The following is a 128,352-nucleotide window of genomic DNA, read 5'->3' as shown; positions in this document are numbered from 1 at the left end:
AATCATCTTGATATCAACTAAACTTACTAAAGTATGCCGAGGATAAAGTAAAACATACTTTCTGTACGAGTACTCTCAGTACTTTGACGATTTTCCTTATTGGCCGTTAACCTCTACTGGCGTAATGGCTGCTGTCAGTGCCTACTAACTTCAGCTTGGTTATAATGCCTAATAGTGGAGTAAACTTTTCATAATTTTGGTTTCATCATTAATTCTGGGTGATGAACTTGTATGTACCCAGCAGTTTGTATTGTGGAAATCCTCAATGCAAGTATAATTCATAAATAAAAGGAAGAATATAGAAGATGCGACGGCGAAGCGCAAAGATGCGAAGACGAAAGTGCTGAGTTAAGTGCGAAGAAGTGATACTACTATCGCTTCTTCGCCTTTGCAACTCCGCACTCTCGCCTTCGAATCTTCGCGCTTTCGCCTTTTTAGCTCACCGAGACGAAGTCAATGGGAGCATATGCTATACCCCCGGCGTTGGCATCCGGAGCTGGTTAAAGTTTTAGTTGCAGCTCCTGTATCTAAGCTATTACTTGTCCTCTCTTCACCAAAATTACATGGATGATGCATCTGGACCTACTAAATCTGGTTCCTAACTTTCAGATGCTGGAGAAGGTTAAGGTTTTTGGAGCAGATAAAAGATTTTGTTGTAAGTGCTCTTTAATAGCAATATCTAAGTTACTGCTGGTCCGTACTTCACCAAACTTGCATGGATGGTGTGTCTTATAATACTGATGCACCAGACAGGCTTGAGTGCTGAATCTGAGCTATAGGTTTTGGATCCTGGAGGAGGTTAAGGCTTTTGGAGCTGGTTAAAGTTTTTGTTGCAGGTGCCCTCTAATGATTATATCTTAGTTACTAATGGACTTCATTAAACTTGTATGGATGGTGCGTCTTATGATACTGATGCACCTGACAGGCCTAAATGCTGAATCTGAGCCACAGGTTTCGGATGCTGGAGGAGGTTAAGATTTTAAGAGCTGGTTAATGTTTTTGAAACAGGTGCCCTCTGATGATGATATCTTAGCTATTACTTGTCCTAACTTCACCAGACTTCCATGGATGGTGCGTCTTATGATACTGATGACCCTGACAGGCTTGACTGCTGAGTCTGAGCCATAAGTTTCGGATGCTGGATAATGTTAAATTTTTTGGAACAGGTAACATGTTTTTAGCTCACCTGAGCTGAAAGCTCAAGTGAGCTATTCTGATCACATTTTGTCCGTCGTCCGTCTGTCCGTCCGTCTGTCCGTCTGTCCGTCTGTAAACTTTTTACATTTTGAACTTCTTCTCTAAAACCGCTTATCCAATTTCAACCAAATTTGGCACAAATCATCCTTATGGGAGGGCGAATATAAATTGCAGAAATAAAAGTTTGATCTGTATTCAAAGCGGAGAAAACCTTGAAACTGTAGAAAAAGGGGGGTGCATTTTTAAAAATCTTCTTCTCAAGAACTACCGAGGCAAATTCAACATAGTTTAGCATAAATTATCCTTATGGGAAGGAAAATATAAATTGCAAAAATTAAGTGGAAATTTTGTTTCAAATCTGAGTTATTACGAAAATAATAATAAAGGAAATGCGTGTTTCAATCAGTTTAATAGCTTCGGGTTCGGCATCCGGTAAAATGATTCCATACTTCTAAAACGAGGTTCTTTGTTTAAAGCAGCCATGACATTATACGAAAAAGGGTCGATCTGACTATGATGAATTTGCTTGTTGTGCAACAGTTCGCGTATGAAGGGAAATTTTGAAACATACAAAATATATTGGTGCCGATTTTGTGAAGTAAATTGAGGCTAAATATTTCATTGCGTTGACAGTTTTCACACATGACGTTGGTGTTAGCTTGTTCTGATTTTCGTTTCGTTCTCATTATGCTTTGTAACCTGGAAACTATCGTCTGTATTTCGTGATTTTTACGTATCAAATCAAACAGAGACTTCGGTAAATCAAACAGTTAACTGTTTACCTGCGCAAATTAAGCAAAATCGGATGTAGGGGACGGGTACTGAAATACAATTCATTCTATCGGTAATTCGGCATTATCTTTTGCGTAATGGTACATGTAGATTAATGCAATAGGTTTTGTTGAGATGCTCGGCATTTTTTCGAGTTTATTCAGTTTAAATAGAGTTTGATATCGCTGACGGAAATATGTAGGTATATACATGTATATATATATGATTCATTTCGAAAAAATAAATTGTGTTCTTTATTTGTTATACATGTAGTGCATGTTTCTTGTGTTTAATTGTTTACAATTTCTATTTACTAACCATATTTGAGTGTTAAGCTTCGAATTATAAGCAAGATACAGCGATTTGCTCACAATTCTATGTTTGTACACAGATCTTAAAAACTAAAGCTTAAAAAAGTAAAATATTTGTCAATATTTATTAAGAAAATTTTCAAAGTCTGTTCTTCCAGAAACCAACTTTAACAACTTATTGTATTGTAAACTTAACCTTTTTAGCTCACCTGAGGGTGGGGCCACAATGGGGGGTCGAAGTTTAACAAATGAATATATAGAGTAAATCTTTAAAAATCTTCTCCTCAGAAACTAATCAGCCAGGAAAGCTGAAACTTGTGTGAAAGCATCATCAGGTAATGTAGATACAAATTTGTGAAAATCATGATCCCCGGAGGTAGGGTTGGGCCACAATGAAGGATCGAAGTTTTACATAGGAATATATAGAATAAATCTTTAAAAATCTTCTTCTCAGAAACTAATCGGCCAGGAAAGCTGACACTTGTGTGGAAGGATCCTCAGGTAGTGTAGATTCAAAGTTGTGAAAATCATGACCCCCGGGGTACGGTGAGGCCACAATGGGGGATCGAAGTTTAACATAGGAATATATAGAGTAAATCTTTAAAAATCTTCTTCTCAGAAACTAATCAGCCAGGAAAGCTGAAACTTGTGTGAAAGCATCCTCAGGTAGTGTAGATTCATAGTTGTGAAAATCATGGCCCCCGGGGGTAGGGTGGGGCCACAATGGGGGATCGAAGTTTAAAATAGGAATATATAGAGTAAATCTTTAAAAATCTTCTTCTTAGAAACTAATCAGCCGGGAAAGCTGACACTTTTGTGGATGCATCCTCAGGTAGTGTAAATTCATAGTTGTGAAAATCATGACCCCCGGGGGAAGGGTGGGGCCACAATGGGGGATCGAAGTTAAACATAGGAATATATAGAGTAAATCTTTAAAAATCTTCTTCTCAGAAACTAATCAGCCGGCAATGCTGAAACTTCTTTGGAAGCATCCTCAGGTAGTGTTGATTCAAAGTTGTGAAAATAATAACCCCTGGGGTTAGAATGGGGCCACAATGGGGGGTCGAAGTTTAACATATGATTAAATAGAGTAAATCTTTAAAAATCTTCTTCTCAGAAACTAATTAGCCAGGAAAGCTGAAACTTGTGTGGAAGCATCCTCAGGTAGTGTAGATTCAAATTTGTGAAAATCATAACCCTGGGGGTAGGTTTGGGCCACAATGGGAGGTCGATGTTTTAGATAGGAATAAACAGAGTAAATCTTTAAAAATCTTCTTCTCAGAAACTAATCAGCCAGGAAAGCTGAAACGTGTGTGAAAGCATCCTCAGGTAGTGTAGATTCATGGTTGTGAAAATCATGATCCCCAGGGGTAGGGTGGGGCCACAATGGGGGGGTCAAAATTTAACAAAGGAATATATAGGGTAAATCTTTAAAAATCTTCTCAGAAACTAATCAGCCAGATGTTTCTTTATAATTGTTAAGACTTTGGCCCCAGGACAATTCTTTGGCCTCCCGAGAAGGTTCATAGTTTGATGTATGTTTATATCTAATATATAAACTATTGTTAAGGATCATTTTGAGAACTGCAATACTCAACATATGATAAGACTATAAAATCATCTTGTTAGAAAAGGGACTAATGATTATAAACATAAGAATATCCAGGGGAAAATGGATTTTATTTATACAGGATCTACATGTATTATTGTACATTGTCCAGATAGTTTGTATTATGACTCCATTAAGCTGATTTTATCATACCTATTGTTCCTCAGGCGAGCGATGTGGCCCATGGGCCTCTTGTTTAATAGATAATAGTACTATTTCAAACTTGCATAGCTGATTAATCTGTAATATGAATGAATCGCAGAGGTAACGTCAGATGCAGAGCTTGATCTCCATTATTAAAGATGCTCAAAATATATATCTTTAGTTATTGCAGGTCCTAACTTCACCATTCTGAATGTATGGTGTGTCTTATGATACAGATGCACCTGACAGGCATGGATGCTGAATCAGAGCCACAGGTTGGAGATGCTGGAGGAGGTGAAAGTTTTAATTGCTGGTGCCCTCTGATGATGATATGTTAGTTAACTGGTCCTAACTTCACCACACCAATCTTGCATGGATGGTGTGTCTTATGATACTGATGCACCTAATAGGCTTGAATGCTGATTCAGAGCCATAGGTTTATGATTCTTGATGAGGTTTAGTTTTTTGGAACAGGTCACATGTTTTATAGATAATAGATTGCATAGTTGATGTAACTATATTATGAATGAAACGCAGAGGTTGCTTTAGATGCAGAGCCTGATCTCCATTATTAAGGATGCTAGAGGAATCTCCTCCCTCACTCAAACCTGCTTGAAAGATAGATGTGGTTGTTGTTAAATGATGTAACATGATTCCTATGATATAGTATTGTATGATTTGAAACACTATTGTTTAATAGGATACAATATAATACCATATGTTATATTGTAAAACGTTATATGATACGATAAAATATTGTATCAATTTTTATGCCCCCCTTCGAAGAAGGGAGGGCATATTGCTTTGCTGCTGTCGGTCGGTCCACTAACAGTTTCCGTTCATTTTCTTCGCAGAGGATGAACATATTGAAATGAAATTTGGTATACGTTTTATCATGATAATATCTAGGTCAAGTTCGATATTGGGTACGATCGAGCAATTTTCGACAGAGCTATGGCCCTTGGACGTAAAAAAATTCCAGTTATTTGCAGTTTCCGCTCATTTTCTTCGCAGAGGATCAACATATTGGAATGAAATTTTATATACAGGTTTATCATGATAGTATCTAGATCACGTTCGATATTGGGTACGATCGAGCAATTTTCTTCAGAGTTATACCCCTTGGACAGAGAAAAATTCCAGTTATTTGCAGTTCATTTTCTTTGTGGATGTTTCCAAGGGAGGGGGGCATAAGTGTTTTACAAACATATCTTGTTTTTATTATATTTTATGATATGATATTGTATCATGATATTGTTATGTATAGTATTGATTAATATGATACAATATTGTATAATATAATATTGTATTATTCATTTATTATTTAATCACATGATACTATTACATATGATATTGAAATATATAATATTGCATCCTATGATATTATATTGTATATTCTATGATATTGTATCATACAGTATTGTGTTATGATATTGGTTTCTGTAATATAGAATTATATAACATGAAATTGTATATATGATATTGTAATATTATAAAATATCGTATCATACGATATTGTATAATATGATATTGGTTTATATGATATATTATCATATCACATGAAATTGTATTTTATGATATTTTAATATATGTTATTGTATGATATAAACAATGTGTATAATATGATTGTATTATGTAATACTTTTCTTTATCTCATGATATTGTATCATTTAATATGATACAATGTTGTATCAAATTTTAGTGTATTATATAAAACAATATCATATTATGTATCAAATATGATACAGTATCAAACAATACAATATCATACTATAATATTTACATTAACTTTCTTTCCCTCTATTAAATTACATTGGTTCATTTGAGTGATATTTACGCACAACACAGAAGACCCAATCACCAAATCTGGTGCGTATGAATACATTTAGTATTCCTTCAGTATTTCTCGAAGAACAAGAACTGACTCTTCTCGCGACTTCAAACCGGATAACGACCTGATATTATACTTACGCTGATGAATATTTCATTGATGTAAATATATTTTGAGAGTTAAAGGAATTCAATTGATTAATTTCTTAGTTTACCAAGAGTAAATTCATTAAATTAGAAAGAAAAATAAAATTGGGTTATTAGAATTTAAAACGCTGTGCACTATTTTTGTCAGCATATTTCGGCTGTGTTGTATCATTGTATCATGTACCAGTGGCCATTTCGTTAATTTCGCAATACTCATTGAATAAGACAGAGCTTTAAAAAAAATCATACATATGTATTTGCGGGAAGGAAATACATGTTTAAAAACGTAAAGATAAGCAGCGATTCATTATTTTTTTTTAAATGAGGTCTTATAACTGCAACGATGAGTGAAAACAGATTTTCATAACGCGCTAGCGCGCGTTATACAATTTGTATGCGCACCGCTGCAGTTATGTGACCACATCTTTCAAAAAATAATGTTTGAAAGCTTAATTATACAATATAATATCATATGTTTCAATGTTACGATGTATTATTGCAATATGATATTGTTTCATATAATACTATATTGCATTATGTTTTATGATATTCTATTATTTGATCAAATACAATTATAATGTATAACACAATACAATGTCATATCATACGCTATAATATCATATCTCACATTTTTTACGGTATTTTATGGTAGTATATGATATATATTGTAAGTATGATAGGATGCAATTTTAATTATATATTATTGTATTGATTAACATATGAACATATGATTATCATACAATCTTTTAACAGATGATATACGATATTGTGTCAAAACAGAATCCATGAATATCCAAGATCATAAAGGATGGTTTTCATATAATATGATAAAGGTGGTCTCATAAAGGTGATGCCTCATAAAGGTGATGCCTCGTCTCGGTGAGCTTTGTAGTCTGTGATTACCTATGTTTCATAATTGCGGAGCTCTCTATCGTTTAAAGGGTTCCGAGGCATATTTTGGAATTTTTTTTTTTATAAAATTAATAAAATTATCCAGGGGGATAGGGTCCTGACTCCCTCTCCCGTTTTACTGCGTAAAATTATTAATATTGAATTTTCCGGCGGACCCCCTCTCCCCCGCTAGATCCATACATGAGCAAGGTGTGTCGCATAATGAAATTAAAATGTTACTGTGTTTGGACCACGGTAAACAGACGGCTGGTAAGTGACAGGAGTTTAGAAATTTTGTGTGGAGTAGATAATGATTAGGCATAGCCATTACTGATAAACATATATGTTACATGTACACATTAAAATATTTATAAACATTCATATTTAGCGCGATGGCCTAGCGCATTCGTACCAATAAAACAAAGATGCGAAGGCCTGAGTGCAAAGTTGGGAAGGAGCGTTAGTAGTATCGCTCCTTCGCCTTCGCACCTTCGCACTTTAGGCATCACATCTTCGCGCTTCGTCGTTGCATCTTCGCACTTTTGCTCCTTCGCCTTCGCACTATCGCCTTTGCAACTTAGGTCGGAGAGGCCCTATCGGAACACAATAGATATATGTAAATTTTAATTGTTAAGGTGACAACCATACCCCGATGAAATACAATCAATGTCTTGTTATAACGGAAGGATTTTTATTTTCTAAGATATACCCCTTCTTTCACTTTAAGTTTATACGAATATGAATTATAATTTCTGTTACTTTCTGTAAACTGCAGCAGTAAAAATTACAATAGTGTAAAGACTTTTCCACAAATAATAAAAAAAATATACTGAAAAACTTTAATCTACAAGGGGGTCATTATTCTACAGGGGTCACTTTTCTTCATGTGGAGTGTGCTCATTTTTATGAAAATGACACTTATTCTTCAGGCAAAGGGGTCATTTTTCTACGTAGAATAATGACCGGGGAGTCATTTTTTTGCGTAGAATAATGACCGGGGGGTCATTATTCAACGTAGAAAAATGACACCCGGTCATTATTCTACGGGGGTCATTATTCTTCATTACACCGGCCTGCTCCTAAAAAAAATCTTAAGTATTTTGATAAGTTATGTTCAAAGGAATAATTTAAGATAGATGTTTTTAGGGGCACCCCTAATTTCCTAAATTCGGAAACTGATTTCTATCATAATGGTCTATATTTACATCACTATAAGTAACTTCTGGCTAGCTCAGTAGGTTAAACCACTGGCTATGTTGAGGACTTCCGCTTTGCTAATGGCAATGTGAGCACGTATATTTTTGCTGATCGAATACAACCGAGCGTGTTTACTATTAGAAGTGAACCACCTTATTGCTCCTTCTATAAACTTTATGTTTATACTTGTGTTCATTTTACTTGTACTGTAGGCCCTATATAAAGTAGTGAATTATTACAAAATGTAAATACTAGTAATGTTTTAAGTGGGGATGGCAGCCATGTCCAGTGGTCGCCATCTTGTCGGATCACAGAATTTGTTTGTGAAAAGGAAATATTGTAAAGAAAACACTTTTTAGTGAATGTGAAAGATAATTCCTCAGTGAAACCTGAAGAAATTATTAAATTTATCCATGATAATTGTGGTGTTGGTAGTCTGCTTGCATATCTGATTAAATCAGATTTCTGGTAATAATTCCATTTACATTTTAAATTTCTATATTGACTCTTATCATATATAGTCCTTTGATCACTTACTTCATAAATCTAAATTTGTTAACAGTAAAAACACATTTATTACATATACATAAGATATTATTTCCTTTTTAGGTAATACAGGCTCCCAAACATTATGAACTAAGGGGAAGAATTCCAATCAAAAACCTTATACAAATATATGGATTTGTTTTTATTAATCATAACCTACCATTATGTAAAAACTAATTCCAATTAAAAATTGGAATTGGAATTTGCTATGAATAATATTATATAATTTTTCTTCTATCCATTTAAATACACAACCTCAGGTTCATTTACTTTTGGGTATTTGAATGAGTGTATGAATGAGAGTGTGTAGGAAAGATAGGGGTTAAATTATTTTTTTAAAAATTGACATCAGGTTAATAGAAATTTTGTATGTTTGAATTTTAAAAATGTAAATAAACAAAAAATTTAAAATTTCCAATTATCTTAACTTTAAAATTTGAATTGTTTTCTATCGTTATACTGAGGTCTTTCTTCTACAGGAGACAAATAAAGTCTAAGAATGGCCATAACTTTTCAGTCCTGTTAAGTCTGCATCAAGGCAGTCTCATTCAAGACAAAACTCAAGTCTTTACCTTATGTAAATTATTATGAGTAGGATTTAAATTTAAGTGCAAATTGAGTAATTTTTGTTCAACTTCAGATTGACTCGCATTCTATTATCCTGAAGCCAGTGCTTATAAACAAAGTCTCAAATACCAGACCCACAGATCTGAGTGCTTTTTGAATGAATACTGTAGATTCCTAATTTAACGCGAGGATTTAATATCGGCATAAATTCGCGAGAAGCATCCTTCGTGGATTTTAAAATCTTGCCATTATTTTCTGAGAGTTGAAAACTATAAGAAATTAGAAGAAATGTTCAACGTTTGCGATTTTATATTCTCGCAATTTGATACAAACCAGCGGGATCGCAAAATTAAGTACTCGCGTAATATAAGGAATTTACAGTAATAAATTTCCACTAGTCTATTGAAAAACAAAAAACCCCGCAACCTTTCTTATTGGACCAAATTCTCTACTAAGAACAAGAAATAAAATAAATACAAGTATTTTTTAATTCCTTTTGAATGACAATATCAAGAACAATGTCAATACGGTCAATACTTATGAAATAAACACCATCCACTGTTTCTACACCAGCCTGTTACTGTTCAAACTCTGCTTGACTTATATATGAAACAGTCTCTTTATTGCTCCCTTCATTCCATCTTTCCCATGTGCAAATCGTTTGTCATAGTAGTACTGTTCTTTTCTCTGTCAAAATACAAGGTGTTCTTACATATAATCAGTGAAATTTTGAAATTACAAATATATAAAGTGGATTTTGTGTAAAAAGAACAGCTCAATTAGAGGAATGGTTGAAATTTTAAGAAAAGGGATTTTTGCTAATAGTTTTGACTATCTACATGTACAGTACCAGTAGATATTTTTTTCAATTTGTACATGTATAAGTACTTGTGACCAGAATCACAAATCCTCTTTAATACAGGTTGAAATTAATAATTTTTCATGCATTTCTTCCTGATTTAATTCAATGGTGTTTTACAGAATCAGCATAAGTTATGATAAATTGACCATACAGTGGAATCATTTAATTCCGTGGGGATCAATTTTCGTGGATTATGGGAGTTTTGCTTATTCGTGGGGGTGTAATTTCGTGGATGTGTCGGTTTTCAGTCTCAGTAGGAAAACTTTTATAATTACTTTTTGTGGTGGAAGTAAATTCTACCCATGAATACCACCAAAGTTGAGCCACCTCAAATTCTAATGATTCCACGGTAATACATAACCATTTGAAATAAATCCAATACAGAGGCATCAGATCATGATAACAAATTGTTTTATCATTCAAAATTAATGTTTCACTTTGTAATAGACAATTTTTTAGCTGAAAGTTTATCTTTGTGAAATCTTTTTTTTTTTAAATAGCTTCGGCTATGCTTATGAAAGAAGAAAACCATTGTTACTTTTATATTTGCAACAAAATACCAGTATGAATTTAGAGCTATAACATTAGCAGAACAGATTTAATCTCCTCTCTCCCATTTTTTACCAAATTCAAATGGGCAAACAGTCATCACTCATTATTATATGTACATGCATAGACCTCAGATTTAATTATTCAGCCTCTGTATGAGTAAGGGAAAGGTACATACCACCCTATAATCACGGCATGTTGTGAATTCCTCGACTGTGAGTTGAATATCTCTGATCTCAACATGACCCTGGGGGTCATTACACGTCCAAAAATGACTTGGGTCTAAGTCACACCTTGAATAAAAAAATTCCATAATTCAGAATAATATTTTATTACATGACTATTGTTTACAACTACTCTTGATTTTTAAACTAGTATGTTTAACTTAATGAAAAATAAATTTTTCAATTTTAAAAAGTTCAGTGGAAGGAGGAATCAATTGCCTTGCAACAAGTGATGATGCGGCCCTTTGGATCAAGTTACTATTAAAATGATAAATTTATTATATACCCTTGTCTATTTAAATGTTTTAATTACAAAACTATATTTTTAAAAACAACAGTATGAGGTTTACCTACAAAACAAAGCTATTTGATGCAAACTCTATAAAACAAGAGGCCCAATGGGCCACATCGCTCACCTGAGCAACACTGGCTTTATATGGGCGTTCAAAGGATATTGTGCCATGTGGCCCCTCAGTAGATTAATTAAAATGAATATCCGAATTTTCACGTATTTTTGCATATACTTAATCTTTGACATATTTACCTTCATGGAATACCATTTTTACCGAAAATAAGATCATATGCAATATAAATAACTAAATTTTCAGTTGGTGTTCACGGTTAACTTCCAGTTCCCTTTATTTTAGCCCCCCCCCCCCCATCACTTTATAAAACGATTAAAATACATGAGAGCATAAAGGTACATTTTCTCCCTCCACTACTTGCTACTTATTGTATTTTAGAGAATTCTATATGTGAAAGAAGAAAAGTGTACCTCAATGCACCAGAATGAATGCGCTCAATTACTCAAATTATAAACATTGAAAAAGTTGGCCTTCTCCATTATAGACGATTGTCATTTACCAGGCATGGATTCATTTTGTATGACCTTTCATATCCTTACTCACTTGATTGAAGAAAATAAACTTAACTGAAAATGTTGTCACATATGTTAAAGAGCTATAATTCAAATTAATGTATTGGCAGGCATGAGTTTATTACATTCAACTTTAGAATTTTAAACTTGGTAATTCCTATTCAGCATAGCTGCATTATAAACAAACTAAAGGATGACCTCAGCTTTGTGTACAAACATATAATAGCATTGTGCGCAAAACTCTGTATCTTGCATATAACTCGAAGCTTGACCTTCAGGTTAGTAAAATTATAGGAATTTGTTAACAATTAAAACAAGAGAAAACTGCACTAAAACAAAGAGAAAACTCAATTTATTTTTCATCATATATATACTTTAGTTATATATTTCTAGCAGCGAGAATAATCTCCGTTCAGATTGAAATTGCTGAACATCTTAATAGAACATGTTGCATTAATCAACTATTACGTAGAGATAATACCGAATTACAGTTTGAAAAAACTAGAATGAATCAACACTACCTGAGGATGCTTCCACACAAGTTACAGCTTTTCTGGCAAATTGGTTTTTAAGAAGAGATTTTTTTTTAAAGATTTTTCGCTATGTATTCCTATGTAAAATTCAACCCACCCATTGTGGCCGCACCCTACCCCCGGGATCATGGTTTGAACAAATTTGAATCTAAATAAAAATAAATAATAAATAAATAAAATATGGGATTTTATTGTACAATTGCTGAAAATTATATAAATATATTAAGTAACTAGACACGATCTCGTTGCGAGCAATGAGTGGGTCTTCCGTCAGATTTTTGAGTAGATGAGATAAAACCCTTCACTTTAAAGACAAAATTGTTAATCTACGCAAAAAATTAGAATTTTTTTTTTTGGCACTCGGGGCTTGACCCCAGGTTGCCTGGGCACATGTCCACGACTCTAACGACTGAGCTAATCGGACTCTCGCTTCAGGACTTAGATGCTTAATATCTCAAGAACATGCCGATTGATTTTAAAACAAACAAGAAATCTGTGAGCCAATGCTCACTAGTGATACCCCCGCTCTGATGTGAATATGCAAAATAAGCAAAGTCGACATTTAACAGAAAGCTGGCATCCGATTGGTACAGAAATATATCCCACAATATGGCATGCCTAAACAAATAGTGTGTTAAAATTTCAAGTATCTGCGATAAATAGCTGCTGAGAAATCTTTGACGAAAATTTGTTTGAAAATTTTGGCTAAAATAAACAAAGTACTCATTTAACAGGAAGATGACGTCCGATTGGTACAAAAATATATCCAACAATATGGCATGCCTTAACAAACACTGTGTAAAAATTTCAAGCATCTGCGATAAATAGTTGCTGAGAATTCTTTGACGAAAATTTGTTTGAGAATTTTGGCAAAAAATAAACAAAGTCGTCATTTAACAGGAAGTTGACGTCTGATTGGTACAAAAATATATCCCACGATATAGCATGCCTATACAAATACTGTGTAAAAATTTCAAGCATCTGCGATAAACAGTTGCTGAGAAATCTTTGACGAAAATTTGTTTGAAAATTTTATTTAAAAAATAAGCAAAGTCGTCATTTAACAGGAAGTTGACGTCCGATTGGTACAAAAATATATCCCACGATATGGCATGCCTATACAAATACTGTGTAAAAATTTCAAGCATCTGCGATAAACAGTTGCTGAGAAATCTTTGACGAAAATTTGTTTGAAAATTTTGGTTAAAAAATAAGCAACATCGTCATTTAACAGGAAGTTGACGTCCGATTGGTACAAAAATATATCCCACGATATGGCATGCCTTAACAAACGCTGTGTTAAAATTTCAAGCATCTGCGACAAGTAGTTGCTGAGATAAATGCGACAGAAATTTTTGTTACGGACGGACAGACAGACAGACAGACACACAAGGGTAAAACAGTATACCCCCTCTCCTTCGGAGCGGGGGTATAATTATATATTCTGAATCAGTAAGAGGGTAAATATCACCTGTTAAATATTCAAAGAAAAACATTAAAAAATAAAAATAAAAAAACTTGTGGGTCTTCCGTCTGATTTTTGAGTAGATGAGATAAAACCATTCACTTTTAAGACAAAATTGTTAATCTACTGATGTTGGAAACGGAGAAGACCTTAATAATGATAATAAGAAGAAGAAAAGTGAAAAAGAAACAATAGAATAATAGATGGGTCTTCTGCTGAAGACGGAAGACCCTAAAAATAAAATTGGAAAAGAAACAATAGAATAATAGAAGGGTCTTCCGCTGAAGACGGACGACCCTAACAAGGAATCATTCCTTGAATACTATGAGGTGCTCATTGTTTTTGGGGTGTGATAAGTCTATCAGTAAAAAAGGTTGGAATAATACTGAAAGAATTATTCCTTTTTCATTAAAGCTAAACATTACTCGTAAAAGGCACTGTTCGCCACATTGCTCTATTGTCACTGCTATCCCTACAACCCCTTTATAAGTCGCAGATCTCTTAGCAGTTTAAACTATTTCCCTGTAGAGATCTAACCTGTGTGACTGTACATCTTACATCGCTGTGTAACTAGGTCGCAATGAAATTTTCAAATTTTACGCACTTTTTCCAAGCCAGGAGAATACAAACATCAAATAAATAGGTCAATGCATTATTTACCAACAAAATATGCACATAAAACAAGGAATAAATGCACAAAATCCAAAGACCACAAAAGGAATATTACACTTCAGCCATAACTTTCAGGTGTGCAACAAGATTAAAGGGTTTATATACCTGTGAGACAGTGCCTATTTATGAGTGGTGTTCAGCTTTAAATATATACGTACCATATTCGATATGAAGCCCATTGTCTTTCATGTGTGAGCCTCCAATCTGCAAATTTTTCATCCCTAAGCAAGGTATCTCTGAATGGGTTGAAGTCAATTTTTTCCATTTCTTCAACAAGCTTAAGAAAACACAATTGTATCAGAAAAGCTCACTAGAGCTTACAGTCTACTGTAAACGTATTATATTTAGTGTGTACGATATTTGGCAGAAAAAAAGTTATTGAATAAGTTGAGATGAATTTGAATTAGTGTATTTCTGAATGAGACTATTCTTATACATATATGCATGGCATTTAGCCATGTACTTGATAAACCTGAAGCTTCATTTCACCCAAAACACTAAATATAATACAAAGCCAAATGTACATTGCAATACATTTACAGTATGTGAGCTGAAAATCAAACAACCTTTAAATACTGATTGTAATAAACTGTTAACTGCATGTAAGAGCTTAAAAACAAGATATCTGTGAGCCAATGCTCACTAGAAATACGCCCACTCTGATGTGAATATGCAAAATAGGCAAAAGTTGTCATTTAACAGGAAGTTGGCATCCAAATGGTATAAAAATATATCCCACGATACATGTATGTCATCCCTAAACATATAGTGTGTTAAAATTTCAAGCATCTGCAATCTATAGTTGCTGAGAAATCTCTGACAAAAAATTATATCCCAAGATATGGCATGCCTAAACAAATAGTGTGTTTAAATTTCAAGCATCTGCGTTAAATAGTTGCTGCCAAATACTTTGATGAAAATTTGTTTGATTTAGGCTAAAAAAAAACAGTCCTCATTTAACAGAAAGTTGATGTCTGATTGGTGTAAAAATATACCAATCAGAGCTTCAGAGCTTGGGTATAAAAATAGAAATTGACTTCCAATTTTCCCCACAATTATCTCCCAAATACACGTGTATAATGACGTTAATGTAAGATGAATATGTTTGCTTAATGACTCACCAAATCATAATCTGGAAGATTGTCAGCATCAAGAACCATTATTTCAGATAAAGGTCTGTTAAAAAATAAAATCAACACAACATAGTCTTTAAAAAACTATTTCCTCATAAAGAACACATTGCATGTTACAAGTACCTGTATTTTACCGCAGGGGACTATAGCTTTCCTCTGCATCCGTTAGTCCATCCGTCCATCTGTCTGTCTGTCCCACTTCAGTTTTCCACATTTTTTTTTTTATGCGTTTGAGGAATAATATGAAATTTGCTGAACAGCTTCAAAATGTCAAACTACAGATCAAGTTTACACTTTTGTAGCGTCTCGTTGACATATTTTCGAGAAAATAAATTTTTTACATTCCAATTTTTTAATGTTCGGGTTCGTTATAGTGTTCGGTGTGTATTGAATAAACGAGGAAAGTATGTAGTCATTTATAATATCGTACATTACTTGTACCATTCCTTGTATTGTTTCTAACAAACAAATAAGTTCTGTAAAATTAAGTGTCAAGCATTGTGTTGTATATTTAATCGACAGGGTTTTTTGTATTACCGGTATTACATCCATTATTACATTATAATAAGTCCATTAATAATTTGCTGGTAGAAATTTGTAAAAACAATGCACTAAATGCAGAATATCATTTCTTACCGTCTTCTGTACCCCGAATCAACAAACCAACCCGATAACAAACCCGATTGTAATAATAGTGTGGAAAACTGAAGTGGGACAGACAGACGGATGGACAGACAGAGACCGACGGACAGATGGATGCAGAGGAAAGCTATAGTCCCCTCCGGTGAAGCCTGCAACTTCTGTGCAAGAAACATTTTGTGTTACGTGTTTTGGGTGAACCACAAAGCATTTTGTGCAAATCCTTTAGCATAAACTGTTTCTAGCAAAGCATGCACGTATCAATCACATGAAATATTTCAACACTCTTCTTAAAGAGCATTTTCAAAAATGTTTATGTTTCAAAACTGCATCCAAAATTAAAATTGTTGTTCAGCTAGTCTTTAAATCAATTGTGTTTGACATTACATGTACATGTGTGTTCATTCAAACTTCAGAAAAATATAAAAATCTTTAATTCAAATCTCAACAAACAGAAGAATTAGCTAATTAGAAAAGGTGAATGTGTTATAGTCTTAAAAATGTTTCTCCAAACTGGTTTGGTTTGAATATACAAATTGTTCTCCATACACAAACACCTAATAAAAGTTCTCTCTACAGCAAAAGTACAGCTACATGTATATTTAAATGATTTGAAATTTTGCAAGTCTTACTTTTCGAACATCAACACACATTAATTATTTATTATCCACAATTACAAACTTTAAAGAGATATTAGAAACATTCACAACGGTATAGTCATTTAGAAAAACTGGCTTCTAATACTCACTCCAATTTGGGCAGTATCTTCTTGTCATAACCCTCAGATATTTTTGACAAAAAGTCTTCGGTTAGGATTGGGCTGTTGACTTCATGAGGCTGAAATATCCAAGAGCAGAGATAAGATCACTTTGACTGGCGAAAATGAGCACTTCTCAGTCCTCCAAAAGACAATTCATATCAAAGCATGTTAAATGTCTTTAAATCCATATGTCTAAAATTTCACAATTTCCTTTGCTAGTACCTTTTACTGTGTTTTGAATTTCATGGCAAATCAATTTCTTCTAATAGAATTATCTAAATCACAATTCTAAAAAAATCTGATAAGTAATGAACATATCTTACATTTACATTATTTTTCATTTAAATCACATTACTGTACTGTCTTCAATCTGTTATATACTAGCTATTAGTATTTTGTCGAAATCAATATAATACGAACTGTTATATAATGCAAACCTGGCATTTTTGGCCTGAAAATTCAGGGTAATGTACTCTGTTCTACAAGAGGCCCAGGGGCCACATTACTCACCTGAGCAACAATAGACATACTATAATCAGCTTTACGGAGTCATATACAAAATATCTGAATAATGTCGTATAATAGATCCTGTATAAAAAAAAAAAATAATTCCCCTGCATATTCATGTTTATCAGTGAGCCTTTGTAACATGATGATTTCACAGTCACATTATATATTATGCATTGCAGTTCTTGAGAAGATGATGTTTATATAAGGATTACTAGACTTTGACCCGAGCATGCATATGTTGACATTGCATATGATATTAGACATTTACAAAATAGATACATCAACACACCGTATTGTTGACATTTACATAACCAAGCGTTAAGCCTACAATAATGTTATTAATTTCACTACACTCTGCTTGGTTTGAATAATCTAACTGTGTCTCAGGACAGGCCTATACCACAGTTAAAATATCTAACATTTACCCGTAATGTAACAAAAAATTGCAGAATCACTCCGAAATTGCATTGAAAATAACAGTTAAATTATTCATAGCAAACCATTTTGAGGCTGTAAATATCTTTCATCTAAAATTTAATTCATATTAATGAAGAATTCTACACTTTTTCACCACCGTTTTACTCGCTTCGGATTTACACACAATGACTCTCAGAATTTTTCATATTAAATGCACTGAGTTAGAGTTATCTCCCGAATTTTCTTTGATGAACAGAATATATGATAAATTCAGTGAAAATTTACATGTAACTATTTGTAATATTGTTTCTAAGTTTATCAAGTGCAAATCTGATATTGAAGAAACATAAACTAAAGAGCCTCCCGTGATTTAGCGTGAATGTAATGCGCATGCGCAAGATTGTAAAATCCAAAAAATCCAGATGATTTCCGGATTTTTTAAAGGAATTTTCGTTGATTATTAATTATCGAAGCTTGATTGAGAAAAAATAAAAACATATTGGTAATCTTCAAGTACCAATGATGTTTAAAATATATATATAACAAAAGACAGTTCTCTTCCGATTTCTCGGTATTAAAGCCCAAAAATTTGAGTCTATCATTTTAATATAGTAGTATAGATAAACCCACATCAAACTTTGAACCCCTTATGAGGCTGAAGAGTTGTCAAGAGGCCAAAGTCTAAACAATTTTAAAGAATAAACAATAAGTCAAAATGCTTGCACAGAGTAAAACCATATACATATACAGTATAAAAACATTAAAAGTTTTTAATTTAGTGAACAATTTTATTTTTTTCCGACGCAAAATTGGACCCCCCCCCCCCCCAACCCTCCGGGTGGCCCAACCCTACTCCTGAACCCTGAACTAACTTAAGTAACAGCTTTTCTAGACAAATTATGTTTTAGAAGGTGATTAAAAAATTTTCCCTATATATTCCTGTGTAAAAATTTTACATCCCCCCAGTTGTGGCCCCACCCTAGCACTGGGGATCATGGTTACAAACTTGAATCTTCCCTACCTGAGGATGCTTCCACACAAGTTGCAGCTTTTCTAGCTGATCAGTTTCAGAGAAGAAGATCTTTAAAGATTTACTCTATATATTCCTAATATGTAAAGATTTGCCCCCCCCCCCCACCATTGTGGCCCCACCCTACCCTTCGGGATCATGATTTGAACAAACTTGAATCTACACTATATGAGGATGCTTCCACACAAGTTGCAGCTTATCTGCCCAATCGATTTCTGAGAAAAAGACCTTTAATGATTTACCCTTTTTATTCCTATGTAAAATTCGACCCCCATTGTGGCACCACCCTACCCCCGGGGATCATGATTTGAACAAACTTGAATTTACACTACCCGAGGATGCTTCCACACAATTTTCAGCTTTTCTGGCCAAATGGTGTCTGAGAAGATTTTTTTTTGAAAATACCAACAAATTTTCAATGATTTTTAATTATCTCCCCTTGAAAGAGGGCAGGGCCTTTTATTTTATTAAACTTGAATCCTCTATACATAAGGATGCTTTGCGTCAAGTTTGGTAGAAATCAGACCAATGGTTCTGGAGATGAATATTCATTGTGACTTAATGTTCATGGAAAATTGTCTGATCACGAACATGGTGAAATTAGAAACTCTGTAATGTTTCCTCCTCTACAGTATACATGTACCGACTACCCTAAGCCTGCAGTGCTCTGCTAAAACAGAATTAAATGACAAATCAAAAGTACCGGTAACCATTATATAAATAGTGCCTGTTTGGGAGGGTATCAGTTGAAATTGACACCCTGAGAAAACCATTGTCAACCTCCGCTTCGCGTCGGTTGACAATGGTTTTCTCGGGGTGTCAATTTCAACTGTTATCCTCCTGAACAGGCACTATTTATTTTGTTATACTGAATCTCTTAATTTTCAAGAAAATTTTTATTGCTTTTATATAGGAATAACGTAAATTCTACAGCGAACCATACGCGCATAATTTTCGCGCATGTAACAATTTATAAAGTTACCCGTTGCTAAGTGCGTTGCTAACGCTGAGGGTAATAGAACGGATTATGAACTGCGTCTTAACCCATCAGATTTCAGTATTTAACATGAAAGTATAACAATATCAATTACCAACAGTATACACGAGGCTTACAGATGAATCTGAAGTAATTTTAGAAAGGACCTGGTATCAACAAATGTCAACCAATTTTTTATCTATTATCTAATATGTACTTCATACACTGATAATCAGCAATTGTAGTAACAACACAATTTTGAAAATTGCACCTTTACAGAAAATCGTATTCATAGCAAAAAACAACACTATAATTTGAAAACATGCATTGTAATTTTCTGAATGTTATGTAGAAATAAACAACACTGTACATATCATCAAAGGGAAATTTGTCGAATCGAAGCATGGATACAGACAATCGCATGGAACGATGTCGTGATGTTACTATATCATAAAGAAATACATTCTAATTGGTCCTGTCATTTGGTCAGTTTGTGTTATTCATAAATTTCTTTTACATTTATTGATAAGAAAAAACCTCTACACAATATAACTTACCACATTTCTTTCTTTGATCTTTTTCATGCTGTAAGCTGGCGTTGCATCCAAGTAAATGACAAGATGTGGGGTAAATAGATATTTAAAAGCTTTATTTGTATACTCCAAATACTTCTTGTACACTGAAATATAAATTAAGCAGGTGTTTAAGCATAAAACAAGTTAAAACAGTGATGTGATGTCATTTATTTTTCCAGCAGTCTAAAATTTTTACTTATGACAGTCTGATATTGGTAAGGCCTTTAACAGTGGTTACAGTGCTGAGAGAGATATACTGTAGAAGCAGAAATATTCGTTGAGGATTTAATTTCGTTATTTTCGTTGGCATTATAAATCAACGAAATTAAATCCATGACGAATTTTTAACCAAAGTATTAATGAAAACAAAGAGATAGAAATATAACGAAATTAAATGCCAACGGAATTTTATTTGGTTAAACAAACACGAAATTTTGACCCAACGAAAATATGTGTTTCTACAGTATATATACAATGTATAAACTGATATATTTCATTTTCCAGAATAAAATTATAATCAATACACAGCCTATGAATTTATGCAGCAGTGCATAAGTATAAAAAAAGACAAGAGGCCCATGGGCCACATCGCTCACCTGAACAGCAGTTCCGTGTAACATTCTATTTCGTAGCATATGCTTTTTCTATTTTAAACATTGAACCCCTTTCTGGGGCCCCAGTATTGGTCCGAGGTTTATAGTTGGCTTTAACAACATAAATAGTAACATAGGAATGAAAATGTGTAGCACTGCGCCGGGACCCCACGTACACAGCCTGAAAAACTGAACATAAAAGAGTTCCACATCAAAAGGAATAACTCTCAGACTGTACAACATCGAGAAAGATAACTCTTGGTTCCACTACATTAGAGTTTACACAATTTGAGGATCCTTGCATAGTTATCTCACAAACTGTAGCATTATAGTTCTCGAGAAAAACACTTTCAATATATCTTTCTCTGTTAAACTTTGAACCCCTTTTGGGGCCCCAGTATTAGTCCAGTGCCAAAGCTTCATTTATTTGGAATCTACAATATTTAAGGATGCCTGCATAGTAATCTCACAAGCTGAAGCATTATAGTTCCCTAGAAAAAGATTTTTAAACATTTTCCCTCTATATTTCTATGCTAAACTTTAAACACCTCTTCAGGTCCAGTATTAGATCGAGGGTCACGGCTTTTATAATTTCGAATCTACACTTTTTGGGGATGCTTACATAGTTATCTGACAAATTGAAGCATTGTAGTTCTCGAAAAGAAGATTTTTAAACATTTTCCATATTTACTTCTACATTTAACTTTTAACCCAGCTTGGGTCCCCAGTATTAGTCCAGGGGTCACTTTTTTAAAACTATCAAACCTACATTACGCAAGGTTGTATGCATGATAGTAATCTCACAAATTGAAGCATTGTAATTCTTAAGAAGAAGATTTTTTTAACATGTTACCTTTATATTTCTATAATAAACTTTGAACCCATCTTGGGGCCCCAGTTATGGTCCGGGGGTCACGCTTTTACCAATTAAGAATCTACATAAGCTAGGGATGCATGCATAGTAATTCCACAAACTATAACATTGTAGTTCTTGAGAAGAAAATTTTTAAGCATTTCCTTAAGCTTTATATTTTTTAAAATGTTTAAATTTTGAACCCCTTTTGGTGCCCCATCATTTGTCCGGGAGTCACGATGTTTACAAATTTGAATCTACATTATTTAAGGATGTACATGTATGCATAGTAATATCCCAAACCGGTGCATTATAGTTCTTGAGAAGAAGATTTTAAAACATTTTCCTATATATGTTAAAATTTAAACCCCTCCTGGGGCCCTACTTTTTGTCTGGAGGCCACGATTTTTACAATTTAGAATCTTCACTATATATACAACCTTTTGTGTAAATATTGGCATTTTTGGTGCAGTAGTTCTTGAGAAGAACATTTTACAACATTTTTCCTATGTAGTTCTATGTTAAACTTTGAACCCCACCTGGGGCTCCAGTTTTGGTCCGAGGGTCACGGTTTCTGCAATTTAGAGTCTTCACTATACATATCAAAGGCCAGAACGCCCACAAAGGCCTTGAGCTGACATTTTCTTTAAGATAGGTATCATTAATTTAAATTTCTGTACCAATAGTTGTATATCAAATAATATCAGAATAAAAATATTTTGTGTAACTAAATTTGTATATATTATAGTATTTATTGCCAAGCAGACAACAAACAAATACACATAAAACATGAGTTCATCAACAAAAGTTCACAATAGCCTTCGCCATGCACCGGAACACATTCGTCCTCGACCAGGGAGCCCGCGGAGATCCGTGCACGCACTGTCTGAGTTAGGTCTTACGTACAATAAGTCCATAAATAACACAATATGCAACTATATTTTTATATGCAATTTTAACATCACCATGTGATTGTATACTCAGTATATTTCCTTATAAAATACGTAGTGATGCATTTGTAATACAATGAATCATAACTCATCATGGTTACAAAGATCGAAGAAATTTCAAAGTTCAAAAATAAATTATCTTCTTTCTGCTTTAAACACTCTTTGAACAAATTTTACAGGTTCATCATTTGTATACGAGGGTAACACATTAACTATAATAAAACATACTTTTTTTAAAATTTAATTCCCATGTGACACAAGATTATCTATGGTATGGTTTTTTACAAATAAATCCACACCATGTGCGTTGATCTGCCCTATCTATAATGCTCAACCAAACTAGATGCAATATTGCAACAAAATCACAAGATAAATTTATTGCTTATATTTATTTTGGAGACCGTGCCCGATAACAAATAAATTTACATATTAATTTTTATTTTTATCGGGCACGGTATCCAAATAAAATGTAAGCGATAAACTGAAATAATATTTAGTGAATTTTTACACCTTATCGTATTCATCCGTCATTTCTTGATTAAACAACCTTATATACTTATGCAATGAGTTGTCAATAATCAGGGAGACACAGTTGGGTTTTCTGGGGCACAATTTAGTTGAATAAATGGAACAAAAGTCATGTAAACATTTTTCCTGTGTATTTCTATGTTAAACTTTGAACCCCGCCTGGGGCCCCATTATTTGTCCGGGAGTCACGATTTTTACAAATTAGAATCTTCACTATATATACAACCTTTTGTGTTAATATTGGCATTTCTGGTGCAGTGGTTCTTGAGAAGAAGATTTTTTAAACATTTTTCCTATGTATTTCTATTTAACTTTGTACCCCGCCTGGGGCCCCAGTTTTGGTCAGAGGGTCACGATTTTTACAATTTAGAATTTTCACTATATATACAAGCTTTTGTGTAAAAAATTGGCATTTCTGGTACGGTGGTTCTTGAGAAGAAGATTTTTAAAGACACGCACCCTATACTCACTGTTTCGCAATTATCTCCCTTTTGAAAAGGGATGTGCCCTTTATTTTAACAATTTATAGTCCACTTTCAATAAAGATGCTTTGTACTAAATTTGGTTAAATTTGGCCCAGTGGTTTTAGAGAAGAAGTCGAAAATGTGAAAAGTTTACAGACGGACGGACAACGGGTGATCAGAAAAGCTCACTTGAACCTTTGGTTCAGGTGAGCTAAAAAGAAAAAAACCTTTTATTTTAGCTCACTAATTTAGTTTGAAAAAAAATAACTTCTGCTTTAATAAATTCCATTCATGTTTCAATTATTGGTTGCATTTAAGCTCCATTTACATTTCATCCTAAACAATAGGATTGGGTACCATTTTGAAAATCTAAGATTGTTTAAGTAAGTAGTTTAATGAATTTTGTCTCCAAATAATTCAAAGGTTAATTTGCATAAAATATTCTAAATGAGCACTGCAAATTTTATACAGTATTCCATATGATTTGCATGATATGAAGCATGCATGGAGAAACTTACTCTGTAGGTGATAAAATACTGGATTTCAACAAAATTTAGATTACCTGACTTCTTAAAGAGGTTCCTGTTCACCATGGCATGGCAGAAAGCAATATCACTGTAAACACTGCGAGCCATAATAACTCCTTGTCCTAAAATAAGACAATTATGTTAAACTTATTGACGAATTATTTGGAGAAATCCAACAGCATATCACATGTATCAATTCAATGTTTATTTCCTCTTAAAGGACTGTATATATATGATATGGACCCAAATATGGACCTAAAATGGCCCCCTGAAATGAACATATTTTTTTGCAGTACGTGGTTGTGAATATCTGTTCTTGACAGCTACAAATAGTACTATCTCCTCTTCTTACTTTTTTACATGACAGTAAGAAGGTACAATAGCAAATATAAACTAGAGGTACTGTGACCAAGCTCACTAATTAACTATTAATGTAACAGTTTTTGCGAACAATAAGTAATTAATACGGAAGATAAATCCAAATGTTAGAATTTTTTATATGACAACATTGATAGTAGTATAGAATTGAAAAAATCAGGGCAACTTGAACTTCTCTTTGATGATATTTCAAGGCAAAGTTTCAAGCCCCAAGGCGACTTTTTCGCCTGAGTCGCCCCTTACGTTGGTCCTTGGATCTTCCAACGCAAAAAAATTGTATTAAATAATAATTATAGTCTATACAAACGAACAATTATGCACCTCATGTAATTATGATCTGTTTCTCTGACAAGGCCTTCAAAATTATAAGTATGTGCATACAGAATTTAAAGGTATTTTTAAATAGCTAATATAAGTAATTTACATGTTTTAGATGGATGACAGTTAAAATCAAAGTACTGAAGTACTAAAAGCCGGACTCTTTTGGTGTGTCTTTATGCATACTTTGTAGTAAAGACTGAAAATCTCTCTCTCAATTTCTCTCTCTCTCTCTCATGCTTTTAATGTCAGCAAAGCGTCAGATAGCGACCAAATTTTGTAAGCGGCTATTAACAAAAATATGTCTGTCTAGTAGAAAAAAGTTCAACAGTTGCTGCCTTGAATTTTGCAACAAGCGTTAAATATTCAATCCCCATTTCTCCTACACGCAGCAAAGTAGTTCATGGAAATTTATGCGCATTGTATGTGTCCAAAATGCATAGTCTTGTTTTTAAAACACGTTATTAATAAGAAAACTAAAAAAGATAGACAATTCTCTCAAAATTAAAAAAAAAAGAAACAAAATGCCAACACTTTTGACAAAACTTGGCTCCTTGTGTAACTATTTGGTATAGCGGAAGCTTCTACTTTGACACTGTTTGGTTTTTTGTTTACTTTTGAAGTTGTGCTATTTATAGTTACATTGGCGATTTGACTGTTTTCAGCAGAGCCCGCCTAAAAAATCATAAAAATAACGAGATGTTTCACACTAATAGTGCAAATCATCATGGCGCAAAACATCCGTTTATTTTTGTCAAAAGCAATCAAAAAGTGATGGAAGCAATTACTTGGGACAGACTATACATATATTACAAACCAGTATTGAAGATGTGTTTCAAGGCATTCCGATATTTAAACCACCTTAGATGGAATGAGTCAAACTGACTTCGCATAATCATAGGGTTGTCTTCTAACTTTTCTGTTGCCCAAAATTCGTCCAAACCGACATACATCGGTCTATCAACTGCATATTGATTCAAATCTCGGTAGTTAAAGTCCTCAAATACAGGACTCATGTACATCGAGTTAAAGTCAATATCATCAATATACAACAAATCGAATTCCTCTGCAAGTTTCTTTGCCAATTCTTTCTTTCCGGTCCCGAGATTCCCTTCCACTAGGACGACTATGGAATTTTCATTCATGCGCGGTATAGGGGAATCAAACATTTGCCAGAAAGCGTTGTATTTTCTGCCACGGAAAGGTTTCGGTCTTGGGGGCAATGGAAACGGATCGTTTACAGATCGTAATTTTGCAACCTGGGTGCAACTTGGTAGAGCTGCAGTGAGTAACTGAGATTTTGTACATTTCACACCCAATGTCAGAAACCGAGGACCCAAACTCGCCATAATTATGGCAAAGTTTTACGATTGCCTTGAATGTGGCCTTGTCTCCTTGAATACCGGAAGTTGAGTCTTGGTAAAATGGGTAGGCAAACCCGGGCCGGGGCAAAATAAAAGCCGGGGCAGATCGATTTAGGATATGTCCAAAATCAGTACTGTATTCGCTGTAAATATTTCTGCAAAACAATGTGTATTTAGAAATCTATCGACGATTGTTGATTTTCAAGTTGGTAAAATAGGTAGGCAAACCCGGGCAGACATTTTACGGTTTTGTGGACTTATTTAAGACAACACTGAACATTTCACGTTTAATTCCGGTAAAACATGTAAAATACTAATAAGAAATAGTCATTTATTGAACGGAAAATAATTATTCTTCGATTAATATCAGTTTTTAAGAAAAACCGGGTCATTAAAACCGGATCCGATTTGATAATCAACAATTGTCGATAAATTTCTTAATATACAATGTTGTGCAGACATATTCACAGCGAATACAGTTATATCGATTTGTAACATATCCCGAAAATTTCAATGAGATTGGTTAATTATTAGCAAAGAAAATTGAAAAAATATCGATCTGCCCCGGCTTTTATTTTGCCCCGGCTCGGGTTTGCCTTCCCATTTTTACCAAGACCCCCTCAAACATCACGGTAAGTCGACTCACCCAAATGAACCATTGATACACCAAAATTTCATTTTGTGGATCGATAATATTTGATTTCATTATTTAATGACGTGTATATGATTTGAATTAATAGACAATAAATCTGTTAAAAAACAAATAAGTTCCGATGAGTTTTGAGAATTTCACTGGGTAACTCTATATTTAAGATTAAACGATCCCGACTGAAATAAAACTGACAGCGGCTAGGTTAATGCACTCGTTAAATTTTGCTCAACTACAGAACGACATAATATGTTTTATGATGTGACAGTTGGGGCGAGCGCAGAAGGAACCACACATCTCTTATCATTGTTAAATGCAACCCGTGGACTTGCTCTAACCAAAAAACTTTGGCTTTGTCTCGAAAACTTTTACCACGGCAAGTAACCCGAAGTTATCAAACTTTTTTTCCAATGGTCCCTTCTTAGGCTTATACACTTAAACAAACTACCACTGAGCATTAATAAAGGTTGAACAGACTTATTAAAATATTTTGATAAACACAAAGCCGTTTGGTTTTTTTTTTTAATGTAAATACAATTATATGTTTTATCAGTCCTTTACCTTTTAATGATGATCATTGACACCAGTTAACAATAAATTGTGTGTCTGTGTTATTTCTCATTTTGTTCATTGTTGTTATCTGTGTTTTAATTATTTTCCTCTGTGACATCAATTTTGTTTTTTTATCTTTTTAATTTTTGTACGCTTTATATGAGCATTGTAGACATGTGCCCTCACCCTTTTTTAGTGTGTGATCGATATCCAATATTATAGAGGTTTGACCGCATATATGCAACTATAACAAATACATGTATAGACATTTTAACAGTTTAAATCTTTTCTTTTATTTATTCATTAAAAAATGACGTGGCTGCACGTAGATCTAATAATAATTAGACTTTTCTTTTTAAATAATTTTTTGTTACCTACCTAACGTATGCATATGTATATGATTGGATCAATATGACAGTAAATTAAGAATGGAACTTGCATGTGAATTTACTAAGCAAGAAAATTATCAAAACAAAACTAGTCAGCCAAAGAGTCACCGTTAACACTGAGTCTTATCTATTCTAACAAAAATAACAAGCAAATATGTATTTGCCAACTAGCCCAGAATGCATACGGCTGGGGTGGGGGGGGGGGGCGGAAGTTTATTTTAAGCTGAACAATTTTAAATACAAAAATGTATCATGTACATGTACATATAATGTAATATAAAAAATCAATGCCTTATGAAATATGTGATCCTTTCATCGACGACGTGACCGGCCAGAAAAAAAACATAAATAAAAAACTATTAAATAGAAAAATCTATGGAAACCTGTGTCCCAATATACCCAGTAATGATACCCAGTGGCGTCGGAAGCAAATTGAAAGTGGGGGGGGGGGGGGCTAAACTAAAATCCTAATCCGTGGGGGGGGGGGGGGGATTAAACCTATCGGCCTGCATATCCACTCCGTGCTTTGAAGAAACGAGACCACATACGTCGTATATGCGTCTTTTCTCCTAAAATATTTTGTAAATTATAGTGTTCATTTAAACTATAAAAAACTATAAAATGCTTTCATTGGTGCATGATTCGTGCTGGATATGAAGATAGCGGGTTACATGAATTTTTTCTGCAATGATTGCTACCTTCATAACCCGTATGAATCATAAAAAGAAAGTATTTAACAGGAGGCACGTAACATCGGGGGGGGGGGGGGGGGGCATGCTTTTTTGCGCAGCAAAGATTTTTCTTAAATTTACATACAATTTTTTGAATTAACATGGAGTCCCCCCCCCCCCCCCCAATTTTATGGGACCATGTAAAAAATTGAAATAAAAATAAGGAAATAAACAGTGCAATTGAAGTTAAAGGTTAACACCCCCCCCCCCTCCAAACAAACACCCCCACCCCTTCCGGATTAGGATTTTCAGGATTTTGGAAAGTAACGTTTTTCCTTTCTTTCTTTTTTTTGGCTTGTCAAGATTTTTTTTTTGAATGAGTCTGCCCCCCCCCTTTTAAAAACGATGGTACGTGGCTGTTTGATACGTGTAGTTGTAGTAATTTTAAAATACATCTATCTTTTAACAAACTCATGAATTTATCGTTAAGATTTTTAAAGAGTAAGTAAAAGTAACCGTAAATAATTGTTTAATTATGTACATCAATACGTTAGATTAAAGAAGTAGCCATGCAATTATTTTTAAATGGGAATTTGATTATTTTGTGCAGTCCGAGACTTTTTTCGCTTGCTGAAGGTTTCGACAGGATCGGTTTTCTGGTTATACACTGTACTGGATCGTGTATATTTCAACCCTGTCTGTTTCTGTGGAATTATTTGAATCACAATCGGTTTCCTTAGATAATAGAAGAGAAAACACTTGGTAGATGTAAATATATAATTATGTGCAAAACTTTATGGTAAAATTATTGCAATTAATAGTCAGCTTTGCTAAAAGTAGGATATTAAATATTTTGATAAAATTCGAAGAGAAGTCAAATGCTAGCAAATTCTGAAAGACTTGTTAATAATAATCAATGCATTATATCGCAAAAGTTATCGTTCCGACGAAATCCCCCTTACTGAGCCTCGCTACTGCAGCAGTTAGAATTGCATCGATCGAACGTGATATATATTTAGTATAATTTATCCACCTCTCGTTTAGTACGTCAGAGGTTTGAGACGTGCGGATGCACTGTATTTTTAGAAAGACGCCATGTTGGACAAGAAAGAAAAGCTACTGAGGAGGGTTTTTGTCGTACGAAAAGACGTCGTTTCGTCATCTGTAGAACGGGCCATCTAATGGGTTATTTGTCATGTATGAGGGCAGCAGATTTGCGTAGATCTTTTATTTGTAAACACAGGATTTATTGATTTTCTGCCTGTTATTTGTGATTAGTGACCATGGTACTGTTATGAGTAGAAATTTTGACTCCAGGTATTGTAACGAATAGGAACCAGAAACCTCGGGTCTCTTACACTAATGATCTGTTAAGATGTTACTTAGAACTCAAATGGTGGGTATAGAGTTTTACGATGCTGTTCTGAACAACGAATTGCAATTACTGAAGCGAATTGTGACGCAACACAAAATAGATCTGAACGCCAAATTTGTGGAAGTTCGAAAGAAAAACCACGCCGATTTATGCCCCATTCACTTGGCGGCGTACCGGGGGTATACCTATATGTTGCAATACCTAATTGAGTCAAAATGTGACGTCAATAAGACAACAGCCACGTTAAGGAGAACTGCATTGCATTTCGCCGTGTTGCGTCACAAATTGGCCTGTATGTTGTTACTCATTCGAGCAGGTGCTAAAATAGATGCTAAAGACACTTTTAGCAACTCTCCCTGTCACTACGCGGCTGACGATGGCTATTGTCAAATCCTGGACCGCTTAATCCGACGTGGTGTCAACGTTAATACTCAAGATATTACGTCAAAAACCCCATTAATGAAGGCCGTTAGAAACAACAAAACCGATGCGGTGATACGTCTCATCAGAGCAAACTGCAACATGAACATCACGGACAGAAACTACGACATGGCTTTACATTATGCTTCCAGGAATGGGTGTGCTGACGTCATCGATATCTTGATTTCCGCGGGAAGTTTGATCGACGTACAGAATTACTGGGGCCGTACACCACTGATGGAGGCGGTGTGCTACAATCATAAGGAAGCCGTGGCCAGGCTTCTCAAAGCAAATTGTGATCTAAATCGACGAGAATTCAAAACCGGAGACACAGCACTGCACATTGCGATAAAACGAAACTATACAGATGTAGTGGGACTACTTTTAAAAGCCGGAAGTCGACACGATATTTACAATCATCAGAGTGAAACGGCTGCGTATGACGCTGTTGTAAGCAACAAAACTGAGATCATTCAACTGATGGTTATTCATAACTGCGATTTAGAACAACCTGGGAAATACTTCTCAAACGGTGTGTATAAATCTTTGTTTCAAATCGCTTCAGAGAGAGGCCATTTTACGATCTGCAGACTTTTGGCGGTTCATGGTTATGTGGATTACAGAGCCCGGATGTACTTCCACCAAAGTTATATCCCTCCGCGATTGGTGCCAGAGGCTGAGCACGTTGTGAACTGGTTGAGGAAGAAAATGCAAACAACTACCTCTCTGCAACAGCTTTGCAGGAAGTGCATCCGCAAGAGAATCGGTTACAAGATAGCGGAGAGTGTAGAGGCCTTGCCTATGCCAAGGGCGTTAAAGGATTACGTCTTGATCAAAGATTTCAATGAAAGTGACCAAATGAACTTTAAATGACAAAAACTTCAAAAATAATTGACAGTGGACAACGTTATTGAGCAATATTGGCATATTGCATTAATATATTTCATTGCAATGCAAATTGTTAAAGATTTTAAACCACATCCTCATTATTGTTATAAATTTTCTGCATTAGAAATAAAATAATAATAGATATTTTTTAAACAAGTTATTGCATGAAAATGTGACTGTGTATTTGAGCTGCACAAGTAGTGTAGTTCTGGTGGGAAAAATAAGGAAACCCGATATATATGAGATGACTTTTAGTCGAAAAAAGGAAGAGAATTTCGGACTGTTTGGACATTGGTTGTTTTTTTAAGTTTCACTTTGTTCTAGGAAAGAAGCGAATGCTTTCTTTAAAGCTTTACAACGTTTCTTTGAAAGATTCTTAATATTTTATTCAAGACTAATTTTCGTGTTGTTAACAGGTTGTTAACAGGTAAATTTCAACCAATAGAAAAACATGCATATACGGTAATTACAAATAAAAACTACACTCGGGTTACTGTTGATCAATCGCCTTTAACAGTTGTATATAGACTAATGCTATAAACCACATTTTTTTCAGTCGAATTACAAAACGTGTGCGAGTTTTTGTTTTGGGATTCACGTTTTCAATTGTATACTCATAAGCTGCTGTGTTATAAGTTATAATGAATTTACAATTTCAGTATTTACATACTGATTATATATGAGAATAAACACATATACCTGTAACTTTGTAAAACTGCGTTCACCGCATCACTAAGCAGTGTTTCAGTTCATTAAATGACAATATTTTTTCACACACAAATAATAATTTCCATCTACCGAGTATTTTCTCCTCCATTTCTTAGGTAAACCGATTGTTATTCACAGCGCTGTTGATACTGACAGGACTGAGATCTACAAGATCCAGTTATAACCAGTTTATTGATCGACCGAAGCCTTCAGTAACCCAAAAAAATCACGGACTGCACGAAATAAACATGATGAAGTCAAAGTCCCAATATAAGAGGACTTCGCTACTTCTTTTATTTAACATACTAGAGTTACTCTACATTAACTTCACATTAACTACTTTAAAACCCTTCATTAAGTTGAATATACCTACGTAATTTTTACAATACATTCAATAATATGTTAAAGAAAAGATGTAAATATAAACAATAAAATGCTTTCTCTGACGTATCATGCGGGTTATGAAGGTAGCGATCATTGCAGGCACGTAGCATCAGGGGGGGCCAGGGGGGGCCTGGCCCCCCCACTTTTTCTCGCAGCAGCCAATTTTTTTAAATTTACATATAAAAAATTGAATTATCATGGAGTTGGCCCCCCCACTTTTTTGGGAGTATGTAAAAAATTGATATGAAAATAAGGAAATGAGGAGTGAAATTGAGGCACGTAGCATCAGGGGGGGCCAAGGGGGGGCCTGGCCCCCCCCCCCCCCCCCCCCACTTTTTCTCGCAGCAGCCAATTTTTTAAAATTTACATATAAAAAATTGAATTATCATGGAGTTGGCCCCCCCCCCCACTTTTTTGGGAGTATGTAAAAAATTGATATGAAAATAAGGAAATGAGGAGTGAAATTGAAGTTATATACATCGCCAGCCCCCCCCCCCCCCCCCCCCCCCCCCCCACGGTTTAGGATTTTGAAGATTTTGAAAAAGTTTAAATTTCCCTTTTTTTGTTGTTTTTTTTTTTTTTGCTTGTCAAGAATTTTTTGGATGAGTCTGGCCCCCCCCACTTTCAAAAACGATGCTACGTGCCTGCATTGCCGAAAAATGTACATATGATGCGGGTTATGTATTCTTCTACAGTCTCTATCTTCAAAACCCGCATGAATCATCAAAGAAAGCATTTTATTGTTTATCAAATGTTTACATTATAAATGGTGTCTAATTTGATACGTTTGATGCAACAGCGTGGATTATATTAGTTCATGAGCAATATGCACTCAACAAAACTTCGAGGTGTTCTCCCAGTATAATGTATTTCACTTATGAAATAAGCACATTTATTTGTCTTGCCGTTAGGGTGACTGATTTCAACTTAACTTTCAAATTGTTAAGAACGATGCATTGACCTTGACCTCAGGTTGCGACCCGAAATGTTGACCTTTGCTAGATATCACTAACACTTCCGGTTTGATTGAATTTTGCTCAGAACTCAGAACTTTTGGATTGTATTAAGTTGTCTATGATAACGATATAACGGTTACGAAATAAAAAAAATATATTAAAATACGTTTCCTTCGGATTGCCAAATATTTGAAACAATGTCGCAGTCAAAACAAACAGCAAATTCAAAATGAATAAGATCTGTTGTGGAAACAAAGCAGACTCCAATATTTCAACGGCTCTGATCATTTTGGCCATGTTAAGTGGAATTCTTTTTTAAACGATCACCAAATACCAAAATCAATCTCAAAATAATGACAATCATATTAAGCATGCGCAAAAATACCAATCTTATGTTTTGACGTTTCGTCACGGGTAAATGATTTCAATCCTTATCTAGAGTAGTTCTTCTTTCGCTTTAATTTTCATACGTTACCCACATGGTGCCTTTGGTCAAAGGAACTGCAGTGCCATTGAATAATGTTTGTGTATCAAGGTCATTTCGAATCAAACAAAAATACTTTTTTATGAGCATGTATATATATTCTCCACTTAGCCCTATATGCCTAACACTTTTATTCAAACAGAGCTTTTTGGTAAATGGCGTGCAGTGACTTCGAACAAAGTCAATGTGAAGGTCAGAGCGCATCTCTTTATAGTCAGTTTTAGCTTCCCATTTTGCTCAATATTGCTCAGTCTGATCAAAAATGCCTGTATGTAAGGGGTAATGATATTAAATTAGAAGTTCTATGCAATTTGGAATATTTGTAAGTTATAGGTCAAGGTCAAAGCAAAATTCTCAGACTCACACATTAACACTACTGCATACTGTGAACCAACTTTTATTCGCGTGCGAGAAATTTTTGCGAGCTTCGCGGGAGTATCGTCGTCGCGAATATTTCTCGCCGCAAACCAGTCCATGTCACATGGTTAGTATAACAAGATGGGTCTGGATAAGGCTTGGTCACGAACATTAGTTGTCGCAAACAAATTTTTAGGAAGTAAATCGCGAAATAAAGTCATCACGAATAAATGTTAGTTTACAGTATTCGAATTTTACAGGACCACAATTATCCTCCCTACATAATAATTTGAAGATCTACTAATCAATTGAAATGAAATCAAATAACACTAGAATATCCAATAATTAGAGTAGAAGGTTCATAATATTACATGTAATTTATATCTTGCTGGAGCAGTCTTTGTGTCTGTGTGAGGAAACTAACAGTAACACAGATTTGAAGTTGTTCAAAACCACACAAAATGTAGGCCCTCTTGTAGTTATCTATGTCTCTGGTTTGTGCAAAAAATACAAAAAATTTACATTCTTAATAAAAACGTTTTGAACTAAATCTTTTTGAACCTGTAAATTTCACATAATAAAACCTTTTTACTGCAAATTGGTGCTAAAAGTTATTTTACAAATTCCAAACCCAGAACCATTCTATACGTACATTTTGCACTTATCAACACAACACTGAAAATCTTCCAATATTTTTAAGCTTTATTCCATATAAACATGGTGAAAAAAGTAAATGATGTTCGTTAATCTACAACTTACAACTTCCCTGTCTAATAAATCACTTTTACTTTTAAGTTAACATAATAAGTCTCAGAATTTTAAGATGTTATGACTGAAAATTCAATATGATGAGAAGCATTGTCTTGACTTTGGTCATTTCATATCATGATATTGGACCAGTCTGGCGTGGCGGTGTTGATTGGTATCCAGCACTATGTGAGTTTCTTGGCTTTGTGGTACAATGCATCTACCACCTTGCCCATGTTCTGTATGGTCTCCAGGGAGTTTCCGTACGTCTTGTCTACAGGTGTCTCGTCAAACACGACCAGCACGCCGGCCCCTTGGTCAAGGATACCTACAATCATTGCATACCAAATCTCACCATCACTCAACAATCACGGATATTTTCATGTGTTGTTAACAGCATAAATATGAAGGAAATTTATGCATGTACATGTAGATTTTACTTAAATGATATGAAAACAGATCTATTCATGTAAATTTAACTGCATATACTGTTATTTTTCATTACTTTGTCCTTATAATTTATTCTAAATTACAAAAAAATCTTGGGGAACTTTATTTATCCCCAGGTGTCTTGTATCTTTATAGATGGTTTTAATAATCCTTGTCTATGAAATAACTTGCCACAGATGAACATTGAACATACGTAAATAAAGAGAAAAAGAGTCCAAAACCTCTGCACCACTACGATTAATCCCAACCTTTTTTCATAACAGGCAACCCCCCCCCCCCCCCTTTTTTTTAAATCTTTTGAGTCAGACTTGGATTTGCAAATTATTTTTAGCAGTTTAACTCTGACATTACACTGTAACCAAGTGTAGATGAAGGTAGCTAGCATTGCAGAAAGGTCGTGCTTTTGATTGCTAATGTTTTCTGTCTAGTCATGCATGAATCTCCTTATAAATGGTAGGAAACATACTTAGTGGATGTAAATATACATGTACGAGTATAAATTCTGTTGCTATAAAATTCATTCCTTGTAATTCAATTCCCTATCACCAGCTACAAAAATGAGGATGAATTTTCCTCGTATATAACAATCAGTTGTATAACATTTAAATGTGTGAATTGATATGTCTTCTGGCGAAAGTCATTATGACGTAGACAAAAAAGTTTCTACAAGTGTGAACATTTTTATTTAGCCAATGAAAAGTGAGCAACATTTGATACATACCATGAAATTTTTTGTCCAATATCATCTGTGATAATTTCTTCTCTACTGTGTCCTGAAAAGGATTATAGCATTTGATATATAATTTAGGTTAATCAAAACAATTCTTTACATCAATATGAGGAAGAAAATGAGGGATGGGAAAAGATACCATAGCTTTGTAATAATGAAGATTACATTGCATCTCTGTTCCTCAAAAAAAGGCAACTTTTTTTGTGAGATAGCTTAATTCTTAATTTCTCAAATTACTGTTTGTTTTGTCAGAGCACCTCAGATAAGGGGAGGTAACTTGTCTTTTGGACATTTTGAAATATTTAATAAAAAAATATACCGGTAACCATGGTAAGACAGCTTTAAACTAAACATGCTGGGGGATGGGTGTGATTTTACTATCTTTAAAAATAAGTTGTTCACACTCACTTAATATAAATACAAAATTTGATTGATATAATTTTCACCTACAATAAGACAAACTTACAATGGGCAGTTTGATCAAGTTGGCAACATGCTGGACCTAAAAAATAACAGAAAAATAAAACCATATTATGTATTTAATACTGTGGCTAGATAAACAAATATACATTGTTGGAGATAATATACAGTATATGTATATAGAAACAGATATAAATGTAGGAGACACACTGTAGTAACTACCGGTAGGTAACTGACCTTTAAATTAATCTTCATATATCAGTAGACAGAATCCCATTAACACATTTAAAAATGTACATGTTCTAGACTTAAATCCCTGACCTATGTTTGACCTTCTTTGACAAAGCAAGCCCAACTCAAAGATTCACAATCCATGACCTTAAAAACCAGTGATTTTAAGGTTAAACCTAAGCATGACAAACCTATTTTTATGGGGATGCTACAATCATTACGAGTATGAATAGTTTATTTTCTATCATTTTGCAATTAATATTGTTTGCTGCTAACTTCCATATGGACTAATATGCCAAGATAGCAGTCTTTAGTACATGTAGCTACAGTTTGAACACTCAAGTTTTGTCAAAAATTTGAGGCAATTGCACTATAGATTATTTTGTACATTCTGCATTCATAAAGACTTAATGACATAAAAAACCAAGGTGTAATCAATTCCCACACTTACTCACTGGATGCAATATGTCATGACAACAGAAAAATACGTTAATTCTTGTGTATAACACACACTTTTTCAGCCAAAATTTGATCAAAAGTGGAGGGTGCATGCTGGCACCTGGTACTTGGGCTAACGATTCTCTCATTCTATTGACATCTGGCTATGGACCTGTACTCTGGAGGAGGGCTCTATGATTCTACAGAAATCTCTTAATATACCTGAACTCTGGAGAAGGGCTCTATGATTCTACAGAAATCTCTCAATATACCTGAACTCTGGAGAAGGGTTCTACGATTCTACAGAAATCTCTCAATATACCTGAACTCTGGAGAAGGGTTCTATGGTTCTACAGAAATCTCTCAATATACCTGAACTCTGGAGAAGGGCTCTATGGTTCTACAGAAATCTCTCAATATACCTGAACTCTGGAGAAGGGCTCTATGATTTTACAGAAATCTCTCAATATACCTGAACTCTGGAGAAGGGCTCAATGATTCTACAAAGGTTCTGTTCTAGTAGGTTGTCATACAAAGTCTTCAAGTGGGCGTTAACAATGGGGTCATCTGCTAGCTGTGTCTTGTATTGTACCAGTGTCTGAAATAAACAATATAAACTACTGTTATCTAATATGATTACACAGGATACATATATCCATGTTCATGTAAAACATGCACAATAGAGGGAAGCTATGTTGATTCAAACATTCTTCTTCTTGTTATGGTTTTTATTACAAGACTCTGGAATCTTTTTCTCCAGCGGTAAGGTATAATATTTTGTTTTATACATACACTGGACTTAATATAAAAAATAAAATATCTAACTAATGAAACAATGGAAACATTGGAGCCGTTTCAAGTAGTTACAATGTTCCAAAGAATGCCGCTTAAGTTATCATTTAAAATTTTCCTGTATGTATAAGAAAAGGGGAATGTAAGATGGGATAACAACAGCTATGGTAAATAAACCTATAAGCAAGTAGGTACATGTAATAGACATATGTAATTTTTAATTAAAAAATAAAATACTACAAACCAATATGGAATCAAATGTGAATAACTTGTAAAACATATATACTGGTAAGACATATTTGCTACAAAGAAAGATGTAGCATAAGTATCAGACCTTTTGAAATTCAGCCAGAGATCGTTTGTGACTGGCCTGTGCTATGCTTTTCATGGCCTCTACTTCTGGACCCTGGTACTTCAGGGCTAGTTTACCACTCAGAATGGTCTGTACCTCATCTGCCCTGTAAAATCAGGTGTAAAGGTCATAGGGTCATGTATCAAATCATGGTCATATATCATAACACTCGGAAATTTAAATGAGAAAGGAAGCATTGCATAAATTGCAGCTCAAATGAAATTTAAAGTTCAAGTAGAATTAAAATACATGTAAAGTAAAAAAAAAAATCAAATAAATGAATAAAAGAAACTAACAGGTTTAGCATGATTTTGCACATTAGCATGTATTTGAGGCCTGTCAAAGCCTTTGGACTGTCTATTGAGTCATAGCCCTCGAAAGCCTCATAGAAATAGGAGTAGGCTGTCTTGAAATCTCTCTCGTCAGCAGCATGTAGGATGCCTAGAAAAGATGATTAACATTATAAATTTACAAATCTATAATTCCCAGTTTTCTTTACTAAAATAAATGAAATGAATGTGCACTTTATAGAATTTGGTGTTTCTCATAATTAGCACAACAAGCCCCTAAGCCTGGTATTCATATTTCCTTTTACAAAGCTTACTTGCATAGATATACACATCACACATATCTAATTCACTGATACAGTACATACGACATGTTGTATTTTAATACTCTGTAAGGCTTAAACAATTTCTTTTACCTGATTGCATGTCTAATGCTGCCTGTAATTTAGGGGGACAATAAATTCCATTAGCTGTAGTTCTACCTGAAGTTAATGCCGCCCTGAAAATACATACTTGTTATCAATTAATCATGATCTACTCCAATAGGTACATGAGAATGCCTACAATACTTATTATTCAATAATATTCAATGTCCATGTTGTGACTGAATCAGTTACTTCTGCAACTGGGAGTAAAAATTTAGTAGTATTTCTAGTAAATGGAAAATTTCTGGCTGATGATTAACACAGATAGTCAATCTTATGATCAATGTTAAAATCAATACTTTTTGCAATAGCATTATCAAGATGAAGTTTGCATAGACTTTTTCTTGTTTTATAAAAACCAAATTCAGATAATTATGCATCTAGATAGATAAACTAAAAGATATATCAATGATTTTTTTTAAAGCTATTACCTGGCTTTAGGTAGATTAGACAGCGAGTGGTAGATTCGACTTTCGAGTAACTGAACTTCCACCAACAAAGCTTTATCGTCTAGTTTCTTTAGTTCTCTCAACAGTGATGATGCTTTGGAAAACAAAAAGTGCACAGTTAACATTTGAAAATATCGCAACTTATAGATACATTCATAAAAAAAAAAAAAATTCTTTTTCTCTGTATTTTTATCATACCTAATTGTAGGGCCTCTGTATACTGCAGTGTTCCATGGTACAGTGCTACAAGTCTCGCCTTGAAAAATAAAGAAAATGGATGTTAAAGCAAACAATACAAAAATGACCGACTGAAGATGCACAAGATGAACATGGTCCCTTTCGATAAAGCAGAATCTAGTCATTCTTTGTTTGTACAAAGTCTTTAATTGAAAATAATTAAACTTCAATGAATTTCCAATTTTTTTTTTCCTTAGTTCTCTATCATATTAACTGTTTGCTTTAAACATTAGTAAGAATTCAACCTTTAACTTTCTCCCTGAAACATTTACCTCCAAAGCCTGTCTTAGAAATGTTCTTTTCTCATCTTTTGCCCAATTGATACATTCCTGACAAAGCTGAACCTGTGAAAAAATGTACAACATGTCAGAGTATTTATATTTTTGTAAAACATACATGTACAATCATGCCTAAATTGTTTATACCAGGTCAGAAAATTCATTTCACAATGTGGATATCTATCATAGTCAGTACATTGCATAAACAATATATTTCAAATTGATACACTGATAGATTAAGTACATGTACTACACAAAGTAACTAAGTAGCACTAGTTTTAAGTTTGAATATCACTAAATACATACAGGTATTTGAAAGTCATATATAGCTGTACATAAAGGTGTCAATCGTTCTGACATAACAAAGGTTGTGTTTCATTTTTAATCCATATATATTTGAGACTAAAATCAAACCTATAAATATTGACATTTGGCATATATTGGTTCTACAGAAAAAATTGAAAGTGTCAAAAGTTTACAGTCAGAAAGATGGATGGTAGGCCAACAAAGGGAGAGCTTGAAACAAAGTTCTTTCTGCCACCTACCTCTTTCCCAGTTGAGGCTTCCATGTCCAAGAACATGTCTACCAGGCCTCTCACTAGCTTGGCTGCCTTTGCTTTGCTGACAGATCCAAGGAATGGACGGGTGAACTTAATCAAGCCTGCCAGTTCTAGGATTTAAGAAGAATTCTCATCAAGGAAAGAACAAATTATAAAAACACAATGGATTTTAAACAAAGGGGAAAACCAACAGTAAAACCAGAGACATAAATAACAGAGACTGGCAACTCCGCCATTTGTGTGTTTTGTTGTTGAAAAATTTTACGGGACCATGTAACCTTACTTTGAGAACTACATTGTACATTTGTACATATTAGTAAATTGATATATTGACCTTAAACCAAAAGTAAATTGTTTTTATGAAAAATGTGCATAGGCTTTAGATGTTTTTGAAGCAAAAAATTTGAAAAGTAAGATTAATAGATAGAAAATATATAGGCCAGCTATAATATATCAACGAAATCTCAGAAGACGGGTGGCCGACTGTTTCTTAAAACTCCTCTTTTAATATTTTAATATAGTTTATATGACATAAACTCATGAAAATATAATATTTTGAATGTTTTGGTAATAGGATTTAGCTGTTTATATTTCAATATATTTGTTTATTAGAAAGATATACTAACTTAAACTCGGAATACTTTAGGGACTGCGAGATTTTGATCAGTTGCAAATCTCTGTTATTTATGTCTCTGGTGAAACACACATTCCATGACAATTTCACCATACTTTAAAATGCATACACATGACCAGAAAACATGCAATTTTTGTAAAAAAAAAAAAAAAAAAATCAAGTTGACAACAATGTTAGGGTGGTGGGGAAAAAATTAGCATTTCTAGATGCAAAGAGGTCAGGATTAAATGCTGCTCCTCACAGTCCTCAATATAGCAAAAATAACCCTCCCCTTGTTTAAAAATCCTTCATTTTATCAAACAAATGAATAAGATCCTTTTAAAATAAAATGATTTAATCAAATTAACCCTCGTGAAGTGGATTGAAGAGTCATATATGAGATTTCCAAGGGATAAACTACAAATCTAATGAAATCTTAAAAGAAAAGATGCAAGAATGTGATAGATGAGTATCTAGTTCAGTACTGCCACGCTCCTACTAGAAATAGCTAGTGGGTTAACCCTTCAGCTCAGTTGGTAAAGCATTGAATTTTAAACTGCAATGACTTGGATTCAAGCCTAGTTGTGGTCATTCCTACTATGCCCTATTCTATTACAAAGGAATGAATAAAATAAACATGAATTCAACTAGATAGAATGTTCGATCGTTAAAATGACAGATATCCTATGGACCTAGTTTAATGATAGAATTCTTCCCATATACTTGCTTTGTAACAAATATAAAAATAAATTGCGCTCTATCTCGCCTAAATTTTCATATGATTGGTTTTAATTACCTACAATGTTGCTTTTTTTATAATCCCATTTTACCACAGTAACTGTTTTTGCATCGAAATCACTGCCACTTTAATTAACATCAAGTTTGAAAATTCGCTGTTTACAGTTGCCATGTTAATGATAAAATCTGAGACATTCTGAGTGCGATTTCCGTCAAAATGGCAGGCAAATTCAAACGGAGTCCGGTCAAGTCATACACAGACCAACTCGTATACAGGTCAACTCGTATGCAAAAATTTCCGTATAAACAACCAAAAATCAGCTCGTAGACAAAAATTACCAGTGTGTTTAACCGAAAGTCAACTCGTAAACAAAAATTTCATATGCCTATATCATTTATGTCAAATATTAAATATGATAATAAATAAATATTACAAACGCTGTACGCCAGTCATGAGTCAAATATTCTTACAACAGATGATGTATTTAAGAAAATATTATATAATATGTTACAGCAAAAGATGAATTTCATTGTCTAGAACGGTGATTAGTATAGGCTAACGTTAATGACTCAAAAATACCTTGTATACGCTGACTTTTGTTTTTTTATGCGGAAATGTTTGTATACGAATTGACCTGTATACGAGTTGGTCTGTGTACGACTTGACTGTAAATCATTCAAACGTGTACATTAAGTTATTAACAAAAAAATATTCTTTCTAGAATTCAACCAGTTCTCCAATTACCTTCAGCTTGTCCTGTTGCTGCCAGGAGCTCTCCGAGATCAAGAATGGCCTGTTCTTTAGTCTTGATATCATTTTCGCTGTTTGTATCAACATTTCTCTTCACTTGGAATAAAGAAAATGTATAATATAACGTCAAACGATTGAGGAAATTCGAACCAAAACACATTGATCGTTAATTCATCGGTTTTATAATATTAAGAGTACATATTTAACTTTTGAACAATTTTAACGTTATCTTACAATGTTCTCATAAACATTTAATTCATAACACAGCATAATAAAACAACAACAAACACCATGAGATAGCAAAATTGAACAATGATGAATTGAAGCCGGAATAACACCGGCATGTTTCAATCATTGCTGATTAGAGGTAAATTACACCACAATCAAAGTTATTGTTTTATTTCATTTTTAAACTTACCTATATTGTATAAAATATCGATGGCCGCATTTTTATTTGTTACTTTTAGTGTTTGTGCTTTCTCTAATTCCATCATGATCGTTCATGCATCATTCGATACTCCTCGTATATTATTAGCCCGTAAGATTTTGCCGAATGAGCGATGGGTTTAATAACCCAAAAGGACCCAAACATACTTTCTAAAAGTATAAAATATATATAAAAAGATTAATTTGTAGTTTTAACATTGTTAAATTAAATTTTAGATACATTAAGCGTTTTATAAGACAATAAATCATGAAATAAATTATATTAAAATTAATAGTTTGTACTACACTTATCACAATTCATGCGGGGATGGCCTAGGGGATTGGGAACTTCGAAGGATAATTTTGTTTGCAATATCGGATCAAAATTTTTGTAAATTTAAGAGGGCTCGATCGCCATTTTGAAAGTATTTTAATCTCCTTTAGATGAAGAGTTCTGTATAAAGATATAGAAAATGGTCTGATTTTAAAGATTAAATAATTAGATTTTTTCTTTATCAAAATTTAGTTTATGGCCAAAATATCATGTGTCAAAGTTTGGCGGTCCTGGACTTGGGAAGATGTACAATTATATCCTACATGGAATTCTTGTGATGTCAATGTTTAAGACTGATCTATATAATGGTTAATATGTTGACCATCCAGGCGGCCTCCTTAAGGTGGTATGCCCGGGACTGTGACCTGTCGATATATTGATGTGAATAAAAGTACATTATTTAATATCAAAATACTTTCACTGGTTTAGAATTTTCAAATTTTACAAAGTTGACCAAATATTAACATTACTTTTATTTGGAAAGGTAAAAATTATAAAAGTCGCAGCGGGATTCGAAATCATTACAGATCCGAAGGTAACTCTAACGGTACATCTATATATACCGAGAAATATTGAACCAATTAAAATTTGGATTCCATGCATGCAATTGTTGGTCTTTTAAATATAAACCTTTATAAACCTATATAACCTTTAAAATACAATTATCATCTTCCCAAGTCAAGAATTTCTGATCCGCCCCGATCTACATAAGAGATTTGTGAGAAGGGGAGATGATGATGAACGCACAGGCACGTAGCATCAGGGGGTGGGGGGGGGGGGGGCCTGCCCCCCCCCACCCCCCCCCCCCACTTTTTTTGGCGTATTATATTTTTTTTTAGTTAAACCGTTTAGAAAATTGTAAGTAATTATCTTGATTTCAAGGGAGCATTGTAATGTACTCATCACAGTGCAAACAGAATACAGACACAAATTGTGACACAGAGTATAATAGGGAATATATGAGGCCTATATGTTTATTGCAGCTTAAGTGAATATGTTTTTGGCAGCACTATTATGTCACTGAATTGAATTTAGAAAAACGTTCCTGGTCTATTCGTGTTTTATCATATGTTCCAGCGTACGATCTACCTAACAAAGATCATGATAAGAACTCTGAAGTGTCGAAATCATTTTGCATTTGTTCTCAAAAGCAATCAGACTGAATCTCATCCATCAATTTGTTTTCGTGTGTTTTACCCACAAAATTGAAATTCATCAAATCCTATCTATTGTAGCTTACAGTGAGTTTAATAAAGTTAAGTAGATTCCACCATTTAAAAAGCAGAAGTGTTTGCTGATTGTCTAAGGCAAAGCCAGCTTATGGCACAGTGCCTTTTTGAAAGGTGTTGGTAGATTGAATCATTGTACACAGTGATCTCATGATGGAGGTCAACTCATTACACCAAGCTATTATAAGGAACGAATCTGAAACTGTTCTAAGACTAAGATTGGCTCAAGAAAAAGTTCTGAAAAATGCGATTGATTTTGACTCGTTTGGAAAAAAATTTGAAACGGACACTTTAGCAACTTCGTTGATTCCAGATGACATAGAAACCCTTTCTCCTCAATCATTTGTAGGGGTTAAAACATCTGGTAATGGCAATTGCCTTTACAACGCTGCGTCTCTTTCCTTGTGTGGAAATGAATCCCTAAATAGTTGCCCAAGACTTCTTACAGCCAGCGAACTCTTTTTGAATGCAAAAAACTACATATTCAACCAAAGAAAAGTTTTAGACCTCATGAAAAGGGCTGATAATTCCATAGATGAGGTGACATTTGTGGATATGTTTTTTTCAGAAGATACTGTAGCAGAATTTCACAAAAGTCATAATTTAACACAATCGATTAGAACTGAAGCCATGAAAACTGCTACTGATCGGTCTTGGAGTGGGATATTATTCAGCTCATGGCTTTGGCTGAAGTTCTGAAGACTTATTGCAGTGTAGTATCAGTGTATCAAGCAGTAAGCTACCACTTAAGATCCATCTTAAATGGCAGAATTTTCACCAGTGACAACTCGGATAATAACACACATATACTTCATGTATTATCGAGCAGAGACGGGACACTTGATAAAACCCCTGGTTCTATGTATCAACCAAATCACTTTGTTCCTCTTCTCATACCAAATTTATCTAAAAGAAAGGGGTCTGAAGAAAAAGAATTGGAACATGTGTCTAAAAAAAAGAAGAAACAGTTGTCAGTCTTGTCGTTTTTTGAACCAAAACAAAATAAAAAACGCAAAGATCAATCAAAAAATGTAACTGAAATTGGAGATAACCTTTTGGTACAGTCTGAAGTACAAGAGAGTATAGTATAGGAGAGTAATCAAAGAATTGAAGGTGATCCCCTTACAGCAGCTAGGGAACACTCTCATAATTGCAATGACGTAGAAACAAACCCAGAACAAATATCTAGTCAGTGTACACCTGATACTTCCATAAGTAAATTGCACCTCGTTCATTCAGATCCAAAGTTAGATTGGGACGTCTCTATCATTGGCAATGAACCAAACCAACCACAGAAGAGTTTTCCTGTAACAATAATTGCAAAACGAAAGAGATCATTTGTTTACAGTTGGTTTAGTACCTGGACATGGCTTCATTATGAAGAATATTCGGACAAAGCTTTCTGTTTCTATTGTATTAAAGCTTACAAGGAGCAAAAGTTGGCAAACATGTGCAAAGAAAAGGCTTTCATATCTGATGGATTCAAAAATTGGAAAAAAGCCACATTAAAATTCAGAGAACATGATAACTCTGATTGTCACAGGGAAGCAGTCGAACGCGTCAAATCGCTTCCACAAATTACAAAAAGACATAGGAGAATCTTTGTCCGAACAACACGAAGACCAAAAAAGAGAGAACAGGATGTACTTGATCAAAGTATTGTCTACCATCAAGTATCTTGCTCGCCAGGGCATAGCTTTTCGTGGTGACAAAGATGACTCAGATTACAACTTTGTACAACTTAAATTGCGTAGTTCGGATGATCCAAGAATCCAGACCTGGATGAAAAGAACGAAGGATTTTACATCACCAGAGCTTCAAAATGAGTTTCTTAAGGTTATGTCCAATGATATTCTGCGTAAACAGATCAAGCAAATACAACAGGCACAGTTCTTTACGATAATGGCAGATGAAACTGTAGATAGCTCTAACAAAGAGCAACTTGTGATTTGTTTACGATGGGTCGACGTTGATTTTGAACCCCATGAAAATTTTGTTGGAATGTACCACATAGATAACACAGAAGCATCAACAATCTTAAACGCAATCGAGGATTTAATTTATCTTTTGATCGCATACTTGGTCAGTGTTATGACATGGCAGCATCTATGGCTGGGTCAAAATCTGGAGTTGCATCTCGTATCAAATCAATTGAAAAGCGTGCAGTTTATATGCATTGTTACGGCCATGCACTCAATCTTGCTTGTAATGATGATGCAATAAGGGGTTGTAGAACAATACAAAATGCTCTAGAAAATACCAGAGAGATTACAAAGCTGATCAAATTGTCGCCCCGTAAAGATACTATTTTCAAGAAAATAAAAAATGCCCTTGAACATTCAGACTCTCCGGGTATAAGAATTGTTTGTCCAACTCGCTGGACAGTAAGAGCAGAAACCCTTTATAGCATTATTGAAAATTATGATGTTTTGCAAGAAGTATGGGAAGAGTCATTGGAATATGTCAAAGAGCAGGAGATGAGAAGTCGAATTCGGGGTGTTGCTCTTTACATGCAGACGTTTGACTTTCTTTTTGGCTCTATTGTTGGTGAAACAATTCTGAGAAACTGTGACAACTTGAGTAAAGCCTTGCAGAAAGAAAGTGTCACTGCGGCTGAAGGAGAGAAAATGGCAACACTGACTGTGCAAACTTTGCAAACTATGAGGAACGATGAGCAATTTGCTCTTTTTTTGGGAGAAAGTAAAAAAGAGACAACACGATCTGAAAATTGATGAACCACAGCTTCCAAGGAAAAAGAGAATCCCGAAACGCTTGGATGATGGTTCTCAACCATACAATCCAGTATCAGTAGAGGACATGTATAGAAAATATCATTTTGAGGCATTAGATCTTGCAGTTAATTGCATTAAAGATAGGATAGAACAACCAGGCTTTGCTCTCTATTCTAATTTAGAGAATCTCCTTACCAAAGCAATAAGTGGACAAACTTATGACACGGAGCTAAATTTTGTTTGCAATTTTTACACCACAGATATCAGTAGAAGAGATCTTAAAGCTCAGCTAGAGACTCTTATAATTGATTTGAACGTTGGTTCAGATGAGGCATCTGTGAAAGTAGTTGTCAAGTATTTGGTCGAAGGGAATAAATGGGCTCTATTTAGCGAAATAGCGATCATAGTTCGTCTTATTTTAGTTATGCCTGCTACAAATGCCGTCAGTGAGAGGCCATTCAGCAACCTGCGGAGGCTGAAAACCTACCTTAGATCCAGGATGTCCCAGGAAAGACTGAATAGTCTAATGATTTTGCACACGTACAAAGAGGAAACAGATAAATTAGATTTAGTTGCTGTTGCAAATGAATTCGTACAGAAAAAAGAATATCGAAAATCTCTCTTTGGACTATTTACGAATGATGACTGTTGAAGACATGACCGCTTAGTAGAGTTTCTGTTCTGAATTAACAAGGCTTATGTAGTCAAAGTTGCTTTTTGAAAAAAAATAGTTTTTGCCATTATTTTTAGTTGCCCCCCCCCCCCCCCACTTTGAAAAACGATGCTACGTGCCTGACGCAGCCGAGACCATTGCATACAGAGTGTAAAACCACTTTTGTTTTCATTATGTGACTGCCTCACATGACAGAAGAGATAGTTTTCTATTTATAAACATTTAATATATATAAGAATGGTGAAACTAACTTTCCTATAGAAATCTAAACCCGAGTTTCCCCTTAACTACCATAATTCTTTTTAGGAAGGGGGGGGGGGGTATTTTGAACATTGTTTGCGTCTGCACAGGCTTTTGAACAGCCACATTGACTAAGATGCGTGACCCGCTGCAAGAATTCTACTTTGGCACTGGCATGATAACCTAAGGTGCGTTCAGACTTGTTAGACTTCTGGTAGACTTGGTGACCTCAGTTGAAATTGGTAACCAATTGCAACTATTTGTGACAATTTGTAGTTTTGGTTATCGTATTATCATTAGAGTCTTTTCATCCTTGTACCCTCAGATGTATTTGGTCTGTTTGGTGCATACTTCTCTAATTTCCAGTTGGTCCATGTCAGGCTTGGGGTAATGCTAAATGTAATGGTAATGCATTGCAATGTGTTACATGTTTTCAAAGTAATGCAGTAATGTGTAATGCCATAAATTTAGCATTACAAGTAATGGTAATGTAATGCATTACTTTCCAAAATCTAGTGTGATGCTGGCATTACATTACATGCATTACTTTGCATTACTATGCTTATTTATGTATGTTCACTTCTTTTTTTTTTAAATGTGATGAATAAAATTAATGAATAACTGAAATTGTATTTGATTGAAATTATTTCAAAGAAGAAATAAATTATTCTTGAGAAAAAAATGTTTAGTTGTGTTATTTAAAAAAAAAATTAAAATTCATTTTTAAATTGTTAATATTAATAGATATAACAATACAATTTAATAACATTTTTAAGGATGTTGTTATTATGAGTTTGAAATCATTTAAAAATTTACTCCAATTCGTTTGCACTTCAATAAACAATGTGTTTACAACATAATATGCCCCCAGGATAATCTAAGTATCGAAACAATCTATTGTTTTAAGAAGTGCTAAACACCCAAATCCACTTCCCTTAGCTGTGTTCCAATAGAATAAAGGACAAACAGGCACCTTTAAAAACAAAATGAATGCACTGTCGATCCATAGTGAAATCAAAATCACTTCCAATATTACAACCCATTTGAAAATATATTCTCTCTCTCTCTCTCTCTCTCTCTCTCTCTCTCTCTCTCTCTCTCTCTCTCTGTTGTATATTAAGTATATTAGTTTTGACTGGTAGCAAAAAATACAAGATTCATGAATTATTCCACTTAATATACATGTACCCTATGATAAAGTCCCATTTTCGACTGCTCTTGTAGAACGTTTAATTTATATAGCTGGGGAGATTTTCAAACCTGACAGGATGCAGTTAAAAGATGAACCCTTTGAATGTTTGATGGTCATAAATTGCAACAGCAATCTTTTGTCTTAAAGTGTCCTCAGTATGAAGAAATCCGATTAAAATATATTAAGAAACAGGCACGTAGGATCAGGGGGAGGGGGGGGGCAGGGAGGGCCTGCCCCCCCTTTTTCTCGCAGCAACTAACTTTTTAAAATTTACATATAAAAAATAGAATTATCATGAAGTTGCCCCCCCCCCCCCCCGCTTTTTTTTTTGGAGGATGTAAAAATTTAATATGAAAATAAGGAAATTAGGAATGAAATTGAAGTAATATACTACGCCAGTAGAATATTAAAATATTGGCGTAGTATATAACTTCAAATTCAATCCTAATTTCCTTATTTTCATATTAATTATTAAATATTAATGTACTTAATTAATTAATTAATTAAATTTGAACCTGATACTAAACATGAACCTGTAGCTATGTTAAAGAGAGTTTTATGTTTGAAACATTTGCAAAACCTCTTTAATTAGCTTTACTTTTTTTAAAACATATTCTTGACTTTTCATAGAGTAATGGTAATGGCAATGCATTACTTTACTCATGTAATGGTAATGTAATGCATTACTTCAAGAAAATCAAGTAATGGTAATGGTAACTTAATGTCCAAATTCATGAAGTTATGGTAATGCAATGCATTACCATTACACTCTAATTCGCCCCAGCCTGGTCCATGTACATGTATATGTTTTCGGATCGTCTGCATTCTTGGTATTCTTTTTATAAACTGAATTCTAACTTACGTCTTTTGATTCATTTTGCCATTGGTTCTTTACGCGGTTTTTTAAATAAGGTGAACTGAAAGAGGTATCTATATTTGTTAAAGAAACAAATGGTGTATTATTTATTCATCTTACGGCAATGGATGTATAAGTTTGATTTATATACCGTTTTTTTCATTTTACACCTAATATATAATTATTTGATTGCAATGTCAAAGACAAATGTTGTTACTAAAGAGTTGTGGGAAGAGTTGCAGGACAACCCCCGCCACCCCGCCACCCGGCTACACGTACGTTCCTGAGTTCATGACATTTGGTAAGATATTTATGCCCTCTATAATTATATTGGAAATTCTAAACCCCAAAAAGTTTTATTTGCTAATGCATCAACATTTTACCTCTTTTTTCTGATATACAATCACATAAAAATATAACGCTAACCACATGCACTGCGCCAATTAAGTTTTCGGGCGATAAACCATTGATCTTTTGATGTGCATGGTAATAAATGTAGGTTGATCATTGTTTCTTCAATCAAATAGCATCCTCTTTGTTTACATGGCAATTGAAATGTATAAATATGATCATAAATCGCAAGTATACGAGTAACAGTAAACGATTTTGAGATCAGACACTCTGCTAAACGTTGTTCCGTCGATGAAAGAACAAGCGCTAAGTGCGAGAAGCCTAGGTCAGTCGTAGAGTTCCCCCTCTCAGTGCCTCAAATTAATGCAGAAGCACCATTTGAGACCTATACATGTATATTCTTTATCTTTATTTGACAAAACCATGGAGTATCTTAATTAAACCAGAGATTTTTAAACCAGAGATTTCATCCTCCGATCTGGAAGGATTAGGTTCGGGTGAAAAATTTTGTTTGGTAAGATTTTGTGCACGGAACTCTCATGATCAGTCCGACTTTCCCCGCTTGGTTACATGTATGTAAATAATTATCATTCCCTTTTTCTGTACATACATGTATAGTACATGAACGAATACAAGTTTTGAGAAAGGCCATCCATAGTCAATACTAGTAATTGCTTCCAAAATATTTTAATAAGCATATCAACATTCAGTTTTATGCATTTTTATCACATGTGCATTGATTGCTTTTATTGTTCTGTTTATCCCTTCCATGTGGTCCAGCTTTCTGCATATTGTACACATTGATTCTCGAAAAATGTCCAATCCGTTTAGCGAAAAATATTTATCTTTTTCTTTTAAATACTGAGTGTACAAAGTTTCACTTGATCCAATTTCCGTCAACTTCTTTGCCAGTGATTCTGGAGAAGTGAAATCTAGCGCGTTTATGAACGTTCCCCTCGGTAGGTATTCCGTCACTTGTGGTGGACCGTTCACAACGGGAATTACGCTCAGAGTGTGTTCATACAAGTTAAACACCTTTTCTGTGGAGTAATCCCGGCAAATGTTGTTCTCGAATGAGAAATAAAATTTATAGTCCCTTGCAAAGTTCTTTAAACAATCATTCATGCTGGGATTTTGAACTCCACACGTGTTCTGTCCGCATTTTCCAAACGTATCGACTTGTATGTATTTCTGCAGTTGGGTGATGTACTCCTCGCGTCGAGACGGGGTGGGGCAGTGACTTGACATCCAAACTCCGAACTTTGTTTTCTGCCGAAAAACGTCGGAATAATTTCTTTCATTACTTTTGTCAAGCTTGAGGATTTTACCGTAAGGTCTTGCAACGTGGGCGTCTCTGCGATAAGACATCATCCAATCAAAGCTTCTCTCCCAGACTTCGGTTGGCCAAGTCGTAAAATTTCCGTTTTCCATAGTATTGAAGCACCATATTTGAGACGTTCTCTTCATAGGAGGACATTTTGGCAGTGTTGACTCTGAGAAAACTACAACATTGCTTCTCATTATCTCAGAACTATCTGTTGATATGATACATTGCAAACTTACATTTTCACATTTTTGTCCATGTATTTCGAAATATGTTACTGCCTTCTTAAGATAAACCGGAAGACCATACCACAAAATTCTCCAAGTGTTGTTGTCTGTGTAAACATACTCATCAGAGAGTGGCGAATGTATTTCACATGTTTTAAATCTATTGATTATCAAATGGAGGTAAGAAGAAATGACATTTCCGGATGGGTCGAAATAGATCACACCGAACATGCCAATAATAACACACACCAGGTACGCCTTGTATAGGACTCTCATTTCCCAAGTACCTAAATGAAAAGATTTCAATACTCAGTAAGTGATGAAATGACAATGTCCTTCAATTTTCTCTTTACGAATTGCATTGCTTGAAATATAAAACTTATAAAAAAAAAAATACTTCCCATTCCCCCACAAAAACCGTGACAATGAAAAAACGTATTTAGAAAGTATATGACATATACATGTAACTTCTATTTCTACAATTAAAAAACAATGCCAGCGCCAAATAAATGAAAGTTTTTTTGTGTTTACGTTATACATATTTTCATCAGAATTCACCTCTCAAATCTTCACTGCGATGATACAAAAATAGGAAATCTTGTTTCTGTTATAGACAACCCATACAAAAATAGAATCGATATACATGCATCTGGTTTTATCGTGGAGTAATATTATATTATATAATATATCATATATTCTATATATAATATTATATTAGTAATGTTAATGCCATATTACTTACCAGAAAAAAAGAAGGAAAACTATAGTCAATTGGTATAGGTATAAAGTACAGTCAATAAACTGTATTTTTTTCTCTAAACTAGTGAAATATATATATATATATTTCCTTTTCAGCAATTTACAAGATATTTCAGTGAGATTTTCTTCATTAAAGTATCGTTTTAAAAAGCGTTTTCCTGATTCCGGAATTAGCTTGTTTCCTGTTATCATCAAATGTTAGAACATTAAGTACAAAAAATATCAAGAACTCTCACTTTTGTTCCTTGTTAATAATGTAACTATTTGGAGTAATAATAATTTATTCATTGTTTTATGCCAGATGTAGGTTACTATACATTATTTAATTGAAAACTTCCATACAGTACCTAATGTCTATCGTGGCGTAATAGGGAGTGATAGGCTGCAGGTCCAGCAAGCCAGAGGTCGTGAGTTCGATTCCTGATTCCGAGGTTATGCGCACAGGATATTTCTCTAGGAAAAAGTGGCGGGCACCATTCGGCATAGTCTGCTTACGCTTTCCTTTGTACACTCTGCAAAATTAGATGGGTATTGAAAAAAAGAGGGAAATTAATAAGGAATTATTTATAATACCGGTAATTATTAATAACGCTATCCTTCGTATACTCTCCAAAAAAGATTGGTTTTGAGAATGAAGATACAAAGTAACAGGAAGCAAGAATGATTATCTTCAGCAGAACTGTGCAGCTGCTACATGTATGTACGGGCTACAGGGAACGCGTGCTTGCAAGGGGGATGTGAAACGAACTTTGCCTTGACACAAGTATTTTTGTGGTGTGAATATAAACTCATGCTAGATTTTTTTATTTTCATCATGTATAGCGTAACATTCGTCTCTGGCTTCATTTGCCGTCTTTTTGGAAGATTTTTTTTTTAAATTCACATAGAAATTGAAAAAGATGAAATCAAATGTACAGATCTACAGTAAATTGACTCACCTCCTATTCCATGTAGTTCCGAATCCAAATGTCTTCTTAATTTCAATTTCTGTGTCCCGATTCACATTTATCTACACACTAAATCTATTATGAAAAGCAAAGTTTAGTATAAAATTTAACTGAAAACAAGTAAATAAAAGTAGAAGTAAAACAACACAATAACCTATTCTTTCCTCACACATCACTTAGGAGTGGCTTTGAACAAATTTTTCACTGTTAACAACGTTGCACTCAGCATATGCATAGACAATCATATAAATAAACACTTGATTCAAGGGTCGAAGCTCATGCAATGTAACTGTCATTCTCGTTTTGTAATTTAATCCGCGGGTAAAAATTTACGCGGATTCTTTGAATGAAAAAAAAAATCATTTGAATAAATATTATTAAATTTAGTTCTGAGCGATTTTCATTGCCTAGAATTTGTCCAACTTTGGACTTAAATTGTAAGAACTGTTCACAGTGAACAGTAATTATCGGTTGTGCACTGGTCGGTAGTCATTAGTTAGCGGTCAAGATGTTACGACGCTGGCTAAAATCGTCTTGTGATCTTTATTAACTGTCAATTTAAGGGTTCAAATGTCGTTTAAATTATAAGTTGATCAGTTTTATCAATTAAAAGTCAGAGCACAAAGGGATCTAAAAATTGCAGTAAAAAACACACGGGTCTTAGCGTGTAGTTAATTGGGTCATTGAAAGACAGACCCGCTTGGGGCTATTTGTCGTCTGACACGTGCGGTTATCTCAAGCTGGGAGAAGTTTAATTTTCATGCAAGTAAATTTACCGAAAATTCAAATCTTTAGGAGATTAAATTATTTATTATGTGAATTTTCAATACAAATTTGTTTGACAGTTTTTATAGATAAAAACGATATACATTGAGTACACGTATATGCAAGTGTTCTATAATGTAGTAACTTCCGATTATCCTTATTCATGTAATGCAATTTCAAAATTTCATCCCAAAATGCACATTAAGTACACTGGGAAAAAATTCCGCGGAAAATTTGTGCCCGCGTTCATAGCGTAAATTAATACCACGCGGACAAAAGTACGTCTACAGTATTACTGTCGCTCAAGTTTAGATCGTTTTAGGTCACTTGAGTGACTCAAGTGACCAATTGCAGTTGGTCTTCGTCTGTCGTCGTGCGTTAACAATTTTACATTAATTTTTTAACTTCTCCTTGAAGACTACATGGCCAATTTTTACCAATTTGGCGTAAAGCATCTCTACGGCAAGAGGAATCTAAATTGTAAAATTCATGGCTCTACCCCAACCGGGGGCAGACGGAGCATCAAATGAAAAAAGGAAGCCAAATTTTCAAAATTCTTCTTTACTCCCGCACATGTGAGGAAAAACCTGAATGCATGGTTATGATGCCCATTAAGCCCTCTACCAAATTTGTGAAATTCAAAGGTTCTGGTGTTAGGGCGGTGCAATAATGATCATATTGAGAAAGTGCAATAATTATTCAAAAATCTTCTACTCTGCTTCTAGATATTAAACAGATGAACAAAGTACAAAGTAATCATGAGGAAGAATGCCTCTTCCAAAGTTAGGAATTTCATGGCCCCTCAATCAGGGGTTCTTGTGTTAGAGTGGGGATCTAACGATTATATAGTGAAAATGATTTAATTCTTTGAAAATCTTCTCCTTTCCTTCTGAATATTCTGCAGATGAGCTATAAGTAAATACATGTAGTTATGATGAGGAAGAGTGCCTCTCCCAAAATGATGAATTTCATGGCCCTGGGTCAGGGGTTTTGGTGTTAGAGTGGGGCTTTGAATGACTGCAGTACATGTAATTCTTTGAAAATCGTCTCCTATGCTCCTGGGTATTAATCGTATGAATTATGTACATACATTGTACATGTAGTTAAGATGAGGAAGAGTACCTCTTCCAAAATTAAAATTTCATGGCAAAAGGGTTAGGGGTTCTGGTGTTAGGACAGGGATCTAATGATTATATAGGATAGGGTTTACGTCACTGTATGTTAGGCTACAAATTTTAATAACTTTTTTTTTTTTTTAAATTTAGAGAGTTTATTGGATTAAACAATCCCGGATTGTGAAAAATGATTTCATTAGCCCTGTAATTATAATGCACATGAGTATACATAGCAAAAGACACACTGCAGTTACTCAGGTGACCGATAAGGGCCATGGGCCTCTTGTTTCTTGAGGTAACGGGATAATATTATACATTTTTTTTTTGCAGTAACTGATTTTAGGAGTTTATCTATTATTCAATTTATATAAAAAGATAAATCTCCGTTTATTTTTGAAATGCATTACTATTTTTTATTTTCCAAACGAATATTTCTAATCGAGAATTTTCAAATATATATAGGCACCCCTGAGGTAACAGTAAAGTAAAAAAAAACCCAAAAGTAAGAACATATTTACCACAACAGCAGCATATAATGGGTAGATTCATTCGTTCAAACCACATGGGCCAAGCCCGTTTTAACATAAGTTACAATGTATCCATAAATAAAGAAAGGGGTCGAACTCTGACCCAAATAAAAAACCACCAGCTCGCTTCAAAAGCCTAATAAATCAATTAATTTTTAAAACACTCGCAATATGCATGTATTTTTCGGAAAAGTAATGTCTGAGATACACTCATGCCGAATTTCAAGTTGATGGGTCTTAAAATAGCGGAGATATACGTCATTATTTTCTCGAAGTCGTTAGTTTATTTTTACTCGGACATTTACCGGTCCAGGGCTCACGATGGGATTTTGCCTCTGACAACAGCAGTATTGCAACAAGTCGAGAAACCTTCGCACTAATCTTTGAAAATCTTACATCAAATGCACGCTACTTACATACAAAAACTCCGATAAAATTCCTTAAATACTCTCCATATTGAACTTTTATTCTGCAATCACATTGACTTCTGACAGGGCCAGCCATTTTGACGTCTTCGAGAAAGACTGATTCTGATTGGACCATCAGGAATATTAACCAATGAAATTGAGTTAAACATTAGCTATCACAATGGCCGGTCTGGTCAGAAGTTGATGTGGCTGCAGAATAAAAGTTCAGTTTGGAGGGTATTTAAGGAATTCTATCGGAATTTAAGGATGTAAGTAGCATGCGCTTGATGTGATATTTTTAAAGATTAGTGCAAAGGTTTCTTGACTTGTTGCAATACTGCTGTTGTCAGAGACAAAATCCTATCGTGAGCCCTGGACCGGTAAATGTCCGAGTAAAAATAAACTGACGACTTCGAGAAAATAATGACGTTTATCTCCGCTATTTTAAGACCCATCAACTTGAAATTCGGCATGAGTGTATCTCAGACATTACTTTTCCGAAAAATACATGCATATTGCGAGTGTTTTAAAAATTTATTGATTTATTAGGCTTTTGAAGCGAGGTGGTAGTTTTTTATTTGGGTCAGAGTTCGACCCCTTTCTTTATTTATGGTTACATTGAAATTAATGTTAAAACGGGCTTGGCCCCTGTGGTTCAAACTCTGTACCACTTCACACGCCTATATCAGTATATGTATTTTTCATGGGTGCTGAGCATTATTTGTACATGTGAGAAAGTAGGAGGGTTTGTTTTGGTACGGGTGATTGGTTTTTACAATGATTGGATTTTTATATAGTAACTAGTACGCATGAGTGGAGATGTTACATAAGGGCGTGTATTTGGTAAAGGCTCAGATTCTTAACTTAGTTCACGCTTTTTCCATGCCACCATGTCCGAGCATGAGGCCGCAGAGTGAAATCTTCTTTACGACACATCAAATCAAGGCCGCTCTCAACAGGTTTCAAGGGCACCCGAGGTTCAGTCGACACGAAGTAATAACGGCAACGTAAGTGACTTGGCGGATGCAGTAAGTTTGTTCAAAAGCGTGATTGATTCTCAGTTTGCATCATTATCTGAAAAACTTTTGACTGAACAGAAAGCTAATGCTAAAAGTCTCTCTAAGAAGATAAAAGAAAGCAAAAGTAGGCGAATTCAAGGGGAAGGAAATCGCGTTCAGTACAATTTTAACGAAGAAATTATTGAAGACTTAGACAATCTTTCTATTGTTGTTAACGACAGTTCGGCTGTTTCTGTAATAAATGATATTAAAGAAAAATTGCAGAAGCGCAATAAGCTTATCAGGATTGCAGACAGCAGTCCAGCAGGATGGAAGACTGTTAGAGAATACGAGCAGAATGACTACGCAGATGACTCGGACGACGACAAAAAGATTCGCAGCGCGGAGTCACGGGCCATGCGGCAGAAATTCCGGCCGGGGGAGGGGACGGCCCACACCGTACAGCCGTCCGGTGCCAGCAGCAGCAGGGTCTCAGGCGCAGCTTTCCTCTGGCAGTTTTGGTGGCTACCCTCTACTTAATCAGCCCTTTCGTGCCTTTGGGGGTTCAAGGAGAACCCCCAGCCTTCACACGTGTGTCACAGGTGCATCAAGACCGAACACTGGAAAAGTCGATGCCCCCTCAACTACACACAATCCGCCACGGGGTCTGCAGGGGCAAGCTCTTCAGCCTGTCAATGATGATGAGTATTACTATAGTTCCGGCTGGTCCGGTATTCTCGATGTTTCGAAAAGCATAAAAGAAAATTTGATTTTTTATGATAGAAAATGTAATTTGATAACAGGTAGAGTCAAGAAAAGTTTATTTCATAATCTTCAGTTTTGGAAAGAAATTGATGTTTATGATTCGTTTTTTTCTATGATCAAAAATGGATATTCCCTTGATTTTGAAATTTACCCCCCTTTAAAACACTTCGAGAATAATAAATCAGCTATGTTGAATGACAATTTTGTTTCAGATGCAGTTCAAGATCTGGTAGAATCAGGTAAAGTAATTCAGGTACATGAAAAACCATATATGGTTAATCCGCTGAGTGTAGCAGAAAACCACGGAAAGAAAAGGCTAATTTTATATCTCAGTTTTTATTTTTTAATAATTTCATACGGAAAGAAAAAGTAAAATTTGAAGATTGGAAAATCGCATTACAATACATGTATTTTAAAAGAAATTGTTTTATGACAAAATTTGACTTGCAGTCGGGATATCACCATATAGATATTGACCCTTGTTTTTAGCAGTATTTAGGTTTTTCATGGAAGGGAAATTATTTTTGTTTCACTTTATTACCTTTTGGTCTTACTTCAGCCCCATATGTTTTTACAAAGTGTTTGAGGCCGTTGGTGAAATATTGGAGAAAAAACAGTTTAAAAGTAGTTCTATATTTGGACGATGGTCTTATTATGGCTATGTCTGAGGCCCAATGTAATTCAGCTACAGAAATTATTAAACAGTCGTTAATTTCTGCAGGTTTTTTTATTAATGAAAAAAAATCTATTTTCAGCCCCTTACAAGAGATTGAATGGCTTGGATTGCTATGGAGATCGTTAGATTTTAGTTTACGAATACCGGAACGAAGAATTATGGACTTGGAAAACTGTTTAGATAGAGCTTTGAATGCTTTACCTGATGTTTCTGTGAGAATTGTTGCACAATTTACAGGGAAAATTATTTCAATGTTACCGGTTATGGGAAATGTTGTAAGACTTATGAGTCGTGCTTGCCACATGGCAATAGAGAGTAGAACTTCTTGGGATCTAAAGTTAGATCATGTTATTGTAGATTCTATATTACCTGAAATTTATTTTTGGAAAAAGAACGTCAGATCTTATAACTGTAAAAACATTCAGAATTATTCAAGAAAGCATGTCATGATTTTTTTCAGACGCTAGTGATGTTGCAGGAGCAGCATATACTGTAGAGTTGGATCAAAAGGTTTTTCACATTGGATGGAGTGAATTGAAAAAGAAAAGAGTTCTACATGGAGAGAACTAAAGGCTATAAAGCTTGGTTTATTATCGTTTCATAGAGTTATTGATAGAAAAACAGTGAAATGGTTTACTGATAATCAAAACTGTGTAATAATGTTTTGTTTTATATGGTAAATGATTTATGTTCGTTTGAGTGTAACGAACTAAGAACCCACCCCTTGTTATGATATGTTATTTGTAATAATCGATTTGCTATCAGTATTGAAGTTTATAATTTATCTTTTGTAGTTTGATGATTGTACATATGGATGGAGTTAAACGAGAGATTGATTGATCGAGTTGATTTACTGTGATTGGATTTGATAACAAACAGAAAGAGAGAATTTATGTAATGTGGTTGAATAAAATCTGAGCGCTTCGCCTCCCATCCTATATTAATGTGTTGTTTTATATGGTAAATGATTTATGTTCGTTTGAGTGTAATGAACTAATAATATGATCTTTCTTTTTGAGTTCAGACTTGTTTTTAATATTGAAACATAAAAAAAGGGACACAAGAACTCGCTGAAGAAGGTGTTGGCACATCCTTTTTGTGACACAGTCTTCTTCGAAATGAACAAGAAGTTTAACTATAATTTTCTCTGTTATTTTTTCCACACAAGTTTATTGTAACCCAAGCACAAACTGGTTAAAGCGTGATCTGCAACTGTATCAAGAAATCTGTTCAGCACTTGGCAGCTGGAACTGTTTTTTCCTTATGCCTTCTCCGTTCTGATTTTACAGCGGCTGTTATATAGTAAGGTGCATGTGTACGTGTTATCTGTAAACATTGAAAATTAAAGTGAATTCTACGGCGAACCGTACGCGCATAATTTACGCGCATGTAACAATTCGTTGTATTACCCGTTGCCAAGCTAACGCCGATGGTAATAGAACGGATTGCCAACTTCGTCTAAACCAATCAGATTTCAGTATTTAACATGAAAGTATAATAATATATTTTAAAGGAAAGATGACAAATTATTAAACATAACTTTATTTGATATATTCACCTTTACGGGTAAAATTTTTTTTAACCCCAATTCTACAGAATTTTCTACACTTTAATAATTACATGTACATTTTATTGATTCCGTAAGGATTCAAGTTATACACAAGCATTTCATACGAATACATATTTTGACTAGAAAGAAATCGCACGGAGACAGTGTAAGGGCTTGGAGAAACCTGAAATAAAAGAAACAAATTTAAGTCAAAGTTTGCAATTGTATGCAATGATTATAGCCATACTTGTTCTTGTTTGATTCATGTAGTAATTTAAAAGGTGTCAAGTCTCCAATTTTCATTCTTATCTTAAAATGCAATTTTTGTCATTATTCTTTGAACTGTTAAATTACAAGTTGTTGCTTTTTTAAGGTTTAACTTGTCTATGTTAATTTTATTTGCACTATAACATCATCAATTTTTTTTTATCATACTAGGAGTGAATACCCCCCCCCCCCCCTATTTAACTGTGTTTGACAGTTTATATCTTTTTGGTACAGATTTATACAGTATATATATATAGACCAAATATCAAACCGAAAAAGCAGAAAAGGCTGTGAACAGCGCTTAATTCATCTTTGTATTCAGTATCTACAATAGTCAGTGTTTTCATTTTAGTTTCAAACCATTCTACCTACCTGTTCTTCCTGGGAAACCTTTGTTCTCATAAGTAGTTTAACTGGGAGTAGATTCATCAGAGACTGTCCGTGAGGACCAATTGGGGTCACGTCAATCAGTCCATTGATTGACAGACACAGACCTTTCGTTAACTCATAGGTCTCTTCCTCTGTACACGATGTGATGGAACTTAGGTTCAGAGCTCTGAGCGATTCCTTGCTGAACACTATCCCTCCACTTTGAAACGGTCTTATGAATCCACTGGCCTTTTTCGAAATTTCACCGGCATAAATTGGCTTCAATGAAGTATGATTCAAAAGAAAAAGGCGTAGATTTTCCAAAATTACAAATGTTGTATCCGTAGAAAATAGAAACCAGTCATTGCTTTGGAATGTTTTGTTTTTAATGTATAGAATTGCTTCACTCATCACTTTCTGGGCATCGGATATGGAGGTATAAAAGGAATGGTTAGAATGTATAATGGTATAGGGGGTAGTCTGATTTAGAGCTCTTCCTATAAAGGCTAAAGAGGAGCATCGTTTGCCCCACGTATTCGCTACAGCGGTTGCAAGCCGGAGTCCGTAATGTTCGTTGATGAAAACAACACAGTGAATTCCTACTTGATCTTCCACGTCTCTTCTGATTGTAGTATTATTGTTTGCCACTAGAAAGAATACATGTACAGTAATCAATTTTCAATTAACAGACTTAATACTTTGATGGAATAACTGTAATTATTTTCTCTTGATAATTTTTTTTTTTACAATAAATAAGATTCTTTTTAAAGGTGATCGCTACAGCTAGTCTACAAATGTCCGCGACCATCGAACACTCTTTTATATTCACAGAACTGAATTCACCATGAAGCGTTTGATTAAGAGCATGGAACCAATACTTTTCAAAATCTTTTCATTCTGAGTTGTGACTACTTCGACTTGATCTCTCAGATGACGTCGATCCACTTCTTGCTCCGTATAGAATGTATCTAGCAATCTTTGAATGGCCTCATCCTCACGGATATACTCAGATGTACCCCCGATGTGAATTATTAGTGGGTGAGGAAATAGTACATAGTAGAGGACCATCCCCAAGGCAACACCGGCAAAAAAAGGTGCACATTGTATACCATGGTGCATGTTCAGCCTGCTCCTGATACTGAAGTTAAAAATCAAAGTACTGAAGAACTGACAGGAGTTGATTTTGTCGATGCTTATTTATTTCAAAATCAATGATATGTTATTTTGCATGACAAGTACATGTAGTTTCTAATTTGAATTACGCACAATTTTATAATATGAATTTTTGGACTTTTTTTTCGACAAGAATGTCAAGAAACCTCCATATGAATCATGTTAAACAATATTTAAAGATAAGATTAATTCAATCAAACTATGTATCAATAATAGAAATATTTCTCGAAAATTGTATGGATCCAAACAATATTGAACTCTAGTCTCGTTCAAATAAACGCTCGGCTGACACCGTAAATCTCCCACAAGGATTTACGGAGGCAGCCGAGCGTCGAGTTGAACGAGACTATAATAAACTCTGGCGTAGGAATACACACGACTACAAAAAATATTTAAATTGTTCGTACCATTTAAAATCTGACTATTTTCAATGCAAGGTATTTATAAATAAGTTTCCTTGAAAAACAATGCTTTAGCATACATTACATCGAATTTAGCAATTATTTTCAAGAACTAAGTCTTGTAGGCAGCAATGATTTGTGCTGAGGTCCAAACACTGTTTCACTTTCGGTTTGTCCGAGTAACTGCATACGAGAGTTGATTAAAATCAACTCCCAAAAGATAAATTATGTATTAATGGAACGCCTGAAACGCCTTACGTGAAAAGCATTCATGTTTCTTTGATAATTTATATGTAATGTTAATTATTTCGAAGTTTGCCTTACGTGATAATATTTTTACACTTATATGCTGATACTTCAAACGATGAATGTTGACAGCAGTTGCATGCTTTTTAAAATTACGGAGCTAATGGGGAATTTTAGATGCAAGTGTGGTGACAACTCCAGAAGTTTAATGTCTGTGGAAATAGTACATGTAAAGTGTTAATTCCCGCGCTTGCGCGGGCTATCATCTATTGTGCTATATACACTGTAAATTTTCGATTAGTTTTCGATTTCTGTTGTTACATTGTACGCTTATCGCATACGCATCTGCTTTATTTATAAGCCGCTTCGAATAAATTCTGCAGTTATTGCATTCATTCATAAAATGTATAAGAGATGTAAAGAGATGTAAAATGTCTATACAACAAGGGTTACTGCTTGAGAAAATATCACTTACATTTGTACGAATCAGAAGTGAGAGCCTTGTGTTGGGGGTCTCCTCTCGTGTCGTTATTCAACGACTGATATGGATGAGCGACCCTCCAATCGATCCGGAATACTATGTATAGTCATATACAGAGGTATGATATTGAGAAACATTACATGTACCTTGCATTCGTAACAACGAGAGGCTTTTATAATATAATGTAAAAATTATGCTTTTATTACATATAGTACAGAATTTTGATAGTGCAGCAAACGTGAGAATTGTGTAAATCGTTTTTTGCTTCTTCTTCTTTTGTTGTTGAATGAATAAACATCCCTACTGTAGAGAGGACATGGCTTAAGGTAGACCTATACTCGGCACTAAATGGGCTCAATCATTAAAAGCTTAGCTTTAAATGATAAATATACATTCTAGCAATACATATACAAAAGAAAATATGTATGTTTACATGCTAGTTTGTTTGTTATCACCTCTCAGACGGGTGTACCCCCTTGCGAAAATTATTGACAATTATGAAATTTGCCAGACGTCCGTTTTTCCTAAAAATAATTACCAATTTTGGGAAAATTAGAACTGAACATACAAAATATAGTATAAATATTTATTTAAGCCATATCTCATCAATAATTTTGCGCAAATTTTTGTAAGTAAGTACGCTTTATGGACCTGATGTATCAAAATAGAATACAAAAAATGCAATGCTAGTATCGCGTTTGGTAATTTTTTTACTATTTTATGGACTCAAACTTAAATTCATGGTGTTTATTCTATAGATTGACATCTTAGAAAAAAGATTTTGTAAATTAAATGATATGTTGACGGATTACTTTTCACGCTATAAGATCTAAACCAAGTAGTCCCTGACGAAAAAATCCGTAAAAATCACATTTTGCTACAGTTTTCTGCCTATATCTGTCAACAATGTTAGATGTCATTTAAACATTAATTAATTGACGATTGATTAAAATCGAAATAGCTTCTGTCTCTAAATTTAAACCGGTTTTAGTAAAAGAAAAAGAAAAATTCGGGGGGGGGGGGGGGGGGGGGTCAAAATAAAGAAGATATAAGCATACCTGAGATCCTGGTTAATCAGAAACTTCGTTTTTCATTTTACTTAAACAGAATCGAGTTTCTCAACATGTATCATTTCTATCTCTCATAGAATACATATATTACTGTTCTAATTGCTTATTATTGCCATTGCTTACAACAGCGATGTAGAGCAAAATCAATACCGGGTATCAAAAACGCTTTGTAAAAGTCGAACCAATATTGTAAATTCCGTATTATGACGTAGTGCGATACTCGGACTACTTTAAATACAAAAGATCAATCTCCTTACAATTACGAGGCGGTTTGGTGATGGCATTATTTTATTTTATTGTGTTGTGTATACATGTAATACGCGTACAAACAGGAGCTTGATGGCGTAGATGTGGAAATCAATCAACTTTAATGCATACTTAATTGTATTCGGTTATTTAAAGGATAAAATTCTCAAATGTTTTACAATGAAATGCAATAAATTTAAATAAAAACTTATTATCAAATAATGGACGTTTCCTTGTTAGATCATACTTAGAATAGAGTTACCGTTCATTTAAACAATAAAATACACTGTTAGTGTTCATGAAGCACAAAGGCAATGAGCATTGCAGATAAAATGCAAAATCTTGTTGGACATGGAAATCGTCAACGGACAATGAAGACGATTGAATTTTCTTATTTTAAAAACTCTATTTTAGTTTATATTGACATCGTTTGGTCTGCCTTGGTCCTGCTCTTTGTAGTCACTATAACTGGAAATCACTGTGATTATAAAAAACCAAGTCTGTTGATGCTTTGCAAGGCCCTTGACCTTTTACATCTAAAAAGCGGACAACTCAAAGAAAATATTTCTTACAAACACTATATCTTAATGGGACAAGCTGTGTCTTGACCCTCTGTTCGATTTTTGTAATCTGCATTTTTTTTCCAAAGATCCAAATAATATAGGCGCATTTCACACTAATCCTTGTGAGTAAGTATGGCGGACGTGATAATTATTGAGAACACAACGTGTTACCTACAGCAAGCTGAAATAGCCAGCTCTTTCATGACATGTTTTCAATTCTTTATAAAAAAAGAAACGTGTTGTAAGAAATAACACAAGCTTCATCATAAATCATTATGTACCTGATTTTATTATCGAACTTTTGTAATCAAACATGAAAAAATGTTTAAACCCAGAATCTGGCTTAATAACCTTTTCTTTACAAGTGACATTTTTTACAGCGATTTCCACACCAAACTTATTTAAGAATCTATAAAGTGTCTTCTTTAGATATAATATCAATATTAAAAGGCCAAACTCTCAATTTTTCTTCATTTTTTCAACAATTCAAATTCTACAACTTTTTAGAACCATTTTAACAAGAGCTTGGACTTTGGGCAGCTGTGTCAAACAGCATTGTGACGTAGACCTGTCTATTTCACTACATGGCTCTTTGAAATCAACAAGATTTGTCTGGCTTTTGAGCTAAGACTACGCAATTGGTGCATATTTCGATTGAAACCGCGTCATTTCTAACTTGTTTTGACGCAAGAAATAGATAGCTACGTCCAGCCGAAAGTCCAAGGTCTTGTTAAATTGGTTTTAATTTTCTTTTCTATAACGTAGAACGTTTTTAGACCAGACCAGCATACGTGTGCGACCAATCATTTTGCATTATTTCTTAAGTTTGACGAACTATTAGAGACTATAGCATACTGTCTTGATTTTACTGCTAAGAAATGGTGTTCATCTAATCATATAATTATGTATATGAACTCTAATAACAATAGGTTGCATGTAATGTTTATCAGTGTACACGTTCTTGCAATATTGATATGACTACACTAACAGTATTTTACATTTTCAATAACTAAACCATAAACAAATGTGAGTCGGACCCCATATTTTAATTATCTTTGAAATGATATTGAGGACGTGGAATGGTTGGGGGGGGGGGGATCTGTACCCTAAGTCAGAAGGTGTCTATGCTTGTGAAACTTAGCACCGCATTCCGACTAGTCACTTCAGGTATTTTAGAGTTATCGCCCTTTCGATACATTTTTTTTTGGTCTGTTTTCACTATATAACATATAGAGGGGAAATTCTTTAAAATCCATTTTTTTTTTCTTGACAAAATAGTCCGAGAAAATGTAATTTGTTACCTATCTTCACCAATCTAACACCAGCGAACACCAAAAAAACGGCACGCGATAGTGCATTTTCTCAAAATATCTAGCTCCAAACAGGTCTACCCACAAACTACGCGTTTTCCGTTTGTATGTAAACAGACTGCACACTCCCCTGGAAGCCGCTGCATGAGCCTTGAAAGAAGTAGTAAGTCTCTAATCTAACAAAACAGGCACGTAGCATCGTTTTTGAAAAAGTGGGGGTGGGGGATGGGGGGCAGACTCGTCCAAAAAATCTTGACAAGAAAAAAAAAAGGAAAAAAGGTTACTTTCCAAAAATCCTGAAAATCCCTATCCGTGTGTGTGTGTGTGTGGGGGGGGGGGGGGGGGTAGTAGTATACCTTTTAGCTTCAATTTCACTATTATTTTCCTTATTTTCAATTCAATTTTTTACATGGTCCCATAAAAGTGGTGGGGGGGGGGGGGGGGGGGGCAACTCCATGTTAATTCAATTTTTTGTATGTGAACTTTCGAAAAATCTTTGCTGCACAAAAAGTGCCCCCCCCCCCCCCCCCCGTTGCTACGTGCCTGCAAAATACATTGAATATCCCTCTCAGTTGTACAAATACTTTTTAATCTGATTTAAGGAAAATGTTAAAATTCAGTCAAGGAAAACAAATTATTCGACATTCATTTAATTTTATCTATTCTCATATTGTATAAAACAACATAGAGAAAATATAAATACATTCAATATTATGCTAAAAGCAAAAGTGTATACTGTGCACATCAACCTGGAGCATTGACTCTCTTATAATATAGAAAATTTACATAAGTTATTTATAACAGCTAATTTTTTACATGAAGTACAATTTATCAGTTGATTTTGATTGGTCGATTACCGGTGTACGTAGTACCTTGAATAATTAGTCAGAATCGATCCACTAACAGACGCATTTGTACTACTATAAAATGATATAATTTTTAATGATTAGATAACCAATCATTATATAAGATATTTTGATTTTTTTTCAAAATTGGGTCTTATGATTATTAAATTAACATTTAAATTATATTATTACATGGAATCAAATTTTTTTATTTTCAATTTCTTAAGGAGGCTGGGTGGTCAACAAACTTGTCATAAGATTTACATGAGATTTTGAGATATTAATTTTTAAATTTGTAACAAAATTTTAAGTATAGAAAATTTTCAAATATTTTGTTTAGCTTTAAAATTTTGCACATTTTCCTATATCTTTATACAACACTCTTCTTCTTAAAGAGATCAATATGGTCTAAAAATGGCTGCGACCATCCAGCCCCTGTTATGCTCACAATGCTGAGCTTTTGTATATTTTTAATGCTCTACACAAGGAGTCATAACAAGAGGCAGAGTTTATCATTACAAGGACAATAATTATAAATACAATGTACATGTAATTCCAGTGAAGTTTGAGTCGATCTCTCATTACAAGGACAATAATTATAAATTCATGTAAGAAAATTATATTTGCATGACTGAGTTTGTATACACGCGGAATAAGGTGTTATTTCTAAATTCCATTATGTTTTAGAATGTAGTGCACTGTCACATGTAAGGAAAAAATTGTTTTGTAATTATTATCTTAAAAATCCAAACATCTTAAAATTTAGAACACTTATGTCATCTTCAAATCATGAAATACTTATGAAAATGTGTACTTTAATTAGAAAAATATTTGAATTGGTCGGTCATCCTACCTAACTATAACAAATTCATTGTTAACTTTATTCTGTTTCTTTGTTGTAAATCCTGCTTTTCTTATACTTTTGTCTATAATTCTTCTGCACCTTATGTAACATTATATGTTATGAGTGAAATAAATGAACTTGAACTTACAGAGATAATCAATCATACATATATATATATATATATATATATATATATATATATATATATATATATATATATATATATATATATATATATATATATATATATATATATATATATATATACTTTTACGTGTACATGCAGCAGATGAGGCCTACATTTATTTGACACAATTTAGAAATAATTCATGTATTTAGTTATTCAATTAATAAAGTATTATTGATGCTAGTATATTGAAAGCAAAAAAAGTCATACTGCAGTGGTTCTTCGTAATGTCAATAAAGTCTTATTTTGTAGCCCGGCCTACCTTGAATTGGTAAGATGGCTGTTTATTTTTTATGTAAATGGCCTTGTTTATGATATGAAGTAAAGCGTCAATTAAAGGACATCGGAATCACCCCCTCCAGTCATAGCCCGCACATAACGGAATAATAAGTCAGTGATCAGTTTGCCAAGGAGAGAGAGAGAGAGAGAGAGAGAGAGAGAGAGAGAGAGAGAGAGAGAGATTCTGGTGTAGTGTTCTATTCAAATGTATTGAGTCAGTCTCCAATAAAATTACGCTTTTACTTTCCGGTAATTATAAGAGATAATGCTTTCCTTGCCTTTTTAGGTAAGCGGTATGCTTCTTGGTACACTATTATGCATATCACCCTATCATACTAACTACATTTATACTTATTTAGTCACACTTGACACCTTGAGAGTCAAAATCATTTGCACTGTGTTACATGTATATATTGTAATATTTTCCATCATTATCTAGTTTGTACATCATGTACATCTGTATTTTTTACCTACACTGTTCTGTAATGTATCAAAGTTGCATTGTCATTGTTGCATTGTTAACTAATTGCCATCATACCAAATAGAACCATTTTAACAAGTCCTTGGACTTTCAGTATGATGTAACTATCTATTTCTTGCGTCAAAGCAAGTTAAAATGACGCTGGTTTCAAGCGAAATATACACCGATTGCGTAGCCTTACCTCAAAAGCCAGACAAATCTTGTTGATTTCAAACAGCCATGGCTGAGTGGCCAGCAGTGAAATAGACAGGTCTACGTCACACTGCTGTTTGACACAACTACCCAAAGTCCAAGCTCCTGTTAAAATGGTTCTATACTAGTTGCTTGAAATTCACTGTATTTACATACCATCTAGGCATTTTGTTACCTCTTATATTATGTTGCCACGATTAATTTATCAAAACTGAAATACTGTTATATTTAAGAATCGTATATACATGTGTCACACGAATACACACATTTATGCATTATTTTGAACACCTTGACACGCAAAAAACCCCAGTATGTTCCAAAATAGCTAGCTATATATATTGCTATTCTTATTATTTTCAGTAAGTTGTAGGCGTATTAGTATATACATGTAAGCAATAAACCAAGCAATTCAAATTTAATTTTAGTCAACAATGGTAAAGAATGTACAAAACGTCGTCCGATATCCTCTCCAAGAAAAATCTATAACTTTTCTCCTGTTTTATTTAACATACGGCACAACAAGGTGTCCCATCTCATTGGGTGGAAATCAGGGACATTGACTTACATGTATAACCACTACGCACTTGTTTGTATTTTTTACGCTGTTAGTTTTCTCCTTAGCTCCATCTCTATTCGCCAAAACGAGATCACGCATTTGTGGTGGTAGATCACGTGCTGATTCTCTGCTGTATTTATACCTCAACCTCCCCTTTCTTTTCGCAACATCTGGTAGAGTCCTTGTACCATGATGCGCGCGCATTTCTTTCTATTCCTAACGGTTGCTCTTTGCATCCAATTTCATTACACATTGTCGCAGTCATCACGATTCTACGAATGCCGAGACGACAATGATTGTCCCCGGTATTCTAGATGTGTAGACGACAGGGGCGATTATTTCAGTAACGGTGGCGCGGACTACGGTAGATGTCGCTGTGACACGGGGTATTACCCGTACTATGGGGACACTGAACTCACCCTGGACCTGGACCGGTTTGACGATCGGGAGATCAGCTGCAGATCTAGAGGTATAACCACACCTACAAGACCTACAAGACTGGCGTAAAACTCTCTCAGACTTGTCAAACTACTATCCTATCAAAATTAACATTAATGTTCTGCTTTTTTTTACTTAGTGACCTATTAAGTACATGTATGCAACATTTCTAAATTAATTTGTGTGTGTGTGTGTGTGTGTGTATACACACACTGTCTTCATGTCAGTAATATTGACTGTCCATACCTGTGTGTTCGGTAGATACTTACTCCTGTAACCAGTTCAACAATGACTGTGGGCGCTACGGCTACTGTGAGGAAATGCAGGGACGCTACTACTGCAGATGTACTAACGGATATTACGGAGAGAGATGTGAAAGTAAGCAGCTTACAATGCAATGTTCTCACACAATACACAATGAAGATAGCTTACAGTTCGGAATGAAGATAGCTTACAATTTGTAATGAAGACAGCTTATAGAACGTAACGAAGATAGCTTACAATATGTTATAAAGATAGCTTACAATTCGTAATGAAGTTAGCTTTAAATACATGATGAAGATGGTTTACAATACGTAATGAAGATAGCTTTCAAGTTTAAATGCATATTGAAGATAGCTCAAAATACTCAATGCAGGTAGCTTATAATTAGGGATGTCAATGAGTACTGGAGTTCTCGACTCTCCCTAGGTCACAACGATCAACAAATAAAATTTACTTTTAAAATAAATAACATTATCATTTTCTTAACGCAACAATTTTTTGGTTATGAAATTATGAATGAAAATAGCATTTTTCTTTTCTCGGCATTTTGATCCGTATTGATAGTTGCAGTCTTTTCATCGCAGTCCTATATGTATATTTGAGCTGCTAATAGGGTCAGAGATCTCTTGATTTTGTAGATCAAAATATAGTTTGGAATAAAAACATTTAATATGCATATTAAATAATGCAGTTGTGGAGACCAATTTGATTTTCCTTTCAAAGTTACAAATCGGTTTAATTATTGAATTAGATCTTTGTACAAGAAATTAATTAAATAAAAAATAATAAAAAATTAATTGCATCAACTATAGCTCAAGGCGTTTGTTTGTACGAACATTAAACTTTGATTGTTAATTTGGGACGGGACAATGGCTTTAGAGACATCAAGGACAAGATAGATTTGAGTTGCCTTAAAAGATATTTAGTTCTATTATGTGTTAGCGTCAGAAGAAAAAGGGAAAAGCCATTTACTAATGAATATCAAGATTAAATAATTATGAATTTATTTGAAATCAAATTCAACCATTTCATATAATTATATATATATATATATATTTTTTAAGAATTTTATTACGAAGACACAATGAATGTGACAGTAGCGTTATTTAATTGAATAGGGCGTGCGGATTTAAATAAATCAAAAAACTTTCGATTAATGGACTATGGGTACATAATAATGATACAGATGTAGCTTATTTGCCTTTAAAAAAGGACTATGTGCGGTATTGTGATTAGTATGTATTACTATAAGATTACATCCCTTACTTGGTTCAATTCCAAAACACATTTTTGTTTATCGTTGCATTATTTTCCAGCCTGATCTTTTTAAAAAACTCCCATGAGTGTTAGAATTGATTTTAAAATGGTTCGAACTTTGCTGACTTCATATAAATATTTGAAGGTCTCGGAATTATGGAGGGTAATCGTGTTCAAAAATCCAGACATGTAAACTTGTACATCCGAATATGCAATCGTGTTGATGTGTGAGCCTGAGTATGAATATGTGTAATTCTGATCGTGTAACCTATAAAACTCGGGCATAAACACGTGTAAGATTTGACTCAGTTCCTTCGCATGATGCACATCTTGCAACTTTATTGTTTACATTAGTTAATTAAACCTTCAACTTTGCACACTTTCAATCCGTAGTTTCTGCAATTGTAACTTCAGGCTCGGCAATAGCACATCTGACATGATACAAATTGACAAATGTAAAGTCTACAAGTTTGTCGAATTTTGACATGACCTTATATGGCAACTGCCTTGCTGCGGGAAAAGGCATGCCGTAACCGCCGGAATGAACGAAAAAATAAACATAATATTCAGCTTAACTGTTGCAATAAGCTTTTAATGAACGAAAACTTTTCTATCGAAAACACCGGTATTATTTTTAGAAAAAAATTGAGGTATGATTGAAGCTGGACCAAACAGGAAGAGGTTCATGTAGAAAAAAAATCGTTGCCGATGTGACGAATGAGCTAATTTCCGTATAAATACAAATCTCATCGTATTATAAAAGGAAATGCCTAATATCTTATTTCTCTAAAAAAAAAAATGACATGTAATTTAAACTGGAATATAAGTAAATGCTTACTCTTTTCTAGAAATGAGACGGATCAAGAAATTTCCTAAGGGGGTAAATATATTTTGAGTGGCATGGTGTTCGAAGACCGCCGTGAGGTCCCATGTAACTCCATTGCTTCTGAATTCTAAGAATTTTGAGAGAGAATTTTTAACCGGGTTTCCGATTATTGAAATAGTAAAAATTGCAGGCGGGCGAGTGGCTGTCAAAAAGGTACCCTTATTGAACCGATAACTCCTCGAACAGTTTTCAAGATAGGAAGTTGTTCTTTTGCAGATCATTTATACATATACATCAGAGGTATGCAAATTGCTAGGATTTTGATTACTAATAATTCATGAAAAAACATCAACTGTTGAACTTAGTCATTTTGGGGCAAAAACATTGCATATAGAGTACCCCATTTTTACTCTTGTTATTTTTCTGAATTAGTTAGAATAAACGACCTGCAAGGATTTGGTAATTTTTCGCGGAAAAATTTATGTTACTTTACATGTATTTATATTCTTTGTTGTTGTGTAAGTGAAAGATAAATAATAACACAATCTTCAATAATAATATAAAACTAGCGCGTATTTTTTGTGCGCCGTAAATTGAAGTTTTACTATGGGAGGCACTGTAGCTCCCAGATCGTCCATCTATATTCTTAGACCGGGAGCTACAGACCTGCAGCTAGTTCACAAGTGGCTGTAAAGCTGTATTATAATAGCTCTCCAGAAAAGTTTTATCAACCAACTTCACAAAGTGAGTCTGTATTGAACCGACATTCAGGACGTCATACTCATATCCCGTAATAATTGCTTGAAATAATAAAAAAAATGTCAATTTTCACCTGCATGATATGCTTTTTTCCCTACATATTGCCGACAATGCAAAGAAACATTTCTTAGAATAATACATATACATATTTTAATTTCACGACAGTTAACCTTATCTTTAGAATTTTTATTCATTTTTTTAAAGAGGGTGTCGCTTCTTATGTCTCATATTAATCACAATCTCAAAACCAATGTCTTTAAATAGTTTGTTTTTCTTATCGATAACTTTGCAACTCAGCTGGCCGACCCCGTGTAATTTTTCGCGGGGGTGTGGGGGAGGGAGGTCTTGTCACAACTTTGTGGTAGCGATAATGATGCATTTGGAGATATTTTCTTAATTCAGCCGAGGCCTATACTTTAACAATTTGTTGCATGTACTCTAATAACAGTGGCGTCGGAAGCAAATTGAAAGGGGGGGGGGGCTAAACTAATCATAAAAAATATTGACAAGAATTCCCATATGCATGAAAGTTCTAATCCGTTGGGGAGGGTATATCAATAACTCCAATCTTACCTGCCCAATTTTTCCCCCAAATCATGAAATTCCTAATCCGTGGTGGTGGTGGTGGGGGGGGGGGGGGGTGCTAGTATACCTACTATGACTCTAATTTTCAATATCCCTGTTACTATGTTCCTAATGGTTAGGTCTTACTTGGCAAAAAAAGTGGGGGGGGGGGGGGGGGCTAAGCCCCCTCCTACCCTCCCCCCCCCCCCACCCCTCCCGGTTCCGACGCCTATGAATAAAAATGCGTATATATCTTTCTACACGTGTATTCAAACAAAGTCATTAAATGTAATTTTTTTCAGTTCTAAGAGGATATCTGAAGCCGATCGAATTCTTTACTCGCATCTTTTATACATTCTCTTGATAAAATGTACACCAATCTCATAATTTAATTTTCCGAAAAATAATACTCTATGAAATGTTGTTATCCAGAGATAATATGATTATACCTATTAATATATTTTTTTTTATTTATTCCGTCCCTATTCCAGCGATTACGGCATGCCTTTACCTGCAGCTAGCCTTTTTCTATCAGTGACGTCACTGTTTCCATATAAGGTCATGTCAAAATTCGACAAACTTGTAGACTTCACATTTGTCAATTTGTATCATGTCAGATGTGCTATTGCCGAGCCTGAAGTTACAATTGCAGAAACTACGGATTGAAAGTGTGCAAAGTTGAAGGTTTAATTAACTAATGTAAACAATAAGGTTGCAAAATGTGCATCATGCGAAGGAACTGAGTCAGATCTTACACATGTTTATGCCCGAGTTTTATAGGTTACACGATCAGAATTACACATATTCATACTCAGGTTCACACATCAACACGATTGCATATTCGGATGTACAAGTTTACATGTCTGGATTTTTAAACACGATTACCCTCCATACGGAATTACCAGAGAATAGTGCCTTGCACGTTGTATTTCTAACCATGTACTGCTAACATCACATTGTACAGTCAGTCGGTCATAAAATGGTAATCACGTGACACTCACTGGCTTGTATAAAATACTTTCCACCATTTTTTTTACAGTCCCCGGCGACGGAATGACAAGGAGAAATCAGTTGACCAATATCATCCCACTAATTGGCGCCGGGGTGGCTGCCCTGGTGCTCCTGGGGGTCGGCGGGGCAGCTCTCAGCTCTCTGTCTGGGTAGGAATCTCTCAGTGGTGACCCTCTCAATCAGTGCCCTCAGATGAAATAAAACAGGAAATGTACCAGTGTTTTGTTTGCTTCTTCAGTTCAGAGTGATGAATAAATTACGCGTTGTATTGAAGGTTTGTTTTTTATTCAACTACAGTGGATCCTTGTTAATCCGGGCAATTCCGTTTCTAATTAAATTATTTGAATTAAAGAAGCATATGCTTTAATTGGTCACCAATGCAAAAAAATATAACATGAATTTAAAAATCAGAATACAAGAATTGTTCGAAAACTGGCGTCTAAGTATTAGCCCCCAAGATTAAAAAGCTGTTTTGTTCACCCGAGCTGAAGGTTTACAGCTTCACGTTTATTAAAAGTGATCATTTCGGACAATATTTCGTCCAGCGTCTTTCAGCGTTGTGTTGCGTTTTAATATCATAACATTTCATCTTCTCTAGAGGTAATAAGTTCTTTCAAAGAACTATACATGATATGAGTTAAACTTAAATTTGGCCCCCATAATTCGCCATTTTTTAAGTGTTTCTGGTACAATAAAATGTTATGTAAATCTTTAGAAGAGTTGATGTGAAATATATTTTTCACCTATTTATTTGATTTATTTGCACTCTTTGGCAGTTTATAACATCAGAAGTGATGCTATTTCTATACTTCAATCAAAATCAGTCAAAAATTTAAATTTTTTCTTATCTTTTTATGAATGAGAAATACAGAGCGCATGCTTGAACACGAAATTTTTTTTAAAGAAAAACTGCTTGAAAACATGCTGTTTTATGCTAAAAATGCAGAAATGGCGGTAAAAGGTTGTCTTTACGGTGTCATACATGGACATGTATTTCTAAATTGTGGGCTTTTAAATCAGAATGAACATTATGTCAAAACATCGCATATATATCTGTACAAAGAAAACAAAGTAAAATGATCGATGTTGTTCATTTTAGGGGTCATTTTATGCCCGTGTCATATATAGTCCTTTGTTCTAATGAAAAGCCGGGTACCCCTCTAATGAAAGGTTATGGTAACATTTATATAAACCTTATACGCAAACATCCTTTTACAAGATAGATTCGACAAAACTTGTTACGAAAGAATTTTGGTTGGAAATGGTGACGGGTGGTTAAGTTCTTCACAAAATTAGATTAAATATGAAAAACCTTGAAATCTTCCTTCCAAGAACGTGGAGGCTACATCTTGTGACAAAAATATGGCAGCAAGCTAGAGTAACATGATTTACATTAATGCAAGAGAATTTGAAGAATTTTCAAGTGCAAATAACATTATAGGCTTCAATGTATTACAAATGCATATTGTGGGATGGTTTTATGTATTAGGTCGTATGTATTTTAATTGAATTCTTTCTTTGGGGATTCATACGAGTATGAAGGTAGCTAGCAGTGCAGAAAAAATACCTGACAATCTTTAGCGAGTTATGTAAAAAATTTTGCAATCTAGCCAAGCAGCTTGTACCTTCTTGACCCAAACTAAACATAAAAGAAAATTAAAGCATTTTATTGTTTATATTTACGCCTAATCTTCAAAGGTATATATGCCGTTTTTAACGGATTTTTTGGAATGTTGAAAACCAGACCCTTTGTCAGCATGACTAGATATATGGAAAAGAAAATTTCTAGAAAGAAGATGGGTGGATAAGGCGTGTAAAATGCCCATACGCGGTCGGACGGGCTACTAAAAAAATTAAAGTATCAACAAATCTGATGGGTTCTTTTAAAATCATTTAAAACAATATACATTTAACGAATCATTGATTTGTAACCTGTAGGTATGTTCAATACTTGGAATATGTCGACTCAAACAGGCGTATACCATGTATACGTATCAAAACCTTCAAGTTTACGCAAGGCATTTTCTTTTATAGAGTGGGTCTGTGCTCCATATTTTTCTCATAGTTTAATTAAGGTCTAATGGAAAACAAACCGATTTCAATCAATAAAAACGTGGAGAGATGACCCACTATACATTAAAAATATCATTTTGTATCCCAACAACTGAACGTATTGAAAAAATAATACGTCCGGTAATTCGTGACCTTAGTCACACATAATATTTAAAAAGCCGCCTTTGTTGTGTCTGAAATGGCTCAGTGGTTAGAGTACCTGGCATAAGCTAACCGTTTATATCAAGGGTTTTTATGTTACGGGTTCGATACCACCAAAATTTCCGACAATATTTTTTTTCTTATTTTGTGTTAAATATATTAAAAACTGATTATAGTTAGAAATTTTGCTTTTGCAAAGTTGTATTATAATATATTTGAATAGATTTAATTGGGGAAAAATAAATTTAAAATTGTATTTCACTACTAAACCGAATGGGCATTTGCGCCATCTTATTCCCCCATCTTCAAAATTTGCAATTTTTTTCATAAATATATTAAACGAAGTACTAGCCATAATTTGAAAATGAATAACGGCTATTTACCTATGCATATTCATAAACGATTAATGTTTGAGATTGATTTGAGCATGTGCGCTGGAATAGTATTTCAGAAAAGAAGCTTGCAGAACGAGGTAAACAGGTTTGTTTACAAAATAAAGATGATTGTGTGCTTTTAACAGAAAAAATATCAGACATACTAGTAGTCATCTGCTTTTTATGAGGATGGTTGCTTGTCGATGCCGATGACAATCGGTAAGAGCTCTTTTGCAAATGACCATTATTGTTATACATTTGACAACCTATATGATTATAAAGAACGTTAACATTATCCCTCCTGGAGGCCCCTCGACTAAAACAGACAATTTATAGATTTTTTAAAACGTTTTCCAGTGATAGCTTAACAAGTTTTATCATATTCAGACAATGAATAGCGTACCATACACATAAGCTTCGTTTTCTTTATGAGTAAATATCTTATTAGAACCATTTTAACATGAGCTTGGACTTTGGGTAGTTGTGTCAAACAGCAATGTGACGTAGCCCTGTCTATTTCACTGCTGGCCACTCGGCCATAGCTCATTGAAATCAACAAGATTTGTCTGGCTTTTGAGCTAAGACTACGCAATCAGTGTATATTTCACTTCAAACAAGCCATTTCCAATGAAAGCAAGTGCCTGAAGTTCTGAACCGTTAATACAGTTATTAATAATCGAATTTATTATATGACTGATTAATTCCTGGTTCTCTGATTGGCTGATTCGCTTGATAACACTCAATTTGATATCTCCGAATCAGTTCGACGCTGAATCATAATCTAGTACATTGTAATGAAACATCTATTGCTGGTTTTTTTTCGACCAATACGATGATTTATCTAGCCTAGAAGTACAATATTCACAGTATTGACCTAAAAAAACAGCAACCTTTTAAAGGTTAAACCTTTTAACCTTTACTGATAGATATGCAGTGAATAGTCTTTTTACTATATAGGGGTCATGTACAGACACTGTTCAATCTAATTTTAGACCTTTCATCTCGCTCTCTGTTATGTATGGTTATGTATGTTATGTATACGTATGTATGTATGAGACACTGTTTAGCCAATTCGCCAATATAGACAAAAGATAGGAATTCGACGAAGAGACGTCTTCAGCTCAAACATGTAAAAGACACTTTTGAAATGTTTTCTGCAACTGATAAGATTAATGTGACGTCATCACTGTTTGTGGGGGACCAATGTTCGTGGGTAACCATTGAAATTACATCCCCACGAACATGTTGGTCACCCACGAACATTGTCCCCCGCGAACGAAATGGTTCGGATCCATTGTATTTACGGTAATTGTTACATTAATCGGATAACCAAGTACAAATATTGCAAAAACTTCAGAATAAGGAAGATTCCTCATGTTTCGCTCAATAATTCAAAGTATTTTGTAGTTTTCCTTGCAGCGGTTTGAATTAAGTGAAGAATTCAGAATTTTCCTGAACACGGTGCACAGAAAATATTAACCATCAACTATATAACGACAAATGTACGTTGGTACATTTATTTTTGCTTTTCAATTGTGAAATAGGAACTAAACGATATGAAATCATGTCAGCTTTGTGCTCTTCATGTATTTTATTCTTAAAACTTGGAGTTACATGTATGTTAAGATCATTTAGCTGTTGAAGTTGCAACATATTTCAACTATTATTCACCAGATAAGGATCCATTAAGGCGGCTCGGCACACCAATGTATTATTTGATCAACAGATAATCTGTAAAATACAATTTCACAAAATGAATCGATATCGGCTTTCACTTATTTCATATGATTTTTGTGAGTGTGTATTTTTCATAGAAAAGGGAAAATGAGTTTGTGGTACGAATAGGATATAAAATTTGGTCTTAATTCAAAAATAAAACAAGAACATAGTTAATGTGTTAGCCATCTTTATTTTTCAACCAATAAACAATTGATATGATTTTTAATAACTGCGTAATAAAAGTAGAAACTGACAGAAAAATCGTACAATTATCTATTTCATACTACTGGTATTTCAGTGACTTATTTGGTGTCTGATTCTCTAGTAGAGTTACTGGTTTTCCCTGGGAAGTCGATGACTGCCATATTAGAGAGTATGTCTTGTAGTACATTCATAAGGGACTCTGCTTGTAGTTCAACAGGGGTCACGTCAATCAGTCCATTGATTGACAGACACAGACCTTTCGTTAACTCATAAGTATCTTTCCCTGTACACGGTGTAATAGAGCTTAGCTTCAGAGCTCTAAGCGATTCCTTGCTAAACAATATCCCTCCACTTTGGACCCCGTTGGCTAATCTGGATATTCTACCAGCATATGGACGTGGTAAAGAAGTCCAATTTGAGAGATGTAAGCGCAATTTTTCCAAATAAACAAAATTTGTGTCTGTGGAAAATAGAAACCAGCCCTGTGTGACAAAATAGTTGTCTTTGACGTAAGATATTGCTTCACTTAGCACTTGTTTTGTATCGTAGTCTGTAGTATAAAAGGAATGGTTAGAATGTATAATGGTATAGGGGGTAGTCTGATTTAGAGCTCTTCCTATAAAGGCTAAAGAGGAACATCTTTTGGCCCACGTATTCGCTACAGCGGTTGCAAGCCGGAGTCCGTAATGTTCGTTGATTAAAACAACACAGTGAACCCTTACAGTCTCCTCAAAGTTTTCTTCAATGGTATCATTATCTGTAATATGTTAAATACAAGCAATGATAACGAATGGTACCCAGTTTTTGCTGGGGTTTTTTTTTGTCTAGTTCTGTTGAGCGCCCTGAACGTACTTGTATCATACTCGGTTTTCATTAACGAAATTTCAATTTATTTTTTACACTGTTCTGTATGAAAACGTTAAGGATTCCTACCAAGAATCAGAATAAAAATGTACATGATAGCTTTAAAAATTCGGACTCCTAATACCGTAATACAAGCTTTGAAAGCTTGTATTACGGTTTCAGAGACAGGAGATTTACGTGGTAGTTTTGTCATGCCGGAATAGACACATTGCGATTAAATGCATGCATAAGTCAGTCGTCCCCTTGTTAAGCAGTGAACCTTTACCTTTCAGATCCTTTTTGTCGTCAGTTTTAGAATCCATTTCACTTTCTAGACGCTGAACGTCCAGTTTATGTTCTCTGTAGAATTCATCCAGTAATTCTTGAACACCATTTTCTTTAGGAGTAGAGCTGAATTCGTATCTGATGAAGAATATGGCCGAATTTGGGAATAGTAGAAAATACAGTATCATCCCGAAGGCTGCACCGACCAAAAATGGTGCACTTTGTGTCATGCTGACATCCTAGGCGATCAACCTCTCACAATTTTAAGGAGCCAAGACAGCTAAAATCTAAACACATAAAATGTTTAGTCTACGACAGCTAAAAGATAACCACACAAATGTTTAGTCAACGATGTTCGTCAATAAAACAAAACAAATTGGATCATATTTTTACATATGATATCAAGATCGCGCGGAGCAACTAAGCACGGTGTATCGATTTCTTAAAAGAGTGTTGGTGTGTGTGTGTGTGTATGTGACAAATTCGAATCTTTAATCCAAATTTTACCTTTGAAAACCAAAATCAAGTTTATCATTTTATTAATAGGGTGGATATGCTTAAAAATCAAATTTCCCCAAATATATTTTAAAACAAAAATAAGAAAAGCTCGATCTGCAGAAAAAGTATTGGGTGCTACGTATGTATATAATTATATATTACGTACTTTGAAAGCCATATCTACCATCTCAGGTAAAATACTCCAGTGTCTAATACTAGGAGTTTAAAGAAGTAATAAAAATACTCATAAATATAACTTGAAAAATTTATAAAATTAAAGTATATTTTTAAAGAAGAAATCGATAGGTTAATATTCTGTTTGGTTGCTACAGTATATAACTAGATATCGATATACATCAAAAATGTAATGCAAAGTTCAGAGTATAGTTTATTACATTGTGTCTGGATTTTCAGATAAGGTTAATGAACTGTCATTTCTATATAATTTATGATTGTATGTGCAATTCAGTGCGTTATAGTGGCAAATAGACATACATTTACATTGAAAAGCTTTATACAATACATGCAGTTTCATTATGACAATAACAAATATTTTAATTATCACTGTACAAAGTGAACATCAAAGTGACTTAGGAACATGTACATGTATGTTACCCACCATAGTACAATGCATTCCATCATCCCCATTATACAGTTTTATATTACTGAGGAAAAATCATGCATGTTAAGTTGACAAATGACGGGCTACTAGTGGTTCTAAATATTGTAAAGAGGTGTCAAGAATTCCATCATTCTCTCAAGACCCGTGGTGGGAAAACAGCAAAACCCTTGCACAGGAATACGGTACAGTACTGTTTCCCACTGGATTTAAACAGTGGATACTGGCAGTGCTTACAGTGAAATTGATATACCCAATAGTTAATTACATGTACATATTTCTTGTATATATTTAAACAAACTACTTTAGAGTGCATTCAACAATAATAACCATTTTTAATAAATATCGTACGAAAAGCTCCCACGGAATATATTAATGAAAAAGAGGCATGCCAAACCCAGTAACTTACATTTGCGAGATTAAGATATGGTCCCTTAGTATATGTATGTTGGTATTTGGAGATTCCGGAGTATAGGTCTAATTTTGTCTTTGTAAAATTTATCCTCCGCTACTATATATACTTTATGTACATGTATACGTCTCCTTGTTAGCTATTTACAGTGAGCATTACTTTTTGGATTTACTTTTACCTAGTTTTGGTCACAAAAACTTGTGTGTGTCGGATAAACAGGACGCAGAAAGTTTGTGTAACTACCAAATACATTCTGATTGGTACATCTGCACCAAATCGCAAGGGTTCTCCTCAAAATTTGTGTTTGTTTTCCCTAATATTTTTTTTTGCGTTTTTTGTTCGCTCTCCCTATACCACCCTGAAAAAGTGAATCACATTATTGATAAATCATTTCGTAACTAATCATACTACGTGCCAGCTTCTTGGAAGGTCACTGACATGAGTATATGTTAGGAGAAATTTCTCCGCGGGTATCCCCGATCCCTGCCCTCTCTTAGCTTCAGGAACAGCAAGCGTCTGTCCGCAGGCAACCAGTGGTCACAGAGCAAGCACTGCGTAGTCTTCGTTTCATATTTACATTTTATGCGTATTTTTTATACTGGTTGATGACGGATCCGTTCATTCTACACGTTTTCACACGTAATATCGTAGTATATTTCGGGTTGGACACTTTATACATATATTGTACACAAGACGTGTAGCAACGTTGTGATTACTCTTATTAGTTAAATTTTTACTTCCATCTTTAAAAAAACCCCGAAAAGAGTGAAATCATATATGATTATTATTGTGTAACTGAAAGAAGTGAGCAGGCGCACATACCCCATGCCCCCCCCCCCCCCATTACTTGACAATGCTACACATAATGAATGACAGGGTTTGCGTTAAATACACAGAATAATTTGATAAAGAGCAATCATCAGATCAAAACTCCCTAAATATATGTACATCTTCATCTCTTCCCTCTTTCTTTCACAGTAGAGACCTGATATTTGGACATAAGAGCAACTGATGTCAATGTTATCTGATATATTGACAAGTTCATCCACAACAACTGATTTTCGTAATTTATTTTCTAAAGAGTAAAAATCGTTGTTTTATATCAAGAATTAATGTACTCTGTTCAATTCAAAGGTGGGTGGGGTTAAATTTTTAGGTATACACTACACGCAAATGTAGATCATTCCCTGAAAAGTAAAACTTTTAGGTTTAGTATGGACTGGCCGTCGCCCGTATACTATATATTAATATTTACATTTTCCAGTGTCTTTGCCTGTGATAACACAACGGATCGATTTTGTACTATATACAAATGTAACCCATAATACAAAGGACGCCAAATCGAGGCGCCAGCGGGGTTTGCTTATTAATATTTAAATATATAATCGTACGATGGCTTAATATCATATAAATATAACTAATAAGGAATCATTCTTTGAATATTATGAGATGATAATTTCGGTCGGGGTGTGATCAAATCTATCATAAAGCCCTTAGGGCTTTATTGGATTTGATCACGCCCCGACCGAAATTATCATCTCATAATACTCAAAGAATGATTCCTTATTCCTTATTTAAGTTCATGGAGTACAGCTAAAAGGTGAAAGGGTTGATAAACAACAGTTAACTATGTACCGTCAGCAGTAAAATCAATGTACAGTAGTTTAATCAGATTTAGTAAATAAAACAAATTGGGGGTAGGGTTTGGGTCCTGAGACTTACTTTGATAATATTTGCATCAAAGTTTAAATTTTCTGGTGTGTGAGGAATGGTCCAGATCTAGATCTGCATGCTTTGAGTCTTGCGGATTGAAACATCATTTCAAAATTGTCATTTCAACTCATTTGCCTCTCCATGTAAGTACACTTAGGTGTCAATACCAAAGTAAAAAATCAAGGAGAGTTATTGTTTTCTTTCCTTTGTTAATAAACCTGCTCTTTGACTTGTAAAACTGTAAAAAAGACATTATTTCTTGGTAAATAATGAAATAACGAAAAAGTGAAAATTCCGAGATAAAATATTCAATGTTCTTTATCTAACAAATGACCATAAATATGGAAAGTACAATGTCGGTAAGAGAATGTCCTATTCAAACTAAACACTAAGAAGATTTAACTTGTATGACAACTATAAGATCAAATCATCCGTCCTTTTCAGACTGGCCAGATCCATTCCAAATAATATTAGTGACATGCATACAACACTCACAAAATCTCATCCACAGGAACATTCAGTATAATTATATTTGAAATAAATTACCTAGTCTATTATATATCTAACACATTTCCATGTACATGTAAGTCTAAAGTCCAATGCTTTATACAAGTATTTCACTTCCTTTTTATAGATATTTGTCTCCGACTCAGTTCATTGAGTGAATAAATATTGCATCACAGATGCTAGTACTGTTCACAGATACTGTATAAAGTGTTGTATAAATGCACAAACATCATCATAAATCAGTGTAGAACCATTGCTCGATTTCATTGTAATGATGACAAAAATCTCGGGGGGAGATTATTACTTGCATATAGACACAAATAAAAGTAACATCAAGTACCAAACAAACAACGCTGACTTTGACTTTTTGTAAAGTTCATACTGCATTGCATTGCATGCAAATAAAAATTCAAACATTCTTTTATACACACCCCCAACCCTTCAAAAATCCACATATAAAAATAACCCACTTGGTAACAAATTTAAACAATTTTTCACAATGTTTTAAAAAAAAATAAAGATATTCAAGTCCATACCTAAATTAAATGCAATCATAAAATTTCTGAATACAAGACAAATATCACAGACTAAATTTGCAATTTGTTTTTTTTTGCTTTGGAATGTACAATCTACAGTCCTTTTTGTATTAAATACAGGTGCTGACATTGGCTCTGATGGAGACTTATTCCTTGTCAGTCTATTGGTCCATTCCCTGGGTGACTCAGGCTTTCCTCTGTGAGACGTAATTGCCAAGGTTTAGTTTGTTGTAGAGGTTGACCTTTTGAACTTTCTTGTCGAAGCTCTCGCCGCCGTACTTCTCCCTCAGGCTGTTCCTCAGGACTTGGGACTGGTGAGCCACCTCTCTGCACTGTAAAACACAACATGGACATTACACACAGACCCTGTAGCCAAAATGTGCTGGTTATAAGACACTCTTGCATCTGATCAAATGCAGCCACACTAATTACTTTTTTTGCCATAAACATGTAGTAAAGGGAATGTAACTTATTTTTCAAAATTTTCAATCTGATCTAGTTATTTCCCTTGCAAATCTTATTATGATAGATATGAAATACCTGCTTATTGAATAATACTTTGAAAACTTTGGCCTCAGAATTTAAAGATTTATTTTCTCAGGCCTTGTCTACATTGTTAAAACAGAAATAGCCACAAGTGTATTGCTGAGCAATTCATCAAATGTATATAATTATCAAAAAAATACTTTCCAGAGAAGTTGTTCTAGACTTCTAAAAAACTAACATACACTTATAGTTTATGATCACAGAAATAAATAAGGAAGGATCAATCAACAAATGAACAAATATAGAACATAAAAAATTAAATTCCTTCAATATCAAGTCAAAAATTGAAAATACAAGTATAACAAAGGACATTGATATGTACATACTTACTTATAACTAAAATAAAAAGATGGAGCATTCAAAATCTTATTTTTACAAGACAGTGTATACATTTATCGTTTGATGAATATCCTAAAATTTCTAGGGGTGTTTCTGGGTTTTTACCGTAATTCTTATATGATTGTAGAAGAAAATTCAAGTTCATTACACCCCCATGTTATTACTGTGATACTTAAGACATTAAAAATTAGGTAAGACCCATTTCCCTTGAAAAAACATCACTACAATCTGAATATCTGGATGAACTACCAGGTATATACAAATGTAGGAAAAATAGTGCAAAATCTTCGAAATAAAATAGGACCATACAATGATAAAGATACAGAAAATACTACATACTATGGTACTCATTGTGGAGCTAACCTTTTGAATAGTAACACTTTTGTCCAGTTCTAGGCTTCGTGCTCGCTGTTCTTTCAGGAGGATATCATCTTCAACCTCTCTTTTCCTCAACCTTTCTTCTTTTTCAATTCTGTTGTAGATATTTAAAATACCATTATTTGAGAATAATTCAAATTTCACACATATTGAGAAAACATATTCCATGAGTATCTAATTCCATTTTTGCTCACTAGCACCCGAGGACTGTGAAGAAAGTTTTTGTGGAAACTTTTTTAATTACATGTATTTCAGACAATGAAAAAAAACACAAGTATAAATTTTGAAATGAAATCGGTGAAATTTAAATACATCATTTTTAGTTTACAGCTCTAAAGCTTCTGCAAAATGACAGTGCCTAAAATAGCCGTGATCCATGGTAAATGTCCTTACTGTTTCAGCTTCTCTCGGAGATGCTGCTCTTTCTCCTCCCGTACCTCCTTTGCTTGTTTCACTTTCACTTCCATCTTCCTGGCAACTATTTCTGATGCATGCTCCTCTGCCTATTAAAAGCACCCACTGAGGATTAACTTTGTTTGCCATGAAATAAATATACAATATGGATTTCATGCAATACTTCCAGTTATGGATTAAATTCCCTATTTTATTTTCCATACTAGATAATGATGCCTGTAAATATTTTTCAAAAGCACCCAAATGTTTTTTTCAGATAATGGAAAAACAATTCAGTTAAATGCCTCTGTTTCTAAATTTATTTACTAGATTGATCCTCAGAGAATATTTTAATAAAAGAACATGATCTAAAGAGAGTATTCTAATTTAAAAATTAGTGCATACCAAAATTAGCATTTTCACCAAGTTCACTGACAGATTTTATATATTTTAATCATAATTCAAGATCACATCTGGCATACCAGAATGTTAATTGCACCCAAATGATGCTTTTACAGTATCAAAAATAAAAATTGGTGTTGCCCTGTTTTTGGAGACCATTGGAGACTCTCACCATTTTCCTGTGGTCTGTAATTGAAGATCTCCATTCCTCCATCTCCTCCTCCAGTTTCTGCTGAGCAAGCTGGGCCTGCAGAGATTTCTTCTCCCGCTCCATTCTAACCACAAAATTAGAGCTTTGTTCAGAAAACTTTGTTCAGAAAACTATGTCTATCTAATTTCAAATAATATATCACATCTTTACTGTCATAATTTCATGGCAAATTTTTAATGGTAAATTTTACATCGTTTGATAAGAAATTGCTCTGTTTTTCATGGCAAATTTTTAATGGTAAATTTTACATCGTTTGATAAGAAATGGCTCTGTTTCACAGGTATTTATTTACTTGTATTATAGTTAGGAAACGTCACATTCGAATTCATATTTTAACCCTATTTATAAGTTTTATAAACAGTTTGTGTAATTTGTCAATAACCTGAGCAATTCGCGGTTTTCAGAGGAAACATTGAACATGAACAACATGAACATTGAACATGAACAAACAAACACAAAATTCAATGAAAAAAGTCCAAATCATTTTGAAATCATGATAAAAATTTATTTTTAACCAGTGGATGTTTCAATTCATGGGGGGAAAAAAACAAGTTATGTGAAGTTTTATTTGGATGATGTACTTCTGCTTCAGTCTACAGTGTAAACACAGACCTGCTAAGGTTGAATCCTTATGACCTGCTGAGATTGAGTTTCTTACTGACCTGATAAGATTGAGTTTCTTATTGACCTGATAAGATTGAGTTCCTTACTGACCTGCTGAGATTGAGTTCCTTTCTGACCTGCTGAGATTGAGTTTCTTACTGACCTGCTGAGATTGAGCTCCTTACTGACCTGCTGAGATTGAGTTCCTTTTCCCGCCTCTCTATGGCCTGTTGGTGGTTGTAGGAGGCGTGTATGTGTTTCTTGTTGATGCTGGCACGGAGCCCCTCCTCCTCCTCCCTGTCACACACAAATCTCTAGTTACTCAATGTACCCTGGTCTCACACAATTCTCAAGTTACTCAATGTACCCTGGTCTCACACAAATCTCAGGTTACTCAATGTATCCTGGTCTCACACAAATCTCAAGTTACTCAATGTTCCCTGGTCACCCACAAATCTCACATTACTCAATGTACCCTGGTCACCCACAAATCTCAAGTTACTCAATGTACCCTGCTCTCACACAAATCTCAAGTTACTCAATGAACCCTGGTCTCACACAAATCTCAAGTTACTCAATGTACCCTGGTCTCACACAAATCTCACATTACTCAATGTACCCTGGTCACCCACAAATCTCAAGTTACGCAATGTACCCTGGTCTCACACAAATCTCACGTTACTCAATGTACCCTGGTCTCACACAAATCTCAAGTTACTCAATGTACCCTGGTCTCACACAAATCTCAAGTTACTCAGTGTACCCTGGTCACACACAAATCTCATGTGACTTAATGTCCCATGATCAATACATTCAAAACAGACATCCAGTAGAAATCACTCATCCAGATTTTTTCAATAATTTATATTATTCATTTCTACTCAATAAATTGCTTTTCTTTTAATTGTTGTTTTTAAAAAAAAAATCTATTTCTGCTCTCTTAATGTCCTTTTCTTGCTGAAAGTTTATATTAAGTTTGAGAATTTTAAAATCAAGGACTTCATAAAGGAAAGATAAGATACGTACTCTGTTAACTTTTCTAGTTCCCTTTGTCGCTGCTCAAATAATTCTCTCTTACTTCGGTCCTCCAAAAGTTTTCGCTGAAAAAAAATATTTACAAACCTTTTCTTCAAATTGCATAAAAGTGAAGACTATCTTAAGCAGATATCTATGATCGAAATCTAAAAATGATACAATATTAGACTTCAAACTGCTTATGTGATAAACGTATGATGACAGGATAATGAACAGATTACTAGTATTTAATTAATTATAAAGAATGTGAAACATCATGATACAGCAAGTTTGAATGTGTAAAGCTAAATACTGCAAAATACATTTTAAAACTTTCCACTTCTCTATTTCACAAACCAACTACCAAGCTGTCAAACTAATTCCTGACCACCAATGTTTGTGACTGAGGCTTCACAAATAAGAATTCAAACCATGAAGATGTACCCTTTATTTGCAGTGGTTTTTTTTCTGACAAATACACACCAATGCCACAGACATTTCTCCCATAGGAATAAAGTAGGTTTACAATATCACTACAATAGAATGCTTAATTGTACAGAGAATTAGGCACATAGTTACCATGGTTTCTTGCAGAAGACGATTTTCTTTTTTCTGAGAAGCTGACCTCAGATCACTCTCACTTTTCATTCGTATGAGATCCCTCATTTCCTCCTCATCTCTCGACAAAAAAGTTTTGTTGGTTTCCTACATTAAATAATATTCAATGATACAATGTAGGAGAATGGGGAGATAACTGAATATAGCTCGCTAAAAATATTCATCTTCCCAGCACAGTTATCTTTCAATGCATGCATTATTACAAATAAACTGTAAATGCAAAATTTAATTGTGTAAATATGACTTCTTTCATTCTTAATTCTGAATCTTTTATTTGAATCCTTTTCACTTTTATTTGTGGTAATTTTAATTAAAACCATCCAAAAACTGTCATGTCTTCCAAAATTTTCTTCAAATCTAAGTTTAATATTTTGGAATCTGTATATTATAAACAAACACCCCCCCCCCACTTTTGGTGCCACCACTTTTTTCTTTCATTTAGTCTTCTAGCTTTTACCTGGAGTCTCTTCCGCAGATCTTCCTTTTCTTTCTTCTCTGACAGCTGCAGGTCCTGAAGTTCAAAAGTGGTGTAAAATTTAAAACAAAGAATTTGGTTTTTTTTTTCTTCAGATTAATATTGTCACATACTCTCATTTTAAACTCTGTTTTATTGATTTGATTTTGTTTCACCTTTTACAGGTATACACATGTACAGGTACACATACCCTCATTCTGAGCTCTGTCTCATTATTTTGTCACACCTATTACAGATATATATACAGATACACATACTGTAAATTCCTTATTAAACGAGAGGAATTAATATCCGCCTAAAATCACGAGAAGCACATCTCGCAGATTTTAAAACCTCGCTTTAATTTTTCGGAGAGATGTAAACTATCAGGGAATATGATAAAAAAAATTGGTGTTTGCAATTTTATATTTTCACCATTTGAAGCATTATGACAGAATCTCGAAATTAGGTACTCGCGTAAAATAGGGAATCTACAGTACCCTTAATACTGAGCTGGGTATATACAGATTAACATATAAACCTCACTCTTTAGAACCCATGCTATTAACCTTACACCAGATATAAGTACATGTATACACAGGTACACCTACCCTCATTCTGAGCTGAGTCTGTGACCGCCTCTCCCAGCCATGCATGCTGCTCTGTAGGCTTTTATTAACACTCTCTTTCCATTTCTCTTCTTCTTTCTTTCTTCTTTTGTCCATCTGTTTCTGTTTTATTAGAAATATTTAATACAGATTTCAAAATTGATTGTATTATTACATATAATATGTTTATTTAACACACAAGCTATTAATTAAGCATTGCCTAAACCCACTATTACACAGCAGACATCTAATTAAGCAACTATCTTAATTTGAGAATCATGTTTTATATCCAAAATTTGCATAATATGTCTCTGATGTCTTGGTATATCGGTATCTGTCCCCAATGGTTTGACACTGAAGATATCAATTGCACTTTGCAAATACAAATTAGTTGGCATGGTTATGTCTGCCTCCATTTTAAATGTAAAAAAATGTCGTGAATTTTACTGAATGATATTTGACAGATACTAACTAATCATGCCATTGGATTATGTTTTATAAAGAATTTATGGCTGACTGAAACTGAAAATAATCTAGAATGAATTGCATGGCAGTTGTATCACAACACATTTTTTCACTCAAATCTAAAGCATCAACAATGTTTAGACTTAATCTCATCTTGTTTGTTTACCGACCTTTTTCATGTCTCTGATCCGGTTCTCTTCCGCCAACATCTGCCTCCTTTTCATCTCTGTTCTGACCTTGACCTCTTCCTCCAGCTTCCTCTGTTCCCCCCAGGCCAGGTCAGCCACGAAACGGTCACGGTTCGCTGAAATCTCACCTTCACCTTTCATCATCATCAATTCTAAAATTCTCTGGTCCTGCAGATAAAAAATGTATGTCACAGATATCTGTACATGAAAATTAAGGTGGTATAAAAACACCAAAAAGTTAAGTTTTTACCCAAACTCCTCATTAACAACTCAAAATGAATAAAATCCTCAAAATTTCAGAAATCATTGATGTTCTGAAGTAAATTAGACATGAAATTCCTACTGATACTTGCTCTTATTTTTACACAGGTAATATTGTGATATAGACAACATATTTCATACAGCATCAACGTTAAGCCAATCATTATGACCAGAATTACTTCAACTTATGAGTTTGTTCACGTACCCTGGGAGTGGCTGTAATGTTGGAGAGGTCTTGTGATTTACTGAGGGTTTTCCTGAGTTTCGAGTTTTCTATTGGCCGAGCCTCTCTTATGGAGCTCTTGTTCAGCAAGGAGCTGGCAGACAAGGACAGGTTGGAGGCACTCTTACTTCTCCTCAAGGATGACGACTTCTTGGCGGCCCTATAAACAGAGATTACATTATGTCGTTTGGTTCTAGTCTGCACTGTAAAATTTTGAAGTGCAATATGTTTAAATTTTTAAAGGACCAAGTCCTACCCACTGATTCAGGGTGTCAGTACTTTTTGATAGTAAGAGTGTTCTGGTGTTGTATATTGTCTAGAAAAACTGTGATCTACAGTGTATGTCATGACTTGCAATGAATTTAAGTATTATGAACATTAGATGAGACCAAGATTGAACAATCAAGAACTTAATTCTAAAGTTGATCAGATTTTCATCCATCAGTACTTCCTGACTTTAAAAAATTTGTCCTAAGTTATAATGGTAACGTGTTAAAAATAAAGTAGTACATGTAAATTTTTTAAACTCACAACTTTTTGTAATATAATTTTCTCAAAGTTATAAAACATTTTAAATTGGCCATGGAGGGTACTTTACAGATGGAATTTATATCAAATACTGTAGACCTAACATACAAGTAAATCATGTGGAACCAATATCTTCCCTATCTTTACCTTTTCAATGGATATTAACTCTTGACATGGTTTATTTTTTATCCACAATGATTTATTCAAGAGTTTTATCTTTAAATTCATTCTTTTAATAAACAGTTCTACATTAGTTAAGCTGGAGCGTGGAAACACAATTTACCGAGCTGATTTAGGTCTCTCTTTTCTAGACAGGAGTTCATTTCTTAACTTCATACTTTCTTCATGAAGCTCTGACATTCTGTAAAAGACATATACATGTATAAGGATTATCTTACATTCATTGTAAAGTGTTACAGGGGTATCATTTAAAATCTATGATTTCAAAATTACAATATTGTGTTTTTAATCTAAACAGAAAAGTTCCGTGATTCACCAATTCTACAGGTGTGTCATAAAACTGGAAATACACTAAAATCATTACCGGTAAGTATTTAAAAGTACATGTGATTGAATACTGCATCTGATAGGTAAAGGTTATGTGTAAAATTTCTCTGGTAGCCTGTATCTTTCATCACATACATTTAAAGTGACTTCAAGTAGCATTCCCTTTAATTCTAACTGGGACAACAGGCATTTTTGTTTTACTCCAATAATGTGGTGTTTACACTTCATTGAATAATTCAGGACAAGCAAGATCTCAATTCATTTTTTTTTCAACCTCATCCAAAATCCTGGGAAATCTTAACTATCTATGTAGAACTACATGTATGATGATTATGAGAAACTTTACAGGTACAGCATAGTAGCATTTACCTGTGATTGAGTTCATTGGGGGTGACCCTCTTGTGTCCCACTGAGGTTGACCAGGCCGTTCTACTTCTCTGCAGACTGCTCTTACTTTTATTCAGGCCTTCATCTACAAATTCCAAATATCAAAGCTATTTTATAGAAACCTCTTATTAATTGACAATCTCATGAATATTACGAAGAGGTGCATGAGATAATTTATAGTCATTCATTCTTTTTAATTAACTCTTAATATCAGTGCATTTGTAACACTGACCCAGTGACCCTGTTGTATCAATAAGCAGATTGAATTGGTACAACTTGATATTCTTTTTGCAATACCTTCCATCATTTAATGAAACAAGCACACTGATGAATTGTTAGATTCTGCAATATAATTTTTAGTGGCCCAGTTCACAATTGAGCTGCTTGCATGCCTTCGTTTGGTTGGTACAAAATTGTTTTAACTATATATTTGTTCACTATACCGGTAAATGGCTGCATAATCAATCTGATTAAAATCAGATCCTTGTGCTCCCGTTTTAGTGATGTACCTCGTAGCAACACTTCATTAAAACGGGAGCATCGAGGACCTGATTTTAATCAGATTGCTGCATAATAAAACATGCAGGTGGCAACCATGCAGTTATTAATGAATTGAAATTCATTCCATGTATAGAGCGATGTCTATTACTTGTTACCTTTTATTTTATAATTACCTTCATGTATTTACATAAAAAGTAAGGTTTTTTTTTTCATTTCATTAACTACTGTGGTTTCATCAATATTCATTGAATACCAATTTTCGTGGATTTCGTTGTTAAGTTGATCCACGAAATTATATGTTCAGCGAAGTGCAATTTCTATTCCTTGAAACTGTGATTTTCACTTTATCCTGAAAATTGATACCCTTGAATATTAATGAAACCACAGTAAACTTTAATCCAACGAAAAGCTTTGTAAGGAAACAAATAAAGCCTTTTAGTCACTGCTTCAGTACAACAATACCTGACAGGGTCCGAGTTAGTCGGCCACGTGCTGAGGGGGATCGCGCGGACCGGGTTCTTGTCACTTGAGACTTTCCACTTCCTTTTTTTGCAGATTTCTTGCTTGGAGGAGCAATTTCAATCTTATTTCTCTCATTCCTGCAGAGCCGTAATTTTCCTGAATAATTTGTGGACAAAATAAGTGTTTTCATAATGAAATACACTTGCATTCATACTTTAATAACTGTTTAAGCAATGAGTCTTACTTTGTCTGTCATGCTCATGTTCATCATAAACATTGTAGATTGTTCTAAGGGGAATGTCTTGAGGTAAAAGTTCTTCTTGAAAATCTGATAACGGTTTGTACAACAGATTCACTGGCTGTAGAAAAAAACATACAGTAGTGCATATACACTGAACAAACCACTTGTCCATTGGTATCAAAACTTAAAACTTTGATTGTCAAAAACAACAAAATCTAATATACATTGAAGTTTTAGTAGATCAGATACAAATGGGATAAATAATCTTCTCTTTTGGTGAAGCAAACATCTTATTACATTGACACATTTACATTAAAATGATTAAATAGATATAATCATGAGCTATTCATAAAAATCACTGTGCAATTCCCTGTTCATACTGTCAGTAATAAATGTATAATACCTTTACACCAACTCTAGCACAAGCTTCTAGAGACCTTGGGCTTGTTAGGACATATTTACTATCCTCAAATTTAGGATCCTCGAAGTTGAATAGGTTTATCTGAGGAGCGGATGCACTTCCATTCTCTGCAAATAAATTTTTTAAAAATATCAGTTTGTACAGAGACATAAATAAGAGAGATTGGCAACTGATCGAAATCTCGCGAAATCCCGCTGTCCCTATTGTAAAGTGTTCCCAGTTTAAATCAGTATATCTTTCTATCGAAATATAAACAGCTAAAACCTATTACCAAAACATTCAAAATAGTATATTTTCATGAGTTTATGTCATATAAACAATATTAAAAGAGGAGTTTTAGGAGGAAGTTCGCTACCCGTCGTCCCAGATTTCGCCGATGTTTTATAACTGGCCAATTTATTTTCTATATATTAATCTCAATATTTTTAAATTTTTTGTTTAAAAATGTCTAAAACCTATGCACACTATTCATTAAAACAATATTCTTTTGGTTTTTAAAAGATCATTATCTCAGTTTACTTAATGTAGTTCTCAAAGTAAGGTTGGTCCCATACCATTTTTTAACAACAAAACACGCTAATGGCAGAGTTGCCAATCTCTGTTATTTATGTCTCTGGTCTGTAAGATTACAAACATTTGAATTATTTTCAGTGCTGAAACGAATGTTCGAATATTCACGAATGAATAGTAAATTTCTAATATTCGAATGTCTATTTAGCATTCGAATATTTGATCACGTTTGACATCCATATTAAGCACTGTAAACTATGCAGCATCGTTTTATTTCGTTACGATGGAAGAAAAGCTGGAAACATTTTACTCTGAATGAAAGTAAAGACAAAGCCATCTATGACTGCAATGCTTGGTAGAGTCTATTACTTAACCCAGTAATAGACTCTTCCGCCATGCTTGTTTACATTGAAAGTAAAAGCAGGGTTTACATGGAACGGAGACAAACATTGTGGATTTTTCAATTCATAAAAGACGATGAAGAAATAATTTGCTTAAAAGTTTGAATGAGTGTGAGCTACAGAGAGTTAATATCGAAAGGTACATCGAAAGTTTGTTTTTAAAAGTTACCTTGATATAATTTTTTTTTTTTAAATAAACAGAACATTTCCGGAATTATGAGTGTTATTGGTTTTCTTTTTAATACTATATCAAACATGGCAGAAATATTTGGAATGACTTACGAAATTATGTATCGGTCTCATACAGAAGTCAGGACTGCAGTATATTATTAAAGAAGTAATAAATCTTTTGATTGTAGTTGATGGAAATCAAAAAACAAATTAAGTATTATATAAATAGTGCCTGTTTGGGAGGGTAACAGTTGAAATTGACACCCCGAGAAAACCATTGTCAACCGACGAGAAGCGGAGGTTGACAATGGTTTTCGAGGGGTGTCAATTTCAACTGTTATCCTCCCAAACAGGCACTATTTATTTTGTTATACTGAATGTCTCAATTTTAAAAGAAAACTGAACTGCTTTTACATAGGAATAACGTGAATTCTACGGCGAACTGTACGCGCATAATTTTCGCGCATGTAACAATTTTTAATGTTACCCGTTGCTAAGTGCGTTGCTAACACTGAGGGTAATAGAAAAAATTATGAACTGCGTCTAAACCAATCAGATTTCAGTATTTAACATGAAAGTATAACAAATTTATTTATTATTTGCATAAAAATTGAATGCGCACCTAATTGAACGGATACTCATGCATTAAGTGTCAACTTCGAATTGACGTGTTTAAACAGTCTACACATACACCCACATATTAATACAAACTATCAAATATGCTTAATACCTTGTCGACGACATCTACAAATATTCGAATACGAATCAAAAAGCACTCTCGAATATTCGAACACTGATTTATGGTATTCGTTTGAGCACTACTTGTTAATTGAAAACACAATAACCAAATACAGAAACAGCTCTGCATCTACATAATTACAAAAAGCAAATAACTATTAAATAAATTTGAATATCCTAAAAGATATACCATGATTATTTTGTTTTCATCTTTTTATTTTTGCAGCGAAAATACACAGGTATACACAGTAGGTAGCTAGATCTGTAGAATTTTTAAATTGATAAACCGCTTGTACGTAAGAACCATAAGTAACAAATTGTTTAAACGCTGAAATTTTATGGTACTATAATGGTTTTAAAACTTAAGAAGGTTCTGATCTTATGTGTGACTTCTGCCTAAAGACCTGTCGGTGCATGTTTTCTATTTTACTTGTCCACATATTCATAATCTAATAACATAATTTAAATAAGGACGAAAAACTTAAAACTTACTTTCAGTATCAAAAAATTCGTCGTATGTTGTCATTTTTTATGCTTCTGTTTGTTTATCTGCAAAACACAAGATTAAATCATTGCACACTTTGCGATATCTTTCAAAGCGCCGCCATTCGTAAACATCAATTCAGTGTCGGTAAAACGCTTGTTAAAAACCGACTTCGATAAGAGTTTGCATTTCCGTTTTCATTCGCGAATTCGAAGTGGGCTGGAAAAAAAATGAAATAAAAAAAGAAAACAAAATTTAAAAACAACAATAAAAATAGTCAGAAGAAATCGCTAAAACCGTCAAAATTACATATTTTTGGAATGAAAATGCGAAATTTGCACCTACAGAAAAAAATTTACGGTATTTCAAGCAAATACTGATCAGCATACAAAAACATCATGTTTATTTCAAAATTATTTTAAAATGATTAGGCTATATTTTAGATTACACAAAGTTTTAAAAATAAATTTCGCCTTCAATATACTACTGTATTATAAATATCACAAAGTTGTTGATATTCATATCACCCCCTCCCCCTCATAAAAATTGATGAATTAGATTTATTGTTGACACTTTTACATGGATTTTTTTATTATCGCACTTCATATTGAATATTTTAATTAGTTTTTTACTGTATTTTTATAAATGCATACTTATTCTCTCTGCCTTTAAGAACCAGAAGAATTTCATCGATCTTGTTCAAGTGATTAAATTTTTAAAACAGGTTTTCAATTATTTCGCAATTCTTAAGACGTATCTAAATTAAATATTTTAAAACTTTCAAAATGTGTATGTTTGTAAGAGCACCGCATTGTAGGTAATATCCATATGTGTGGCATGCTTTAATTTGTGTGTTCGAATACATTTTGGTCAGGGTGTATAAATAGTAGAGCCACGCAGGAGCATTACATCCCAAAGTTCACTTGCTAGCAAAAGAAAGTAAAGGGCGCCTTATGGCGGAATACAAGAATGAAAAGCAAAATGTAATGAGTTGGGCCGGTAAAATTCAAGCATAAACTTGAGATGTTGTACAATTGTACTCGAATAAGATTTATAATAAAAGAAACCCTAGCGAGCAGCTTTCTCGTGTACACATGTAATACTCGTTGTTTATTCATTTTGTACTTTGTTTTAACTTTTGGACGAACAAAATGAGAGAAAATATGACGTACATGTACTTCTACTTATATTAAGTGTGCACTACCCTTGTACAATTACAATGTCAACCAACAAATGCAGGGGCATTGCAGGTACAATATATATAACCCTTGTAGCATGTCAATCCGGCCTCACTAATTTTCAATACAAGGAATTTCAATGATACAAAGAAGTTTGGTATAAGGACTTTAATATACATAAAAACAACAAATCTGCAGAGAACACACAAGTATAACAACACGGTCATGTCAGAGGCCTCAAAACTGCAATTTCGGATTTATAATATATTAAAAAGATCTCTAGTGTACATTTACCGGTTTATGCAAACAAGGATTACAAAGTTGACATGACGAATTGGTACACAAGAACAATGGGGAATAAGTTTGTGCAAATGTCCATTGGCTTAATCATAAAATGCAATATAAAATTAAAATTCACGCTATAAAATAATTATAAAATCGATATCTGTAGTCATATATTCACAATATAGAAAAAATGTCCGTGTGCTGATCAATTTACAAGAGGAGATTTCTAATGTTATAAAACCTCTCTCAATGGTTGATCAAACTCTTTTACAATCATATTTTCAGGAAAAATATAATTTAGCATTTTTAGTGGGAAATTATCAATTGACTTACAACCTTTAAAAAATGTGAAAAAAAAAAAAAAATTGCACCCAGTTTATGCAATAAATGTTTAATTAATAATGTAATAATTTATTTGATTTGTATGAAGCATTTTTGGTGGAAACCTATCACGAGAAAAAAAACTGCCGCTTTGAAAGTTATACAAAGCAAAGAGTTGATGATCCTTTTGGATGGGATGAACATATTTATATTTTTTTTTCACTTTCCACTACAGATGTTACACACTAAATCTTGACAATATTGGCTTGGTAGTTACAGGAAAAAATGTAAAAATTACACAATGCGTATATAAAAGGTAATTAAGAGACAAAACAGCAACAAGTCACTTGAATGATATGGGCGACTTTAAAAGTGATACAGATATCTCTTATCATATTGGTACATGGGATTTTGGTTAAATGGTCTTTTAATATCAAGTGACTTGTTGCCATTTTATCTCCTTTTAACATCACTTGTAATATCATTTTAGAATGTATGATGTATGCAATAAGCTTCATGAACTTAACATAATACATGTACCACATACCAACTCCAACAAAACTAAATGCCAAAATCCTTTGACTAACATTCAGATGTATAGTAAAACAGGCTTATAAGGAAGTATAATTCATAACATCTAAAAGATTCATTACACATATATATAATATACCGGTATACAATTTGAGATTAATGGGAAATAAATCTAAAACTTCACTGTAAAAAAGAATTTCTCATAATCATTTTCACTGTAACAATTTTTTACTGTAAGATGCCATCATATTTTCCAGAGTGGTTACCCATGAAACTACACCTCAATTAAATAAATTGAATCCACAATATTGATAAAAATAGTTTCATTCAAATTACGATATTCACAGTAGTACAATTGTACAGGAAATCTATGTGGAGAGATGAGCTTATAATATCCAAGGTTCATCCATAGGATATAAGTTGCTATCCATAATTTTTTTTTTATCCACAATTGTAAATAAATAATTGAAAATTATACAATTCATTTTGCACGATTACCCCATAATTAGTTGATGAATGAATGACAAACTAAATTGTAACAGAACTTGGTGTAGCAAAACGGGATAATATATCACAGAGACGACATTTTTTTAAACACAAATTTCTTAATGGTTGGAATAATTTAAAACCTGATTGTTATATACATTATGTACTCTTCATCAAGTCCATCACTCTTTATTCATCACTTGCACACAAGTTACATAACAAGGAATCAAAACAGATTTCTAGATATTAAAAATCAAAACATAAGTAGCAAAAACATATAAGTATACATACACAACAGCAAATTTTCAAAAATGAAAAAAAAAAATAGAGAGAAAAAATATCCCAAACTATCACAAATAAACATTTGTATATCTTAAATTCTATAATATTTTTTCAATAAAAACTATGATTCTTCACTTACAAAAACATGTAGAACTCAAAACAAGATGTCTAAGGGTCACTCCCCATATATAGCACTGATTTTAACCTGATGAGCAACAAAGTACAGCTGAGCCAAATTGTTGACTAACCCCCACATTACTGAATAGTGGCCTCTCTCTGACCAGTGAGGAAATAGATCATTTACAGGAATTTAAACTTCAATAATCTTAAAACTATTTTACTATTTGTTTTAATTTTCAAACAGTACTATGGCTACAATTTTATGTAAAATTGAAAAGGACTAGGAAAAATTTATATGTTTTTTTAAATACAGTGTATAAAATTCATTATTTCTAATCATCTCCTCTTGAAAGTGGGTCTTTGTTCCTCATTTAAATAATAACAAACTTGAAAAGAACTTCACCCTATGATCATTTAATTTGGCCTACTTTGATTGAAATTCCTCATAAAATGAAAGTGGGAAATTCATCAAGCTGCATTCAGCAACAGCTGTGATGTTGACAACAGAAACCAGAAAGATATATTTGCATTTCCATTGTTTTTTCCCACTGTAAGCCCATACGGAGGAACTGCAATTATTTTTCTATAATGGCAATTGCTCTGTCTGTATACTATGACGTCATAAAGGTGTGACGTCATATACTTTTCCATGATGTTATAGATTTAAACCACTTTACGATACATCATGTGTTTTTCTCCAACTCCATAGAATTGATGTATTTTTAAATTAAAACATGTCTTTAAAACATTTTAAAGGAATTACTGTTATAACATATCATTGATTCTGTTCACAAATCTATGTGAATTAAAAAGATACATTACATTCTGAATGTTTATTTTTGATGCAATAGCTAAATATCAAGGTCTAGGCTAATACAGGGTATTTGCGAGTGGTAAAATGCAAATATGAGTAATAAACAACGATTATTTAGTGAACATGGCGTTATGAATAGCAACTGCTCTGCTGGCATATTTTCCATGATGCGCTAGCGCGCATCATGGAATATGCCAACAGAGCAATTGCTATTCATAACACCATGTTCACTAAATAACGTTGTTTATTTCTTAAGTAAACACAGAAAACTTCACAAATCCCACAATTTCACATACTATCAAACTGAAGACTAAGTAACCGTATATATATAGTTTTATATGGATGTATAGTAAACTCCTTTGCCTGGTTTGTAGGACTGGCAGGTATTATCCTCATTTATGAAGGGATGCTAGGATTTCACAGGATATACACATACATGAAACACACGTCTCTTGGAATGTCAAGACTTGTTTTGATTTTGTCCTGAAGAGATTTCAGTATATTCAGGAGGACTAACATCACCTGTCAAAAGAAATAAACATATTAATGCAGTGCACCTTTTTTATTTATTTTTCTCAATTTCATGTTCATTGTTAAATTTTATGGTTACAACAAACTCTAATACAAATAATAAACCAATATTGATAAAGAAATTGATTTTGAATTCTATTGAGGAAAAGATAATGATTTTACATCTCGTGTGAGAAAATATCTAACACAGGAAGCAATAATTAATTGATTCCTCCTTTCCTACCAAATCACGCTGTAAAATTTTAACTACAATAGGAATGGTGGCTTTATTGCTTACAGTTTGGTTTTTTCTTGAGGTTCAAAGACTAAAAGAAACAATAGTGACTTTTATTACATATCTTTGAGTGCAACTTAACACTGGAGATTTTAAGGTGTAATGAGCTGATCGGGGTAGCAGTACCTTGTTTGTCTCCAGGGTAAGGAGGTGGTTTAGCTTCGAATTGGTTTTTTGGCAGGTTAGCCACCTACAAAGAAATAATGTTTATGATAGTTAAACCTGTCCGATCAGTTGGTAGAGCACCTGACAATGATTCAGGAAGCCCGGTTTGGTCCATCATTATTTCTCCCATCCCATTACATATGCATGAAAATACAAAAATTTGCAAGTAACTGTAGTAAACCAGTATCATCAGTTAAAATGTATCTGTATACATGTATTTGATATGTACTTGTTACAGTTCAGTTAGAGGACTGAGACAGGAATACCTCAGAATAAGGCGGTGGTAGAATGCTGATGGACGGCTGCAGTGTGATGGGCTCTGTCTGGGGTGAGGCTGCAGCAGTGTGACTAGGAATGAGGCCCAGCCCCGGGGTGGTCCTGGCGCTGGTCCGCCCCCTGTTTACATAAGTGTCTCTGGGCATCAGAAGAAGGCGTTGTTTATGCTTGTAATAGCCACATCCCCCAAAACAGGACATCAGAATAAATAGAATGACAAACCTACAATCATCAAAAACAAACTGAACATCATCATAAAAACTACAAATTTTTTCTTTATGTGAAAAGTTCTGGCCTAAATAAATGAATCAAATGATTCAGAGCATTGTAGAAGCCAATTGGAATGTAAGAATTCAATCATTTGGGCTATTAATTTCATTGACTCTATATGTACTCAATACATATTGAATTAAATCTTTAACCAATCATTTAATTTAATCATATCTTTTGTTTCTAACATTTTAGAAATCAAGAATAAGAAACCCTACCAAACTTGTGAATATTTACAAAACAAGGATGAATAAAATATACATAATACATTACATACCTGTATCTATCTACAAAATTTTCTAAATGCTATTGTACATGTACCTCAGGAATTTTTGGGCATTAAAATTTTCACTTAATATATTCCTTAATTAGGTCAATAAGTCCAATACCATGCGCAAATCTTTGCTGTGCACAATAAATATACAGTTTTATTTTATGGGTGGAAATGTAGCTCTATGGTCCATCAACCCGAATTTCCCCATAGAGCAACAATTCTGCAGCTAACAATTGTACCAGTACAAGTACTACTTTAAAAAGTTTACTAGCAAATTATACTATATTGTAATACTTGCTTTGTAAGGAAAAGAAATGAATTCATGGATATATACATGCAATGTTAAGATTTTTTTGGTCCCTTGCACCATATGATAATTATTATTGAAATCTTCCTATTTAATAGATTTCATATCACATATGTGATCGTCAGAGTGGTAACAATCACAGGTGGTTAAGGACAGGATCGACCCCCCCCCCCCCCCCCCACACTTCCACCCCACTCCCAAGTATATATAGACCCCCAGACTTTTTTTTATTAATAATTATCCTTTTATGACATATTTCTAATCTAATTAAAAAAATAAATATAGTCCCGGGGGTCTATATACTTGGGGGTGGAAGTGGGGAGGGGGGGGGGGGGGGGGGATCGATCCTGTCCTCAAGCACCTGTGGTAACAATACCAGCACCAGATAGCTCAGTTGGTAAATCACCTGAGTAGAGATTCAGGGGGCCGGGGTTTGAATCCCAGTCTGGTCCGTCATTATTATTCCCATCAGTTACACATAATATAAAGACAAAAAAAGGATAAAAATTCACTGACCAAAAGTACCACAGGTTCCAGAAGGAGATTCTGTAGGTGTATGACACGCTCTCCTGGTCCTCCACACAGCAGTGGCCTTCACAACACGACCCACACCTGGGTAGATAACAACGCTATTGCTGTACAAAAATGTCATCAATCAACTAAACCTTCATATTACAAAATGTTTCGTTTTTACCTTTCTCCAGTATTGGGACAAATGATTCCCGAAACCTATAAATAAGAGAAAAAATATTTTAAGACACATATTAATTATCTATATTTTTTCACCCAAACAATCAGTATGATCTCCAATTTGAGGAAAGAAATTGTTTCTCAATCACATTTGATAAATCACGTAATTGATACATGTAACATATATACATGTATAAGGTGCAAAATAATGTTTCTCGATGAAGAACTTACAGCTGGGATCTCATACACTATATATACATGCATGTGTATTCAATAGTATGATGTACATGTAGGCTAGCATTTTGTACACAACTGCTTCAGTCACAACTTGACAAGTACTGCCACAGAGTGGACACAAATTAACATGACTAACAAATGGTTATTGGTATAATATATTGATAGATCCTAATAAATCCATAATATTAGGCTTAGCAATAAAATAATAACACAGGCGCTTGTTTTAAATAGTTGGCTTTCTGTGTGGTAAATAAGCATACTGTATAATACAAGCGCAAGTAAAAAATACGATATTGGACTGCTTTGGAAAATGTGACTTCATTACACACATTTTAAATTTCTCCTTACCTCAGTAAATGTAATAATAAACACAAGAATTGCCCCAAATATTTGGAAAACCCCATCAAAACGCTCCATTTTAAGAACTGTTTTCTTCGCAGCTTCAGCAACCGATTCTTTGTATTGTTTATATATTTCGTATACCGAACCCGATATGTTTAATTCCAAAGGCTGCAGCAAGCTCCAGCTCCATGTCCATAAATACATGTAACGTTATGTGTGACATCTTATAATCAAAAGGGGGAATAAAATGTTCACCCTCACTAGAAAAAAAAATGAAAAAATATACACAATACGATTTTGAGATGTTGTAGTTAACAAATGTATCATTTTAACCATGAATCTGCATCCCCTTATACCTGTATTGTATCACTTGTATTTCAAGCCACGGTCTGGAGTCCATTTAGGCTCCAGTGGGAGAGGATTGAACATATTGGGTATGATCAGGGGGTCCGGGGTGGGGGGGGGGGGAGCCATCAGATGCTTCTAAGGTTTTTGAGATTTTAAAGAGTACAACGAAAACGTGAAATTGACCTCAATATTGGCGATCCCCTTAACATGTGGTCGTAATAAATTTACATTATTTTGAAAAATATGCATATGAAATTTCAATGAATTGCGGTTTTCTAGTTCAAAATATTGTTTTATTACAATATTGATACTTTGTCAACTTTATTTATGAGTTTATCAAAATGGAATAGAAATCTTAACATTTTTATTATTTTTAGCCATAGGATACTAAAAATGTCCCATAATATGTTAAAACTTCTCTCATCAACAATGACATCGCAATGTGTCTGATACCACCTAAACAATACATCAGTGTATTCTTTGATTTTTTAGTACAAACCACGCACGTACGTAATTGCTAGACTATACATAATTCTGAAGAAATTTAAATCCCATTTTTAGGCTTCCAAAGAAACAGTAGTCGGAAATACTCCTACATGTATCATGCATTTAAATTACATGTTTATGTAGTAGAACTCTTTTTGAAAACAAAAAGCAGGATTGGGACTAGTTTAAACATTGCGATACTAATTTTTCTACCACAAAATACCATTCTTTAAGTGAAAATCAGAGTTTTTAGGATACGTAAAATCATGGCCAATGAACATTAAATTTCGTGGATCAACTGCAGCCATTCATGAAACTCACCGAAAATTGACATTTGGCGTTTCAAACTTTACTCATAAGGTACAATTAAGCTATATCAATTTTGGTCGATATATATTAATATATTAATATATTAATATATTAATATATATATTAATTCACACGCTTTTTCTCTTTCTCCTTCCCCTCTCTTTCACCCCCCCTTTTTTTTTTTGGGGGGGGGGGCATTTTCAAAGGAGGGGTCAACCCCCGTAAACCCCATCTAGATTCGTCACATTTTTTATATGATATGGGGGAGGGGGGCGATGAAATGTATTAGGGTACAAAGAGCCAATCAAATGACATTTGTTCAATAGAAGTAACTTCCTTGGATAAATTATGCATGAGAGAGAGAGAGAGAGAGAGAGAGAGAGAGAGAGAGAGAGAGAGAGAGAGAGAGAGAGAGAGTTTGTATAGAAGTAAATTAAATTATTGAAGAACTATATATGATAAGAGTTTTTGGCCCCCATAATTAGCCATTTTTAAAAGTTTTTCTGGTACAACAAAATGTTATGTTATATTTTAGAAGAGTTCATGTAAAATATATTTTTCACCTATTTTTTTTATTCATTTGCACTCACTGGCAGTATATGACGTCAGAAATGACGCTATTTATATAATTCACTCAAAATCAGCCAAAAATTGACATTTTTCTTACCTTTTTATGAATGGGAAATATAAAGCGCATGCTTGAACAAGAAAAATTTTTTGGTCACTTATTAGCCTTGGCTACATACATCTCTGATTAAAATATTTTGTTTGTTCAAGCATGCGCTCTGTTTTCAGAAAGAAAAACTGCTTGAAAACAAGCTGTTTTATGCTAAAAATGCATAAATGGCGGGAAAAGGTTGTCTTTACGATGTCATATTTCTAAATTGTGGACAGTTGAATCAAAATGAATATTATGTTAAAACATCACATATATATCTGTAGTCAGTACAAGGAAAACAAAAGAATTAGAGTAAAATGACGATGTTCATTTTAGGGGCCATTTTTTGCCTATATCATATATAGTCCTTTGCAAGATATTTATTTAGAAAAGTTTCAATGTAATGTAATTACGCGTATGTGAAAGCTATAACTTTACCATCGTCGCAAGTCACGGATTTTGTGTCCATTCTATTTCCACAAATAAAATAGGGAATGTGGAAATAGAATGGACACAAAACCCGTGGCTTGCGACGTAACTTTACACGTTTTTATCAATGATTTGTGTATATATAAGAGTTTTTTCCGTAAGTTTAATCCGTTCTGATACGTCAGGCCCACAAATTGTACATGTGTTCTGGTTTAAAGGGCTCTAGACGAAATTTGAGCTCAACATTTTCAAATTTTGTTTTTGAATTTTTAATGTCTAGAATGGTTAGCATGGGTATTTTTTATAAAATGCTTCATTAAAATTTGAACGTCAAATATCCAGTTAGGCCTACAAGCAAGACAGTTTAAAATTCTTTGCTTTGATTATTTTTAATGAAAAGGTAATCACTCTAAAACACTATCGTGGAATTCAATTACACCCGCGAGTTCTCTCACGGAGATCGCTACTTCACCAAAGGATCTAATGGTAATCAGATTGAATTTTACTTTAGACTTTCGGTTGGACGTAGCTATCTATTTCTTGCGTCAAAACAAGTTAAAAATGACGCGATTTCAGGGGAAATCTGCATTGATTGCGTAGTCTTAGCTCAAAAGCCAGACAAATCTTGTTGATTTCAAAGAGCAATGGCTATGTGCCCAGCAGTGAAATAGACAGGCCTACGTCACATTCCTCTTGACAAAACTACCCCAAGTCCAAGCTCTTGTGAAAATGATTCTAATGTCCATACGTCAAGAATAAAAATACAACAAAAATTCATTCATCAGTTTTATTCAATCTACATGTACTTGCGTTCTTTAAGATCTATGGTTTCTCAATGGAGGTTTATCATATTGCTGCTTTGTGTAAATCCATTTCATGAATTTGTAAAAGGCACATCAAATACACAAATATTGTATGGAACATAAAAGTAAAAAAAAAAAAAAAACAACCATACATACATAAAAAGTTAAACTCATAAGAAAGGAAAACGAACCCCCACCCACCCCACCCCACTACTTTTCAACACTGATATGCACAGTGATATGTAAAAAATGGCATCCATACAATCTATGCTGTTTTAAGTTTAGGATTTCACAGTAGCAAAGAGAACCAGCACAAATGCGACCCAGCCGAGGACTACCCGGATGTAATGGCGGGAGATCCAGCGTTCCACGGCCTCCCTCACCCACTGATTCCCTGTCAACAGAACACGGTCAAACATTTCAGTAGTCATCGTCACATGTATAAATCAAAACTAGGTTTATTAAATCGAATATATTATTAAAGAGAACATTAAAAAGAAACCTGCAGGGGTATTGTAAGTGCCATTTTTACCTTTCTTTGTAATGACATCTTTCTCCAAAAGAATGTTAGTTTCCGGACGCATGACGACGAGGGTATAGACAAACGAGAAGAGAGAGGCGGCCACTGGAGCCAGCCAAAGATTCCGCAGCTCATCAGAGGCGGGGCTTAGGTAGAACACGCCCCCAGAGGACGCAGCCATACACAGCAACATCACAGGCTGTAATATGAGGCAAAATTCAACATAAATACATGACTTTTGTACATTGCAATGAAGTGTAATTTATTTTTTAGTGGGCTGCTCTTTCCAGTGCAGTGTACAATTTTGTGATTTCACCTTAAACATAAAAATATATGCTTCGTGTGATTTTAGTCATCAATTAAAAAATCACCTAATTCAATTTACAAAATAAAATCGCAAAAATAAATTTTAAAAGGTGTAACGGCATAAACAAATCAAAGTACTGAGAGTACTGAAAGACGGGGTCTTGAAAGTTTGAATTTGTAATTGTACTTGATTTGTGTAGAAAATTGACACAACGGTATTTTATGTAAAATAAGACCCCAAGGAAAAATTTTAAGAATTACTACTAACCGGGAAAATCAAAACAACTATATCAAGGAAGATAATTTAAATCATTAGATTTATTCAATTTTGTGATACAAGAGAATATCCACAAATCGGACGGTATCCGTTTTACAAGGTTTATGAAAACCTCTAAAACTCTCAAACTGCTGAATTAACAAACAAAGTGAACATTTGTATACCGATAACAAACACAGGAACCTGACGTTAGAAATATTTCTTTTTACAATAGGATTCCAAGTACTCTAACAATAAAAAGGTTTATCACGGTCGCCATTTTGAATTTTAAGACCGACTTATCTGACACAATTTTCTTGCAAAATTAATAGGTAAAAATAAATCCGTTCGCCACTTACTACTTTTTGTGTAAACTCGAACATCACCTACACGAATTACGATACAACTGCTCCGTTCATTAAAAATCATTCTCCGAAAATCAGAGACATAAATAACAGAGATTGGCAACTCCGCAATAAGCGTGTAAATGTTACGGGACCAACCTTACTTTGGGTACTACAAGTGCAACTTTTTGTGTAAACTCGAACATCACCTACACGAATTACGATACAACCGCTCCGTCCATAAAAAATCATTCTCCGAAAATCAGAGACATAAATAACAGAGATTGGCAACTCCGCAATTAGCGTGTAAATGTTACGGGACCAACCTTACTTTGGGCACTACACAAGTGCAACAGGAATCTTATATAAGTCATTAAATTTGAACCTGATATTAAACATGAACCTGTCAATATGTTAAAGCATGTTTTATTTATGAAACATCTACAAAAACTCCTTTTTTAGCTTTTAATTTACTTTTTTAAAACTTATCGACTTTTCACAAAGTAATGGTAATGGCAATGTATTACTTTACTCATGTAATGGTAATGCAGTGTATTACTTCAAGAAAATGAAGTAATGGTAATGGTAATTTAATGCCCTTATTCATGAAAAATGGTAATTTAATGCATTACTTTACAATGTAATTCACCCCAAGCCTGATTCCAAGTAAACCGGACAACATCAACATAAACATTTTACTTGGTTCTTCAATCGATAAGACTGTATATATTATTTGATGTATTGGTCGCCCAAAATGTATAATCTACCGATACATGTATATAGATTTTGCTTACAGTCCATTGTTCCAAATTTGCACGAAGGCATATTCAGACTTGTTTTTATTTTCTATGTACAAAATTCCTTCAAAGACGAACAGCAGTCATACCGCAAGTAGACTGGAAGCCAATGAAACACCTATTTAATATGTAAGACATTTTTGTATAATCCGTCCTGATTTTAACTTCGGCTTGCGCATGAAATTCGGTAGTATTCAGGTGAAAGATTGTCAAAATAAAATTCACGACTTTTCAAAAATGGCACATTGCGTTTGGGAACTTTACTTTCGATTCAACCTTCAACATCCTCTATTGATTAATGAGCTTATACTTCAACTGAATCGTCAACGGCGTTGTGCATTCAGTTACGTAACTCATTCCACATTTGAACCCGAGCAAGAATATTTTGATCAATAAAACTATTTGTTTAATTTCTAAATAAAATTTGGTTTATACACAGAGGACTTAAAGATTTAATGCGTGGTTTTATAATATATATTTACTGAAATGCATGAAAACTTTCTGCACTATTTTCTTACGCGCAGACTCAATTCATGTGTTCTACGCGTGCATTCCGGTTTGAGACTTCGGCTGACAGTAAACTAATAGACGGGGTCACGTGACCCCGTCTAAAAACTTATATTGAACAGTGATTTAAAACTCTCTTTAAAAAAGGTGTGCATTCTTGTAGCTGGAAATATGTCATCAAATATATATTTATTTATATTTATTTATTCACCAATCAAGGGCCCTCGGGAGGCATATGCATTAAAACAATCAAACAACATGATTATAACAAATATAGAATATCGGATATGTCATCAAATATAAAGAATGTCGGATATGTCATCAAATATAAAGAATGTCGGATATGTCATCAAATATATAGAATGTCGGATATGTAATCAAATATATAGAATGTCGGATATGTAATCAAATATATAGAATGTCGGATATGTAATCAAATATATAGAATGTCGGATATGTAATCAAATATATAGAATGTCGGATATGTAATCAAATATATAGAATGTCGGATATGTAATCAAATATATAGAATGTCGGATCATTAATAAAATTAAGAAACGTGCGTCTATTGTTTACTAAGTTGCATAATATTGCACGGACAAATTTTTTTTTAATGTACAAGTTTGCAATTTTCAGTAAGATAAAAATTTAAATAAAATATCATTTGAATGTTTGCATACTCTAATGTTTTTTTATTTTCATATATTTACATCATCCAGTGTCTTTGTCTGTGATAACACTACGTATCGATTTTGTACTATATAACCCATAATACAAATGACGCCAAATTGAGGCGCCGGCGGGGTTTGCTTATTTATAGTTAAAGATTTAATTGATGGCTTAAAATTATATAAATATAAGTAATAAGGAATCATTCTCTGAATATTATGAGGTGATAATTTCGGTCGGGGCGTGATCAAATCTATCATAAAGCCCTTTGGGCTTTATTGGATTTGATCACGCCCCAACCAAAATTATCACCTCACAATACTCAAAGAATGATTCCTTATTCCTTATTTATACATGTTTATTTCAAATAATACTTTGGTGGTTCTTAAGGGTACGAACAGAAACAATATTGTGGACATTTCAGGGAAATACAAACCCGTTTGAACAACAAAGCTTTTTTTTAAACACATTTTAAAAAAATAAAATAGAATTTTATATTGAAAAACTCACTGACACTTGATGTGACTTCAGTAAATTATAGCATACTGCATGGTCCATATCACAGGTACTAAAAAATCTCCCTACTTTAAATAACGATCAACACCAATCTCTTCATACACATTCAGGGGTTTAATCAAGTACTAGCTCTATTTATAGTCATATATACATGTATTATAATTTACATTTTTTCTATGTGATATTTTATCCTTGTATAATCAATACCATAGGGAAAAAGTCCGTTTTAATATTACATGTAATATTAGGATTTACATTGAAATTAATGTTATAAGCGGGCTAGGCCCTTGTGATCAATACACCAAATATTGTTCAAAGATCCGCCCCTTTACAAAAAGAAAGAAAGATCGTATGCACTCTACCATGACATTTATTCAGCGTTGTTTACAGTTGATTTAGGCCTATTCTCTTTTGAGAAGTGGACAGGCATAGCCTACATGTACATCCAGGCTATGCCTGTCCACTTCTTAAAAGAGAATAGTTTTAGGCCCATTTCTCATGTTAATGCATGTAGTAAACACCAATAAATAATTCGTCAAATAACACATATTTATCCATCTTCGCTAGCCAAGGGTTTTCGGTCCACTTTGCTAAGTGGACCGAAAACCATTGGCTAGCGAAGATGATATTTATCAGCCCGATTCCTTGTTTACAGATTTGCGAGAATGTGACTTACGATAACTTTGGCTGCTCTGGTAAGGCTGGTGGACCATTGTTCCCACAGAGAATGCAGGGGGAGGTTGGATCGACTGGGAGCTTCTATCACTGCTGCATACACACTGCAGCCCGTGTAAATTCCCGCTAACATGCACGTGAAAACCTTTAACAGTTCCACGGGGGATATCTCCACACTCATGATAATTTTAACAATATCATCCATTTTTCCTGGGTTTACTTTCGTTTCCGTCTTTCGTTCCTCCTGCAATGATGTAAATAGAAGGCGTATAGAAAATCTATATAAATTTAGATTATTCGTGTTATTATATGGGGGCGGGGAAAGCCGTATCTCTAAAGAACAATCTTACCGTGACCAGGCAACGGGTCCGTAGGACATCCGTCATTCGTTGATCAATATTGAAAAATTTAAATAAAATAATAATAATAATAATAACTAGATGCTCGTTGCGAGCAACAAGAGGTCTTCCGTTTGAATACAATAAATAATAAAATTTAATCAATATCAAATTATCAATATTAATGAGAAAAACGTTCAAATTATGGTATGAAAGGATTTTAATGATGTAATGGCGAGTGTCTATATTGTCAAAACTTAAGATAAGCATGGTACAGTTTACACAAATGAAAGTCGATATCGATACAATATGGCCGATATCGACAATAAATATGAACAGCTTTTGTTGTGTACATATGCCAATCGATATCGATTCGATATCATCGATATCGACATTAAAATATGGTGAGTTTTAGTATTGACGACATCTACATGAAATATGGACAACTTCAGTTGTAAACAAAGGAAAACGATACCGTCGATATTGACGTTAAATTAGTCCTGTATATATCCAAATGGATATCGACACGATATTGTCGATATCGACGTTAAATATGGACAACTGTAGTTGTGATCTAAGCGATTCGACATCGATACGATATCGTCGATATCGACAATATCGACATTAATCTTGACAACTTCAGATCTGAACAAATAGAAATCGATATCGATACGATATCGACGTTAAATATGGACCGCTGTAGTTGTGTATATGCATTTAAGTTCTATAATATTGAAAGTAGTGAATCGATAACGAAGCAACATCGTCGATATCATCGATATCGATACTACATCGTGTATTGGACATAACTCTTGAATAAGTATAAGTCTGGGTGTAGTGTGGTTCCTTAAAATAATCGGATTAAGAATTTAAAATATATAAATAATTAAAATCATTTAAACAATTACAGTTAAACTGATATCTCAAATACAATAGATATGTCGAAGTGATTTGAAAGACCCAGCCCCTTATTCTTTAAGAATTTTCCTCTGGATATCTGAGTTATGTTGAATATCGTCATAGCTCAATGGATAAATAATGGGCTTATAAACCTAGATCTAAATCATTCTAGATCTAAAACCTGTATCATCATATTGATAAAAAACCAGCAAATTTTTTTTTTGAAATAAGATTCAATGATGAATTGATACAGACATTTATCAAGCAAAGATTTTAGTTTGAACCCATACGAAAAAAATTGAGAAACGCAAAATTTCATTAGACGATCTATTTTTAGTCCAATGTAGAGAAAATAAAATGTTTTCACTGGCGTCGGAAGCAAATTGAAAGTAGGGGGGGGGGCTAGACTAATCCTCAGAGATATTGAGGAAAAAAAACTAATTTCCAAAATCATGGAAATCCTAATCCGTGTGTGTGTGTGTGTGGGGGGGGGGGGGGGTGGGGGGGGGGGGGGAGTATACCTATACTTCACAAATTTTTTTTTTACCTACCAAACCACCCCCCAATCAAATCAAATTCCTAATCCGTGGGGGGGGGGGGGGGCTAGTATGCCTATTACTCCAACTTCTCAATCTTTCAAGGTAAATTTAGGAACAATTATCTTTGCTGCGAGAAAAAGTGGGGGGGGGGGCTGAACCCTCTTTTATGCTATGTCCATGATGGTTAGGTCTAACTTTGCAAAAAAAAGTGGGGGGGGGCTTAGGCTTAGCCCCCCCCCCCCCCCCCCCCGGTTCCGACGCCTATGGTTTTATTATACTTTCATGTTAAATCATGGAAATCCTAATCCGTGTGTGTGTGGGGGGGGGGGGGGGGGAGTATACCTATACTTCACAATTTTTTTTTTTACCTACCAAACCACCCCCCCCCCCCCCCAAATCATCAAATTCCTAATCCGTGGGGGGGGGGGGGGCTAGTATGCCTATTACTCCAACTTCTCAATCTTTCAAGGTAAATTTAGGAACAATTATCTTTGCTGCGAGAAAAAGTGGGGGGGGGGGGGGCTGAACCCTCTTTTATGCTATGTCCATGATGGTTAGGTCTAACTTTGCAAAAAAAAGTGGGGGGGGGGGGGGGGCTTAGGCTTAGCCCCCCCCCCCCCCCGGTTCCGACGCCTATGGTTTTATTATACTTTCATGTTAAATCATGGAAATCCTAATCCGTGTGTGTGTGTGTGGGGGGGGGGGGGGAGTATACCTATACTTCACAAATTTTTTTTTTACCTACCAAACCACCCCCCCCCCAAATCATCAAATTCCTAATCCGTGGGGGGGGGGGGGGGGGGCTAGTATGCCTATTACTCCAACTTCTCAAATCTTTCAAGGTAAATTTAGGAACAATTATCTTTGCTGCGAGAAAAATTTGGGGGGGGGGGCTGAACCCTCTTTTATGCTATGTCCATGATGGTTAGGTCTAACTTTGCAAAAAAAAGTGGGGGGGGGGGGGGGCTTAGGCTTAGCCCCCCCCCCGGTTCCGACGCCTATGGTTTTATTATACTTTCATGTTAAATCATGGAAATCCTAATCCGTGTGTGTGTGTGGGGGGGGGGGGGAGTATACCTATACTTCACAATTTTTTTTTTTACCTACCAAACCACCCCCCCCCCCAAATCATCAAATTCCTAATCCGTGGGGGGGGGGGGGGGGGGCTAGTATGCCTATTACTCCAACTTCTCAATCTTTCAAGGTAAATTTAGGAACAATTATCTTTGCTGCGAGAAAAAGTGGGGGGGGGGGGGGCTGAACCCTCTTTTATGCTATGTCCATGATGGTTAGGTCTAACTTTGCAAAAAAAGGTGGGGGGGGGGGGGGCTTAGGCTTAGCCTAACCCCCAAAAAATTGCCAATTTCCAACTTTAATCTTGGAATTTCCAACTTTAAAGTTGGAATTTCCAACTTTAAAGTTGGAATTTTGGAATTTCCAACTTTAATCATGGAATTTTGGAATTTCCAACTTTAATCATGGAATTTCCAACTTTAATCTTGGAATTTCCAACTTTAATCTTGGAATTTCCAACTTTAAAGTTGGAAAAGCAACTTTAAAGTTGATTTTTATTATATTTGTATATATAGATAGATAGATATATACTATGATTTTTTGTTCAGTGTGAATTAGGCTTTACTCATAAAAAGAAGAACTCAATATAATAATACAACAACTCGAACTCACTGGAATTAATAGAACATGTCATAATTATAATTTCAATTTTATTTTTTGAATTCCATGAAAACAATAACTACCGGTATGTCATAATCAATATATATATATGTGTATAAAAGGTTGCTTGATTGTATCATATACATATAAAATAAATTTAAAAAATCCTCAATAAATAAAAGAGTTAAAAGGAGTAAGCATAATGAAGCATAGTACTGAAAAACATTAAGGAAAGTAATTATATGTAAACAATAATCTATTCTGCAAGTTTCAGTTAACACATACATATACGGTAGTATGTGCATGATAATCTTGAACAATTAATAAATATGTTGAATTGAATCCCAAGATTAAAGTTGGAAATTCCAAGATTAAAGTTGGAAATTCCAAGATTAAAGTTGGAAATTCCAACTTTAAAGTTGGAAATTCCATGATTAAAGTTGGAAATTCCAAAATTCCATGATTAAAGTTGGAAATTCCAAAATTCCAACTTTAAAGTTGGAAATTCCAACTTTAAAGTTGGAAATTCCAAGATTAAAGTTGGAAATTCCAAGATTAAAGTTGGAAATTCCAACTTTAAAGTTTGAAAAATCTACTTTAAAGTTGGAAATTCCAACTTTAAAGTTGGAAATTCCAAGATTAAAGTTGGAAATTCCAACTTTAAAGTTGGAATTTTAAAAAATAAAAAAATATTTAGAGTGGCACTAATACGCTTCCGTACCATTTCATGATTTGTGGATTTTCAATTGAATGATTCGGGGATTTTCAATTCAAAAAGCACAAACGAAAAAAAATGGACGATAGGCAGATTGGGTTTGATCCTAAGATCTCAAACTTTGCTCGTCTTTTGTTGAATATTTCCCTGCGCTTGACTCCTGAGGACTTGTCTAATATCAAATTATTCCTAGAAGTGGATGGAGTTCTTAAACAGAAAACTCTAGACTCTCTACCGAATACAGCAGATTTGTTCAGGTTACTCCATTCAAGGAAGATAATGAATGAGGACAACCTTAACATACTGCGGAAAATTCTCAAACAAATCAATCGCCATGACTGTGTGAAGCTTATCAAGGAGTTTACAGAACCCAGAACAAGCAGGATTATACTCCACACTACCGAAAGTTTTGGTAGTGTGGATTTTACAGTGTTGTCAAAATATTCCTCAAGATCTAAAAGAGAGGAAACTCTGACGAACATTTTGCGGGGCAGCAACTGTAGCGATGATGACAAAATACTGTATGAAAAACCCATATATTATTTTGAATATTCATATAGGAAGCCCAATAGCATGACAGACAAGTACGACGGCACTAGTAAGAAACCTTATAACACTAAAGACAAGTACGAGGATACTAGTGAGAAGCCCTATAGAATGACAGACAAGTACGAAAATACCATTGGGAGAAAGGTACGAAGGGAAGCCCTGTTGCTTGAAACACCAGTATGAAGATACTGGTAAGAAGCCCTATAGCACGAAAGACAAGTACTTGTATTAATAAAGAGATTGATGCAACAATTCCATTTATTTTTATTGTAGTTGAATTCTTTGTTGGAAATTTTTAAGCATTTCTAGATATATTTAGAAATCATTCATTCTCAATATTAAACTTAATGACTTAACATCCAAAAATGTTTCAATTGTAAGAATATCAATAGCATTGTTACAAAAACAGCTTCATTTCAGAATAAAATATTCTAAAAGTCATACCAATTGTTTAATTTTTTTGTAAGAGCGACATACGAAATTGTGATGTTAAACCAGTTTACAAAAATATTTTGTGAATCTAAATATCTGAAGTTTAGTTAAATAGCAACTAATTTCTGTTCAAGTTTATGCTTCCACCACTGTTTAAATTTGCTTAATGTTTTAATAATAATAAATATTTTTGTGCCCAACCTACTTTCATTCACTACAACAAACAAGGGACCAATGGGGCACATCACTCACATAGTGAGCATCAATAGCCATGACTAGACGCTCGTTGCGAGCAATAAGAGGTCTTCCGTTTGAATACACATTTACATTGTAATAAGCTATCGGGACAGCTGCTTTCATTTATCAACACCTTCACGTATTCCAGGCAGCCTCTCTAAGGATTTCAACAGAATATCATAAGATTAGGAAAGGGCGCTGTTACTGCGATTTGTGATAAAATTCAAACAAAACATATTAAAATTCATCATTTCAGGGATAACATTCTGAATCGAAACACAATTAAGGAAGAAAAAGGAGTCGGCACTCGGGGATTGAACCCGGGTCGCCTAAACAAATGTCTACCACTCTAATGTGGATCAATTTGAGAACAAAAATACAAATCCTGCATTCATTAAAGCGTCTGTATTGTAACGTCGCAAAAAAATATTTTAAAACAAGAAAAGTTGAAAAAAAACCGGTTTCTGCTTTCTTCCGGTGACGATCGGAAGTGACGGCGGACGTTCGGATGTGCGAAGTGCACTCAAGCTAAAGAATAACAATCATCACTTATATTTTGAGAAACAGAGAGATATAAGCTAGTAGGCTTAGCGAAGTTAGATAACTGAATTCAAAATCCAATTATATTCCGCAAAATTGAGAGAGATTTCATAGTGTTTTATAGTGCTCAGGAAATCAATACATATGTCAATAAACGCATGTATACATGCATGTGTGTATCTATACATGTGTAGGGAATAAATACTAATCACTCCTCCTTTTTAAGCCGTGTAGAATAAGGTGGGTGCATTGCTAAATATTGTGTACATACAGTCATGGAGATGGCAGCATTTCTTTGATGCCGGCAAAGCGACCCAGTGAACTCTAATGCAATCGTACTGCAGGGGCGCTTTTGCGGCATGTCTTTGATTAAGGGATTTAGAAAATTAGGGCAGACCTTAATAATAGTGAAAAAGAAAGAAGGTCTTCCGTTGGAAATGGAAGACCTTAATGATAACTAGACGCTCGTTGCGACCAACAAGAGGTCTTCCGTTTGAATACACCTAACGCTATTTAGATACTTCTGGCAAGATTGGAAATATACAATTTACGTCAATTTAACCTCATACAGTAAATACATTTGATATGGACGGGAACTGATTGACGCGGACGTCTGAGAAAACTTTGGATTGGAACTGTTGTTATAGGAAGTGTACTTTCAATTTACCTCAGCGTTCCTAACTTGCTATATGTATATAAGTAATGCGATCAAAACACATCTTATTTAGTATCAACAAACCAATGGAAAACATTTATTATTTTCATCAATAGGTATATAATCAGCAAAATGAGAAGATCACAAGACAAAACATTCGCCACTGATACATTTCCTATAGCTACAGTTCCAATTCCATGTTTTCTCAGACGTCCGCATCAGTTTGTTCAATTTGTTGTTTCAAATGTTTTGCATTTGACTGTAACCATTGAAATTAATGTGTGAATTTCAAATTTTGCCAGTTAACGTTCCGCAGTCTTAATAATACAATAAAATGTCGGGTTTTAATTTAACATTATAACACCTACGGCAGTATACATTAGGAATTTTGAACATAATCAGTGAAACATTAAGCGGCGTAATTTTTTGCATAATTTCCACAAATAATAAAAGGATCGAAATTAAGGACTGATGTAAGAGGCGCAGTCGTTTTCTTAAAACATCGTTAATTTATGGATTTACTTTTTACTTCTAAAGGTTTCAGAAATAAGATATATAAAATGCAATACGCTAAAAACTACATATGTATGATGAGAGAGAGAGAGAGAGAGAGAGAGAGAGAGAGAGAGAGAGAGAGATATGGATTAATCAGAAATCGATTTGATAAAGAAATTTATAATTGTTTTGCAGAATTTTTTATCACACAGTAGTGGTCGGCAAGGATAAACTTACTAAAATTACTAATTTCTTTACCGAATCGATTTTTGATCAGCTTAATTTCTTTTATAATTTCAACATATTCTAATAATTTAAATATTGTGACCACTAACCAATCTTGTGGTTGGCTATTTGAACACTCCCTCTTTTCTCTAGATGACAGCTGTACAATTTATCAAGAAACATTAAACTGAAAGAATATTGCTTAATTGTGAATCTACTTGCCTTAAAATTACTATAACTTTTAGTTTAATTTATGTCCAATACTTCTTTTCTTGAATGACGATAGGGTGGTTCTTAATTTCCTTACAATAAATCAATGTCAATAGTTTCCATCTTATTGAGCAAATATGCTTGACTTAATTAAAATCATATTGGAAATAAAGATGTAAAAGGTTATCACCACAATGACGTCATAATGTAGAAATGACGTCATGAAGATTGCATTATTTTGATAAATTGTTGTTTTGTAGCAAAATATGGGTGTTTCCGATGGTTTTTCGACTGGGAAACATCGAGCGCAGGCTTGCTCAAGTACCATTTTTTAGTATAATGTGTATAACTATCTGAAGAAAACTTTATGTTAAAATTGCACTTGAGCAGACCTGCGCTCTATACTTCAGAATGCAAAATATAGAGCAAAAATGAGAATATTATAGCATTGAATCATGATTTTTTGAAGTATACACTCTCATAACTGCCGCGGTGTGTGCATACAAATTGAGTAACGCGCGTTAGCGCGTTATGAAAATTTGTATGCACACACCGCGGCAGTTATGAGAGTGTATACTTCAAAAAATCATGATTTAATGCTTATATTTACATTTTTTAACTTCTTGCCTTGTCTGCAAATGTGAATTATACCTTAAAATTCCGATCTTATCCTAAGGGTAAGTTAATATTAATGGAAGAGCCACAGTAACAGCCACGAGCGTGCACTTTGATTTTCGCTTGTGACGTTGCAGTTTACAGCGTTCAACGTTTGTGACGTCATAATAAAACTCGTCAATTTGACCTTTGACTACTTGTTGCATTTAGAGGCATTTGAAGATCACAGAATTTAATGGAAAAACACAGTAGAATGTAAATATTTTCATTTGTTTGCAAATTTGCGGGAATTAGGTCATTTAGATGACGTCATAGATAAACAGCGAACAAGCAATGATGACTAAAATTAAGATTAAAGTTACAGGCATCCTCTATACAATGATTTGTGAAGATTTGATTTTTATACGACACTATTTAAAAATTGGTTGAAATCGGGGGCAGATATTTGACCATACCGCACATAGTCCTTTTGATCATATTCGACCAAACTGTTCTCATTACATGTAAATGATTTTGAAATGGGAATCCTGTGTAAAGGTAATATACCAATACAAATTCAAGAGTTAAATCTATTTGTTTTAATGTACGCAGATGACATGGTAATTTTCTCAGAAACTGCACATGGACTTCAGGAAATGTTAAATACATTATATATTTATACGTCTGTTTGGGATCTTACTGTAAATGTACAGAAACCCCTCAAAATTGTCATTTTTAGAAACGGTGGTAAAATTCACAATAGTGAAAAGTGGCATTCAAATGGCGAGTTAATTGTGAGGGCCTTGTGATGTACTGTCTGAATGTTTTGGCGTTTATAAACCTCTTTTTCTCTCTCTTTCAGAATGAAAGAGTAAGAAAAGCTTACATACCAAGCCCCAGGATTATAAAGCAAACTAAGACTTATGTCAAAACTTGTACACTGCCTTGATGTCTCATGATTGAAAACACTGACAAATTTGACTGTTATTAAAAGTGTCTTGATATAATGTTTTTTTTTAATACAAATTTAAATTGACATATTAGGAAAAAGAATTATTTTATAACTTAATAATTTAATTCTGGTTGTAACGCGCTTTCTGATTGGCTAAAAATAATTATTTTATATCGTATAAAGAATGTTGCCTACGTCATAGTAAGTCGTACGTCAAAAATGTATCAATACGCCTGAAGTTACGTTTGAATTTTGTGCAATTTTACGTCACTTTAAAGGTCAAATGAAATGATCGTTTTTATCTAGAATGAAGAGTAGAAAAATTAAATTATAATCAATAAATTCAATTTTTATTAGTTTTATACGATATAAAATGGTTTGAAACAGTTTACGCTTTTTTATAAACCGATTCGCGGTTTATAAAGCGTAAACTGCTCCAAACTCAATTCAAAATCGTATACAACATACAAATATTGAATTCATTCCTTAATTAAAAGTTTAACTTTAGTCTGAAATTGTTTTACGACCCTGAGGCCTGGATCCTTTGTTACAATATAATGGAACGTTTAACGATACACAGAAACATTCGGCGAGCGAAGTGAGAAAAGAAATGTTTTCTTTGAAGTCAAAAAGTGAATTGTATCGGAACACAGAAACAATTTTGTCAATGATACTTATTTTGCTAGTATATTAAACTATAGCTGTGAGATATGGGGCATGCATGCTGCATATGATACAGAAAAAATACACATAGATTACATTATAATGTGTTGAGTGTAAAGAAGAAATATACAAAGACTGCAATTGCAAATTTTGAAACTGGGAGGCTACCTATGAAAATTATACAAATGTTTTGTATTAAAAATTTGATTCAAATTGTTACAAAGTCAGAATCGTAATTGAATAGCAGTCCTGTTAAAAATGCTGTATAATGAGAGTGAATTGTTTTTGGCACATGATAAAAATTGAGTTAGTATAATTCAAAACAAGAGATGATTGTGAAACACGTTTGCCCCATTCCTTGAAGACATCTGTGAAGAAAATGACCGGAAGGGGGTATAACTCTGTCAAAACTTGCTCAATCGTACCCCAAATCGAACTTACCAGGGCATATATGGTATGAGCAAGATTATATACATTGTGCAACTTATTTTCTTATGATTAAGCAAAGATTCATTGATCATTTTATTCAATTACTTGTAGAAAAGATTTATTCCTCATCTCGAAGTTTTTTATACGCATTTTAATGAGACCGAACGTAATGGTATTCACACCGATGCTCTATCTTGCTCTCTACGAAGATCAGAAAAAAAGCACCACGAGAACAAGAAACTAACGACTGGCAAAACTGGGGCATTCATACATGAGACTTAAAAAAACAGGTACTACACGGTCAGACTAAAAGACCCTAAACTCAGAAAAAAACCCATATCGACAACATACACTAACACTACTCATCACAAATTTTCAACAATTAAAAGGAGTTAATGCTGGTGGTTCTTATCTAAAATGTGAAACTTAAAGTGATTGCATGTATATGTACTTAAATTACAATGTTTTTAAGCATCTGATATAGTATGCATAATTACCGAAAACTAATTAACTATTGATAAGGTCCATTTGCAGCAAAAGTACATTAGTAAAAGGGTGAACCATGTAAAAGGCAAAAACAAAAAAAAAAGAGTTCATATTGCTTTATAAAAGAGATTGACACTCTTTCACTATTTGATTCGTGCGAATTAAGAAGAGTTCATTTCATGTATAAAGGCCAGACTTTGGGATTGTTTAGAAATTACTTCTCTAGAGACCGATTTCACATTCAATAAAAGCTCAAGAAGAACATTGCTCTAAATAAATCTATTACTAAACTTGCAATTGGTTAGATTTATGCAAGTCCAATTCATTAATTAAATTATATTAACATACTAGATATGATCTCGTTGCGAGTAACGAGGAGGTCTTCCGTGCGATTTTTTAAGGGTAATATGACCCCGACTTTGATAATTGACCCTATATCTCCTTATCGGGGCAACATAACAAAATTTTGATGGTTGAATATTGTTAGGAATATCATTCTCAGCATTTTTTTTAATTCTACATTGATTTTCAAAATAATGCTTTTTAAAATACTTGTTCTGTTTGATATATGTTATCAAAGTTTTGGATTTCTGGTCCCTTAAAACCCCTAATTACGGAACGCATGACAAAATAATTATAATTTATTGTTAAATAAAAGTGAGATAAACATTTTTGCTACCTAAACATATAACAAAATATTTTTCAGAAAAGTTCTATTGAATAAATTCTTTAGAGCTCTTTTGGACCCTTATTTGAGGGATCAGCCCTTTTTTCTTGATATTAAATGAAAGGTCTTTTCATATTTAACAACTTTTGTTCAACAAGTGTTTAAAAATTTGTTACCGGTCTTTTGTAAAGACCGTTTTAGGGGCTGACCCCTTATCTCCTTATTGTGGCCATATGACAAAATTTCGATGGTTGAATAAGCATTTATTATTCCATATTGCTTTTCAAAATATTTGACCTTTTTGGGATATAATTGATCAAGGTTTTAAACTTCTGGCCCCTTAAAACCCCTAATTACGTAACGCATGATAAAGTTTTTATAATGTATAGTTCAATATGTGTAAGAGGAACATTTTTGCTTCTTAAACATATTACAAAATATTTCTCAGAAAAGTGCCATGGAAGAAAGACTTTAGAGCCCCTTTGGCCCCTTAAATAAAGGGCCAGCCCCTTTTTCCTGACATCATATGAAAGGTCTTTTGATATTAAACATATTTTATTCAAAAAGCGTTTAGACATTTGTTACCATTTTTTGAGCTATATGGGAAAGGACATTTTAGGGGCTGACCCCTTTTATCTCCTTAATGGGGCCAGATAACGAAACTTTTAATTTTAATTGAATATTATTTAAAACATCATTCTACGCATCTTTTATTCTATATTGCTTTTCAAAATATTTGTCCTTTTTGAGATATAATTGATCGTTTTGGACTTCTGGCCCCTTCAAACACCTAATTACGTAACGCATGATAAAGTTTTTATAATGTATAGTTTTATATGTGTAAGATGAACATTTTTACTCCTTAAATACCTTACAAAATATTTCTCAGTAAAGTGCTATGAAAGAAGGCTTCAGAGACGTTTTGGCCCCTAAATTGAGGGGACAGCCCGTTTTTCTCTATGTCCAATGAAAGATTTTTTAAAAAAAATGTAATTGTTCTACATGTCTTAACAAAATATTTTCGATAAAAAAGATACATAAAGAAAACCAAGAAAAATCACCGCATTTTTATATCTCAATTTTCGGGTCCAGGCGAGCTTTGGCTCCTTTTGTGCCAGACATAAATGACATAAATGATTCACTTTAGACAAATCTACAATTATTCGTCTATAATTCCTGAAAATTTGAATTTGATATCTTAATTTTGTCATTGAGGAGGAGTACGACGGACAAGCTGACCCTCTAAAAATCGCTTAAACGTCAATATCTCTAAAACGGAAATGAAGTCATTAAAATAAAAATTTTCCAATAAGGCATCTATCAGATCAGAAAGTTTCATGAAAATCGGCCGAGCCATTTCCGAGAACTCGCGTGCACAAAATTTGTAAGAAAACAAAAATAACTAGATCGTTCTCGTTGCGATCAACGAGTGGGTCTTCCGTCCGATTTTTGAGTAGATAAGACGACTTTTAATACAAAATTGTTAATCTACGCAAAAAATTAGGAAAACAAAAATTTGGGCACTCGGGGCGTAAACCCGGGTCGCCTGAGCCATGTCCACGACTATATCGACTGAGCTACTCGAACTCTCGCTATAGGACTTTGATGCTTCATTTCTCGAGAATGCCATGATCGATTTTAAAACAAATTACATATTCTAAATCAGTCAACGGGTCTCTATCAACTGTAAAAATATATAAAAGAAATATTATTTTTGAAATTTTCTTCTTTTGACGAGAGGAAGTGACGGCGGACATTTTCTTGAGTGTGTTGCACCAGAAAAATGGAGGATCTATTATCTCTGAAAATTTCAGCCTTGTATCTTCACTTGTTTTCGAGAAACGTCGCAGACAAAATTCACTTTTAAAAATCGTTTATCGACGATAACTTCCGACCGGAAGTGATTTTTTGAAAAAACCCAATAAACTTTAGTAACTAACACGTTACTGGTGAAAATTTAAATGAAATCTATTGAGCTATCTCCGAGAAATCGTCTGCACAAAATCAGTAAGAAAAAAAGAAAAGAATAATAACAACTAGAGCAAAGCTCGTTGCAGAGCAACGAGTGGGTCTTCCGTTACTGTCGAGAGCAAAGCTTGATGTTCCTGCAAGAAGCAGAGTGTTTAAATCAATAACAAGAGCAATTAAACTAAAAGATAAAAAAAATCAAATAATTCTTGATACGACTTAACAAGATACGAATGATACTATGTATGAATTAACATCCAAACGATTCCAAGAACGACTTAACAAAAAAATCCGAATGTGTCAAAGTACTCAACAAAAATCGAATTATTTTTGGAACGAGTTAATTTCACTTTGACTTTTACGTTATTTTTAACTGGTAAGTTTTAAGGCATCTCTCTCTCTCTCTCTCTCTCTCTCTCTCTCTCTCTCTCTCTCTCTCTCTCTCTCTCTCTCTCTCTCTCTCTCTCTCTCTCTAAACGTCTGAAAATCATTTAATGAAATAAATTAGAAACATTAAAAGGTATAGGAATGTACATCAGTTATTTACATAATTATATAATTTTGGAAATTTCGGATAATCGGCTCAAAAATTTAAAACGGCAATCTGAAACATACATGTAGTTATATTTTATGGTTCAAAAATTTATTTCAATGAATTTATTTTCACTTTTATGTAGTCAAAATTGATATTTAATGTTTGTTTAAATTCCGTTTCGTTTCGATTTTTGGTTTCGTTTGGTTTGGTTTGGTTTCGTTTCGATTGGTTTCGTTTCGTTTTGATTTGTTTCGTTTCGTTTCGATTGGTTTCGTTTCGTTTCATTTCGTTTCGATTTCGTTTCGCACTTTACAGGCGCCCGAAATAAACCACTGTCGTGTATCCGCGCCGATAGTGACGTGTTTGGATAGAGTGAAAATGGCGCCACCGTTTGTTTCTTGATAAGTTTTCGTGTCATTTAACGCTTAAGTTGTTTACTTATACATTCAAGAGATCGTCAAATCTATCTAATTTACATGCCCTCACTGCAAAGCATGCTTTCAATATTATGGAGATCGTCATGCGACATTTGACCTTTGAATTCACATTGTTTAAAGAAATAAACATACACGTTAAAAGACATTTAAGTCAACAAAACTTTATATATCTATATATATAAAATATTAGTGCGAATGTTTCTCAACTTGTTGCAATACTGCTCCTGTCATAGGCAAAATCCCATCGTGACCCCTGGACCGGTAAATGTCCGAGTAAAAATAAACTGGCGACTTTGAGAGAATAATGACGTATATCTCCGCTATTTTAAGACCTACCAACTTAAAATTCGGCATGAGTGTATCTCAGACATTACTTTTATGAAAAGTACATGCATATTGCGAGTGTTTTAAATATTAATTGATTTATTAGGCTTTTGAATCGAGCTGGTAGTTTTTTATCTGGGTCAGAGTTCGACCCCTTTCTTTATTTATGGTTACATTGATATTATTGTTAAAACGGGCTTGGCCCCTGTGCATCGCAATAGGGAAATGACAGCGCAGTCTACACTTGAAACAAAACTGTTGGGATTTCCAGTTGATTCTTGGTCGAAGCCCCAAGATCAGGGCCCTGGGGAATTTGATGAAGCCACCATAATGAAATGACCAACACTGCTTGTTTTAAACACAGTTTAATTGGTTTGTTATCAGAACCTGTCAACAGGCATTAGGATCAGAATGAGATGTTTATAGAGCTAGTGTATCAATGAGGTGTAATATTGAGTCAGGCATAATTATAAATAAAGTGAAACACAAAATGCTAACTTTTCTATGTAAAATTTATCAAATCATCTACAGTCATGCATACTTTGAAAATTTTAGGGGGGGGGGGCGTGCGCCCTCCACGCCCCCCCTTAAATCCACCAGTGAATAGTGCCTGTTTGGGAGGGTAACAGTTAAAATTGACACCCCGAGAACACCATTGTCAACCGACGCAAAGCGGACAAACAGGCACTATTTATTTTATTATACTGAATGTCTTAATATTTGAGAAAATTTTACTGCTTTTATACTGAAATGAAGTGAATTATACGGCGAACCGTACGCGCATAATTTACGCGCATGTAACAATTTGTTTTGTTATACTTTCATGTTAAATACTGAAATATGATTGGTTAAGACACAGTTCATAATCCTTTCTATTACCCTCAGCGTTAGCAACGCACTTAGCAACGGGTAACTTTAAAATTTGTTACATGCGCGAAAATTATGCGCGTACGGTTCGCTGTAGAATTCACGTTATTCCTATATATTTACATTCCAAATATTTTTTGCATGTAAAGTGTGTGAAAAGACACTGCAGTTATGACCGTAACACACACAGGGTACTCAAAGGTTATAATGACTAGTTTTATTATGACGTCATAAACGTTGAACGCTGTAAAATGCAACGTCACAAGCGAGAATCAAAGTTCACGCTTGTGGCTGTTAAAGTGGCTCTTCCATTAATTTGAACTTACCCTTAGGATAAAACAGAAATTTTGACGTATAAATCACATTTGCAGACAAGGCAAGAAGTTAAAAAAAATGTAAATATAAGCATTAAATCATTATTTACTGCGCGTAACTCAATTTGTATGCACACACCGCTGCAGTTATGAGACTATATCTT

The 128,352-nt window shown here is 34.1% G+C and overlaps 9 protein-coding genes and 1 non-coding gene across 14 annotated transcripts; 3 read left to right on the top strand and 7 right to left on the bottom strand.

The window, feature by feature from the left end:
- Positions 1–9,680: 9,680 nt before the first annotated feature.
- LOC105345750 (NADH dehydrogenase [ubiquinone] 1 alpha subcomplex subunit 10, mitochondrial) lies at positions 9,681–26,466 on the bottom strand. Its single transcript, XM_011454037.4, has 8 exons — positions 25,861–26,466; positions 24,383–24,469; positions 20,415–20,536; positions 16,913–17,001; positions 15,514–15,568; positions 14,551–14,669; positions 10,800–10,914; positions 9,681–9,897 (listed from the first exon to the last, which is right to left on the bottom strand). The coding sequence occupies exons 1-8, from the start codon at positions 26,390–26,392 to the stop codon at positions 9,811–9,813; spliced, it is 1,206 nt and encodes a 401-aa protein (XP_011452339.3). The 5' UTR covers positions 26,393–26,466; the 3' UTR covers positions 9,681–9,810.
- A 3,230-nt stretch (positions 26,467–29,696) lies between these two features.
- LOC105345757 (ankyrin repeat domain-containing protein 6) lies at positions 29,697–31,495 on the top strand. Its single transcript, XM_011454047.4, has one exon. The coding sequence runs from the start codon at positions 30,044–30,046 to the stop codon at positions 31,334–31,336; it is 1,293 nt and encodes a 430-aa protein (XP_011452349.1). The 5' UTR covers positions 29,697–30,043; the 3' UTR covers positions 31,337–31,495.
- Positions 31,496–34,924: 3,429 nt separating this feature from the next.
- LOC105346045 (26S proteasome non-ATPase regulatory subunit 11A) lies at positions 34,925–43,315 on the bottom strand. The gene is made up of 13 exons (XM_066072766.1): positions 43,157–43,315; positions 42,733–42,834; positions 40,622–40,746; positions 40,071–40,142; positions 39,760–39,817; positions 39,544–39,655; positions 39,104–39,186; positions 38,697–38,841; positions 38,383–38,506; positions 37,729–37,854; positions 36,634–36,669; positions 36,159–36,210; positions 34,925–35,315 (listed from the first exon to the last, which is right to left on the bottom strand). The coding sequence occupies exons 1-13, from the start codon at positions 43,230–43,232 to the stop codon at positions 35,173–35,175; spliced, it is 1,254 nt and encodes a 417-aa protein (XP_065928838.1). The 5' UTR covers positions 43,233–43,315; the 3' UTR covers positions 34,925–35,172.
- Positions 43,316–52,046: 8,731 nt separating this feature from the next.
- On the bottom strand, positions 52,047–56,467 carry LOC105345767 (uncharacterized). Of its 4 annotated transcripts, none has more exons than XR_010709918.1 (4): positions 56,427–56,467; positions 54,020–54,103; positions 53,429–53,593; positions 52,047–52,609 (listed from the first exon to the last, which is right to left on the bottom strand). It is a non-coding gene; the product is annotated as an uncharacterized protein (transcript). The 4 variants fall into 4 exon arrangements; XR_010709916.1 differs by lacking the exon at positions 56,427–56,467 and adding an exon at positions 54,183–54,338; XR_010709917.1 differs by lacking the exon at positions 56,427–56,467 and adding an exon at positions 54,198–54,309.
- Positions 56,468–56,848: 381 nt separating this feature from the next.
- Positions 56,849–60,219, top strand: LOC105346055 (uncharacterized). Of its 2 annotated transcripts, XR_010709914.1 has the most exons (3): positions 56,849–57,849; positions 58,126–59,493; positions 59,742–60,219. XR_010709914.1 is itself a non-coding variant. In XM_066072767.1 (2 exons), exons 1-2 carry the CDS (start codon positions 57,662–57,664, stop codon positions 58,976–58,978), a joined length of 1,041 nt encoding a protein of 346 aa, XP_065928839.1. In that variant the 5' UTR covers positions 56,849–57,661; the 3' UTR covers positions 58,979–60,219. The 2 variants fall into 2 exon arrangements, 1 of the variants encoding a protein (XP_065928839.1); XM_066072767.1 differs by having other exon boundaries at positions 58,126–60,219.
- A 627-nt stretch (positions 60,220–60,846) lies between these two features.
- LOC109620918 (glycoprotein-N-acetylgalactosamine 3-beta-galactosyltransferase 1) lies at positions 60,847–63,858 on the bottom strand. Its single transcript, XM_034452918.2, has 4 exons — positions 63,762–63,858; positions 62,345–62,604; positions 61,470–62,113; positions 60,847–61,014 (listed from the first exon to the last, which is right to left on the bottom strand). Exons 2-4 carry the CDS (start codon positions 62,583–62,585, stop codon positions 60,898–60,900), a joined length of 1,002 nt encoding a protein of 333 aa, XP_034308809.2. The 5' UTR covers positions 62,586–62,604; positions 63,762–63,858; the 3' UTR covers positions 60,847–60,897.
- A 6,650-nt stretch (positions 63,859–70,508) lies between these two features.
- On the top strand, positions 70,509–75,727 carry LOC105345772 (adhesion G protein-coupled receptor E1). Its single transcript, XM_011454062.4, has 3 exons — positions 70,509–70,809; positions 71,040–71,156; positions 75,488–75,727. Exons 1-3 carry the CDS (start codon positions 70,530–70,532, stop codon positions 75,610–75,612), a joined length of 522 nt encoding a protein of 173 aa, XP_011452364.2. The 5' UTR covers positions 70,509–70,529; the 3' UTR covers positions 75,613–75,727.
- Positions 75,728–84,640: 8,913 nt separating this feature from the next.
- LOC105345790 (coiled-coil domain-containing protein 177) lies at positions 84,641–97,585 on the bottom strand. Its single transcript, XM_011454087.4, has 17 exons — positions 97,446–97,585; positions 95,116–95,240; positions 94,716–94,830; positions 94,472–94,627; positions 93,491–93,593; positions 92,898–92,975; positions 92,069–92,246; positions 91,585–91,770; positions 90,953–91,072; positions 90,345–90,398; positions 89,849–89,974; positions 89,282–89,355; positions 88,445–88,552; positions 87,614–87,716; positions 87,040–87,149; positions 86,632–86,740; positions 84,641–85,715 (listed from the first exon to the last, which is right to left on the bottom strand). The coding sequence occupies exons 1-17, from the start codon at positions 97,477–97,479 to the stop codon at positions 85,569–85,571; spliced, it is 1,926 nt and encodes a 641-aa protein (XP_011452389.3). The 5' UTR covers positions 97,480–97,585; the 3' UTR covers positions 84,641–85,568.
- A 1,183-nt stretch (positions 97,586–98,768) lies between these two features.
- LOC105345795 (uncharacterized) lies at positions 98,769–104,966 on the bottom strand. The gene is made up of 6 exons (XM_011454101.4): positions 104,827–104,966; positions 104,246–104,280; positions 104,068–104,163; positions 102,691–102,922; positions 102,386–102,449; positions 98,769–101,976 (listed from the first exon to the last, which is right to left on the bottom strand). The coding sequence occupies exons 1-6, from the start codon at positions 104,893–104,895 to the stop codon at positions 101,915–101,917; spliced, it is 558 nt and encodes a 185-aa protein (XP_011452403.3). The 5' UTR covers positions 104,896–104,966; the 3' UTR covers positions 98,769–101,914.
- Positions 104,967–107,823: 2,857 nt separating this feature from the next.
- On the bottom strand, positions 107,824–112,844 carry LOC136272039 (uncharacterized). The gene is made up of 4 exons (XM_066072773.1): positions 112,794–112,844; positions 112,445–112,687; positions 108,386–108,572; positions 107,824–108,247 (listed from the first exon to the last, which is right to left on the bottom strand). The coding sequence occupies exons 1-4, from the start codon at positions 112,827–112,829 to the stop codon at positions 108,135–108,137; spliced, it is 579 nt and encodes a 192-aa protein (XP_065928845.1). The 5' UTR covers positions 112,830–112,844; the 3' UTR covers positions 107,824–108,134.
- Between the last annotated feature and the right edge of the window lie 15,508 nt (positions 112,845–128,352).

The sequence above is a fragment of the Magallana gigas genome, chromosome 10 (assembly GCF_963853765.1).
Source record: "Magallana gigas chromosome 10, xbMagGiga1.1, whole genome shotgun sequence".
Lineage (NCBI taxonomy): Eukaryota > Metazoa > Mollusca > Bivalvia > Ostreida > Ostreidae > Magallana > Magallana gigas.
The sequence above is the reverse complement of the archived record's forward strand: the minus strand, read 5'-3'. Positions and strand labels throughout refer to the sequence as shown.

Excerpts from the sequence above, each read along its gene's own strand:
- LOC105345750 (XM_011454037.4), bottom strand. The coding sequence starts at position 26,392 with ATGGCGAGTTTGGGTCCTCGGTTTCTGACATTGGGTGTGAAATGTACA. Across the intron at positions 15,569-16,912 it reads AAGATACTGCCCAAATTGGA|ACCTTTATCTGAAATAATGG; the intron begins GTGAGTATTAGA and ends ATTTTTTAACAG. Across the intron at positions 10,915-14,550 it reads TGGGCTTCATATCGAATATG|GTGTGACTTAGACCCAAGTC; the intron begins GTACGTATATAT and ends TTTTTATTCAAG.
- LOC105345757 (XM_011454047.4), top strand. The coding sequence starts at position 30,044 with ATGTTACTTAGAACTCAAATGGTGGGTATAGAGTTTTACGATGCTGTT.
- LOC105346045 (XM_066072766.1), bottom strand. The coding sequence starts at position 43,232 with ATGATGGAATTAGAGAAAGCACAAACACTAAAAGTAACAAATAAAAAT. Across the intron at positions 39,818-40,070 it reads TTCTAAGACAGGCTTTGGAG|GCGAGACTTGTAGCACTGTA; the intron begins GTAAATGTTTCA and ends TTATTTTTCAAG. Across the intron at positions 39,187-39,543 it reads TCTAATCTACCTAAAGCCAG|GGCGGCATTAACTTCAGGTA; the intron begins GTAATAGCTTTA and ends ATGTATTTTCAG.
- LOC105346055 (XM_066072767.1), top strand. The coding sequence starts at position 57,662 with ATGTTACATAAGGGCGTGTATTTGGTAAAGGCTCAGATTCTTAACTTA. Across the intron at positions 57,850-58,125 it reads CACGAAGTAATAACGGCAAC|AAGCGCAATAAGCTTATCAG; the intron begins GTAAGTGACTTG and ends GAAAAATTGCAG.
- LOC109620918 (XM_034452918.2), bottom strand. The coding sequence starts at position 62,585 with ATGCACCATGGTATACAATGTGCACCTTTTTTTGCCGGTGTTGCCTTG. Across the intron at positions 62,114-62,344 it reads GAATGAAAAGATTTTGAAAA|TGGCAAACAATAATACTACA; the intron begins GTATTGGTTCCA and ends TATTCTTTCTAG. Across the intron at positions 61,015-61,469 it reads AGGTTTCCCAGGAAGAACAG|GTTTCTCCAAGCCCTTACAC; the intron begins GTAGGTAGAATG and ends CTTTTATTTCAG.
- LOC105345772 (XM_011454062.4), top strand. The coding sequence starts at position 70,530 with ATGATGCGCGCGCATTTCTTTCTATTCCTAACGGTTGCTCTTTGCATC. Across the intron at positions 70,810-71,039 it reads GATCAGCTGCAGATCTAGAG|ATACTTACTCCTGTAACCAG; the intron begins GTATAACCACAC and ends TGTGTTCGGTAG. Across the intron at positions 71,157-75,487 it reads TTACGGAGAGAGATGTGAAA|TCCCCGGCGACGGAATGACA; the intron begins GTAAGCAGCTTA and ends TTTTTTTTACAG.
- LOC105345790 (XM_011454087.4), bottom strand. The coding sequence starts at position 97,479 with ATGACAACATACGACGAATTTTTTGATACTGAAA. Across the intron at positions 88,553-89,281 it reads GAACTAGAAAAGTTAACAGA|GGAGGAGGAGGAGGGGCTCC; the intron begins GTACGTATCTTA and ends TGTGTGTGACAG. Across the intron at positions 87,717-88,444 it reads AAGGAACTCAATCTCAGCAG|AATGGAGCGGGAGAAGAAAT; the intron begins GTCAGTAAGGAG and ends TTTTGTGGTTAG.
- LOC105345795 (XM_011454101.4), bottom strand. The coding sequence starts at position 104,895 with ATGGAGCGTTTTGATGGGGTTTTCCAAATATTTGGGGCAATTCTTGTG. Across the intron at positions 102,923-104,067 it reads TGGAACCTGTGGTACTTTTG|GTTTGTCATTCTATTTATTC; the intron begins GTCAGTGAATTT and ends TGATGATTGTAG. Across the intron at positions 102,450-102,690 it reads TACCACCGCCTTATTCTGAG|GTGGCTAACCTGCCAAAAAA; the intron begins GTATTCCTGTCT and ends ATTTCTTTGTAG.
- LOC136272039 (XM_066072773.1), bottom strand. The coding sequence starts at position 112,829 with ATGACGGATGTCCTACGGACCCGTTGCCTGGTCACG. Across the intron at positions 112,688-112,793 it reads GGACCCGTTGCCTGGTCACG|GAGGAACGAAAGACGGAAAC; the intron begins GTAAGATTGTTC and ends ACATCATTGCAG. Across the intron at positions 108,573-112,444 it reads CCAGAGCAGCCAAAGTTATC|CCTGTGATGTTGCTGTGTAT; the intron begins GTAAGTCACATT and ends CTCATATTACAG.